The following is a 144,179-nucleotide window of genomic DNA, read 5'->3' as shown; positions in this document are numbered from 1 at the left end:
TGGGGCTTGCACCTTTTCATTAAATTTGTAGCGTGCAAAATTAGTATTGGTTTTAGGCTTGACATGTGCCACATAGCGGTTGTAATAAGCTTTTAGTGTCTTACTTTCCTCCTCTGAGAGCATCCGTGTGTCTCTGCGCTTTTCCCCGACCCAGAGACAGAGGTAGCTGCATTTCTCCTCTTCCCCCTTCTTCTTAAGAGGTCTGGAAAACATCAGGTCAGCGTGAAGCTTAAACTTACGCCAAGCCTTGGGCAAGTTTTTAGCATCCCAGTCCATGTGAGGAGAAGGCACACCGGAAAAATCCATCTTCATCCAGTTTCCGTTTACTCTGACACCATGTTCATAAAAATGTTGTGTGAAAATGAGTCAGTATGACTTGCAAGACTAAACTTTGATAAGTTCATCAGAACACAACATGCGTGGCAGGTACAGCGTTATACATCGAATGCTGAGAAACACTTCCTTATTTTTTATATCACATGATGTAATTGCCAATAGAGCGCCAACTACAGGGCGCAGCTTGGAAAATAAAATTCTGAGAATATTACACACAAGAAAACAAGGACACATCAATGGAGAACTGTAGGAGACAAACTCCACCACGAGAGAACAGACATTCCTCCTGAAAAGAAGGCCCGCTCACATACATGCCCACAGACTGCTGCCAGGCCAAGCCTGGACATGACAGTACCCCCCCGCTCACCCACCATGGGGAAAGCACAGACGAGCCCAGCATCAAAGATACAGGAACGTGGAATCCAAATACGTTCCTCAGGGCCGTCACCCTCCCAGTCCACCAGGTACTGAAGACAGTGCCCATGATGGCGGACATCCAAAAGGCCCCGGACAGTTAAGGCAGGATGGCCATCGATGAGACGGGCAGGAGGAGGGGGCACGGAAGGAGGGACCAAAGGACAGGTGGACTCTGGTTTCAGTTGAGACACATGGAACACTGGATGGATCCTCATACTGGACGGAAGCCTGAGGGCAGCAACAGATGGGTGGACAATGCGGGCAACAGGAAAAGGCCCAATAAACCAGGGGGACAGGTTCCGAGACTCAGTCCTTAAGGGAATGTGATGAGACGGCAACCACAACGTCTGACCCGGGGCATAATCGGGGCAGGGATCCGACAGCAATCAGCCAGCAGCCGATAACGCTCAGCCGTGTGGAGGAGAGCCGACCCGGTCGCCCTCCAAAACCGAAGATAGTGCCTGAGGTGATGCTGCACAGAGGGATAGAGATTTTGACCTCTTGCTCAGGAAACAGAGGAAGCTGATATCCCAGAGAGCACTCAAAAGGGGAGAGGCCAGTGACTGATGAAACCAGAGAACTCTGAGAAGTCCCAAGGTCCTGGTTGGTCCGTTCTGCCTGGCCATTAGTCTGCGGGTAAAAACCAGGTGATAGGCTGACGGTAGCTCCAAGAGCTTGACCAAAGGATTTCCAGACATGAGACACAAACTGAGGCCCTCGGTCAGAAACAATATCCAGAGAAATGCCATGGATCTGAAACACATGCTGGCAGAGAGGATCAGCCATAACCGCAGCAGTGGGGAGCTTAGGCAGAGCAATGAAGTGTGCAACAATCTGTCAACGATGGTGACTATGGAGGTATTATCTTTGGATGTGGACTAACCTGTAACAAAATCCAGGTGAGACCGTGGTCGACTGGGAATGGGAAGTGAGTTCAACAAGCCCATGGGTGGCTGGGTAGATGCCTTCCCTAATGCGCAGATGATACAAGCAGCCACAAATTCTTTCACGTCTTTATCCATAGTTGGCCACCAGAATCTCCTTTTTATGAGAGACAGGGTCCTAGTAGATCCAGGATGACACACCACACAAGAAGAATTCCCCCACTGGATCACCTGGGAGTGGAAGTTAGGAGGCGACTGTTCGCTCCACCTCCCAGGTAACCGCTGCCACCACACAAGAGGCAGGGAGGATGTTCTCTGGACTGGGAGGAGGGTTTTCCGGTGAAAACATTCTGGAAAGAGCATCAGGTTTAACGTTCTTGGTTCTTGGTCAGGATGAGATTGAATCTCCTGTCTGTAAGTAAGCCGAGATCTTGTGGTCTGTCCAGACCAGAAAAGGGACTTCGGTGCCCTCGAGCCAGTGATGCCATTCCTCCAAGGCTAATTTTACTGCAAGGAGTTCTCTGTTACCATCATAATTTCATTCCGCTGGGCTTAGACGACAGGAATAGAAGGCACAAGGATGAAGTTTGTTGGTAACGGGGGACTGTTGGGACAAGACGCCCCCTACCCCAGTATTGGATGCGTAAACTTCCACCACAAACTAGAGCTAAGGGTCAGGTTGGTGCAGCACAGGAGCCGATATGAAACTGTCTTTAATTTCTAGAAAGTCTGTTCAGCTGCCTCTGTCCAGAGGAAGGGTCTTTTGGGGGATGTTAATTGTTTTAGGGGTGCAGCAATCCGACTGAAATCGCATACAAAACATCTATTTTATTTTTTAAAAACCCAGAAAACACTGCACTTGTTTAACCGAGCATGGAGTTGGCCAGTCAACCACTGCCTTTATTCATTGGGATCTGCCTTCATCTACATACCTGCAAAAATGTAGCCCAGAAAAGAAATGGAAGAAACGTAAAATTCACACTTTTCAGCATTGACGTAGAGTTTGTTCTCTTGTGGTCTCTGGACAACCAGACGTGATTAGTGTGGTCCTGAGGGGAATGTGGAAAAAATCAGGATGTCATCCAAATAGACAAACACAAACCTGTCCAAAAAATCTCTCAGGATGTTGTTGATCAGGGCCTGAAAAACAGCAAGAGCATTCGTTAGACCAAACGACAAGACAAGGTATTCAAAATGACCCAAAGACGTCTTGAATGCAGTTTTCCCTCTCCCTTGCAGATTCGTACAAGGTGGTGTGCGTTTCGCAGATCTAACTTGGAAAAGATGGTAGCATTTTGGAGTGCTTCAAAGGCAGAGTCGTTAAGAGGATACTGATAGAGAACAGTGATATTGTTTAGTTCTCTATAGTCAATATAAGGAGGGAGAGTCTTATCCTTCTTTTCCACTAAGAGAAATCCTGAACCTAGGAGAGATGAAGACGCTGGATAATGCCAGAAGCGAAAGACTCCTTTGTGTATTTCTCCATGGCTTGTCTTTCTGGTTTGGACAGATTATATAAATGACTGGAAGGCAAAGGGGCTCCTAGTAACAGGTCAATAGAACAATTGCAGGGTCGATGAGGAGGAAGGGACTGCGCTTTACTCTTGCTCAATTCATTCATTTTTCTAACCGCTTCGTCCGATGAAGTGTTGCAGGGAAGCAGGAGCCTATCCCAGCAGTCTTTTGGGGGGAAAGGCAGGGTACACCCTGGACAGCTCGCCAGTCCATCGCAGTACTCTTGTTAAATACTTCGGATAAATCATGATATTCCGTGGGTACTGCTGATAAATCAGGAGAGCAGATGTGGTTCAGATGGGTTCAGATGGAGCTGAACTACAGGGAACAAGAGCAGAACGGAGACAGGTTTGGTGACAAAAAGTGCTCCAATTCACCATGTTCCCAAGGTTCCAGTTGATATGAGGGTTATGAATCTTTAACCATCAATGTCCCAAATCCAGCAGAGTATCAAGAGAAGGAATCACATGGAGCTGAACAGTTTCAACATGGTTGCCAGGCGAAACCAGCGAAAGTGGTGGGGTAATGTGTGTTACCTTGGCAATAATGCGACCATCTAAGGCCTTGGCGGTGAGAGGTACACATAGTAGCAGGTACACCTGGACAGGTAACCAGTCTATCACAGGCTTACAAACAACCATTCATACACACACACACACACTCCTGGGGAGAGTTAGGAGTAACGACTTAACCTAACATGCATGTCTTTGGATGATGAGAGGAAGCTGGAGAACCCAGAGAGAACCCATGAAGAGAACATGCGAACTCCACACAGGAAAACCACCGTTCGAGCCTCCTCCCAGCCGAGGATCGAACCAGTGACCTTACTGGAAGGCTGCAGTGCGAACCACTATGCCACCGTGCAGCCCAACAAAAATGCAACAAGATATTTTAACCTGTCAGTGATTTTTACTGGTTTTTCCAGTAAATTTCCGTGTAAATGTTGTAAAAGTCCACGAACATGCTGTAACGCTGACGTTCTAGCAGAGCTGATGTGACCACACCTCTGCCTCCCTCGTTATTCGTTTTCATCTCATCTAAGTGATGCTTCATCGGCTGTGCATTAAAATGTGATTAAAGATGCATCAACAGGATGGAGTCTCGTCTCTCCTGCTGCGTCTCTCTTTACCCTGTTGTGTGTCTGACCGTCGCTCCAGACGTCAGCCATGACGGTTCCTCCCTCGCCCCGTCCGACAAGCTTTACATCCACAGAAGTGTGACGCGTTGCTCAAAGGGACAAAAGCTGCTGCACAAGACGTTTAATGTAAAGTTCCAACAAAACAGGACAAAAGAGTCGAGAATCCCAGTCCCGGTTCCTCTGTTTCCTTTAGTTCAGGCTGTTTGTTAGTCGTCCCACAACTAGCAGGTATACGCTAAACTTTTCCTCTTTTTTTTTTTTTTTTAAGCCCAGAAACCACTGTTTCAGAAAGTGACATGTCAGCACATGTTTTTGGTTTACCCCAAAAATCCGTCAGCCTCCAGATGGAGGTTTTCCTTCCTGGTTCTGGTCCAGATGGAGGTTTTCCTTCCTGGTTCTGGTCCAGATGGAGGTTTTCCTTCCCGGTTCTGGTCCAGATGGAGATTTTCCTTCCCGGTTCTGGTCCAGATGGAGGTTTTCCTTCCCGGTTCTGGTCCAGATGGAGGTTTTCCTTCCCGGTTCTGGTCCAGATGGAGGTTTTCCCTCCTGGTTCTGGTCCAGATGGAGGTTTTCCTTCCCGGTTCTGGTCCAGATGGAGGTTTTCCTTCCCGGTTCTGGTCCAGATGGAGGTTTTCCTCCCTGGTTCTGGTCCAGATGGAGGTTTTCCTTCCCGGTTCTGGTCCAGATGGAGGTTTTCCTTCCCGGTTCTGGTCCAGATGGAGGTTTTCCTTCCCGGTTCTGGTCCAGATGGAGGTTTTCCTTCCCGGTTCTGGTCCAGATGGAGGTTTTCCTCCCTGGTTCTGGTCCTGATGGAGGTTTTCCTTTTTGTCTAAATGGGACCAAATCAAAATCACATCCGGACCGAGCCTCAGTGACACCACCCGTAGGTTTCTGAAGAGCTGAACTGGCGGGGGTCTTGTCATTGCCATTTTGGCAGTGTCATGCGTGCCATAGTTACAGAAGGGCTAACATCAGCAGCTGGCAAAGACCACAAGTTTTTACATTGGCAGCTAACGCTAAGATCACGAGCGCTTACATTGGCAGCTAACGCTAAGATCACGAGCGCTTACATTGGCAGCTAACGCTAAGATCACGAGCGCTTACATTGGCAGCTAACGCTAAGATCACGAGCGCTTACATTGGCAGCTAACGCTAAGATCACGAGCGCTTACATTGGCAGCTAACGCTAAGATCACGAGCGCTTACATTGGCAGCTAACGCTAAGATCACGAGCGCTTACATTGGCAGCTAACGCTAAGATCACGAGCGCTTACATTGGCAGCTAACGCTAAGATCACGAGCGCTTACATTGGCAGCTAACGCTAAGATCACGAGCGCTTACATTGGCAGCTAACGCTAAGATCACGAGCGCTTACATTGGCAGCTAACGCTAAGATCACGAGCGCTTACATTGGCAGCTAACGCTAAGATCACGAGCGCTTACATTGGCAGCTAACGCTAAGATCACGAGCGCTTACATTGGCAGCTAACGCTAAGATCACGAGCGCTTACATTGGCAGCTAACGCTAAGATCACGAGCGCTTACATTGGCAGCTAACGCTAAGATCACGAGCGCTTACATTGGCAGCTAACGCTAAGATCACGAGCGCTTACATTGGCAGCTAACGCTAAGATCACGAGCGCTTACATTAGCAGCTAACGCTAAGATCACGAGCGCTTACATTGGCAGCTAACGCTAAGATCACGAGCGCTTACATTGGCAGCTAACGCTAAGATCACGAGCGCTTACATTGGCAGCTAACGCTAAGATCACGAGCGCTTACATTAGCAGCTAACGCTAAGATCACGAGCGCTTACATTGGCAGCTAACGCTAAGATCACGAGCGCTTACATTAGCAGCTAACGCTAAGATCACGAGCGCTTACATTAGCAGCTAACGCTAAGACCGTGCGGTCTCACAGTTTTTTTTTAAGTGTGAAGGAAACGGTGCTCGTAATGAGTTTGCAGTACCTGTTAAAGCGATGTGACTCCGATGTTTATGGCTGTAAGAGAATTAACCTGATCCGTTTCAGCTTCCTGCCCTTATTTTTAAAATTCTAACAGTTTTTGTGTCATTTTATTTTTGTAACTCGTCTCCATTTGGATGAAATATTCAGCGTCCTGCTGCAATCTGAACATTCGTTATTTAGGACTGCATGTTGGAGCTCGGCGAAAGCTGCATCAGTCAGGACAAGCATCAGTATGTGGCCTCTGGCTTTTATTTCTGTGCACTCTGATGAAATCTGGACGCTTCCTCAGCTGACATATCTGATGTACCAATAAGGACATGGCATGCTGGGACTGGGGATGTTATGGCAGCAGAGACACAAATGCTCCATTTCTGACTCTGAAACGATGACATCTTCATGGGAAAAACAGGTCTTTGTGGCTTTATAACCTGACAGATGACGTCTTTATGTTTCTGCATGTTTGTGTGTGTCACTACGACTGAATCCATCTGAGACAGCTGATAATCTGCAGTAATCATATTCATGATGGTTATCTCCTGCCTGCCTTTCATACGCAGCCAACGGGTGAAATGTGTGAAAATAAGACCTACAGATCGGTTTACATGCAGAACAAAGCAAGCAGATTTATTTCCAGGTAGGAAGAGATGCTGTGAGTGAATGAGATGTGAGGCTGGTACAGCTGCAGATGAAAACGGGAATATGAGGACAAGCGTCCTCCGCCGGGTCCACTCGGACGCATCTGTCAGAAAACTTCCGGCTTATCTATTTAGTCTGCAGCTGATGCTGTCATCTTTCATATACAGTCTGTGAAAAAAGCTGAAGATTTTGTGAAAAATTGAGCTGATGTTTACATGACGTGTAAATCTGCTTCCTTACAGGTCGATGACGTCATGGTTCAGAGAAAAATTTGAACCAGATTCCAGAAGCAGTTTTTAAACTGGATTCAGCGATGAATCGATATGATTCCGTCTCTGAATCGGAAGTAAAGCTCTGATTCATATCACTTCATCTCCTCATGCCCACAGAAACGCTTCATGCTCAGAATAATCATAAATAAAATCTGAACATGACTGGAAACAGGTGTGGTTCCCCGCCACCTGCTGCCGTGAAGCTCCGCCCACCGCAGGTCACAACCCCGATTCTGAAGCGTCTGCTCTCCTAAATCACATCAGGGAAGCAGAGCCAAGTCCCACAGCATTAACGGAACATCAGGAGCCTCAGCAGAGAGCAATCAATTACCAGCAAGCAGTCTGCGGCTGCTAATGCATCCATCTTCCCCGCTGTTCCCTCCTTCCCGCCACCGCGCCGCCGCACGCATACTGCATCAGCATCCAGCCGTCCCCACTGACTACAGTCAGCCGCGCTCACATCAAATATGTAGCCGGGTCGGCAGCCGCGGGAACACAAGCTGGTGAATTTAATCATTTAAAGGGGAGAATCAGAAAAATCCCTTCATGTGTAACACCGAAAGGTTTCCCTGCTCCAACACGCCTGACTGAAGCCGTGGCTCCTTCACACGTTTCTGCAGAAGTTTCTGTTCTTTACGTACGATTCTTGTCATCACTAAAGGAACCAGTTACTGACCTCTGACCACTTCGTCCCCAACGCCACAGTCCCCAACGCCGCCGTCGGGGGACGGCGGCGTTGGGGACTGTGGCGTTGGGGACGGCGGCGTTGGGGACGGCGGCGTTGGGGACGGCGGCGTTGGGGACTGCGGCGTTGGGGACGGCGGCGTTGGGGACGGCGGCGTTGGGTACGGCGGCGTTGGGGACGGCGGCGTTGGGGACTGCGGCGTTGGGGACGGCGGCGTTGGGGACGGCGGCGTTGGGGACTGCGGCGTTGGGGACTGCGGCGTTGGGGACGGCGGCGTTGGGGACGGCGGCGTTGGGGACGGCGGCGTTGGGGACGGCGGCGTTGGGGACGGCGGCGTTGGGGACGGCGGCGTTGGGGACGGCGGCGTTGGGGACGGCGGCGTTGGGGACGGCGGCGTTGGGGACGGCGGCGTTGGGGACTGTGGCGTTGGGGACGGCGGCGTTGGGGACGGCGGCGTTGGGGACGGCGGCGTTGGGGACTGTGGCGTTGGGGACTGTGGCGTTGGGGACGGCGGCGTTGGGGACGGTGGCGTTGGGGACGGCGGCGTTGGGGACGGCGGCGTTGGGGACGGCGGCGTTGGGGACGGCGGCGTTGGGGACGGCGGCGTTGGGGACTGTGGCGTTGGGGACGGCGGCGTTGGGGACTGTGGCGTTGGGGACGGCGGCGTTGGGGACGGCGGCGTTGGGGACGGCGGCGTTGGCGGCGTTGGGGACGGCGGCGTTGGGGACGGCGGCGTTGGGGACTGCGGCGTTGGGGACTGCGGCGTTGGGGACGGCGGCGTTGGGGACGGCGGCGTTGGGGACGGCGGCGTTGGGGACTGCGGCGTTGGGGACGGCGGCGTTGGGGACGGCGGCGTTGGGGACTGCGGCGTTGGGGACTGCGGCGTTGGGGACGGCGGCGTTGGGGACGGCGGCGTTGGGGACTGCGGCGTTGGGGACGGCGGCGTTGGGGACGGCGGCGTTGGGGACTGGGGCGTTGGGGACGGCGGCGTTGGGGACGGCGGCGTTGGGGACTGTGGCGTTGGGGACGGCGGCGTTGGGGACGGCGGCGTTGGGGACGGCGGCGTTGGGGACTGTGGCGTTGGGGACTGTGGCGTTGGGGACGGCGGCGTTGGGGACGGTGGCGTTGGGGACGGCGGCGTTGGGGACGGCGGCGTTGGGGACGGCGGCGTTGGGGACTGTGGCGTTGGGGACGGCGGCGTTGGGGACTGTGGCGTTGGGGACGGCGGCGTTGGGGACTGTGGCGTTGGGGACTGTGGCGTTGGGGACTGTGGTGTTGGGGACTGTGGCGTTGGGGACGGCGGCGTTGGGGACGGCGGCGTTGGGGACGGCGGCGTTGGGGACGGCGGCGTTGGGGACTGTGGCGTTGGGGACTGTGGCGTTGGGGACTGTGGCGTTGGGGACTGTGGCGTTGGGGACGGCGGCGTTGGGGACTGTGGCGTTGGGGACGGCGGCGTTGGGGACGGCGGCGTTGGGGACGGCGGCGTTGGGGACTGTGGCGCCACAGTCTCCGACGCTGCCATCCACAGCGCTGTCGTCTCCAACCCGACATGATGACTGAGGGAGTCTTGCAGGACGTCTGGAGGCCATGTCTCGTGGTGGCGGTTCAAACTGCTGTAACAAATTCAGGAGCAGAAACATGAAACTCTGGACATGAAGCAGCTTTAAACAAACCAGCATCAAACGTACCTTAACAGACCCTTTTTTCTAATTTATTTAAACATGACTCACACGTGTTCGTAACCAACGGACACCACAAGAGTTTAATTTCCCGCCGATGGACTCTCTGGTCTCAACCTCATGTCCACAGACAGGCCAAGCAGAGATGAAATGAGCTGTATAACCAGTTCCAGGAGACAGGTTTCCAGTTTAAAGGAATCCTGGCTGCTCGCTGGTGTTCCTTCATGGAAAGCTGTGAAAACGTGACGTCTCTCCTCTTCAGCTGGAACTGAAGTCTCTGGCATTGTTCTCATTTTCCCATTAACCTCTAACCCACATGGACGTCCAGACTTTCTGACTTGCTTCGGTCGCCACCAACATGCACGAGTAATGTCGGAATAAATGACAAACTCGTCCGATCCACGGAGAAAAGAGGAGGAACACCCACTGTGTGATGGAGGAAGGGTCTCAGATCAGCGGCTCACAAACAATTTGAGTCTAAACCCTTCAAGATAACATCCGCAGGAGTTCATGAGCCCAACCCGACACAATGATCACAGAAAATGATTAATTCTGTGATCTGTCATCTGTTTCATTCAGCAGATTCCTCTAAACGTAGGGCAGGGAAATGTAAGAATCTTTACAGATAAGGAGGATAAAGTGGTTTACGGTGGTGTGACCAGGTACCGACGTGCCCAAAATTAGCTCCTCTGTCTCCAATGTAATAATGAGATTTTGAATACGACATGTTTACAGATCCAGACGTTTTGTCCGTCTCCTGCATCGGTTATTTATGTAACTTAGCTATCCGTCACGTGATCCAGAAAACAAAACAATACCACTGGAAACCACAGGGGGTCAGTGTTGTGCTGTGTTGCTGAGAAACCAGAGAAAGGAGCAAACCAGAGAAGAAGAAGAGGCACAGGAAGAAGACGACGCAGAAACCGCGAAACAACAAGCACCTGAAGACAGCAAAAAACTTTATGCTTTTCTTCTTCTGGTGTTTTTGGACAGTTGTCAACAACTTTATTGTGGTGTGTTACGGCTACCAACCGGTGCCAAACTCTGAACTTTGCGCTGCCCCCTTGTGGATGAACTGGCTGGCAACGTAAAGGCTACATGGAAGAACGAGGATGGCGATGTACGATGTTTGAAACGATTATGTCTGCGAGCAGAAATGGAACTTTAGAGTCAATTTGTTAAAAACAAATGAAGGCGCTCGTTTCATCTTTACAATAACTATTAGATTTTGGTAAAAATACAACATTTATTTGATAAAAGTTGGCGATACATTTGTTTTTTTGTTTTTTTACAATAAATTGGCGACGATCTGAAAAATACTTGTGACCCTGGCAGGGGTCCCAAACCGGCGGTTTGAGAACCATGGAAGTTTAGCGGTACAGAGAGAGATAAAGGATTAGTACGTCAGGAAAAAATGGAAAAATATGTGAATTTAATAGTCTGGCCTTTATTGTTGTTGTTAGATTAAAATATTAAACATAAAAAACTTGTAACTTGTAATAAAAAAAAATGCACAAAATGAGGCTCATATGAAAAAAGAAAATATTTTCCAACAAACAAACCATCATAACTGATAAATTAGACTAAAATCAAAGCACTGAATGAAAATAAGAGTTGAAAGAGTCGACTCTCCGAAGAGATCCAAGTCAAAAGAGCTGAATCTTTTAAAACAGCTGAACTTCCCATCACTAAAAACACCTGACACATGTTCCTCCTGCTCAGGTCGAATCTCCCACCGAGAGAGACGAGGAGAAAATCATCTTCATCACATAAAAACATGGAAACAGTGTGTGTGTGTTTCAGACATGAGAGAATGATGTGCAGATGAGAAAAGGCTTGGTCGCTGCTGATCTATGTGTTATTTCTACAAACTTCTGGTTGTTTTATCTGTTCATACATTCATTTTACATCATTTTAGCCTCAGAATCTGACAGCTGAGGCTGAAAACATCACGTTTCCATGGAAACGTCACGTCTGCATGGAAACGTCACGTCTGCATGGAAACGTCACGTCTCCATGGAAACGTCTACATGACTACTAAGTAATAAATATTACCATGTTGACAGAAAACAGTGAAGAACCTTCAGAGTTTTAAGGGTTAACAGGGAACAGACCAAACCAGTAAGATGTTAGAAACTGGTTTCCTGATGTCATGCTGGTTTTGGATACGTCGTGTTGCAGATTCATTAGTGAGGACAGCGCCATCGTTTCCCGTGACAAGACATGACATGTTCCAACACCTCATCCTCCTCCACCTTCATCCAGACACCTCTCATGCCTCCTCCCACCTCCTGCCCAGAAAAGGAGAAAAAGCAGAGACAATGTGTGAGGCCCAGCATGAAGCCGCCGTAATGATGCCTGTGATGGAGACGATGAGAAGGATGGCAGGATGGATGGAGGGCGGGTGGAGCGGAGGACACAGTGGGAGGTGGAGGCAAGAAAGATGAGATGAAAGTGGGCTCATTGATCCACGAGAGGAGACTGCACTTCAAAACACCTTTCAGAAAAGTGGACGTGGTGGTCGCGTCGTCACCGCCGCTCAGCGCTGAATGATGCAACGAGTCGTCAATAATACATGTGTGAATTCTTTGTGGTGCAGGAAGGCGGGAGCGCAGCGGAGTTTTCACACAACTTCCTGACACGGCCAGGAAATGGGTCACCGTGGAGTTTGTTGGCTTTTTCATCAGGAAACTGGCAGCGACTGCTACGTTCTGATTGTCGACACATTTCTTTCTGTTTGTGGTGAATAAGACACGACGAGTCGACGAGTCTCTGGCTGCCTCTGGTTAGCCGTCGGCTCAGATTCAACATGAAGAAGTTCAGCTTGTCAGACGGATGATAACTGCTCAAGTCCAGTTTTCTGTTCACCGAAACAACTCAGAGGAGATCTTTGGAAAAGAACAAGATCATGAACATAAATCTGAAGAGGATAAACTGGGCTGTGTGGAGTCACCAGAGGGGGCAGCAGAGGCTGCAGCGCTGCCGCTGGGAATTCAGTAGAAGAAGAAGAAGAAAAGGCTGCTGAACAGAGAAGAAGCAGCAGGACGTCTGCAAGGAGAACATAAAAAGAGCTCTTTAAGAGCTCCTTTCCCTTCTGGGACTATCTGGGATATTACGAGGGAAAGGTCTGGTTGTTGGCGGATCGGACAAAAACAGTCGGTGGAACGTCATTTTTATCGTTATCAGGTCAGAGATTCTTCCTCTTGATCATAAAATCTTCTAAACAGACAAAAACTCCTGCAGGAGGAAGTTTTATAAATCCCATTTCTTCACGTCTTCCAGCTTCTCCAGAAGAACCGGCTGAAGCCGACGTTCACGGCCTGAAAGCATCGTCCCTTCATCACAGTTTAAGATTCTAGTCTTGTTTTCTGTCAGATTAATGAAAAACATCACGAATCTCCTCAAACATGCATCAAACATCAGAAATACTGCCAGACAGCCTGCCTGCATGTACAGCTGAACTCCATCAAACCCCATAAGAAACACGAAGCTTGGGTACAAACACAAACAGCCAGAAACAAGCTCACAGCAAAGAAAGAGCATCTTTCTCATGAAGCAGATTCTCCTTCCAGGTGAGAAACACGGTGGCCGAAGCGCTTCAAAGCTCATGTTTATCTCATGTAGCGTTACAGCGAGAAGCAGAGAGAGGCTGCGTTAGCATCGCCACAGAGGAAGCCGTTACCGTCGCTTCAAAGCGCCTCAGCTGGAGCTCGAACAGCCGATCTCCCAGATCCAGAACCCGATCTGCAGCGGATCGATCTCTGATGAAACTGTCTGCAATCACATCAAGCCCGTTTGTGGTCTGGAGAGTGTTCACGATGAAATGATTCACCTCAGAGTTTACCAAAACACATTTACTGAATCATCACGTGGACGATGCCAGCTGACAGAACAAGGTAACAAAAGAGACGCTTTAATTTCAGTACGAGTGGCCGAGCATTCCCAGTATCCATCCAGATACTGATAATATCCATATGAAGGTTAGGATCAGTATCGTTTGATACCAGCATGATGACGCCAGAACACAGCCCTGCCCATCTGCCACCACTAGAACTACGCAAAGCCTAAAAATCGCAGGAAAAGACACTAATGGGAACACCTGGTTTAGGAAAACCGCTCGCACATCGCCAAAAGTTTTTACGCTCTCATCAGGAGGTGTTTCAGACGTGTTCATGTCAAAATACATCGTTGTGGAAAAGCTTTTCACATTTACATGTCACAGGGAGGGGGTCACATGACCGGATAATTTTAGGTAAAGATGTACAGACGGAGGAGAAAACGGAAATCTTATTACAGATAACTACAATATGATGAATAATAATAAAAATAATAAGATAAATATGACCTCCATACTTGTAGGAAAATAACAGAAGCTCAGAAATCTGGGAGGAGATCCGAGTAGAAGTGCTCCTCCTCATCCAGAAGAACTGGGCGAGGTGGAAGACATCTGGTTAGGAGGCCTCTTGGACATCTCCTGGTCAGGTAGTCCAGGCCCGGCTGGTTGGGTGGCTGAAGATGACGATGAAGATAATGATGAAGACGACGATGTGGACAATGATAACGATGACGATGAAGATGACAATGAAGATGATAATGAAGACAACGATGAAGACACCAGAAGAAGAAAAGAACCAGCAACTGTTCTCAACTTCTTCAGGTGCTTTTTATATGGTGGCTTCCTTTTCTTCACTGGTTTCGCTGGTTGCATGTCAGCTATGTACGACTCATTACTGCCCCTGGTGGTTTCCAGTGGAATAGCCCCATTTTTCTATGTTTTATTGCTCTGTTTTAAGTGATGGACAGCTGAATTCCTTGTAAATGGACGATATTATAGAGTACAGTGACGCAGGAGACGGAGGAAGTCTGTCCTCTGCGTCCAGGAAAAATGGGCCGATGTTTGACAACTTCAGATCATTTCCTCTGTGAGCGTTTTCTTATTGCAGCTGCTTTTTTTTTTTAGCATTGTTTCTGTATTTTCAGAGCTCCTCTCTACCTCCAGCTATCCCTGGTGGCATTTCTGTTAGCATGTAGCATGTTTCTGAACCTGCAGGGTAAGGTTCGGTCGTAGAAGTCGGGTTAACGTCAGATTTCATGAAACTCCACCACTAAACCCATTTTTCACAAATTCAGTTTCTAAACTTTAATATTATTTGGCTGCATGGGGGTCATTAACTTATCGACAAGCACAACAAGGAAACTTCTATCCTGAAGTAGAAAGTACTAGATTACACTTGATGTAAGCTTCCCTGCCCGCTGTCAGAACCTGGGAGACTTAATAATCAAACATAACCCGATACTTCCACATCTCTCTCCAGGATCCAGGATTCCTGAATCTAAACCAAACGATGTTGTTTCTGCTGTCAGCATTAGACCAGACAACTCTCCAGGCGCTTTGTGGGCTGATAAAACCAAACAAACTGGTTTGCTCTGAATGTAGTGATTTCAGCCGTCTGATCAGATAAACGGGAGGAAAAGCCATATTTCTGGGAGCTCTGAGGAAGGATGCAGAAGCTGTAATAGAGTCAGGATATATGGGAAGAAGATACAATCAACCAAAGGGAGTGACAGGCTGAACAGATGCAGAGAAGTGGTTGGAAATAGCAGGTGTGAGTATTGATTGTGTTCAGCAAGAAGCATGACTGAGGAGGAGAAGTGAAGTGAAGGGCATCTCCACCACCATCAGCCCCAATTTGTCTCCCATCACCCACAAGTCAGATACCATCAGGCGCCTTCTTCAGCGAGGATTAAATGCCGACCTGGGGAGGAGCTTTACCTTCACTGAAGGTGCCTCCAAGATCCACGCAGGTTGGGGGGATCTCAGAGAAAACGGGCTTCATCCAGGTGTCAGAGATCCAGACGTAGTCAGCCGGGAGGTCCAGACGTAGTCAGGGAGGTCTAGACGTAGTCACCCGGGAGGTCTAGACGTAGTCAGGGAGGTCTAGACGTAGTCAGCCGGGAGGTCCAGACGTAGTCGGCCGGGAGGTCTAGACGTAGTCGGCCGGGAGGTCTAGACGTAGTCAGCCGGGAGGTCCAGACGTAGTCAGCCGGGAGGTCCAGACGTAGTCAGCCGGGAGGTCCAGACGTAGTCAGGGAGGTCTAGACGTAGTCAGGGAGGTCTAGACGTAGTCAGCCGGGAGGTCTAGACGTAGTCAGCCGGGAGGTCTAGACGTAGTCAGCCGGGAGGTCCAGACGTAGTCAGCCGGGAGGTCCAGACGTAGTCAGCCGGGAGGTCTAGACGTAGTCAGGGAGGTCCAGACGTAGTCAGGGAGGTCCAGACGTAGTCAGGGAGGTCTAGACGTAGTCAGCCGGGAGGTCCAGACGTAGTCAGCCGGGAGGTCCAGACGTAGTCAGCCGGGAGATCCAGACGTAGTCAGCCGGGAGGTCCAGACGTAGTCAGCCGGGAGGTCCAGACGTAGTCAGCCGGGAGGTCCAGACGTAGTCAGCCGGGAGGTCCAGACGTAGTCAGCCGGGAGGTCCAGACGTAGTCAGCCGGGAGGTCCAGACGTAGTCAGCCGGGAGGTCCAGACGTAGTCAGCCGGGAGGTCCAGACGTAGTCAGGGAGGTCTAGACGTAGTCAGCCGGGAGGTCCAGACGTAGTCAGCCGGGAGGTCCAGACGTAGTCAGCCGGGAGGTCCAGACGTAGTCAGCCGGGAGGTCCAGACGTAGTCAGCCGGGAGGTCCAGACGTAGTCAGCCGGGAGGTCCAGACGTAGTCAGGGAGGTCTAGACGTAGTCAGCCGGGAGGTCCAGACGTAGTCAGGGAGGTCTAGACGTAGTCAGCCGGGAGGTCTAGACGTAGTCAGGGAGGTCTAGACGTAGTCAGCCGGGAGGTCCAGACGTAGTCAGCCGGGAGGTCCAGACGTAGTCAGCCGGGAGGTCCAGACGTAGTCAGGGAGGTCTAGACGTAGTCAGCCGGGAGGTCCAGACGTAGTCAGGGAGGTCTAGACGTAGTCAGCCGGGAGGTCCAGACGTAGTCAGCCGGGAGGTCCAGACGTAGTCAGGGAGGTCCAGACGTAGTCAGCCGGGAGGTCCAGACGTAGTCAGCCGGGAGGTCCAGACGTAGTCAGGGAGGTCTAGACGTAGTCAGCCGGGAGGTCCAGACGTAGTCAGGGAGGTCTAGACGTAGTCAGCCGGGAGGTCCAGACGTAGTCAGCCGGGAGGTCCAGACGTAGTCAGGGAGGTCTAGACGTAGTCAGCCGGGAGGTCCAGACGTAGTCAGGGAGGTCCAGACGTAGTCAGGGAGGTCTAGACGTAGTCAGCCGGGAGGTCTAGACGTAGTCAGCCGGGAGGTCTAGACGTAGTCAGCCGGGAGGTCCAGACGTAGTCAGCCGGGAGGTCCAGACGTAGTCAGGGAGGTCTAGACGTAGTCAGCCGGGAGGTCCAGACGTAGTCAGCCGGGAGGTCCAGACGTAGTCAGCCGGGAGGTCCAGACGTAGTCAGCCGGGAGGTCCAGACGTAGTCAGCCGGGAGGTCTAGACGTAGTCAGGGAGGTCTAGACGTAGTCAGCCGGGAGGTCCAGACGTAGTCAGCCGGGAGGTCCAGACGTAGTCAGCCGGGAGGTCCAGACGTAGTCAGGGAGGTCTAGACGTAGTCAGCCGGGAGGTCCAGACGTAGTCAGCCGGGAGGTCCAGACGTAGTCAGCCGGGAGGTCCAGACGTAGTCAGCCGGGAGGTCCAGACGTAGTCAGGGAGGTCTAGACGTAGTCAGCCGGGAGGTCCAGACGTAGTCAGGGAGGTCTAGACGTAGTCAGCCGGGAGGTCCAGACGTAGTCAGCCGGGAGGTCCAGACGTAGTCAGCCGGGAGGTCCAGACGTAGTCAGCCGGGAGGTCCAGACGTAGTCAGCCGGGAGGTCTAGACGTAGTCAGCCGGGAGGTCTAGACGTAGTCAGCCGGGAGGTCCAGACGTAGTCAGCCGGGAGGTCCAGACGTAGTCAGCCGGGAGGTCCAGACGTAGTCAGGGAGGTCTAGACGTAGTCAGGGAGGTCTAGACGTAGTCAGCCGGGAGGTCCAGACGTAGTCAGCCGGGAGGTCCAGACGTAGTCAGCCGGGAGGTCCAGACGTAGTCAGGGAGGTCTAGACGTAGTCAGCCGGGAGGTCCAGACGTAGTCAGCCGGGAGGTCCAGACGTAGTCAGCCGGTAGGTCCAGACGTAGTCAGCCGGGAGGTCCAGACGTAGTCAGCCGGTAGGTCAGACTTGCCCAGCCTGCCCCCTGCCTTCCAGTCTTCAGCCAGTCCTTCACTGCCCCAACCAGTGACCAAAATAAAGGAATCGGGTTGAGAAGCATCTGTGTGCCTGACTTCTGGGAGGCTCTTTCCTGCACTATTCCTTAACAGGTCCAGACGTAGTCGGCCGGGAGGTCTAGACGTGGTCAATCGGGAGATCCAGACGTAGTCAGCCGGGAGGTCCAGACGTAGTCAGCCGGGAGGTCCAGACGTAGTCAGCCGGGAGGTCCAGACGTAGTCAGCCGGGAGGTCTAGACGTAGTCAGCCGGGAGGTCCAGACGTAGTCAGCCGGGAGGTCCAGACGTAGTCAGCCGGTAGGTCAGACTTGCCCAGCCTGCCCCCTGCCTTCCAGTCTTCAGCCAGTCCTTCACTGCCCCAACCAGTGACCAAAATAAAGGAATCGGGTTGAGAAGCATCTGTGTGCCTGACTTCTGGGAGGCTCTTTCCTGCACTATTCCTTAACAGGTCCAGACGTAGTCGGCCGGGAGGTCTAGACGTGGTCAATCGGGAGATCCAGACGTAGTCAGCCGGGAGGTCCAGACGTAGTCAGCCGGGAGGTCTAGACGTAGTCAGCCGGGAGGTCCAGACGTAGTCAGCCGGGAGGTCCAGACGTAGTCAGCTCGGAGGTCTAGACGTAGTCAGCTCGGAGGTCCAGACGTAGTCAGCCGGGAGGTCCAGACGTAGTCAGCTCGGAGGTCTAGACGTAGTCAGCTCGGAGGTCTAGACGTAGTCAGCTCGGAGGTCCAGACGTAGTCGGCCGGTAGGTCCAGACGTAGTCGGCCGGTAGGTCCAGACGTAGTCGGCCGGTAGGTCTAGACGTAGTCGGCCGGTAGGTCTAGACGTAGTCGGCACGGAGGTCCAGACGTAGTCGGCCGGGAGGTCCAGACGTAGTCGGCCGGTAGGTCCAGACGTAGTCGGCTCAGAGGTCCAGACGTAGTCGGCCGGTAGGTCCAGACGTAGTCGGCTCAGAGGTCCAGACGTAGTCGGCTCAGAGGTCCAGACGTAGTCGGCTCGGAGGTCTAGACGTAGTCAGCTCGGAGGTCTAGACGTAGTCAGCTCGGAGGTCCAGACGTAGTCAGGGAGGTCCAGACGTAGTCGGCTCAGAGGTCCAGACGTAGTCGGCCGGTAGGTCCAGACGTAGTCGGCCGGTAGGTCTAGACGTAGTCGGCTCGGAGGTCCAGACGTAGTCGGCCGGTAGGTCTAGACGTAGTCGGCCGGTAGGTCTAGACGTAGTCGGCTCGGAGGTCCAGACGTAGTCGGCTCGGAGGTCCAGACGTAGTCGGCCGGTAGGTCTAGACGTAGTCGGCCGGTAGGTCTAGACGTAGTCGGCTCGGAGGTCCAGACGTAGTCGGCCGGTAGGTCCAGACGTAGTCGGCTCGGAGGTCCAGACGTAGTCGGCCGGTAGGTCTAGACGTAGTCGGCCGGTAGGTCTAGACGTAGTCGGCTCGGAGGTCCAGACGTAGTCGGCCGGGAGGTCCAGACGTAGTCGGCCGGTAGGTCCAGACGTAGTCGGCTCAGAGGTCCAGACGTAGTCGGCTCAGAGGTCCAGACGTAGTCGGCTCGGAGGTCCAGACGTAGTCAGGGAGGTCCAGACGTAGTCGGCCGGGAGGTCTAGACGTAGTCGGCTCGGAGGTCCAGACGTAGTCGGCCGGGAGGTCCAGACGTAGTCGGCCGGTAGGTCCAGACGTAGTCGGCTCAGAGGTCCAGACGTAGTCGGCTCAGAGGTCCAGACGTAGTCGGCTCAGAGGTCCAGACGTAGTCGGCTCAGAGGTCCAGACGTAGTCGGCTCGGAGGTCCAGACGTAGTCAGGGAGGTCCAGACGTAGTCGGCCGGTAGGTCCAGACGTAGTCGGCCGGTAGGTCTAGACGTAGTCGGCTCGGAGGTCCAGACGTAGTCGGCCGGGAGGTCCAGACGTAGTCGGCCGGGAGGTCCAGACGTAGTCAGGGAGGTCCAGACGTAGTCGGCCGGGAGGTCCAGACGTAGTCAGCTGGGAGGTTGGATTCCTCTGAGGACGTGTTCAGATGGTGGGATGGGAATCTGCTGGAAACACCATGGAAACATGGATCCATCCCGCCTTGGCTCTTCAGGCTGCTGCTCGTCGAATGGTGTCGGGGGGACACCATCAGGATTAAATATCTGAGCAGGTGCAGCCACGACTTTCTGAAGATTCCCTCTGTTCTGGCAGCACATGTGGGACCTCGGTGGGTGCTATTTGGTTTGATAAATCCTGATCTCAACATCTGTAGCAGAAAAACAACACTTTAAAAAGAATAAACAACCGAAGATCATAAGCTTAGAAATGTTGTGTCAAAGAATAAAAAGAAGGAGCAGGAATGAAAGGAAGAATAAAAGCCTAAAAGCGACCTTTGTGGCACTCCGCAGATAAGGAATCAGGAAAAGACCTGAATTTAGCAGAAACAGGACATATAATCAAACATCATCAGCATAGACATGTTGTTCTAAACATTAGAAACCTCATGAATCCTCCACGTGTGAATCCTTCATTATGTTGATTTCAGCTATGAACAGCCCCCCAGTTGAGGCTGTGAAGGACAGCAGATCCAACATGCATCATATGAGTCCTGTCTTAATTCTGTATGCGCATCGTTCCTCTCTTCAGCTGGTAAAAGCTACAGAACCCGCCACAGCTGGCCGCCGTCACAGGAAGCCATAAAAACACTCTTTAAATTGCTCTGACCTTTTTACAGAACATTATCTGCTCCACATCAGATGCTTTCTTTGCTAACTCGGCCTCGCAGAGCACCTGAGGCATGCAGCGTGTGCGGCGAGCAGATGCACCTCCGGCTCGGCCCTCCATCATGGAGGTTTAATAGGCCATAACAATACCGAGCCAGGCTGGGAAACCGCACACACACACTTCAGACACACATACACACACCAAGCAGCGACACAATGCAACATGATGCATGTTTATATGCACACGTGTGTGCACGGACAGCTTGAATGCTGCATTATTCATGAAGACTCTCCAACATCTGAACAGCTCTGCTCACGTTTGTCCCCCGTCGTTCTGATCCCCAAGCTTCATCCCGCCTCGGCCCTCCTCCTCCTCACCGCTTTCTTCTCGTGGCTTCATGTCCGACTGTCACATCTGGCACTTCAGCACTTTATTTTCCCTGAGACAAAGCTGTTCCCCAGCAGAAGGCTGCCTGTGGAACACGCCTTTGTTTTCCCCCAGCGCTCTGATGGATGATCGCGTCCATAAAGCCTTTCAAGCATCAGTATTAAATACCTGAGCAGGTGCAGCCACGGCTTTCTGAAGATTCCCTCTGTTCTGGCAGCACATGTGGGACCGAACACGAGCTCTAAACAGGACTACAAAGAGCTGGTATCCACACAATGTTTGGACGAGAAGAAAAACAGTAAAAAGCCTGTGAGGAGGAGCAGAAAGACGGAAACCGCAGGAGGAGCAAGTCGCTTGACAAACCCGGTGATTCTGGACGGCAGGAAACAGGAAGCTTTAAGCTGAAATTCACATGAAGCCGGTAAAAAGATGATGCTGGAAAACGTTGGTGGAAGGAAGTGACCGGGCAGGACCGCACCGACATCGGACTCCACCGCCCCCCGCTTCCTGTTTACATGTCCGACGGGTTTACCGGAGATTCCCTCCCACGTACGCAGAACTTCGCAGTTAAACGGAAACTGAATTCTACTGGTCTCTGATTGGACGACAGGAAGCTCCGAGTCGGGACCAAGATCTGGTCTTTCCAAACCAGATCTGAGCCGTTAACTCCGTTTCCAGCCTTGGGATCCGTTGGGCGGATTCAACGGAAGTTCATGGGGGGGGGGGCAAATCCAGCTGGGATGACTGGCCGCGATGAACGGCTGAATATTCCTGCTGGGCGACGAGGTTCCAGACTGGTCCTCCTTCTGGCAGAACTGGAGATTTAAATGGGAGAACCGGTTTAACAGCCAGAGAATCACGTTTACACCACCAGCACCAAAACAAGGAGGGTTCACGGTTCTGATGGTACTGGATCGGGGTTCTGATAGTACGAGACTGGATCAGGGTTCTGATGGTACCTGACTAAATCTGGGTTCTGATGGTATGGGACTGGACTGAATCGGGGTTCTGATGGAACTGGAACAAGGTTCTAATGGTTCAGGACTGGATCGGGATTCTAAAGGTACTGAACTGGATCAGGGGTTTGATAGTTCAGAACCAGATCGGGGTTCTGATGGTACCACATTCAGCTACATTACAGCAGACTGACTGAGGAAGAGGCGGTTCTGGTTCTGCTTTGGATCAGTCTGCAGTAGGCGGATTCGATCTCTCGGCAGAACCACAGTTCACGTCTTTCCTGCTGCAACGAGGTTTAAAATCAGAACTTGCGCTGATAAAGGTCCGACAGCTCCGTGAGGAACCTGGCGCCGAGCAGTCGGCCGGTGTCGCTGAACGAGGCAGTGTTGGACCGGCTGACCCAACCGGATCCGGAACACGCCTGCTCTGCTCGGCTGCGGATGGGACTGGTTGTGACTCCTACGCCGTCTATCTGGACGCACGGCCCCCATCATGACTCCAGAGGTGTTACTGGTGTCCCGACGGACGTTATTCTGGCTTTAATAGAGAAGAAAAGTCTTTTATCCGGCAGAGCCGAGGTTCGTCTCTCAGCTCTAATTAGAAACTATTTCACAAATCTGAAAGCATCGCGACTGATCCAATAACAGCTGTCAGTTTTCCTGGTTGCGTCTAATCACACGTCTTTGATACCTACAAAGGTTTTCCATTACAGAGATGAGAGTAGCTGTGGTCCCTCCGGATGCTCAGCGAACGGGAACAAACGTTCCCATGGGAATTCTTCTCTTTAACAACTCGGAACAAACAGGATGCATGTTGGCGGAAAGTCTTTGACTTTCACTTCAAGAGGAGTCACGTCTTCAGGATTTAAAGAGTGTGACGATGCCGTTGTCCCTGTACGACGTCTCCTCGCTGGCCAGAGGCCTCCTCGCTGGCCAGAGGCCTCCTCGCTGGCCGCTGAAGAAGAAGGAAGTGATGAAGATGATTGTTTGGAAGGAAGAGCAGAGTCATCAGCATGTGTTGAGTCCTGCAGGGGTCCAGTTTTATTCTACAGTCATGTAGCAGACACTTTTATCCAAAGCGACTTACATGTGAGAGTGAGAACAACACAAGCAGGGAATCAAACGTTAGGGGACGTCATAGGAAGGTGCTGGTGGACTGCTGGAGTCCAGTTGGACGCAGCTGTTGACACGTAGAGCTACAGGCTGTTTCTCCCATCCCACAGTATTTCCTGTTAAATACAAAGAATGAATACCATAATATTTGTTTCAGGCCGGACAGAGTTGTTCCACCATCGTGGAACAACAGAGGAAGAGTCTGGCTGGTGGTTTAGTCCACGTAGTCATGGTAACGCATCTTCCACTGGTGGAGCGTAGCTGTGGAGAGGGAGTGTAGCTCTGGATGAAGGAGTGAAGGTAGACAGGAGACGTATGATTTGTTTTGTAAACCAGAAGCAGAGCTCTGAATCTGATGCTCTGCAACTGGAAACCAGTGAAGTGAGATGAGCAGTGGAGTAACATGAACTAGTTTGGACTGATTAAAGACCAGACGTGCTGCTGGTTCTGGATCATCTGCAGAGGTTTAACCAGCATGCAGGCAGACCTGCCAGTAGGGAACTGAGGTAATCCATGTGTGGAATGACCAGAACCTGAACCAGGTCAGCATGACCAAAACCAACCCATTTATGTAGAACCTACGACCAGATTCATATGTGAAAGACACATTACGTAACTTTCCAGGGAGGTCCAGGAGGCATCCTGACCAGATGCCCGAGCCACCTCAACTGGTTCCTCTCGATGCGGAGGAGCAGCGGCTCTACTCTGATCTCCTCCCGGATGACCGAGCTCCTCACCCTATCTCTAAGGGAGAGCCCGGCCACCCTGCGGAGGAAACTCATTTCAGCCGCCTGTATACGAGATCTCCTTCTTTCGGTCACGACCCACAGCTCATGACCATAGGTGAGGGTAGGAACGTAGATCGACTGGTAAATGGAGAGCTTCGCCTTCTGGCTCAGCTCCTTCTTCACCACGACAGACCGGCGCAGAGTCCGCATTACTGCAGACGCCGCACCGATCCGTCTGTCGATCTCGCGCTCCATCCTTCCCTCACTTGTGAACAAGACCCCAAGATATTTAAACTCCTCCACTTGAGGCAGGACCTGACCCCCGACCCGGAGAGGGCAATCCACCCTATTCCGGCTGAGGACCATGGTCTCAGATTTGGAGGTGCTGACATCTATCGTGCATTTCGATCCGCTGCTGCCCAGCAGCGTCCTGAGGCTGAGAAACCGACACGATACAACGTTTACATTGTTTGGCTTCATGGTATAATCAGGAACTGGATGTTCTGAACACAACGTTGCTGATTCAGAGAAGAGACAAGACAAGAGTCATGGTGAGATGGTCTCCTGCTGGCTGGAGAGAGCTAACAGGTCAGGTAGGATGCAGGTTGGGTTAGATGGATGGGCGTATCATACCTGTCCATACTGAAGGACAGAAAACCCCGAAATGGAAACGTCTTGCTGCAACTCTGCGACATTTCAGAGGCTAGCGGAGCTGCACGCACCACTTCGTAATGAATTTACCGGAGTATTTTCCAGGTTAAATTGAACATGTAAGCCATGCCGCCGCAGTAAAGAACGAGCGAAAAGACCAGCAGGAAGCCGGATCGGGAAATGAACGATTATTTTCCACAGGAACAAATTCTTTTTAAAGACACGAGACATAAAGTAAACCTGGTTCAGCCGGACCTAAACGCTGCCTAGAAGCTGGTCTGAAGCTCAGAGGAGTTCTGATGGTTCTGCAGGGAGCTCTGCTGGGACCACATCAAGCTAACCTGGTTATCCTTTATGACTCACCCAGGACTTGGCGGCCATCATTCAGTGCTGAGAGATGAAACTGTCCTCCTCCAAATTATTTATATTATTCTGATGTCAGAACCATTTCTTTATTAATAATTGATCCAGACAGAAATGTTAAAGCCCAGAGGACGTGATGGGAGTTTGTGTTCCGCCATGTTCCTCTGCTGGTGACGCGTCGCCGTGTTGGAGTCATGCAGGAGGTTTGGGACCTTAGAGACCTTCAGTATCTCATCAGGCAGATGAAACGGCGGCGTGGAGACATGCTGAAGTTCCAGCTGAGCATCAGGATGAGGAAGACAGGAGCTCATTGCTCTGAGTATTTACTGGGATTTTCACCCGCAACCATCACCAGGGTTTCCAGAGGAGGAACGACGAGGAGCAGATATCCAGCGAGTTGTGGTGGTCTGGACCAGAATGGACCAAAAGATGGAAAAACTGCTCTGATGAGTCTCCAGTTCAGCTCCACATTCACATCGTAGGATCAGAATCTGCTGGAAACATCATGACAACATGGATCCATCCTGCCGTCAGGATCACCGCTGCTGCTGGTGGGACGGTGGGGGGGTTCTTGGTCCAGTTTGATCCCCTTAGCATGACCTGGTTTAACCTCCACAGCCTACCTGAGTCCTGCTGCTGACCATGTCCATCCCTTTCTGAGCACAGAGTAGCATCTTCTGATGGAAACTTCCAGCAGGATGATGCACCATGTCACAAAGCTCACATCATCTCCACCATGACGATGAGTTCACTGTCCTCCAACGGCCTCCACCTGATCTGATGAAGATCGGACCTGATGACCACCTCTCAACCTCCACATGAGCTCCTTCATGACGACTTAATTTCCATGGAAACGGACCACTCATTTTAATCAACAGAATTTCTGCATTTAAAAAGACTCAGAGTTCATCTGCATCCGTGGTCTGACTGAACGCAGGTTGTGTTTAAATTCAGGCGAAACGTCTGACAGAAGAGAATCTGGAGAAAAGAAGCTTCCAGGCTCGGATGGAGCTGTCAATCAGGCCTCGACGGGACGTCAGGGATGTCTGATACCAACAGACTTTGCTGTTCATCTGATGTGAACTGTTGTGTTCGGCTGATGGACCGTCTGGGACAACACGTCCAGAAAGAAAACGTCCCGATTCAGCCCAAACACAGGGACAGACCGGTTGTCTGGCACAGCGGACATTGTCCTGCTGAAGACGCCTCTGTGGACGTTTACAGGACATGTGACTCTTCCTCTGTTACATAAAAAGCAGCAGCAGGACTTCATCAGAGGGAAGCCGTGTTCACTGCTTTCGGACCAAATGAACCCATCAGCCCCGAGAGCAGACGTCGTGTTTGCTCGTTGGAAAGCCGCCGAGGGAGTATGTGGTGTTACCGCTGACGTTACCGCAGATGTTACCGCTGTAAAACCTGCCGGCTCCGTCTGCATCGTGCAGATTAAACGCCTGAACAACGACAGACACGCCCAGAGGTCGTGTCTCTGCGTTTCCAGGCTTCTGGTTATTCTGCATGACTTCCTCCAGGCTCGTCGTGGAAACCCCAGAAGTCTTTATTCACCTGAAAACAGACGATCCGGACGAGGACGAAGCGTCTCCACGGCTCCACTTGGAGATTCCCAAGTCAGAAATGACAACATGACTACATCCGTCCACTTGAGACGGACCCGGAGTCCACGTGAGACGGACCAGGACGTACCAGTTATATCCGTCCACGTGAGACGGACCTGGAGTCCACGTGAGACGGACCAGGACGTACCAGCTACACCCGTCCACGTGAGACAGACCCGGAGTCCACGTGAGACGGACCAGGACGTACCAGCTACACCCGTCCACTTGAGACGGACCTGGAGTCCACGTGAGACGGACCAGGACGTACCAGTTATATCCGTCCACGTGAGACGGACCTGGAGTCCACGTGAGACGGACCAGGACGTACCAGCTACACCCGTCCACGTGAGACAGACCCGGAGTCCACGTGAGACGGACCCGGAGTCCACGTGAGACGGACCCGGACGTACCGGCTACATCCGTCCACGTGAGACAGACCCGGAGTCCACGTGAGACGGACCCGGACGTCCCAGCTACACCCGTCCATGTGAGACGGACCCGGACGTACCAGCTACATCCGTCCACGTGAGACAGACCCGGAGTCCACGTGAGACGGACCCGGACGTACCAGCTACACCCGTCCATATGAGACGGACCCGGAGTCCACGTGAGACGGACCCGGACGTACCAGCTACACCCGTCCACGTGAGACGGACCCGGACGTACCAGCTACACCCGTCCACGTGAGACAGACCCGGACGTACCAGCTACACCCGTCCACGTGAGACGGACCCGGACGTACCAGCTACACCCGTCCACGTGAGACGGACCCGGACGTACCAGCTACACCCGTCCACGTGAGACGGACCCGGACGTACCAGCTACACCCGTCCACGTGAGACGGACCCGGACGTACCAGCTACACCCGTCCACGTGAGACAGACCCGGAGTCCACGTGAGACGGACCCGGACGTACCGGCCACATCCATCCACGTGAGACAGACCCGGACGTACCAGCTACACCCGTCCACGTGAGACGGACCCGGACGTACCAGCTACACCCGTCCACGTGAGACGGACCCTGGACGTACCAGCTACACCCGTCCACGTGAGACGGACCCTGGACGTACCAGCTACAATCCATCCACGTCAGAGCCATGTGCTGGTTTTACACGCTGTATGTTCATGTACATCAGTGCCTAAAAATGAAGGTCTATCCTCCGTATTTCCCTCCAACCCTAATCCTCCTGCAGGTTCTGGAACAGAAAAGAGAAACTTGTCTCAAGTTTGCCTCAGACCAGTCTAAATGGGCTTTGGTCCAGAGAAGACGGCGTGTTTCTGGATCCTCTTCACATATGATGGAGCTTTAACCTGCATGTGTGGATTTCAGCCTGAACTGGGTTTCTGGAAGTCTTCCTGAGTCCATGCACTGGTTTCCAGTGGAGAATCATGTCTGATGCAGAACATCACCAGCGTCCAGCCTTGTCCCAGCATATAGAGATTCCTCCACAATCTTCTGCAGAAGGTGGGATCTGCAAAGTCTGAGGAACATTTTTGTTAATTGTTGTGAAAAGTCTGTATTTCGATTGTAAATCACTTCATCCAGTCCCAACATATGAAATATCACTTTTTGTTCCTCGCTGGGAGTTTTGAAGCAACATAAAATATCAAGAAGCTGCAGACTCCCACTTTCCCCTCAATCCAGATTTTATGTTGCTGCAGACCTGCTGCTGAACACGGCGATGTCGGCAACAGTCTGGAGGATCTTCCTGCGGCGCCACATGAAGCACCGGCATCCACACAGTCCCGTCTTTAACAACCATCAGGCTTTCTCCACAAAGACGATTCTGCTGCACATTTTAGAATTTCATGACAGCTGAAAGACGAAATGAGAAATTAGAGCTGAGTTTATTCCTACAGCAGCCGTTCAGGGCGGATTTCAGAAGCCATTCTCCTGCTTTCATTGGGAAGTATTTAATCCACAGGAGGGTGGATCCCAGTCTCTGTGTCACAGAGGAGGAACTTGTGAAGCTTCTGTCTGTTTCAGACATGGCAGTCGTCTTGGCCAGGACACTCAGATGGGTGTTTCTGGTGAAATAAAGGTGGAATAACTAAATATCAGGTTGGCCAACCCTAAACTGGACTGGATTATTATAGTTCATTGTTCTTTCATTTACATTATTTACAGTATTTATAGTATTTACAGTATTTATAGTATTTACAGTATTTATAGTATTTATAGTATTTACAGTATTTACAATATTGACAGTATTCATAGTATTTACAGTATTTGTAGTATTTACAGTATTTATAGTATTTACAGTATTTACAATATTGACAGTATTTAGAGTATTTACAGTATTTATATTATTTATAGTATTTACAGTATTTATAGTATTTACAGTATTTGTAGAATTTATAGTATTTACAGTATTAATAGTATTTACAGTATTTATAGTATTTACAGTATTTACAGTATTTACAGTACTGACAGTATTTATAGTATTTACAGTATTTATAGTATTTACAGTATTGACAGTATTTATAGTATTTACCGTATTTGTAGAATTTATAGTATTTACAGTATTTGTATTATTGATAGTATTTTCCGTATTCATAGTATTTACAGTATTTATAGTATTTACGATATTGACAGTATTTATAGAATTTACAGTATTCATAGTATTTATAGTAATTACAGTATTTATAGTATTTACAGTATTTACAGTACAGTGTTTGTAGTATTTATAGTATTTACCGTTTTTACAGTATTTATAGAATTTATAGTATTTACAGTATTTACAGTATTTATAGTATCTAGTTTTTATAGTATTTACAGTATTTATAGTATTTACAGTATTTGTAGAATTTATAGTATTTATAGTATTTACAGTATTTATAGTATTTACAGTATTTGTAGTATTAACAGTATTTATAGTATTTACAGTATTTACAATATTGACAGTATTTATAGTATTTACAGAATTCATAGTATTTATAGTATTTGTATTATTCATAGTATTTTTCGTATTTATAGTATTTACAGTATTCATAGTATTTATAGTATTTACAGTATTCATAGTATTTATAGTACTTACAGTATTTATAGTAATTACAGTATTTATAGTATTTACAGTATTTATAGTATTTACAGTATTTACAGTACAGTATTTACAGTATTTATAGTATTTACAGTATTTGTAGAATTTATAGTATTTAGAGTATTAGTAGTATTTACAGTATTTACAGTATTTATAGTATTTACAGAATTTATATTATGTAAAGTAATTGGAGTATTTATAGTATTTACCGTATTTATAGTATTTATAGTGATTACAGTATTTATAGTATTTAAAGCATTTATAGTAGTTACAGTATTCATAGTATTTACAGTATTTATGGTAATTACAGTATTGACATTATTTATAGTATTTACAGTATTTATAGTATTTACACCATTTACAGTATTTATATTATTTACAGTATTTACAGTATTTATAGTATTTATAGTAATTACAGTATTTATAGTATTTACAGTATTTATAGTAATTACAGTATTTATAGTATTTATCATATTTACAGTATTTATAGTATTTACAGTATTTATAGTATTTACAGTATTTATCGTATTTACAGTATTTACTGTATTTATAGTATTTATAGTAATTACAGTATTTATAGTATTTATAGTATTTATAGTAATTACAGTATTTACAGTATAGCATTTATAGTAATTACAGTATTTACAGTATTTATAGTATTTATAGTACTTACAGTATTTATAATATTTATAGTACTTACAGTATTTACAGTATTTATAGTATTGATAGTAATTACAGTATTTACAGTATTTATAGTATTTACAGTATTCACAGTATTCATCGTATTTACAGTATTGACAGTATTTATCGTATTTACAGTATTTATAGTATTTATAGTATTTATCGTATTTACAGTATTTACCGTATTTACAGTATTTACAGTATTTATAGTATTTACAGTATTTACAGTATTTACAATATTGACAGTATTTATAGTATTTACAGTATTTACCGTATTTGTAGAATTTATAGTATTTACAGTATTTGTATTATTCATAGTATTTTCCGTATTTATAGTATTTACAGTATTCATAGTATTTATAGTGTTTACAGTATTTATAGTATTTACAGTATTCATAGTATTTATAGTACTTACAGTATTTATAGTAATTACAGTATTTATAGTATTTACAGTATTTACAGTACAGTATTTACAGTATTTATAGTATTTACAGTATTTGTCGAATTTATAGTATTTAGAGTATTAGTAGTATTTACAGTATTTACAGTATTTATAATATTTACAGAATTTATATTATGTAAAGTAATTGGAGTATTTATAGTATTTACCGTATTTATAGTAATTACAGTATTTATAGTATTTAAAGCATTTATAGTAGTTACAGTATTTATAGTATTTACAGTATTTATAGTAATTACAGTATTGACAGTATTTATAGTATTTACAGTATTTATAGTATTTATAGTATTTACAGTATTTACAGTATTTACAGTATTTATAGTATTTACAGTATTTACAGTATTTATAGTATTTACAGTATTTACAGTATTTACAGTATTTATAGTATTTACAGTATTTACAGTATTTATAGTATTTACAGTATTCATAGTATTTATAGTGTTTACAGTATTTATAGTATTTACAGTATTCATAGTATTTATAGTACTTACAGTATTTATAGTAATTACAGTATTTATAGTATTTACAGTATTTACAGTACAGTATTTACAGTATTTATAGTATTTACAGTATTTGTCGAATTTATAGTATTTAGAGTATTAGTAGTATTTACAGTATTTACAGTATTTATAATATTTACAGAATTTATATTATGTAAAGTAATTGGAGTATTTATAGTATTTACCGTATTTATAGTAATTACAGTATTTATAGTATTTAAAGCATTTATAGTAGTTACAGTATTTATAGTATTTACAGTATTTATAGTAATTACAGTATTGACAGTATTTATAGTATTTACAGTATTTATAGTATTTATAGTATTTACAGTATTTACAGTATTTACAGTATTTATAGTATTTACAGTATTTACAGTATTTATAGTATTTACAGTATTTACAGTATTTACAGTATTTATAGTATTTACAGTATTTACAGTATTTATAGTATTTATAGTACTTACAGTATTTATAGTAATTACAGTATTTATAGTATTTACAGTATTTACAGTACAGTATTTACAGTATTTATAGTATTTACAGTATTTGTCGAATTTATAGTATTTAGAGTATTAGTAGTATTTACAGTATTTACAGTATTTATAATATTTACAGAATTTATATTATGTAAAGTAATTGGAGTATTTATAGTATTTACCGTATTTATAGTAATTACAGTATTTATAGTATTTAAAGCATTTATAGTAGTTACAGTATTTATAGTATTTACAGTATTTATAGTAATTACAGTATTGACAGTATTTATAGTATTTACAGTATTTATAGTATTTATAGTATTTACAGTATTTACAGTATTTACAGTATTTATAGTATTTACAGTATTTACAGTATTTATAGTATTTACAGTATTTACAGTATTTACAGTATTTATAGTATTTACAGTATTTACAGTATTTATAGTATTTACAGTATTTATAGTATTTATAGTATTTACAGTATTTATAGTATTTACAGTATTTATAGTATTTACAGTATTTACAGTATTTATAGTATTTACAGTATTTACAGTATTTATAGTATACATCTTTACATTTTCTGTTTGAAAAAGGCAGAAGTATAAACGAATACAACATTCCTCCACTACAGTACATAGTACGACTCCAGCTCCAAGCCATATTTCCTACTTTAGAATAAAGAAATAAAGATTTTTTTTATTATTACTACTGGTATTGGTATAACTGGTATAATTTTTACTAAATGTTTCAACAACAGCCTCCTTTGCTAAACTGGTGTTCAAGATTATCTTCATTAAATATCTGCATTTTAGAGCTTTTTCAAAAAATGTTTCACTTTAATTGATGAGTGAAGCTGTTCCATCGTTTCACTCGACACGCTAACGCACATAACGTTGGTCTGAAACGCTGCATTTCTGCCTCAGAAACAACAAAAGGACAACATGGCTGTATGTGTCTCCACGTGAGTCCCGTCCATCTGTGATGAGGTCATGTCGACATCTGAGAGCTTTATTGATCAGTTTGAACGGAGCCGAGCAGCATTAGCGGACTAATCGCTCGTCCTCCTATGATCCCGTATGAACGCAGCGCTGCTGGAAATGGATGGGAGGACCTTGAGTGATGGCAGAGATCGACCGCACCAGCTTGTCTGGGGAAAATGTAATCTGTGTCAAATGGTGCTCAGGAACTCATCACAAGGGTGGCGTCCATCCCTCACGGCGCCGCAGCAAGCTAATGGCGCCGGCGCATCTCTGAGGGAAACCATTAGCGTTAGCATGCCTTACGTAAACACTTTGAACAGATTACTGACTCTGCCGCTTCAGGAAAACGGCTGAAGCAGGAGTCCAGCTTCAGCGAGCGTTAGTTGCCTCTCACACCGGCGTTCCTGCTGGCGTTCCCGCTGGCGTTCCCGCTGGCGTTCCCGCTGGCGTTCCCGCTGGCGTTCCCGCTGGCGTTCCCGCCGGCTGCTAATGAGGTGGGAATACCAGAGCAGCTCCCATCCTGCTAATGTCAACACTCTGCTACACAACACTCAAGCAACATGAAATGAAACTTCCCTTCAGGATAAATGTTTCATTTCGCTGCTAAGCTGAGTCGAGTATAAAACCCCACGAAGCTCCAAGATCTCTGGGCCGTCCGCATCCGTTTGATCCAAGATCTGGATCCATACAAACTGGATCCAATGCCGCAAATACAAGCTTTCTCATCAGCTTCCAGGTTCTGCAGGTGTACAGGCCACATTAGTCCTGGATCCTGGATCCTGGATCCTGGAACCAGGACCTTGGATCCTGGATGCTGGACCTTGGATCCTGGACCTTGGATCCTGGATCATGGACCTTGAACCTGGACCTTGGATCCTGGATCCTGGACCTTGGATCCTGGATCCTGGACCTTGGATCCTGGATGCTGGACCTTGGATCCTGGACCTTGGATCCTGGATCATGGACCTTGAACCTGGACCTTGGATCCTGGATCCTGGACCTTGGATCCTGGATGCTGGACCTTGGATCCGGGATCCTGGATCCTGGATCCTGGACCTTGGATCCTGGATGCTGGACCTTGGATCCGGGATCCTGGATCCTGGATCCTGGACCTTGGATCCTGGAAATATTTTTACAGAGAAAAGTCCAAGAGGTTGTAATCACGTTGTCATGGAAACGTAAAGAAAAACACAGAACACGCAAAGCTGCTTCTCAGGAATGATGCTTTGTGACGTTTTCCCGAACAGACCTCCTTAAATCCCTGAAAATAAGAGGAAATAGTTTTTCTTTGCAAACTGAGGACAAAGTTTTAGCTGTGAGGGTTGGATGTGTGTTCCCAGCAGACTTTGATGGGTCCGTGGAAGAGTGGGACCCCCGCTGTGTGTTTGAAGCGCGCTCGTGGCTTTGATCAACATGGCCGCGCTGGAAACCTTCCCAACAAAACGAAAGTCTGGAAGCTTTACAAACAACCAATCCCACAGAGGCTGGTGGGGTATTTATGCAGCAGATCTTCAACGAGAACAAACTGTGTGGAGAGTTCGGTCCACGACGGCTAACTCTGCAGTGCCTGTCAGGTTCCACAGACCAGATACTGGAATCCGGTTTGGAAGCTGCAGGAAGCCATTTTCTGCAGCACTACTTGGTTATTTTTGAGCTAAAGACTAAAAACTGAATCTTTGATGTACTGAAATGTGTTTTAACAATGATAAACCTATCAAAGCAGCTTACTGGGCCCCCCCACTGTGTGCACATGCATGCAGGATGCCAAACAAACCCAATGCATCTGCCAGCACGGCCCACAGAGCAGCCCCCAGGGCGGATATCCACTCTGACACCATTAATAACAGGGTTTCACGTCCCGGAGAGAGCAGCAGCTCTTCTGTGTCTGGATCGCACCGATCCAGTTCCAATCTGACCCAGTTCCAATCCAGTTCCAGTACGATCCAGTTTTATAAAATAAGATAAGCTCATTCCAGAGACGGGAATAGTTCCAATGGTCCAGACAAGTAATTAAGAGTCTCCCAGGAACACACTTCACATCATCGGTTAACGTAGAGGCAACTCAGACTTCACTGAGGATATTTGTGAAAAAAATAACTTAAAGTGTCTCCATGATGCACATTTCAGTCTAATTTATTTTAATCTGCAAATCCAGAAGGGCAAGAAATAATTAATCATGTTCCACAAACCTCTTCTTTTTTTTTTTTTTTTTTTGTCTTGTCCAGCATTTAAGCAGCAGACTGATGTTCTGGACGTTCTGCTGAGCAAATTTATTTTGCCAAGGGGAACTTTTATAGATGTAATGATCCCCTTGTATTTCTTGATTCTTTTTTTATTTTCCTATTTGTTTTGGATAATAGTTTGTATTACAGAGTTTATGCTGATGGACCGGAAAGGACAGGAAAGGAGCAGAAAGAGAACAGAAAAAACAAAAAGAGATCAATGCATACACGTATATGCACATACATACCCACCTACATATATATGTATATACACTCGCACATACATTATATATATACATACATACATACATACACAAATATACACATATACATACATATATATATATATATATATATATATATATATATATATATATATATATATATATATATATATATATATATATATATATATATATATATATATATACACACACACACATATCCACGCACATACATACAGACATATACATGCATACATATATACACACACATACCCACCCACACAAGCCAACTCTAGATTCATGGTCCCTGTGGAGAACAAAACCGTTGACAATCATGAGGACCAGAAACGAGCAAGTTAAATCAGAAAGACAGAAAAAGAGCTTCCTGCTGTTAATGAATAAACTTGCTGGATGACTCAGTGACTGTGACACATGCAGAACATTCATGCAGAACATTCAGAGTGGAACGTGTTTAGAGAAGAGTGATCATGCCAATGTGACCCCGCCCGCCTACAGCTAGAGGAAGGCCAGGAGAACCCAGAGACCCGGGTAACCGACAGTCACCCCCAGGTACAGATCCCAACCCCCCCACTCCGGAGCCAGCCATGCATCTGCCCAGGAGGTGGCGAAGGAGGTCCCCAACCAGAGTCCCCCGCAGTCAGGGGGAACAGGCCCCAGCAGGCCCAGGCCGGCAAGGGCCGATCCCGCCGGGCACCGGCCCCCCAGGGCAGACAGAGCGCAGGCCCCAGGGCCCCAAGAGCCCGAGAGCAGCCCCCCGCCCCCGCAGGCAGAGGGTACAGCCCACACCGACGGAGGACCAGGATCCCCAGACCGCCACTGCGCTCCCCGGCTACAGGACACCACCCCCCCCCCACCACCAAACCACACACACATAAACATGCATACCCTCCCTCCCCCAACACGCACTCCCCTATCAGCCCCCATCCACACACCCCTCCGCAATTCACACACATCTCCCATCACATACACACCCCCACCCCACCTCTACTCACTCACCCATACCAAGTCACACAAACCCCAACCCACCCCTCCCCCACACACGCTCACATCCCGCCACCCCATCCCTCTACTTCTACCCAACCACACATGCCCCACCAAACACCCCTCCACCACCCACAGCCCCCCCTCAGACACCCTCACTCCTCCAACACAGGCACACCCCATTACATACAACCCACCCACCAACACACCCCTCCACACACACACACACACCTACCCATCCGCACACATCCCTATCCCCTCACCCCCCTACCCACCTATATCCCTAACCCTAATCCCCCCCCCAGCCATCCCACCATCCATCTGTAACCCCATACACCCACTCCCACACATCCTCACCTCCCCCCTCCATCATGTCCCATGTGAGATACCTCAGAGGGGGCAGAGGACAGGATGGCCCCGATCAGGGCCCCCATAATTACCGCCCACCACTCCCAGCGTCCCCCCCACCACCCCACAGATGCAGCTGACCCAGCACCCCCCCCAGGGCCAGCGACAACCCTCCTACAGCCAGGCCAGCCCAGACTCAGGCCTAATGGATGGCACTCTTCCCCCCCCCGTACCCCCCCCCCAGTAAAGCCCCGAGAGCAGGGGCATGAGAAGACCCTATCGTCCCTGCCTCCCCCCCACTTATGACTGATTGTGAAGTATGTATTAGTTGCAATTAAAATTGAGGGAAGTGCCACGCGGTGTTGGGAGAGGGACCACCCACCATACACCGCATGCCCCCCCCCCCCCCCCCCCAATCATGTGAGTTGTCAGTGTTTTGGTGTTTTGATGTCTAGGTGTAATTAAAACTGGGAGGTGAGCCGAGGCTGGGTGCAGCGATCAAGACCACCTTGATGGCCTTTCTCACCACCCAGCGCCACGTGCACACCTCCCAATACCCTGCCTGTGTGTGATGGGGGGCGGGGAGGAAGAGGGGTCGAGGGATTTAAGTCTGGAGGAAAGTGAGCCCCACCCCGGCACAAGCCGACCCCCCACCCCCAAGAGACAGGGGACAACCCCGGGCACCGGAGCCCGGGACCCCGCCCAGCCCACCCCACGGCGGCACAGCGCCCGTTACGGAGTCAAACCCGCCAACCCATCCCCCGCCAGCGACCTCGCCCCGCCGCTGCGCGGCAACTCCAGCCGCTGGCCCATCCAGGTCCACAGTAGGGCTAGAAACCTAGCCCCCCCAGCAGTGGAGCAGTCAAGACCCCCCCCCCAGGAGCCCACCACAGACCCACAGCCTCCAGAGACCCCCAACCGGCCACCAACCCCGAGCGCAATAAGGTCACATTCTCCCCCCATACTAAGTGATGGAGCTGATCACAGGGGACCAGAGGGAATAAAGTTCAGCTGACTGATCTCTTGAGGAGGCAGACATCATCTCGACACTGATGTGATCTAATAAGAGATTTCTGAACTGCTGGATACACAGACTTTGTTTGCTTTTCCAGTTTAGAAGGATAGTTTTCTTTGCGATACATAAACTGGTGAGGATTAAGTTTGCAGGATTAAATTCTATGTTAATTTCACCCAAGTAACCCAGTAGGCCCAGTTTGGGGTTTGTAGGGATGTTGCATTTGAAGCAATTTGACAGATCTTTACATACCTGAAACCAGAATTCCTGGACAGGTGGGCAAGACCACAAAGCATGGTAGTAGCTGTTCAGACCAAAATTCTTTATAATATTCAACTGGAACACCGTCTGGTCCTGGCGCTTTATTGCTGGGCATGTGTTTTAAAGCTTCATGTAGTTCCCCTACTGAAATGGGTGCGTCCAAAACCATTTCCTGATCCTGTTGTAACTTTGGAAGATTGAGGTAGCTGAGAAATTCCTCAATGTTGTTGTCTGATGGATCTGTTTCTGAGGAATATAATGTTTTATAGAAATCCCTAAATGTGTCATTTATTCCATCAAGATCATGGAGGATATTTCCTCTTGAATCTTTAACAGAGGAGATGGTTGTTTTCTCCTTGTTTGCTTTTAATTGATTTGCGAGAAATCTTCCAGATTTGTTGCTATGTTCAAAGTTCTCTAAGCGAAGTCTTTGTAGCAAAAACTGGGTTTTTTGGTTAATTATTTCATTCAGCTCTAGTTTAGCCTTTCTTATGTGATTCAGCACTTGCTCTTCTGGAGAAGCCTTGTAGGCATCTTCTAGTGATTTTATTTTAAGCTCTAGTTCAGATATTTTTGAACTCTCCTTCTTTTTCTTATGTGATGAAAATGAAATTATTTTCCCTCTCATGACTGCTTTTCCTGCCTCCCAAAGAACACAAGCTGATGTTCCTGGTATGTCATTGTTTTCTATATACAAAGACCACTCCCGTTTGAAGTAACTGATAAAATCAGGATCTTTAAGTAATGATGTATTAAGTCTCCATTTGCTATAAGATGGTTTAGTTTTCTTATTAATTAGGGAAAATGATACTGGTGCGTGATCACTGATAGTGATGGAATGGATTTTAGTTTCTGAGATACTGTTCATCATAGAGCTGTTAGTGAGGAAGTAGTCTATTCTGGAGTATGAGTGGTGGACAGATGAAAAGTAAGTGTACTCTCTAGCAGTGAGGTGTTGTGAGCGCCAGACATCACAAAGACCAAAATCCTCCATATATTGTTTAACAACTCTTGCTGACTGCCAGACCCTATGTTTCCCTGCTCCGCCCCCCTTGTCCATCCCAGAGTTTAAGGTCATGTTGAGGTCGCCCCCAATGATAAGTGTATTATCAAGGTGATCATATAGTAAGGAGAAGAAGGAATGAAAAAAGGAGGGGTCATCAGTGTTTGGGCCATAAATATTTGCAATGCATAACTTCATGTTTAGGATAGATAATGTCATTATTATGAATCTTCCACCTGGGTCTAAAATTATATTATTAGCAGTAAAATGAATTTTCCTGTTTATCAGAATGGCTACTCCTCTTTGTCTTGAGTTGAAGCAGGCCGAGTACACGTGAGGGAACTGTGCTGTAGAGAGTACGTTAGCTGTTGTTTTTAATAAATGAGTCTCCTGATGCAGGACAATGTCTGCCTGTAGATCATTCAATCTGCTAAACACCTTCAACCTCTTCTCCCTGGAACCAGCTCCACGTATATTCCACGTAACAAACCTCAGGGTGGTCATGCTCAAGCTACTGAAGTGTTTCTATAAAAGTATGTGTGTGTTTGTGTGTGTGCAAGCCCACATTAATGCATGCATGCTGCGTGTAGATTGTGTGTGTATATAAATTCATCTGTGTGTACAATGTTCCTATATGTCTGTCCACATGCTTAGAGTGTGTGTGAGAGTTGGGGGTGAGTGTTGATGTGAGTAAACGTGCTCTGTGTTGTAGGTGTGTTATGTGCATGACATTTAGTGTCTGTGTCATGTGGATGTACGTGCGTACCCTACCTATTATTGTTGGTATGGCATAATAGAATGAAAGAGCAGCTAGAAAGGAAAGGAGTGAGAAAAAAAGAAAAGAAATAGCACAAACAAAAGAGCAAAAACAAAAGCCCTAAAGGGAGGGGGGAGGGGGGGGGGGGGGGGGGGGGGAAGAGGAAAAAAAAAGGCCAAGCTTCTTCCGGATGGGAAACAGGACCCTGCGTCTCTCCAGAATCTCTTTGGGAAACTGATTATTTACACTAAAATCGGTCCCGCGGAGTTCCGGACCTCAATCCCTCACCTGCTCTTTCTGCTTGTAGCTCACGAACTTGGCTACAATCGGTCTGGGTCTGCGGCTGTCCGGTCTTTTCCCACCTAAGCGATGAACTCGGTGAAATGAGATGTTCCTCACCGCGTCTTCGGGTAGCTTCAGCTTGGTCTGGATAAAGGATCTGATTGTTTGCTCTGGATCCTCTTCTTGTTGCTCCGGGATTCCTGCGAAGACCAGGTTGTCCCTCATGCTGCGCGCCTGGAGATCGATCACCGTTTCCTTTATTTTTTTATTTTCCTCTGTGAGTCGAGTCATTCCCTCGTTGAGAGAAGTCACCGTCTCCCTGAGGCTGGCGTTCTCTGCAGCCAGAGACTCCACCTGCTGTTGGCTGAATTCCAGCGACTCCCGCAGCGACTGAAACTCCCGGTGGAGAACTTCCAACAGGCCCAGACGAGCGTCGAAGCTGGAGAGATTTTTGTCAATGGACATCAGGATGTCCGAGGTGTCGTCCCCGTTAGAGGACGTCGCTCCGGGCGAGTCTTCTTTCCGGCTTCTCTTGGAGGTTGAAGCGGATCTGGGCGCAGACGGAGTCGGTGTTTGGCTTGTCTTGCCCATGACGATGCGGTTGAAACACTCGTCAATAAACTCCGACAAGCTGGTGAGATCCTCCTCGCTTTGCTCCAGAGTTTACCTTGAATAAGACTTTTTAATTATTTGCTTCCAGAAACAGTTTTAAGATTATATTGGCAAGAATATGATGTAGAATGAATATTTGTTTTCACGCGCCTTGACTAAATCTGCCGTCTCGCAAAATTTACGTCACTGCCGCATCACTTACCTGCGCCTTCATTCATGTTGTATTGGTCCTCTCAGATCAGCTTCTGCCAGAAACAAGCCAACAGAGGAAGCTCCGCCCTCTGTCCTGCAGGCTGCGTCTGATTGGTCAGCTGCTAGGAGTAGTTATACTGAGCAGTGAATGTGGGCGTGGCTTTCTTCTCGTGAACGTGTACAACCTGGAGAAGATGACCAATCACTTCGACCCTCCCCCGGGACGTCACTATCGAATCTAATAACCTCCAACTCATCTGGATGAGTTTTGGTCCAGTAATCTGGTCTACTGGTTTTACTGGGATGTCCTGTTAAAAGACCATTCGAGTAATGAAGTCTGCTGGTTTTACTGGGAAGTCGTGTAAAAAGAACATTCCAGTAATCTAATCTACTGGTCTTTCTGGAGACAAAACTTTTCATGCTGTTGATGTTTCTGATGGTAAAAAGCTTCTTAGTGAAGCTTTAATGCTTAAAGTCACATCTGAGTCTATCAACACTCTGAGGTTCCAGACGTGGTCGGTGGTTGTAAGAGTTCTTCTTTTTGCTACCAAACAGAAAAAGTCTGTGCAGTCTCCTAATAGCAACGCTGTGAGCTAGGCTAACAGCCAGGCTAACGGCCTTGCTAGCAAACAGACAGGCTAACAACAAGACTAAGCAGCTGGGTTAACTGTCATGGAAACAAACATGCTAAATGTGATATTAGCTAACAAAAAGATTGGCGGCCAGGATAACAGTCATAGCTAAAAACATGCTAACAGCTATGTTAACAGCCAGGCTAACAGTGATGGTAACAAACATGCTAACAGTGAAGCTTTATTTAACCCGGATTCCTATGATTTTATCCAGTTTTAAAGGTACACTTTCCATCCAGCCTGATGTTATTCATTCTACCGTGTGACCAAGTAAAGGGAAATATTCAGTAAATGTGTTAAATTATGCAGTTTATCAAACATGACATCCAAACGAAGATAATGTGTCATTTAGCTAAAAATTTAAAAAAATGTTAATTTATACAGATGACAAAATTTAAATCCATCTTTTTAGTGGACAGTTTTTCTGTTCCAAAATGGCAGACTGAGGTCAACCTCTTTTCCTGCTCAGCATTTGATGGTCTGTAGCAGAAAGCATATTTAGATGCAGATATGTGGTCTTGTTTCTTTATTTACACTGTACCAGTATTATTTATGTGTTATGAATTGAAGCATCAGCGAGGAATGAAGTGGATGTTTCTTCTTCTGCTGCTCTAAAAAAAAGATGCGTTTGAGCTTTAAAAGTATCCGACTGCTTCCTGTTTCCCATTCATCTTCCCTCTAATCCCATCAGGAAGCTGCTCTCCATCAGGAACACACCACGTTAATTGTTTATCTTAAGTGAGGAATAAAGGTTAATAGAACCATTATTTACTGTCAATGCCATTTAAACCATTAAAACTCCACCAGATCTCCCAGAGATTCATCTCTTCCACCACCAGGAACGTAGGGTGTAACTGGAATGCTCATGTGACCCTCCAGCTGGTCTACGGAGGTTTTCTATCCGTCCAGGAGGTTCACAAACCAGACACAACATGTAGTGTTTATTCAGAGACTCTAGATGGTAAATCCACCATTATTTATCACATCTTCATCACCATCACTACCATGTTGCTAAGAGACCTCTATTTTCACCTGGACATGATGATGAAGACGCTTCCTGTCAGACTTTCCACCAATCAGAGAGCTTAAACTGACGGTAACGTCCAATCAGGAGCAGCCAAAGATCAACAAGTGATGAGAAAAGCAGGAAAATAATGATCCTCTATGGCTGGAATAAAGCCAAGAAGACGTTTGGGATGCAGCTGAGGTGGAGGTGCTGCAGTGAGGACAGCAGGTAGATAGTAGCAGGAAGACGTGTGGAAACATGGAAACTGTGTGGCTAGGCTAACAGGAAAGCTAACAGCTACAGCTCCTTCCCGGTTCTGGTCCAGATGGAGGTTTTCCTTCCTGGTTCTGGTCCTGATGGAGGTTTTCTGTCCTGGTTCTGGTCCAGGTGGAGGTTTTCTGTCCCGGTTCTGGTCCAGGTGGAGGTTTTCCTTCCTGGTTCTGGTCCAGGTGGAGGTTTTTCATCCTGGTTCTGGTCCAGGTGGAGGTTTTCTGTCCCGGTTCTGGCCGAGATGGAGGTTTTCTTTCTGTGTTCGGGTCCAGATGGAGGTTTTTCGTCCTGGTTCTGGTCCAGATGGAGGTTTTCTGTCCTGGTTCTGGTCCAGATGGAGGTTTTTCGTCCTGGTTCTGGTCCAGATGGAGGTTGTCCTTCCTGGTTCTGGTCCTGATGCAGGTTTTCCTCCCTGGTTCTGGTCCTGATGGAGGTTTTCTGTCCTGGTTCTGGTCCAGGTGGAGGTTTTCTGTCCCGGTTCTGGTCCAGGTGGAGGTTTTCCTTCCTGGTTCTGGTCCAGGTGGAGGTTTTTCATCCTGGTTCTGGTCCAGGTGGAGGTTTTCTGTCCCGGTTCTGGCCGAGATGGAGGTTTTCTTTCTGTGTTCGGGTCCAGATGGAGGTTTTTCGTCCTGGTTCTGGTCCAGATGGAGGTTTTCTGTCCTGGTTCTGGTCCAGATGGAGGTTTTTCGTCCTGGTTCTGGTCCTGATGGAGGTTTTCCGTCCTGGTTCTGGTCCTGATGCAGGTTTTCCTCCCTGGTTCTGGTCCAGGTGGAGGTTTTCCTTCCTGGTTCTGGTTCTGATGGAGGTTTTCCTGCCTGGTTCTGGTCCTGATGGAGGTTTTCCTTCCTGGTTCTGGTCCTGATGGAGGTTTTCCTTCCTGGTTCTGGTCCTGATGGAGGTTTTCCTGCCTGGTTCTGGTTCTGATGGAGGTTTTCCTGCCTGGTTCTGGTTCTGATGGAGGTTTTCCTCCCTGGTTCTGGTCCTGATGGAGGTTTTTCGTCCTGGTTCTGGTCCAGATGGAGGTTTTCCTTCCTGGTTCTGGTCCAGGTGGAGGTTTTCCTTCCTGGTTCTGGTCCAGGTGGAGGTTTTCCTTCCTGGTTCTGGTCCAGGTGGAGGTTTTCCTTCCTGGTCCCGGTCCAGGTGGAGGTTTTCCTTCCTGGTCCTGGTGCAGGTGGAGGTTGTTCTGGATTATAAAAGTGATGCTGCGTCGTGAAGCGGACGTTGCCATGGTAACCCTAACAACAGGAACTGGGAAGGATGCTGAGCAGCAGAGTGACGTCTTTAAACATTTAAAGGTGTTTCTTGTTGCCGCTGAAGCCTCAGAGGAAAACGAACAAGCGGCTCAGTTTGACCTCCATCTTTCACGCCTCCATGCACAAACCGCGCCGCCGTCGCTGTATGCAGGAGTCAGGATGCTTTTCCACTTCCCGACCCAACTCAGGCCTTCGTCTCCTCCTCTGCAGACTCCATCGCTCCAGATGGGGGTGAGCAGCGAGCTTTGGGGGGCGGGGATGCCTCCACGACCCTCCAGGCGTCTGTGTGACAGAAGCCGCTCTGAGAGCAAATCAGACTGTGCTGCAAGGTCACGTCTAATTTGGTATGGAAGCACTTTAAATATTCATCCATGACCCGAGGTGTTCCCGTCTGAACACGGCAGCAGCGGCGGCTCGTTAGCTACCGTCACCAGGAACGCCACGTCAGGCGGAACACGCACCAACTGAACACGCACCAACGCCGGCCTCTGCATGGAAAACTGCAGAACAGCTTCACAGCCAATTAAAAAGTGGCCCAAGGTGTCGGATGTTTTATTAATGAATGTAATCAGGAGGATTTGACGAGTTGTGCAGGAAAACGGCGACGGTGGAGGGGTTCTTCTCTGCTGCTCCTCATTCCCACACAAACCAGCCGACACGTGCCTGCTGAGCAGGAAACGTTCAGGTTTTACCCGCCGGGGAAGACGATCCGGGAAAACGAGGTTTAAACTTTCTGCCCTTTTAGCTACGTTTTCCATCCAGATCCCGAAGAGCAAAGAATGCGCTCTGACCTGGGAGCTGATCGATATTCTGCTTTTGCCTCTTGATTCATCTGCTTTTTATCGTGGGGAGCATAAAATCCCGACGTGGCTCAGGTGGAGGCTTCGCTACGACGAGCAGACTTTAAGCACCAGGTCATCTCAGCCACTTTTACTCATTCATGGGGTTCCACAAGGTTCAGTTTCAGGCCTCCTTCTTTTTCTCCTCTATCTGGTCTTGCTTGGGTCTATACTCACAAAACACATCTTCATGTTTTATTCCATGATGATCATCAGGTCATCGTCACATTAGCTGATCTTCATCAGGCCGCTGCAGGATATCCAGGCCTGAACGGCTCAGAAGCTTTACATTAGTTTTCTTTCTGGTTTCAAACACAAAAAGCACATTTTACTCAACATGCCTGACATGAACGAGGGCACAACTGATTTGGAGATTGTTGGCATGCACATCTATGTGAACGCTAAGTACAGACTTGCACAGTAAAATACGGATGTGCACGTGCAGACTGTTGGCATGCACGTTGACGTGCCTGAAGAAAACCCCCGCTCCCGGCTCCAGATGGATCCTCTTGATTTCAGGGTGAACGTGTTCAGAGAAGGGACTTCTGGAGGTCTTCCTGAGTCTGTGCAGGAAGAGAATCTTGTCACTGTCGGTGCAGAAGATTACTGGCATCCAGCTTTGTTCCACACATACAGGGATTCCTTCTGAATCTCTGGATTCTTCAGATCTGAGCAGCATGAAGGAGTCTGTGAGGAGCTGGTGGTGTTTCGTTCCACCGCAGATCTTCAGGAGAAACAAACGGCTGCATTAACGCAGCTCCTCACACAGATTTCTTTCTGTCAACAGATGAACTGGAAATGGAAAGAAAAGTATTTTCTCTTTTTAAATCAGACAAAAGAAGAAAACCTCCTCGCAGTCGCTCACAGAGAAAGAGACGAAGGACTCGCAGTCATGCAGGAGATTCTTGATGTTTTTTCATGCAATGTGGGAACAAGGTTGTTCTTTTGTCTGATGATCCTTGCAAATGGATGGAAAGCAGCAAACTTTGAAGTTCCGAATGCTTCTGCTTTCTTTTGTTCTCCCTGCGACTGCAAAGCTCCTCACTGAGCTGCTTCTCCTTTGTGCTGAGTGGAGAAGCATCCTGCAGTGCCCCCTAGTGGCCGGCTGGAGAACAACACGCTGTTCAGTCTCTTTGTTCCAGCTGTTTGGTGAGACAGCAGAGGAACGGGGACCTGGTCCGGGTTTTCCTCCTCCGTCAACTGGTCCAGGGTCGGGTTCAGGTTCAGGTCTGGGTGATCTTTCAGGATGAAGATGTGATCAGTCGTGGGGAAATCATGGTTTATTCATGGTTTTTGTGAGTTTAGTTTGTGTTTACATGGAAAAATCTGCAGAAACAAACAAGGATCATGATGAGGGAATCTGGATCTAAGGAGACCAGACTGGATCCACCTGCCATTCATCTCCTGACTGGCTCCTCCAGGTCCACACAGACCACTCAGGCCCATGTCTTTTACCCAGTTCTGGTTCTGATGGAGGTTTTCTTTCCTGGTTCTGGTTCTGATGGAGGTTTTCCTTCCCGGTTCTGGTCCTGATGGAAGTTTTCCTTCCCGGTTCTGGTCCTGATGGAGGTTTTCCTTCCCGGTTCTGGTCCTGATGTAGGTTTTCCTTCCTGGTTCTGGTCCTGATGTAGGTTTTCCTTCCTGGTTCTGGTCCTGATGTAGGGTTTCCTTCCTGGTTCTGGTCCTGATGTAGGGTTTCCTTCCTGGTTCTGGTCCTGATGTAGGGTTTCCTTCCTGGTTCTGGTCCTCTCTTCCTGATTTGATGAATTCAGGTTATTTTCACATCAGAAACAACTTTGTTGTTCAAAATGTTCTAATTATTCATCTCAGAATTTATTCTGGCTGATGAAAGATCCTGACGCAGTTTTAAACGTGTTTTAATTAATTATCTGGACAGCATCCTGATGTCTGAACGGTCGGGAGGCGATGGAAGTGATGAAGGTAATGGTGATGGAGGTGATGGAGGCCATGAAGGCGATGGAGGTGATGGAGTTGAAGGTGATGAGTAGATGGAGATGATGAAGGTGAAAGTGATGAAGGTGATGGAGGTGATGAAGGTGATGGAGGTGATGAAGGCGATGGAGCGATAAAGGTAATGGTGATGGAGGTGAAGGTGATCGAGGTGATGAAGGTGATGGAGGCGATGGAGGCCATGAAGGTGATGGTGATGGAGGTGATGAAGGCGATGTAGGTGATGAAGGTGATGGTGATGGAGGTGATGAAGGCGATGGAGGTGATGGAGTTGAAGGTGATGGAGGTGATGGAGGCCATGAAGGTGATGGTGATGGAGGTGATGAAGGTGATGAAGGTGATGGAGGCCATGAAGGTGATGGTGATGGAGGTGATGAAGGTGATGGAGGTGATGGAGTTGAAGGTGATGGAGGTGATGGAGGCCATGAAGGTGATGGTGATGGAGGCGATGGAGGTGATGAAGGCAATGGAGGTGATGGAGTTGAAGGTGATGGAGGTGATGGAGGCCATGAAGGTGATGGTGATGGAGGTGATGGAAGTGAAGGTGATGGAGGTGGAGGTGATGAAGGTGATGGAGGCAATGGAGGCAATGGAGCTTATGGAGGTTCAGGTGATGATGGTGAAGTTGATCGAGGGGATGAGGTGGAGGTGATGGAGGTGAAGGTGATGGAGGTGATGGAGGTGGAGGTGAAGGTGATTGAGGTGGAGGTGATGGTGATTGAGGTGGAGGTGATGGAGGTGAAGGTGATGGAGGTGGTGAAGGTGATGGAGGTGAAGGTGATGGAGGTGGTGAAGGTGATGGAGGTGAAGGTGATGGAGGTGATGGAGGTGAAGGTGATGGAGGTGGTGAAGGTGATGGAGGTGAAGGTGATGGAGGTGATGGAGGTGAAGGTGATGAAGATGATGGAGGTGAAGGTGATGGAGGTGATGAAGGCGATGGAGGTGATGGAGGTGAAGGTGATGGAGGTGATGGAGGTGAAGGTGATGAAGATGATGGAGGTGAAGGTGATGGAGGTGATGAAGGCGATGAAGGTGATGGAGGTGATGGAGGTGAAGGTGATGAAGATGATGGAGGTGAAGGTGATGGAGGTGATGAAGGCGATGGAGGTGATGGAGGTGAAGGTGATGGAGGTGATGGAGGTGAAGGTGATGAAGATGATGGAGGTGAAGGTGATGGAGGTGATGAAGGCGATGAAGGTGATGGAGGTGATGGAGGTGAAGGTGATGAAGATGATGGAGGTGAAGGTGATGGAGGTGATGAAGGCGATGGAGGTGATGGAGGTGAAGGTGATGGAGGTGATGGAGGTGAAGGTGATGAAGATGATGGAGGTGAAGGTGATGGAGGTGATGAAGGCGATGGAGGTGATGGAGTTGAAGGTGATGGAGGTGATGGAGGCCATGAAGGTGATGGTGATGGAGGTGATGAAGGCAATGGAGGCGATGGAGGCAATGGAGGTGTAGTAAAACTATGCCTCTATCAATTACTACTTATTAAATTTTAATTACCTCGGAGCACCACTCATCACTTTTACTTAACTTAAGATTCAGGAGGATGAGAAAAACCTGAAATATACTTAATTCAATAAACACAGTCTCACTTAAAGTAGTAAATTCTCAGAACGAATGAACCAGAAATTGTACATTCAGAAATTATGACAAGAACGGATGAATTGATTATACATATTTATTACAATGATGGTAAACATACAGCAGTGAAAATGAGCAATGATGGAGAGGTTATTGGTGAGATGGTCAAGTGAATTTGTTTACAGGGATTTTCATTTATGATAGTAATAATGAGAGGTAAAAATGAATTGAATGAAATGGGGCAGAAAGGAACTGGTTGGAATTGAAGCAATTAAATCGGTATCGTTATTTCACTTAAATCTTTGTTAAAATTATACTTAGTGTTTGGATGAGAATTCAAATTTATACTTTGGTTAAATTTGATGTACTGTTGAACACCACAAGTGATATCAAAGCGCTATGAAGATCCTACTTTTTCCCGCTGGGTCAGTTGATGGAGCCGGCGGACCGGGTGGTTCTGTCCTGGACTGCAAGTCTCCGGGAAATGGACCTTCTGGCGTCGGGAGAAGTAGGTCTGGAGCTGCTCTGATGAACGGGTTGGGATCTCTGTCCAGCAGAATCCCAGAGCCAAGGGCGGTGTTTCTCGTACTCAAATTATTCCAAAGGTTGTGTTCCACGCGTACTGTCTGAGGGTAGGCAGTACTTGTACAGACGCAAAAATTAGTGGAACTGCGGTTCTGGTGAATTACTGATCTCAAAAAGGAAAAATAAAAATGTTCGCTGGGTAAACTTAAACAAGGCTTGTTTCGCCTTCAACACAAATATTACTTTTCTGTTCGAACTTATCTCGTTAAGATCTTACGCGCACAAAAGAAGAGAGATGGAGTAAACTTATGAGAACAAAGAAACAGCTGCGTACAGCGGAAAGTTGCGAGAGGGCAACGAACTTAAGTCAAAGTACAAGAATCACGGCGATCGAGAGTCAAGGGCCGAGAGAGAAGAACAAGGGAGGACGAAAAACCCGAAGTCCAGAGCGCGGGTCCATTTAACTGGACCCTTCCTCCTAGGTCCTGACCAATCACAAACCACTAATAGTCAGAAGGCTGGTCAGTCTTCCCCAATCAGGTCAGCTTTGATTGTTAACCAAGAGGGTAGGAGTGATTCAGGTCTTATTTCACTGCGGGCCCTGGTTCCTTTCTCCCATTTCATTAACATGATCATGATAATCAAATTATTAACTTTGTTTCTTAGCTTTAAGCATGGCAATCAACATTCTGGGGACTCATGCAGATGTTTTGTTTGCTTGAAAAGGGAACATTTACCAATAGTATTACTTTTACACATGAAACCCAATTGTTGTATATTTCACATATTTCTTATCAAGTGTGGATTAATCCATTGGCATGACTTGTCTTCCTCAGCCGATGAATCCTGAAAGAGAGTTACATTCTTATCCATTCCTATTATTTGCTTAACAGGGGTTCCAAACTTGGAAAGATATATCCAACATTATGTAGTAAAGTGTTCATGATTGATTCTGATGTGTGATCAGTTCAAGGATTTAAATCACATATGAGAATGAATAAAAAGGGAAACTTCAGTCAAACCTATCAACAAAAATCATGTAGGCTACATTAAACCAGTTAGTGAAAGGAGATTTCAGACACAAAGAAGTGCATCTGGAGTTTCTTCCCGTGGGAAGAGGGGTGGATCTGTCACCCAGAATGTATATTCGGGGAGGATCAAAGCAGAGTTGCCGGGTCTCTCTCCTGGCGCCGTTGAGTCTTATCTGGAGGTGTAAAGGTGTCATTTTGACAAGAGCCAGTTGCTTAGTTCGATGTGACATTCTGTATCTTTTGACCTAAGGGACTGTAAATTGTGTTAGAGGTTTTGTTCAGACCATCTGGTTTGGGGTCTGCAGGAGGTCCTGAAAGAGAAATCTGGAGGTAAATGTGAATTGTGTGTTTATCTGGGGGGAAAAAGAAAAGAAAACTAATACACCCAAAGCCGTCCTCCTCTTTCGGGTCACAAAAGGTAATTTTCTCCAGTCCTCTAGGATGACACCCCCCTGACTGCAAGAGGAGATCAAGAGCCCATAATTTACTCCTGCCAAGGAGAAAAAGAAAAGGAAAATAAAAGTTGTTTTATTCCTCCTGGAAGAGCCTTGGAGGCTACAGAGGTGATGAAGGTGAAGTTGATGGAGGTGATGGAGGTGAAGGTGATATAGTTGATGGAGGTGATGAAGGTGATGGAGGTGATGGAGGCGATGGAGGTGAAGGTGATATAGTTGATGGAGGTGATGGAGGCGATGGAGGTGAAGGTGATGGAGGTGATGGATGTGATAGTGATTGATGTGATGAGGTGGAGGTGATGGAGGTCATGGTGATGGAGCCGATGAAGGTGATGAGGTGGAGGTGATGGAGGTGAAAGTGATGGAGGTGATGGTGATGGATGCGATGGAGGTGATGGAGGTGGAAGTGATGGAGGTGGAGGTGATGAAGGTGAAGTTTATGGAGGTGATGGAGGTGCCGGTGGAGGTGATGAAGGTGATGGAGGTGAAGGTGATTGAGGTGGAGGTTATGGAGGTGGAGGTGAAGTTGATGAAGGTGATAGAGGTGATGGAGGTGGTGAAGGTGATGGAGGTGATGAAGGTGATGGAGGTGAAGGTGATGGAGGTGATGAAGGTGATATTTATGGAGGTGATGAGGTGGTGGATGCGATGGAGGTGATGGAGGTGGAGGTGATGGAGGTGATGAAGGTGAAGGTGATGTAGGTGATGAAGGTGATGGAGGTGAAGGTGATGGAGGTGATGAAGGTGATATTTATGGAGGTGATGAGGTGGTGGATGCGATGGAGGTGATGGAGGTGGAGGTGATGGAGGTGATGAAGGTGAAGGTGATGTAGGTGATGAAGGTGATGGAAGTGATGAGGTGGAGGTGATGAAGGTGATGGAGGTGAAGGTGATTGAGGTGGAGGTGATGGAGGTGATGGAGGTGGAGGTGAAGTTGATGAAGGTGATAGAGGTGATGGAGGTGATGGAGGTGGTGAAGGTGATGAAGGTGATGGAGGTGATGGAGGTGAATTTGATGGAGGTGATGGAGGTGAACTTGATGGGGGTGATGGAGGTGAACTTGATGGGGGTGATGGAGGTGTTGAAGGTGATGGAGGTGATGGAGGTCATGAGGGCGATGGAGGCGATGGAGGTGATCAGGTGATGGAGGTGATGAAGGTGATGGAGGTGATGGAGGTCATGAGGGCGATGGAGGCGATGGAGGTGATCAGGTGATGGAGGTGATGAAGGTGACGGAGGTGATGGAGGTGATGAAGGTGATTAAGGTAATGGAGGCAATGGAGGCAATGGAGCTTATGGAGGTTCAGGTGATGATGGTGAAGTTGATAGAGGTGATAGAGGTGATGGAGGTGGTGAAGGTGATGGAGGTGAAGATGATGGAGGTGATGGAGGTGAAGGTGATGGAGGTGAAGATGATGGAGGTGATGGAGGTGAAGGTGATGAAGATGATGGAGGTGAAGGTGATGAAGGTGAAGTTGATGGAGAAGATGGAGGTGAAGGTGATATAGTTGATGGAGGTGATGAAGGTGATGGAGGTGAAGGTGATGGAGGTGATGGAGGCGATGGAGGTGGAAGTGATGGAGGCGGAGGTGATGGAGGTGATGGAGATGATGAAGGTGATGGAGGTGATGAGGTGGAGGTGATGGAGGTGAAGGTGATGGAGGTGATGGAGGTGGAGGTGAAGGTGATTGAGGTGGAGGTGATGGTGATTGAGGTGGAGGTGATGGAGGTGAATTTGATGGAGGTGATGGAGGTGAACTTGATGGAGGTGATGGAGGTGGTGAAGGTGATGGAGGTGATGAAGGTGACGGAGGTGATGAAGGTGATTAAGATGATGGAGGCAATGGAGGCAATTGAGCTTATGGAGGTGCAGGTGATGAAGGTGAAGTTGATCGAGGGGATGAAGGTGATGGAGGTGGTGAAGGTGATGGAGGTGAAGGTGATGGAGGTGATGGAGGCGATGGAGGCAATGGAGGTGAAGGTGATGAAGGTGAAGTTGATCAAGGTGATAGAGATGATGGAGGTGAAGGTGATCGAGGTGATGAAGGTGATGGAGGTGATGAAGGTGATGGTGATGGAGGTGATGAAGGTGATGAAGGCGATGGAGGTGATGAAGACAATGGAGGTGATGGAGGTGATGAAGGTGATGGTAATGGAGGTGATGGAGGTGATGGAGGCGATGGAGGCCATGAAAGTGATGGTAATGGAGGTGATGGAGGTGATGGAGGCGATGGAGGCCATGAAAGTGATGGTAATGGAGGTGATGGAAGTGAAGAAGGCGATGGAGGTGATGAAGGCGATGGAGGTGATGGAGGTGAACTTGATGGAGGTGAACTTGATGGAGGTGTTGAGGGTGATGGAGGTTATGGAGGTGGTGAAGGTGATGGAGGTGATGGAGGTCATGAAGGCGATGGAGGTGATCAGGTGATGGAGGTGATGGAGGTCATGAAGGCGATGTCCAGAATGTCCAGGACCTGGTCTCTGCAGTAAATTCTGTGCAACTGTTTCGTTTCATGCCGTTAGCGTGTTGGTCCCGTGTCCTGGCTTTGTTCTGGATTAGTTATCGCCTTGTGATCCAGGTGAAGCTCCGGTTGGGGTCTCTGCCAGCTCCGGTGTCGTGTTTACCTTCCCTTTTCTTCATCCTGCAGCACAACTGAATTAACATGGCTCCATCTGCAGGCTGCAGCGAGACCAGGACCAGTGACATATTTTACATGATTTCTCAGCAGGTTACATGTCGCAGAATATTACGTTTAATGTGTTTGTGGAGTTCCCGACATACTGCCGTCTAGATAAAAACTGCATCTTCACATGCTGTAGCTCCCATGTGTGCTAACGGCTGTGCTAACGTGTGTGTTGGTGTGTTCCAGTGTCCTGCACCTCTGCACCAGAGCGGTAATGAGCATCGGTACCGCAGGTGGGTTATTACCTGCCCCAGGCCGTTTACACCACGTATGACAGCCGCTCGCCATTAAAGCCACATAAAAACACTCATACTGGGACTTCCACCAGTTTCCTCTGATATGAGACAACACACACCTTCCTCATATATATCATCTTTATTAAATTTAATCACTTATTAATGGTTCAGTGTTACAAAAGCAACGGCATGTCTGAAGAGAAGGTTAAACATTTTACCAGAATCAGCTGAAGCAACAGACGATTTTCACCATTTATTCGTACGTAAAAATGTTGGTACCAACCTGAAGCCGGAAGCCTGATGTCCACAGAGAGGCGTGTTGAGCAGGAAAACGAGAACAATGCGTTCAGTTTGGAGCCAAGTCACGTTTTCACGGCTTTCCGCGAAGAAACACCAGCGATGTGCTGAGATTTATCAACCAGAGACCAGTAAAATCACAAAACCCCCGTATGACGCAAATCCTAAATATTCTAATAAAAACTGCTTTTTGACGGGCTGCGTTCAGAAAAACCTTCCAAATATCAGTAAATTAGTCGTCTTGTACATAAAATGTTATGATTGATGTTGTGTGAAGAATGGACTAAAAACCATCAGTTCTGCCAGGCAGAGCTGAGCGATGCTGCTCATTGCAGTATCGATCCAATTCCAAGTTCATGCAGAGCAAGTATAGATGATACCAACACTGATACCAACACAGATGTTAATACCAATTGTTGCGGCTAACTGTCCAACACCATTATCTTCTTCAGCCGCGGCAGGCTAAGCACAGGAGATATTGATGACGCACACTTAGTTGTATCTTCTCCTCCATCTGTTTATTTTCATTGTTACATCGAAATAAATCTGCTAACACAACGAACTAACAACACGCAGAGTACTAACATAAGTCATTTAATTTGTGATCAACAAAAAGTTCACTCCAAAGCTCACCCCACCTCTACATCCTCCAAGGAAAGTGATGCGCTCAGGTGAGTGCGACTATTTGTAATCTATGCATTCACACCCAAAGTGACACACCCTCCGCCTAAGTGCCAATCAAGTGTGCACACATCTGCATATTCCCAAACATCGATGACTTACAATATGGCTCCTACACCAATGCCGATACCAATGCTCACACCGACACGATGCCGATGCCGATGCTGATGCTGATACTGATACGAAGACCAACACAGACACCGATATCAATGCCGATATCAATACAAATACCAATACAGATGCTGATACTGACATGGATACCAATACAGATACCTATATCAATGCCAATGCTGATACTGATACTAATTCTGATACCGATGCCAATACTGGTGCTTATATGGTACCGATACCAATGCTGATTCATTCATTCATTCATTTTCTGAACCGCTTAATCCAATTCAGGGTCGCGGGGAAGCTGGAGCCTATCCCAGCCGGCTTTGGGCGACAGGCAGGGTACACCCTGGACAGCTCGCCAGTCCATCACAGGGCACCAATGCTGATACCAATACAAATACCAAAACAGATACCAATACCAATGCTGATACAGATACCAATACCGATGCCAATACTGGTGCCAATACCAATGGTACCAATACAAATACCAATTCCAATTTTAATACCAATACCATTGCCAATACCGATATTAATGCCAATATAGATACTAAGGGTGGGAAATCGATTAGAAAAATCATTATCGGCATTATTGCTTTACATTCTTCAAATAGATTTTTTTTGTTAAAAAAAAGTTTTTTTTTTAATAAATAAAGAAGTTCCATTGTAAGATTTTTGTTATTTTTATTGTTTTTATTGATCTGTTTACTTGTCTTCTTGGGCATTATAGCAGCAGAATGATGATCTGGCGACTGTGTTGTTTTTACTTACTTGAAATCAAGAAAAATCACGAGCAAAAAAAAGTTTTGTACATTTTTTTGTTTTGATTTTAGTCTACAAATATCAGCAATTATCGAAGAATCAGGAGATTTTCATTAAAACATGTCAACTATATAAAACAAGATAATTCTTACACATTAAACACACGTGGTTCACATGAGCATGTATCTAATCTCACTGGAATGGATTGATACAAATATTGACCTTGGTATTAATAGTATTGATATTTGGATTGATCCGCTCAGCGCTACTGGTAGGCATGTAAACTTCTGAACACAACCGTATAAAATGACCTTCAACATCCAAGCAAAGTGGTGAAAATATGACTAATCAATAAGAAAATGATCGTTTTGCAGCGATCCTGACATAGAACCTAGACAGGATTGGTCTGAAAGGTCTTAAATTCCAGCTCTGAAATGGGAAATAAAACATCTGCAATTATTTTAACAGCTGAGACACAAAATAAAGTTGCTCATTAAAAACACAGAGGTGGTTTAAATACTTTTAGCAGTTTTTGTTTGAACATCGCTAACTCATCAGTTAGATAAAAACGAGACTGTTAAATTCCCTATGGGGCTGAAAACCTCCAGGTTTAACTTGCTGCGATCATATTTCTGCTCCTGAACAGCTTCATTAGTTAACCAACCAGATTCTTTGTTTTCCAGCTCTTCAGACCTGCTTTGCAGGTTGTTTTGTCACAACCGTGATGCAAACACAGAATAACTTAATTAAAATAAGTGTCGACCTCAAGAGGTGAGCGGACTGAAGGGCACAACATCCAGTAATAATTCACCTGCTTTACTTCAGCAGAACAAATTCTCCAACTAAATTAAGAGTTAATCAAATTATCAAACCAATTTATATGCATGAAGTGGCTGAACGGCCCCCCAGGCTCCGAGTCCCAGAGGTATAGCTGCCCAGAAAGATCCAGCCTCACCGCAGCGACGTGTTAGCTCGACTGATCGTCGTTGCTTTTAGTCTTTCATTGTGTTTAATACCAGTGAAAATAAAATGAAACGCCTTCTTTAATGTAGCAGTCCAGCTGAAATTAAATGATTAGTATAAATTAGCTGTGTGTCTCCTGTAAAACATGCTGGGAGTATCCGACACCCTGAAGCGCCCCCAAGGACGTGGAGGCTGATGGATTAGCATGGACTCGCTTCCACTCGGCTCTGGATGCACCAGAAAAGTGCAGACAGATTTCAGAGCGTCGCCGGGATATTACCTGCCTCTCTTCAGTGAAGTGGGTTTTATCAGTTCAAACTGAGCATCAGAGTCAGGAAGAAAGTGGATCAATGGTTCTCAAACACTTTGAGCCCCGACTGCCAAGATACCTACGTAGGTGTTGATGCGAGGACTGAAAGCTAATGTGTCATGTGTCAGATGTCTCTTCCTCGAAGGCCACGTTTCCACCACAGCCTGCACAGAAAAGATGGGCGGAGCCTCCGTTACGTCACCTGTCGGTTTCTGAAGAGATCATTGGGTGGGAATCACACAATGATCTGTGATCTCCAGTGAGAGCTGGTCAAACTCCCATGCCCCCTCCAGGACCCCAAAGAGGGTATAGAGCTGGTCCACTGTTCCGCGACCAGGACGAAAACCACACTGCTCCTCCTCAATCCGGGATTCGACTATCCGGCGGACCCTCCTCTCCAGGACCCCTGAATAGACCTTACCAGGGAGGCTGAGGAGTGTGATCCATCTGTAGTTGGAACACCACCCTACTGTATCACTGTAGGCGCTGTAGGTGGGGCGCTGCAGGAGGGGCGCTGCAGGAGGGGCGCTGTAGGAGGGGCGCTGTAGGAGGGGCGCTGCAGGAGGGGCGCTGCAGGTGGGGCGCTGCAGGAGGGGCGCTGCAGGAGGGGCGCTGCAGGTGGGGCGCTGTAGGAGGGGCGCTGCAGGAGGGGCGCTGTAGGAGGGGCGCTGCAGGAGGGGCGCTGCAGGTGGGGCGCTGCAGGAGGGGCGCTGCAGGAGGGGCGCTGCAGGAGGGGCGCTGCAGGAGGGGCGCTGCAGGAGGGGCGCTGTAGGAGGGGCGCTGCAGGAGGGGCGCTGTAGGAGGGGCGCTGCAGGAGGGGCGCTGCAGGTGGGGCGCTGCAGGTGGGGCGCTGCAGGTGGGGCGCTGCAGGAGGGGCGCTGCAGGAGGGGCGCTGCAGGTGGGGCGCTGTAGGAGGGGCGCTGCAGGAGGGGCGCTGTAGGAGGGGCGCTGCAGGAGGGGCGCTGCAGGTGGGGCGCTGCAGGAGGGGCGCTGCAGGAGGGGCGCTGTAGGAGGGGCGCTGCAGGTGGGGCGCTGCAGGAGGGGCGCTGCAGGAGGGGCGCTGCAGGAGGGGCGCTGCAGGTGGGGCGCTGTAGGAGGGGCGCTGCAGGAGGGGCGCTGTAGGAGGGGCGCTGTAGGAGGGGCGCTGCAGGAGGGGCGCTGCAGGTGGGGCGCTGCAGGTGGGGCGCTGCAGGTGGGGCGCTGCAGGAGGGGCGCTGCAGGAGGGGCGCTGCAGGTGGGGCGCTGCAGGTGGGGCGCTGCAGGAGGGGCGCTGTAGGAGGGGCGCTGCAGGAGGGGCGCTGCAGGAGGGGCGCTGCAGGAGGGGCGCTGCAGGAGGGGCGCTGTAGGAGGGGCGCTGCAGGTGGGGCGCTGCAGGAGGGGCGCTGTAGGAGGGGCGCTGTAGGAGGGGCGCTGCAGGAGGGGCGCTGTAGGAGGGGCGCTGTAGGAGGGGCGCTGCAGGAGGGGCGCTGTAGGAGGGGCGCTGTAGGAGGGGCGCTGCAGGTGGGGCGCTGTAGGAGCTCATCAGGACTGTGTGTCATCACCGCATCCCATCAGTCATAGAACAAATGAGGCGTTCGGGTCATCCGCCGCCGCTCCACGCCTCTTCCTCCTCTTTTTCCTCTCTCCTCCTCCTGCTCTTCCTCACAGCCTCCAACCAATTAGCCGACGCTTTAGCTGTGATTTATAGACCTCTTCTGGACTGATGGATTACTCTGAATTAATATGCAATGTTTATATGAGAAACAGGCGGGACAAAGGAGGTCAGAGGAGGTCAAAGGGGGTCAGAGGAGGTCAAAGGGGCATCGGCGGGTCGGTGCCGGTCTGGTTGGCAGTGAGGATGATGAACAACCACACAGATGAAGGCTACATTTTAGTTTCCTGCTGAGTAATTAGCTGCATCATAAAGAGCCACTCTGATTGGACGTCATGATGAACACGTTTTGCCTGCATGGCGTCCAGATGGGAGGGGTCAGCACAGGTGTGAGGGTACATCTTCATCATCATCAGCAGCTTTTAACATCACCACAAACTGTTTACATCTGTCCAAATCTGCTGGTTGGTGATTCACCAGGTCATGAACTCCCAGGTCTCACACACACACACACACCTGGACCGCATCTGGACCGCACCTGGACCGCATCTGGACCGCACCTGGACCGCACCTGGACCGCATCTGGACCGCACCTGGACCGCACCTGGACCGCACCTGGACCGCATCTGGACCGCACCTGGACCGCACCTGGACCGCACCTGGACCGCATCTGGACCGCACCTGGACCGCATCTGGACCGCACCTGGACCGCACCTGGACCGCACCTGGACCGCATCTGGACCGCACCTGGACCGCACCTGGACCGCACCTGGACCGCACCTGGACCGCATCTGGACCGCACCTGGACCGCATCTGGACCACACCTGGACCGCATCTGGACCGCACCTGGACCGCATCTGGACCGCACCTGGACCGCATCTGGACCGCATCTGGACCGCATCTGGACCGCACCTGGACCGCACCTGGACCGCACCTGGACCGCATCTGGACCGCATCTGGACCGCATCTGGACCGCACCTGGACCGCACCTGGACCGCACCTGGACCGCACCTGGACCACACCTGGACCGCACCTGGACCACACCTGGACCACACCTGGACTCCTGAAAGTTGAAAAGTTTTTCTGACTTTTCTCTGATTGGACGTTTTATCTCTGTGCCGGCCTCCTCTCAGGTGTGGAAGGTTTATTTTCACCCCGACAGACCAGCTGCAGGTTTTCTCCACCTGACAGAGAATTTGTGTAGCTCTGTGCCTGCAGGGCCACAGCTGCCACCTGAGCTGCCGTCTCACCTGTATCCTGGAGGCCACGCCCGTCCCCGCCTCTCTCCGGTGGTTTCTGCTCGCCGCCTGGACGGACGCCAGCTGTATTTAAACGGAGCGATCACTGGATCAGGTCAGGACCGCTTGGGACCAGATCCAGGTGGGATTCTCTGAATCTGCATGAAGAGAAATTTATCTCCCGTTTCTTCCAGATAAAAATGAGCTGCTTCACCTTCATCAAACTGATGATGCTCTTCTTCAACCTTCTCGTCTTTGTGAGTATGTTTCTACTTCAGGAAACTTTACATGAAACCGTTTAGACGTGAGGTCAGGCGCGTTGCCGTGACAACGCCTCCTCCGACTTTATGTCCCCGTCTTCCAGCAGACAACTCGCTCTAGGCTGAATCTGCAGGCTGAGGCCCGCCTGGGTCAGATGAAGCTCTGATCTTCATCTTCCTCACGCAGCAGAACCGATGCGTCTGTTAAATGCTGGCAGGATGAAACTCGATGCTGAACCTTCCCTGAAGACGTTGCATTCCCAGTCAGCCAACTTTTTCAGAACCGCTTTGGACCATTTCCGGACTGCAGGATCGGCAGGGCTGTGAACCGAGCGGACCTCTGGTCTGCTGTTTTCATGTGCTCCGTACAAACATCCTGAGGAGTTCTCCTCCGTCTTCCCGCTGCCATCGGACGGTCATGTCAGGAAGACTTCTGAGCAGATATCGGGCCAGCATGAGGGAGGGAACCAGGCTGAAAGGTCTTTTCATGCAGAGGTAAACAGAGACCAAGATGCTGCTTGACCTGGAAATATCACAAGAAGCTCTGAATGGAAGGCCAATAACGAGACGGGGGTGGTGCAACAAGCCACATCCTGCCCCCCGGGTTGTTGACGTCACCCTTTTGTCAACGTGATGTGTAGATTTCATCCCTTCCAGTGCATTTAAAATGTCAGGAATCACGTAGAAACTTGCGGTAAAGTTTTCTCTGGATCTTCCTGCAGCTGGGAGGTGTGACCCTGCTGGCGGCGGGAATATGGGTGAGCGTGGATGGAAACTCCTTCCTCCACCTCCTGGGACCATTCTCCAACCAGGCCCTGCAGTTCGTCAACGTGGGCTTCTTCTGCATCGCCATTGGGGCGGTTCTGGTTCTGCTGGGGCTCCTGGGCTGCTCCGGGGCACAAAAGGAAAGCAAGTGTCTGCTGCTGGCGGTAGGTGGAAAGGCCATATGACAGGAGCCGAGCACGACTGTCTGACCTTCAAGTTCCGTTTCTGACGGTTTGATGGCACCGACACTCATCATGGATGGTCCTGGAGTCCTTGTAGTGTTTTGCTTTGCGGCAACGTTTCGCTTTACGGCAACAAACGTTTCGCTTTCTGGCAACAAACGTTTCGCGTTACGGCAACAAACATTTCGCTTTACGGCAACAAACATTTCGCTTTACGGCGTCGTTTCGCTTTACAGCAACAAACATTTCGCGTTACGGCAACAAACATTTCGCTTTACGGCAACAAACATTTCGCTTTACGGCAACAAATGTTTCACTTTACAGCAACAAACGTTTCACTTTACAGCAACAAACGTTTCACATTACGGCAACGTTTCGCTTTACGGCAACGTTTCGCTTTACGGCATCGTTTCGCTTTACGGCATCGTTTCGCGTTACGGCAACAAACGTTTCGCTTTACGGCAACAAACGTTTCGCTTTCTGGCAACAAACGTTTCGCGTTACGGCAACAAACATTTCGCTTTACGGCAACAAACATTTCACTTTACGGCAACAAACGTTTCGCTTTACGGCAACGTTTCGCTTTACGGCAACGTTTTGCTTTACGGCAACGTTTTGCTTTACGGCGCTGTGTCAGGCGCTAGCAACTGGATATGAAAACAATGTGCACCATGACAGATCCATAAAGAAACATCAGAGATGGGGAATGGAGGAGAAGAAAGAAACAGAGAGGGAGAGTCTTCCTCAGTCTGACTTTTACTGGCCAGAGAGATCTCAGAGAAGAGTTAGGAGGCACTGAAAAGCCACGTCTAGCACAGTGAAGGAGGTCTGATGAGTCCAGAAGGACCTGGCAGCATCGCGGGAAGAAGATGAAGTGACGCAGACAGACATTCGCCAGCAGTTCCTATGAACAAATTTGTTCTCAAACCCCGAAGTTTCAGCATTCACCAAAATCTTCGTATCTTGAGTTTGTTCTCATGAGATTGTCGGAATGCGACTAAACATCGACGTTTGGGAAGTTTTCTGCTCTTCAGCTCGTTAAAATCCGATCAAAGTTACAGAAATGTTTCTGATTTTTACATAACTTTGTTTTTATTGTTGTGAAGCACTTTGTGACCTCGTGTCGACGAAAAGCGCCACACAAAGTTTTTCTTATCTTATTAATTACTTTTTGTTATTGTAAGAAACAAGATGGGGAAGATCGCATGTTTCCATCAGAGGAAACTGAGCAGCTTCTCATCCAGCAGACTGCTGGTCTTCCTGCCAGACGGCGCACCCTTTAACCACAGCATCACCATGACAACGTCCAGGTGGCGTTTCCTTCCAGATCCGCCTGCACATCATCACACAGCCATGTCTTTTCACCTAATGACATCTCATGAAGAAGCCCAGGCGCTGCCATGGCCGCTTGGTTGATAAGAGCCGTTAGACTCACCGGGAGGATTGATCAGGTGCAGCACTCCCTCCAGGTGAGCCGCATCTATAAACGATGCCAGTGATGTCATGGTGATATATTTTATGGACGCATCCGGAAGTCTCATGACCATATATGGGCACTTCATGGATGTTTACCTGCACAGTAGAGGCGGCTGGTCGTCCTACCGTCTGGAGCAACAGGTGTCAAACCCCAGTCCTGGGGGGCCGCTCTCCGTCTTCACGCTCCGACCCACCTGACGGAAACTCAAAAATTGGTTGAAAAGAAACTGCTGGATCCATTTGATTTGAATCAGCTGTGTTGGTAGAAGCAATGAAAAACCAGACGTCATGTCTCGGAGGTAAACGTTGTAAAGTGTCGGTTTCTGAGCCTCGGGACGCTGCTGGACAGCAGCGGTTCTAGACATACACATGATAGATGTCACTGTGTCATGGAACACGTCTGGGAAGCGGAGTTTAGGGTCAGAAAGTTACGTAACGCGTCTTAATGTTTAATTTAGGATGATGGTGGTGAATAAGATTCATGGTGGCATCATGTCTGCTGTAGCAGCCGGTAGGGGCGGTCTACGATCTGGAGTTGGTCAGGTCCAGGGTCAGGTCGATAGGGTTAGGTCTAGGATCAGTTCTAGGATAAGGTCTAGGATCAGGTCCAGGATCAGGTCCAGGATTAGATCTACAGGCTCAGGTCCAGGATCAGGTCTAGGATCTGATCCTAGACAAAGGTGTGTGTGGACCAACGGTGTGTGTGTGTGGACCAACGGTGTGTGTGTGTGGACCAACGGTGTGTGTGTGTGGACCCACGGTGTGTGTGTGGACCAATGGTGTGTGTGTGTGGACCAACGATGTGTGTGTGTGGACCAACGGTGTGTGTGTGGACCAACGGTGTGTGTGTGGACCAATGGTGTGTGTGTGTGTGGACCAACGGTGTGTGTGTGTGGACCAACGGTGTGTGTGTGTGGACCAACGGTGTGTGTGTGTGTGTGTGGACCAACGGTGTGTGTGTGGACCAATGGTGTGTGTGTGTGGACCAACGGTGTGTGTGTGTGGACCAACGGTGTGTGTGTGTGGACCAACGGTGTGTGTGTGGACCAATGGTGTGTGTGTGTGTGTGGACCAACGGTGTGTGTGTGGACCAACGGTGTGTGTGTGGACCAACGGTGTGTGTGTGTGGACCAACGGTGTGTGTGTGTGGACCCACGGTGTGTGTGTGTGGACCCACGGTGTGTGTGTGTGGACCAACGGTGTGTGTGTGTGGACCAACTGTGTGTGGACCCACGGTGTGTGTGTGGACCAACGGTGTGTGTGGAACAACAGTGTGTGTGTGGACCCACCGTGTGTGTGGACCTAAGGTGTGTGTGGACCCACGGTGTGTGTGGACCTAAGGTGTGTGTGGACCTAAGGTGTGTGTGGACCAACGGTGTGTGTGGAACAACAGTGTGTGTGTGGACCAACGGTGTGTGTGGAACAACAGTGTGTGTGTGGACCCACGGTGTGTGTGGAACAACGGTGTGTGTGGAACAACAGTGTGTGTGTGGACCCACGGTGTGTGTGGACCTAAGGTGTGTGTGGAACAACGGTGTGTGTGGAACAACAGTGTGTGTGTGTGGACCTAAGATGTGTGTGGACCCACGGTGTGTGTGGAACCCCTTTAACAGCCACAGTCCACGCCATCGCCTCCCCTCCTGAACAGCTAGCGGCTCATTGTTAGCGACGGCGCTAACTACCTCCGCAGCGAGGCTAACGAGGAGCGCAGGCGTCCACCAAGACGCCATCATGGCCGCCAGCAGTAGGCTGATGATTCAGCAGATCCACATGATGAAAACCTGACAACCTTCTTCCTCTCTCACTGCAGTTCTTCTCTATCGTTCTCATCATATTCCTAGCTGAAGTGGCGGCGGCGGTGGTGGCGTTGGCCTACTCTTCATTGGTAAGTTCTGGTTCCTCCTCCTCTTCACTCCCAGTTAATTCCATCTCTCTGACCTTTCACCTCTCCTGATTTTATCTCCATGGAGATTTTCCATCGCCGTGGCGAGCTTTCATTGAATCATCGTCTTTATGTGCTCCTCGCTACATTCGCCGGCTTAATGACTCCGGGATCGCCCGGGGCCGAGCGCCGGCTCTGACTTTGAGCAATTTATTACTCTGGAATATTGAAGCTAAAGCATTTTATATGCAAAACAGCTTATTTACATACGCATCCCCATCTCTTCCTCACACACTTACACACACACACTTACACACACACACTCCATTTCCATTTAGTGGCACGTATAATAATTACAAGCCCTCCCAATGAAGTCCATATACGGAGGTTGGTGAGATGGCGAGAGGATCTGTCAGAGGCCCGGAGCAGGTCTGATGCTCCTGCATGCCGAGCAATCTCTGCAACATCTGGGAATTTGATTGGTTTGCTCGTCCCGTGTTGGTGAATGATTTTAAAAATGCACGATGGGAAAAGTGTGTGTAAAAAGATCGCTTTCTTCAGCACCTGCAGTGCTGGTCCAGACTCTGATCAGTTGATGCCACATGAGCCACCAAGGCCGTTAAAAATCCTCCACCTGGTTTTTTCCGAGTTCAAACTAAATGTAGATTTTCCCGCTGTGTGCGTCAACGGCGAGGACGTTGTTTAAAACCCCGAGAAACGTTAGACGTAAAGAGTTCTGGAAATGGGTCCTTTCTTTACATTTTACTCCAAAGTGCCAGATGTAGGTCCTCCCGTGGGCTCACCATCTGCAGGAGGAGCCGTAGGGGTCGGGTGCAATGTGAGCTGGGCGGCAGCAAGAGGCGGGGACCCTGGCGGTCCGATCCCCGGCTGCAGAAGCTGGCTCTAGGGACGTGGAACGTCACCTCTCTGGTGGGGAAGGAGCCTGAGCTTGTGCGCGAGGTTGAGCGGTTCCGACTAGATATAGTTGGACTCACCTCGACGCATGGCTTGGGCTCTGGAACCAGAACCCTCGAGAGGGGCTGGACCTTCTTCCACTCTGGAGTTGCTCATGGTGGGAGGCGCCGAGCAGGTGTGGGCATTCTCATCAGCCCCCAGCTTGGTGCCTGCACGTTGGGGTTTACCCCGGTGGATGAAAGGGTAGTTTCCCTCCGCCTCCGGGTGGGGGGACGGGTCCTGACTGTTGTCTGTGCTTATGCACCGAACAGCAGTTCAGAGTACCCACCCTTTCTGGAGTCCTTGGAGGGAGTGCTGGAGGGGGCTCCTTCTGGGGACTCTATTGTTCTGCTGGGGGACTTCAATGCTCACGTGGGCAATGACAGTGAGACCTGGAGGGGAGTGATTGGGAGGCATGGTCCCCCCCCTCTGAACCCAAATGGTGTTTTGTTATTGGACTTCTGTGCTCGTCATGGATTGTCCATAACGAACACCATGTTCCAACATAAGAGTGTCCATATGTACACCTGGCATCAGGATTCCCTGGGCCGCAGTTCGATGATGGATTTTGTAGTCGCATCGTCGGACCTGCGGTCACATGCCTTGGACACTCGGGTGAAGAGGGGGGCGGAGCTTCAACTGATCACCACCTGGTGGTGAGTTGGCTCAGATGGTGGGGGAGGAAGCCGGTCAGATCTGGCAGGCCCAAACGTGTTGTGAAGGTCTGCTGGGAACGTCTGGCTGAGTCCCCCGTCAGAGCGAGCACCTTCAGCAGAGCTTCAACCATTCTGGATTCATCTGGTCGTGATCTCCAGCTCTCACTTGAGCGATTCGTGGCCGAGTGTGAAGCGGCTGGGATGAGAATCAGCACCTCCAAATCTGAGACCATGGTCCTCAGCCGGAATAGGGTGGATTGTCCTCTCCAGGTCGGGAGTCAGGTCCTGCCTCAAGTGGAGGAGTTTAAATATCTCGGGGTCTTGTTCACGAGTGAGGGAAGGATGGAGCGTGAGATCGACAGACGGATCGGTGCGGCGTCTGCAGTAATGCGGGCTCTGCGCCGGTCTGTCGTGGTGAAGAAGGAGCTGAGCCAGAAGGCGAAGCTCTCCATTTACCAGTCAATCTACGTTCCTACCCTCACCTATGGTCATGAGCTGTGGGTCGTGACCGAAAGAAGGAGATCTCGTATACAGGCGGCTGAAATGGGTTTCCTCCGCAGGGTGGCCGGGCTCTCCCTTAGAGATAGGGTGAGGAGCTCGGTCATCCGGGAGGAGATCAGAGTAGAGCCGCTGCTCCTCCACATCGAGAGGAACCAGTTGAGGTGGCTCGGGCATCTGGTCAGGATGCCTCCTGGACCTCCCTGGTGAGGTGTTCCAGGCACGTCCCTCTGGGAGGAGACCCCGGGGAAGACCCAGGACACGCTGGAGGGATTATATCTCTCGGCTGGCCTGGGAACGCCTCGGGATCCCCCCGCAGAGTTGGCAAATGTGGCTGGGGAGAGGGAAGTCTGGGCTTCCCTGCTTAGGCTGCTGCCCCCCCGACCCGACCCCGGATAAGCGGCAGAAGATGGATGGATGGGTGGGTGGTGCCAGATGTTTGTTATCATTTAACGTGACTTTGATAAATAGTTGGTACCAGCAGGCTGCTGCACACGCTCATCACCTGTTCCCGTTTCTGTAGTTCCATCAGCAACACAGTGATTCCCCCGTTAGCCGTTAGCTATTAGGCATTAGCCGTTAGCCGGAAACTGCCCTCCATCTGGATCTTAACCTGATCCATCTGCTGATGGCTGACGCCTCATCAGATATGGTTTTCATGGAAACGTGGCCTCAAAAAGCCAGAAAAAGCCGAGGTCACATGACCCAAGAATTGAATTGAAGATCAGTGGAAACAGGTAGGACAGAAGGACGGATCCTCTCCGGAACCCGGACCCAGACGGGTGGGATGGAGGGACGGATCCTCTCCAAAACCCAGACCCAGACGGGTGGGATGGAGGGACGGATCCTCTCCGGAACCCGGACCCAGACGGGTGGGATGGAGGGACGGATCCTCTCCGGAACCGGGACCCAGACGGGTGGGATGGAGGGACGGATCCTCTCCAAAACCCAGACCCAGACGGGTGGGATGGAGGGACGGATCCTCTCCGGAACCCGGACCCAGACGGGTGGGATGGAGGGACGGATCCTCTCCAAAACCCAGACCCAGACGGGTGGGATGGAGGGACGGATCCTCTCCAAAACCCAGACCCAGACGGGTGGGATGGAGGGACGGATCCTCTCCGGAACCCGGACCCAGACGGGTGGGATGGAGGGACGGATCCTCTCCGGAACCGGGACCCAGACGGGTGGGATGGAGGGACGGATCCTCTCCGGAACCCAGACCCAGACGGGTGGGATGGAGGGACGGATCCTCTCCAAAACCCAGACCCAGACGGGTGGGATGGAGGGACGGATCCTCTCCGGAACCGGGACCCAGACGGGTGGGATGGAGGGACGGATCCTCTCCGGAACCCAGACCCAGACGGGTGGGATGGAGGGACGGATCCTCTCCGGAACCCAGACCCAGACGGGTGGGATGGAGGGACGGATCCTCTCCGGAACCCGGACCCAGACGGGTGGGATGGAGGGACGGATCCTCTCCGGAACCCGGACCCAGACGGGTGGGATGGAGGGACGGATCCTCTCCAAAACCCAGACCCAGACGGGTGGGATGGAGGGACGGATCCTCTCCGGAACCCGGACCCAGACGGGTGGGATGGAGGGACGGATCCTCTCCGGAACCCAGACAGGTGGGATGGAGGGACGGATCCTCTCCGGAACCCAGACAGGTGGGATGGAGGGACGGATCCTCTCCAAAACCCAGACCCAGACGGGTGGGATGGAGGGACGGATCCTCTCCGGAACCCGGACCCAGACGGGTGGGATGGAGGGACGGATCCTCTCCGGAACCCAGACAGGTGGGATGGAGGGACGGATCCTCTCCGGAACCCAGACAGGTGGGATGGAGGGACGGATCCTCTCCAAAACCCAGACCCAGACGGGTGGGATGGAGGGACGGATCCTCTCCGGAACCCAGACCCAGACGGGTGGGATGGAGGGACGGATCCTCTCCGGAACCCGGACCCAGACGGGTGGGATGGAGGGACGGATCCTCTCCAAAACCCAGACCCAGACGGGTGGGATGGAGGGACGGATCCTCTCCAAAACCCAGACCCAGACGGGTGGGATGGAGGGACGGATCCTCTCCGGAACCCGGACCCAGACGGGTGGGATGGAGGGACGGATCCTCTCCAAAACCCAGACCCAGACGGGTGGGATGGAGGGACGGATCCTCTCCGGAACCCAGACAGGTGGGATGGAGGGACGGATCCTCTCCGGAACCCAGACGGGTGGGATGGAGGGACGGATCCTCTCCGGAACCCGGACCCAGACGGGTGGGATGGAGGGACGGATCCTCTCCAAAACCCAGACGGGTGGGATGGAGGGACGGATCCTCTCCAAAACCCAGACCCAGACGGGTGGGATGGAGGGACGGATCCTCTCCGGAACCCAGACCCAGACGGGTGGGATGGAGGGACGGATCCTCTCCAAAACCCAGACCCAGACGGGTGGGATGGAGGGACGGATCCTCTCCGGAACCGGGACCCAGACGGGTGGGATGGAGGGACGGGTCCTCTCCAAAACCCAGACCCAGACGGGTGGGATGGAGGGACGGATCCTCTCCGGAACCCGGACCCAGACGGGTGGGATGGAGGGACGGATCCTCTCCGGAACCCGGACCCAGACGGGTGGGATGGAGGGACGGATCCTCTCCAAAACCCAGACCCAGACGGGTGGGATGGAGGGACGGATCCTCTCCGGAACCCGGACCCAGACGGGTGGGATGGAGGGACGGATCCTCTCCGGAACCCGGACCCAGACGGGTGGGATGGAGGGACGGATCCTCTCCAAAACCCAGACCCAGACGGGTGGGATGGAGGGACGGATCCTCTCCAAAACCCAGACCCAGACGGGTGGGATGGAGGGACGGATCCTCTCCGGAACCGGGACCCAGACGGGTGGGATGGAGGGACGGGTCCTCTCCAAAACCCAGACCCAGACGGGTGGGATGGAGGGACGGATCCTCTCCGGAACCCGGACCCAGACGGGTGGGATGGAGGGACGGATCCTCTCCGGAACCCGGACCCAGACGGGTGGGATGGAGGGACGGATCCTCTCCAAAACCCAGACCCAGACGGGTGGGATGGAGGGACGGATCCTCTCCGGAACCCGGACCCAGACGGGTGGGATGGAGGGACGGATCCTCTCCGGAACCCGGACCCAGACGGGTGGGATGGAGGGACGGATCCTCTCCAAAACCCAGACCCAGACGGGTGGGATGGAGGGACGGATCCTCTCCGGAACCCGGACCCAGACGGGTGGGATGGAGGGACGGATCCTCTCCGGAACCCGGACCCAGACGGGTGGGATGGAGGGACGGATCCTCTCCAAAACCCAGACCCAGACGGGTGGGATGGAGGGACGGATCCTCTCCGGAACCCGGACCCAGACGGGTGGGATGGAGGGACGGATCCTCTCCGGAACCCGGACCCAGACGGGTGGGATGGAGGGACGGATCCTCTCCAAAACCCAGACCCAGACGGGTGGGATGGAGGGACGGATCCTCTCCGGAACCCAGACCCAGACGGGTGGGATGGAGGGACGGATCCTCTCCGGAACCCAGACGGGTGGGATGGAGGGACGGATCCTCTCCGGAACCCAGACGGGTGGGATGGAGGGACGGATCCTCTCCAAAACCCAGACCCAGACGGGTGGGATGGAGGGACGGATCCTCTCCGGAACCCAGACCCAGACGGGTGGGATGGAGGGACGGATCCTCTCCAAAACCCAGACCCAGACGGGTGGGATGGAGGGACGGATCCTCTCCGAACCCGGACCCAGACGGGTGGGATGGAGGGACGGGTCCTCTCCGGAACCCGGACCCAGACGGGTGGGATGGAGGGACGGATCCTCTCCGAACCCGGACCTCAGCATTGTTGAAGCCGTGTGGGGTCATCTGGACAGAAAACAGAACAAAAGGCAGAAATGTCCAAAGAGTTTTGGAAAGTCCTTCAAGAATCCTGGAGAACTGTTCCTTTAGACTTTTAGTCTTCCGGTTCAGACGGTGATGAAGACTAAAGCTGATATTGACTTTAGGCTTTTTAGAACCAGACAGACCAGTTCTGCGTCAGATACTGGACTCATATTAATGTGGAAAGATTAAATCACAGCAGTTTCCTGGAATTTGGAGTCTGGATCAGGACCTCCTTAACATACAGACGACATCCTTCAGGAGGTCACAGATCTGTGTTGGAGCTGATTCACAGCAGCGTTTGTTAGCTTTAGCATCAGCTGTCACTTTCCTGCTTCTGATAAGGAGCCAGAAACACAACAGCCATGGAATCATGAATGTTTATTTCCATCTAATATGCATATATATAGGTACCTGTAAGAGACAGAGGTGCAGACCATGAACGGAGACGATAAATAAACTGTTCTGCTCTACTTATCTGCAGCATAAATCTGCCTTTTGGAAGCCGTGTCTCTGCAGCTTGTGTCAACAAAGCCCCGATAACTTTCAGGTGGTTGGAATGGCGCAGGTAAAGGTTAGTTTTACGACGACCTCCTGACGCTCCTGGTTGCTCAGAAGTGACCAGGGAAGCATCTCAAAGTTGTAGTATAGTAGATCTGCAGGACTGGACCTCTGCTTTAGGACCTATGCATTTATTTAACCCTTCAAACCATTTTTAATGCAAAACTATGTGTATAAACCGAATCCTGTTAGTCCCAGACAGCATGGAGAGATTATGCTTTCAGGTCAGCCTGTTGTCAGATTATGAAGCTAAAATTTTCAATGAGGTTTAGGTCCGGAGTCTGTAGTGACCAATCCATGTGTGTGACGTCTCCTGTTCCCCAAACCGCTCTGTCACACTCTGAGGCCTATCAATCCTGCAGGTGGAAGAATCTGCTCATTTGGTATATTCAGCCAGTCAGCTGACCTCTAGACCTGGACCTGGACCAACTGCAGCAACCTTAGATCATAGACTACAGTAGCCACTAAGCGTGATGGCTGTATTGTCTTACCTTGAGATTCCTACACTTTGTCTGCTGAGTTCAGAGTTTGACAGCGGTTGGTAACACTAACGCACCGTTTTAAAGTTGTTTACAACCATCCAAAAACACAAGAAGAAGAAAACCAAAAGGCGTTTGCTGCGCTCATCTTCTTCTTATTCTGCTGCTTTTAATGGAGGGTTTCTCCATTGTCTTTTTCCTGGTCCTCTTCTTCTTCTCTGGTTTGTCTTTTTCTCTGGTTGTGTGTCAGCTATACAACTCCACACTGCCCCCTGGTGGTTTCCAGTTATAGCAAAGCTGCTTAAAAATGGACCAGATTCCACGAGAGCGACGCAGGAGACGGATGAAACTGGATGTCAGTCTGCGTAACCAACTTTTCCAGCATCAACAAACCTTTACCGATTTCTAGATGCTGAATTTTTCAGTTAGCTAATTATTCCTGAAATGTGAAATGAATTCTGGGAGAAAAGAGGCGGCGAAGGATCAAAGAAAGGAAGTGCGGGTTTGTACAGCGGATTGGAAGGAGACACAATGGCGTAACAAACGAATCCGCACTTCGAACTGCGCAGACCCTGAGTTGGGACACAGCTTATGTGTGGAATAAGTAAAACAGACACGCCGGTGTGCCGACTGTCCGACTCTCCTGGAACAAAGAGAAACCCAGCAGGATGTTTTAATGTCTGCCTTCGTTATATCTCCTCTGAAGAACAAAAAGCAATTAGCAGCACAACAGTCTGTACAGCAACAGGGATCAATACAACACAAAGATAAAGATTTTTATCATGAGGGAACAGCGTGTTCTCGCTGCCGTGTGCTGATAGATGGATTCCTGCCTCAGCCTTTGTCCTGCCACATGTGTGTGTTTAACAGGATGTGGAGGCGCCAGGCCGAATGACAGTGATGAATTAGCTGTCTGGTAATAACCCTTGCTGATCTTAGCTGCTCTCTCAGCTTCTTGGGGGGCACTTTTAATTGTGGCACGAATCCCAGCATCCCCCTGGGCATCTCCTACACTGCACACGCACACGTATGATAAAAACAAAAAGCCTGTACAGTACAGCATGTCCTCCCTCCTCATCAGGCGGGTCTTTGTACGCGACAGAATTATTAATCAGGAGAGGAAACAGGAGGCGAACTTGAGTTTGTAACCGCAACATGAGTATCGGACCAAACGTGTTCTGGTGAAGTCGACAGGAAGCATCAATATATATGTAAATACTCCGCCATAAAAAAGAGAAGAAGAATGGAGAATAATGGCGGGAATATTTTTGATTTATTCTCCTTTTTTCCAGCCATGGCTGTTATTTCCCCGGCGCTTTGTGTGAGAGGAGATTTATTTAATTTCTGATGAATAGGTGACTCCCGCAGAATTACCTTTCCTCCCCATTAAATCAGCCACATTGTTTTACTTCCAGCAGTCCCACAGTCCACCGTGGACATGCATATATACATATTTTTATTTATGCGTGTGAGACTGACAAGTTTGACAACACTAAGATATTTCCATATAAAAGCCTTCATCTACGTCTGAGATCGTGTTTGGGATCGTAGTCTTGGAACGCTGTCATACATCATGCGCCACTTTCGAATGAACTCCGTGCTGCCCTCTAGTGGATGCACCGGTTAACAACCATGCTAACGCCGAGAACTTTTTTTTTTTTTTTTTTTTTAACTTGTCCTGTCCAGCATCTCAGCATACAGAACAATCTGCGTGCCGTATTTTTGCCAGACAGATTTGCTCTGTCAAGGGAGACATCTCCAATGTAAATAGCTGCCCTTGATAATCTGAATATTTTTATAATTATGATAATTATTTTATTTTATTTTTTTTTTTTTCCTTTTATCATTTTGCAGTCATCGTCAGTCTTGATATGGCCGAGCTGGACCTGGCAGGGAAAGAGGAAAAAAAGAGGAAATGAAAGGAGGAAAAAGAGAGAGAGAAAAGAAAGGCGTGTCTAAGCTGCTAAAGTTACAGTGTTTGCAAAACAATATAAAGTAGTGAAAAAATACAACAAGACATCAGTAGGATAGTGACAATATTCAAAAACAGACAAAAAATGAAAAATAAAAGTAAAAAAAGTAAATGAATGAATAAAATAACAATTCCAATAGCAACCGTTATTAAACATACCTACAGAGAATCATCAGCAACATTTAGTAGGAAGCAGATGGGAAGATGAGCGCATGTGGGCGTGCACGTGTGAGTGTTCAACCTGTGATCATGCAATCAAAGATCAGCTGAGTGCTTGTAGGGGAGCACGACCACGACCCGAGGTGTAGGGGAGGAAGCCAAGGCCCCCAGGGCCCGGCAAGCCCACCGCGCACAGAGCCCGGGCAGGCAAAGCAGAGAGAGCCTCCGTCCCCCGAAGCCCAGAGCAGTGGAAGCCTCCAGGCAGGCGCCACCCGGCGCCACGAGGCAGGGGCACCGGGTAGCACAGGGTGACGGCACGCCGGCCCGGCGGGCGCCGGGTGCTGAAGCGCGGGCCGCACAGAGAGCCGGCAGCCCACAGGCCCCAGGACCACCCGTCCCCCCCGGCGGAGCCCCGGCCAAGACCCAGCGGGCCCCGCCCACCCAGAGCAAAACCATCGCAGGCCGGCGCCACCACGATACCAGGGGCGGGATCCCCAAGGACAAGGACACGTCCGTAGACCCTCCCCCCAACAACCCCTCCCCACAACCCTCCCTCTGCTTCCTATCCCCCCTCCCTCCCTCACCAGCATCCTCCCCATCCCTCTCCCTCCCAAGCCCGACCGTCCCAAACACTCCCCCCTCGACCAACTCTTCAGCTGGCCGCAGTAGGTGCCCCCACCTCCGGGACAGCCCCAGGGCAGAAGGGCAAGTCCCAGCCCGCCAGGCGCTGCAGGAGGCAGCACCCCGGTCGTCCCCCCCATCCCCGGCAGCCCAGCGCCAGCACTCCAGGGGCCGGAGAGTCCCCGGTTCCCACCCCGACATCGATCCAGGTCCGGGGCCCGGCGCCACCAGCAACGCCAAGACTGCCGCCGACGGGAGGAGAGAGAGCCAGAGGGAGGATCCCCTCCGCCATGGACCCTATTCCTACCCCACCCATTCCTCTCCTCCCACACCCCCCCCCCCCCCCCCCCCCCCCCCCATCTGGTTGTTCCAGATAGGTGTGAGTTTACATGGGATTATTGATGAATTGTTTTTTTTTAAGAAATTCCCACCAAGCTGTCAGAGAGGTGCTGATGTTGACGCTTTTGAAGCACTTTAACTTTTTTACACTGAAGCTGAAGAATGGAAGATTAGAGATTTCCACATTGTCACAGAATGTTTGTTCTAAGTCTTTCCATGGTTCATCTAATGGACTCGGTTTAAGCCCTTTTAAGATATATTGCAGCCTATTGGCTAAGAAATAATGTTGAAAGTTAGGCAAGTCTAAGCCTCCCCGATCTTTAGGTTTTTGTAATGTTTTTAAACTAATCCGGGGTGGTTTATTCTTCCAGAGAAATTGGGAAGTGTATGATTCTAGTGATTTGAACCAGGTGGAGGGAGGTTTCATAGGAATCATGGAGAACAGATAATTGATTTTGGGTAGAACCATCATTTTTATCGTAGCAACTCTCCCCATAAGTGAAATGGGAAGTGACTTCCAGCGAGTGAGATCATCCTCTATTGTCTTAGGAAGGTTAGTGTAATTACATTTTATCAGTTCTGAGAGCCTGGGGGGAATATTTATGCCTAAGTATCTAATGTTACCCGATTGTAAATTAATGTTGGATGGATTTCGAAACCTACAGTTAATTGGTAGGACTGTGCTCTTAGACCAATTAATAGAGTCGTCAGATAGTGATGAGAATTTATTAATTAGTGAGATTGTTTCAGATAATGATGTTTGTGAGTTTTGGAGGAATAGTAAAATATCATCGGCATAAAGGCTTATTTTATGAATTATATTTTTGGACTGGATGCCCTTTATAATTTGATTCTGTCGAATTGCAGCAGCTAGTGGTTCAATAAATACAGCAAAAAGTGAGGGAGAGAGTGGACAACCTTGTCTGGTGCCCCTTTGAAGATTAAAACTTGGAGAGGTTTGATTGTTCGTCCTGACTCTCGCATTAGGGGAGCTGTAGAAGATTTTGATCCAGTCAAGAAAGGAAGGTCCAAAGCCAAATCTATTTAAAGTAGCTAATAATAATTTCCAATTCACTCTATCAAAAGCCTTCTCTGCATCCAGATAAACTATAGTTGTTTCCAGGTTATTGATGGTAGAGTAATCTATTATATTGATTAGCCTGCGCATGTTAACAGAGGAATATCTGCCTTTTATAAAGCCTGTTTGATCAGGGTGTATAATGAGTGGAGTTACTTTCTCTAACCTTGCAGCTAAAGCTTTGCAGATTATTTTAAGGTCTGCATTTATCAGTAATATGGGTCTGTAGCTAGATGGAAGTGTGGAGTCTTTGCCTGGTTTTAACAGTACAATTATGCTGGCAGAATTCATGTTTTGGGGTAAGTAGCCATTTTCCTTTATTTGTGTCACCATTTAGAAAAACGTAGGGGCCAGTGTTGTCCAGAATACCTGATAGAACTCTGCTGGGAAGCCATCCGGTCCTGGGGCTTTTTTACATGGCATATGTTTGAGGGCTTCATGTAGCTCCTCTGCTGTAAGGGGGGAATCTAAGGCTGTAACGTCTTCCTGCTGTAGTCCTGGGAGGTCTATATTATTAAGAAACTGATTTATGTCATTATCTGATGGATCTAATCAGGATGTATACAGATTTTTATAGAAGTCTCTAAAAATGTTATTTATTGTGTCAGGGTCATGTAAGATATTACCTGCTGGATCTTTAACAGATGAAATAGTTGCTCTCTCTTTGTTTGTTTTTAGTTGACTGGTTAAAAATTTTCCAGATTTGTTGCTGTGTTCAAACCTCTCCAAGCGTAACTTTTGCACCAGAAACTCCGTTCTTTCGTTGATTATTTTGTTTAATTCAAGTTTCGCCTTCCTTATTTGATACAACGTTTGTTCATTTGGTAAAGCACTGTAGGCATCCTCTAATGATTTAATTCTTAATTCTACTTCTGATATTTTTGAGTTATCCTTTTTTTTTATATGATGCAAAAGAGATCATTTTTCCTCTTACCTGCTTCCCACAGAACACATGCTGAAACTCCTGGTTTATCATTATTTTCTAGGTAAACAGCCCATTCTTTTGTGAAATAGCTGATAAAATCAGGGTCTTTAGGCAGTGCTGTACTGAATCTCCAGCTTTTAGCAGGTGGTGTGATTCTCGTATTTCTTACAGTGAAGGAAACTGGTGCATGATCGCGGACTGTAACGGGGTGGATCTGGGTTTCTGAAATCATACACACCAACAAGCTGCTAACCAGGAAATAATCTAGCCTAGAATATGAGTGGTGAACTGAGGAAAAAAAGTGTATTCCTTGATGTTAGGATGAAAAGACCGCCATATATCGCAAAGACCAAGTTCCTCCATATATTGTTTAACAGTGTCTGTAGACTGCCAGGTTCTATTGTTTTCTGAATTATTCATCCTGTCTACGGGACCCATTGCCAAATTAAAATCTCCTCCTATGATAAGTGTGCTGTCTGAGTGTTCTGAGACAGTTTTAAAAAAGGAATGAAAGAAGGAGGAATCATCCACATTTGGCCCATATATGTTAGCTAAACATAACTTCATATTTTGGATAGTTAATGTCACTATAATATATCTTCCCTCTGGATCTGTGGTTCTGTTGATTTCTGTGAATGTCACCTTTCTATTTATCAAAATGGCACCTAAGTACCTAAGTACTGTCATGCTTGTGGTGACAGGGTAGGTGTTAGATGCTTCCACTTGATGTGAATAAGTGTGTGCGCAGGTGTAAGTATGTATGTCTTGTGTTGTGTGACTGTATTGAATGTTACTAAATATGTTTGAAATAATAACAGTGAGAGTGTTGGGTTATGTATGTAAGTGTTATCTAATGAACTGTGTAGTTTTGCATCTGTGCTATTTAGTTCTGTGAGGTGGCAGCTAGAAAAGAAAGAAAGAAGAGAGTATGGAAGAAGAGAGAAAAAGATGAGCCAGAAGTTGACCAAAAGAGGAAAGTGGGTGAAAAGGAAAAACAAACCCATAAGGAGATCTGTTTTGTGAAAGAGACTGGCAGTGTTGTTAACTATTGTGAGCAAACATTAAACTCTGATTAAATCCCAGTGAGACTTATTAGCCCTAATATCACCAGTGCAAAGCGTGTAGAGTGTGGATACATATCTGAGGTTAGTAGAGCCAGGGAGTGGTGTTATGGTCACGATGTAGCTGGCCACTGACATAGAGCTTGTCCACCGAGATGACCGCGCGGGCTCCTCCGTCCAGGAATTTCCTCCTGATGGGGAACAAGATCTTACGACGCTCCAGGATCTCTCTGGGGAACTGATCGCTCATGCTGATATGAGTCCCACGGAGCTGTCTCCCACAGCGCTTTACCTCTTCTTTTTCTTTGTGTAGCACAAATTTAGCAACTATTGGTCTTGATCTGCCCTCCGATGTTTTTCTTCCCATGCGATGAACACAGGGAAAGGAGATGGTTTTTACCTTTTCCTCTGGAAGCTTCAGGTGGGATCGGATGAATTCTTTCATGGTTACCTCTGCATCTTCCTCTGGCTGCTCAGCGAGCCCTGAAATAACTAAGTTATCTCTCATGCCTGGATATCTAAGACTAATTCTTTCATTTTTTTATTTTCCTCCGGTAGTCAGCATACTCCATCCGTGAGAGTCTTAACAGAGTCTCTAAGCGCGTTGTTCTCCGTAGCTGAAGCTTCTACCTGCTGCTGGCTGTATTCTAGACTGTGCTTTAACGACTGGAACTCCCGGTGTAGAACTTCCAGCGGGGAAAGCCTGGCGTCTAGGCTGGATAACTTCCCGTCGATGGAGATTAGGATATCCGTTGTAGCACTACCTGTTGGAGAACCTGGCGAGGTTACTTCGGGGGAATCCGCTGGGCGAACTCTTTTGGAAGTGGAACCGGTTTTGGACGCCGTTGCCGCGGTGTTGTTGGTTTTTCCCATTACGATCCGCTGGAAGCTTTCTTCGATTACCTCTATCGGGCTGGTGAGATCTTCTTCGTTGTTATCCAGAGTGACCGGGTTGGTGTGATTGGAGTTTTTAACTGTTTTAAATTATTTGTTTAATTTCTCACCGTTAGCCTGGTAATAAAGGTTTTGTTTACTTCAGTAGCGTGCCATGTTGATCCGGCCAAATCTCGCCGAGTCTCGCGTTACCGCATTCTCTCTCACGTCTCTGTTCAACGCTAACGCCGAGAACTAAAGCGGTGACGTTTGGATTCAGGAACAGGAACTGTGTAAAAAAAAAGCAGCATAAAGAGGCTTTAGGGTCACTTTTGGGTCGGCGTGTAAATTATGACAAGAACAATAAAAACAAGGTAAAAATGTAAACTGTTTTGTGTTTCTTGAGCGGTCGTAGTTCAGTTATGTTATGAGACAGAAACATCTCTGAAATGTGTGCTTATGTCTTCAGAGGTCTGTATGAAGGTAAAGCCGGTGGGATGCACCTCCCAGTGAATAATATGGTTAATAAAACTTTTTGGGTTTGTGTTTTCCAGGCTGAGGGGATCCTAAGAGCGTGGGCCACCCCTGCATTACAGACCCAATACAGCAGTGATCCTGTGGTCACCAAGATCTGGAACACCACCATGACAGAGGTACTTCGGTTTGTCCCAGCTGCAACTGGGCGTGAAACGATGGTGCACGCATTAAAACAAGACCAACTAAACATGTTTCCTCAGAAAAACATCTTCCTCCATCAAATTGCTACGAGCAAAGCACCAACACGACTGCTCTGGTCTGGAATACAAGCTAACAGTGTTAAATACTCAAAGTCTGGATATAATCTAACATTATTTTATCTTAATGACATGAAACTGGTTTGTAACTTTCCTTTACTTCTGTTGTAAGCGTAACTGATCAAAAGGCAGGAAATCAGTCATCAATGGCAACCCCTTGTTTCATCAACTGTGGATGAAATCCAGAACGATGTTCTCGACTTGACCGTAAACATGGTATTCTTTTGTCTCGGCTGCAAATGTTTGTGGACATCCCGGGTTCTGCCTTCAAGTTGTTCCCGACTTAAACCATTTGTTTTCTGAAACGAAGCACTTGAACCACATCAGCCCAGTTCTTGCCAAATAGATTTTAAATTTCCTTCACTGGTCTGAACACCCAAGTGCCACAGCTTACTTTCCACCGAGCGCTTTGGCTCAGGCCGGTATGGTCGACTACGCGGCTTTCTGCGTTTCCATTACAAAACATTCAACACAACCAAAGCAAAGCGCACCGTTTCTGCACCTCCTTCAGTTGTATGTCCATAGAGAATGGATCGGTATGAGGCGGAGCCCATGGCATCATATAATAGAGTCTGTTGATTGGTGGACAGAAAAACGCCATTGCCTCCAACTAAACAACACTGCCGTTCAGTCCCTTCAGTGAACGTTGGAAAGACTAAAGGAAAACGATGCCTGCAAACAACAGGAAAGTCTGGTTGGCTCTGGAACCCCAACTTTTCCAAACTAAAGGTCTTTTTATACGCTGTTGTTCGTTGCATCTCTTAGTTGTCATCGTAGCAGTTTAACTCTACACATTTGGTCTAAACGCTGAATGCTCAGCGGCAGTCCAACTTGTTGTGGAAACACCGGTCTGAACTGGCTGGACTGTCCTAAACAGTACCGGCCCGAGCCAAACCGTCCAGTGGAACCAGGGCTTTACTACCAGTTGCTTCCAGCTCTTTCTGGGGCTCAGTTAAAGGTTTGTGAAGACAGAACCTTTTCAGTCGTGTCGTCCCAGCTGTGGAACAGCTGCCTTACCAGGTAAAAGCTTCAGAGTCTTACAGTGCTGCAGAAAACATCTTTTCTCTTTGGCTTTTTGTTCCACTTTGAGCCTTTGATTTAAATGAGATAGAGAAATAAATCAGACTTGACTTGATAAAACTTCTGTCTGCGACTGCTGCCGTAAAGACGTTTTTCTCCGATGGATCAGAAAACAGGTTGAAATGAGTGTTTTGTAGTTGGGTTAAGTTGGAGGCGATAAATAAAGACGAAGACTCCACAGCTGTTCTCTGCATTCTCATCTTTCTCACCAGCTGAAGTGCTGCGGTTTCTCCAACTACACCGACTTTGAGGGCTCAAAGTTTGAGAAGCAGAATGGAGGCAACCTGCCGCCCAGCTGTTGTTGGACCGACATCGGCCCCTGCAGCCCAGCTGAGGCAGCGCGCCAACCTGTGCAGGTGAGAGCAAAGATGTTCTGGAGCAAGGATGCATCAGGTGACCCACCTCTGCTCGCCTTTTCAGGCCTTTAAACAGCAACTCCAAATATTTTGTACGAGTGATTTGTACTGCCGTATTTTTATCGAATATCAACTCAATGAGAACGTTCATATCTGTTGGGAAGCTCCATTCTAACAAGTTATACTAGTTGTAGCAAGGCATCTGCTCTCTGATTGGACAGTTTGATCATCACCAGCCAATCAGACAGAGCTATAAGGAAAATATGCATCTGCAACTTCAGTCTTGCATGCAGTTTTGTGCTTTGAATCTCTGGACAAGATGTTTGCAAAGAGTCTTTTTGCAGATGACAAAACTTCATTTACAAATGTAAACGTGCTAACATCCCTTTACATCTGCAGGATCTTTGATCTTATATTGATCCCCTACAGGGACCAAACTACGTCCAGCGATTTGGTGAATCTTTTAATATTTATATCCAGCAGATACACAGTCGACCAATCAGACCAATCAAGGCGTGTTGAAAGCATCACCAGAGCCGGCCACAAGCTATGCAAGCATCACTTTGTTGCTGCAGCTTCCATCAGACATTGTATCACCATGGCAACCACGGCCAAGGGTCTTATTAGCTGCATTTCCATAACACCTAGAATTATGAAAAACCTAAATGGAAATGCTTTCGAAAAGCTACAGAAATTTTTCAGGAGCAAGTACAAAATAACACAACGTGGTTACTTTGCATAAGTCGCAAATCTAGGAAAATCTCATCAACCGGACGGGATTTTATGACAACTGAGGTGTGAGCACTACACTGTTCAATGGAAACACCTGCAAATTGCAACTGTTCGTCAAAGCTTACAAATATTGCTTTTATTTTGTTAAAACATGTAATGGAAACGCAGCTATTGTCTTATTTTTTCTGCGTGTTCAAGCTAGCAGCAGAAGCAGATCCTTAGACTGTCTCAAGGACGTCCTGAAGACGACGGGGTCCAGCTTCAGGTCCTAGACTAAAAAAGTCCTCTTTGTTTATGCCACCTTGCCAGTTTGTGTTACTTTTATTTTTGTCTTCATTTAGTAAAAACTTTGATCATTCAACCATTTGCATGGCCTCTGCATGGCCTCAAACAGCTGTAAAGACTCTCACCATTCAAATCCACCCCAATACAATCCCACAGGACACGGCAACAGGACATTATTACACCCCACAGCAGACTAGAAGTCAATGCTCTTTACACTTTATCCCACCTGAGATCTAGGCAGTGGTTCCCAACCTGGGGTCCCCCAAATAGCACAGGTAGTCCCTGAGGCTTTAAAACTTCAGATAGATTTATGTAATTGACCCTTTATTAAGAAAATAAAGACTATGTTGTGAATTTCACTCTGGCTTTATGGAAGGACTCCATCAGATTTTATTATTTTTTATGAGAATCTCACTTCTGAAAGCATAAAACCAAACATGGTGTCATCATGGGAAGGGGTCTGTGGTTTATGTGTATGAAGGGGGTCCTGAGGGAAGATAGGTTGGGAACCACTGATCTGGGGCCTCGCATACCAGCGTCAATCTGTGTTTTACCCCTTGGCTCTCCAGACCCATCGAGTCTGTTTACCTGCTGCCTTTCAGACCTGATGCCTCACAAACTATTCACACCACAGGTGCAATCGCTCGCCTCAACCCTTTATCACCCATACGGCACATAATTACACCAAACACAAGACTAACAGCTATCACCACAGAGAAGACAAATACTCCCCATATTGCTGTATTCAACCATCACAGATACTTAGAGCCTGCATCTAACATACATAGTCATGGTGTTTCTACTTTCCCCTCCAATCCATACTCAGGTCTTAATTTAGGGATAGCTTGGGAGCAGTATGTCCAATCGATAATAACATTCCTTCACCATCCCGTCCTCAAAACAACCCTCAGGTTTTTGGACGCTCAAGCACTTTCCCTTTCTAGGAAATGTCCATTTTCCCTCATTCATCCCTTAAACCTAACCCTGTCATATTTTAGCCTCCCTACTGTTGCCATGTTCATAACTTTGTTCAAACTCGACAAATTCAGGAACCGTATGTGGTCTGAGTTCCCTAATGCGCCCCCGAGTGGAATCATCCAGAAACAAGGGTAGTACACAAACACGTATGTGAACAGTTAGGTAATTTCTTCATGCATCATTGTTCATCTGCAAGATACTGAACCTCAAGTTGTTTCTAATGCAGGGGTGCCAAAGTCCGGTCCTGCAGATCTTACGTCCATTCCTGCTTCTAAAAACACCTGCATCTAAAAGTTGCACAAGAGCAGCTCATGAGGATTGAACTTTAACACTCCTGCTCCAATTTTTTCTTCACTTGCAAGATATGTTGCATAAAATTGCCTCCTAAATGAATGAATCTACATTTAAACTCAAGTAGGCAAAAGTGCCATAGATACATAGCTTTACTAACATTTATAATCCCCACCCTTAAATTCTAAAAAAAACAAAAGAAATATTCCGCTGTTGCTAGCATCACAGCACGTTAGCATTTAAAACAACGCTGTTGACAGCTCACCTAGTTTAAAGTTAGCTGATGTATCACGGTTAGCTTATGCTAACGCTAGTATGGAGTTATTGCTTGTATCAGTACAAACATCTGCATTTTATAAACTTTAAATTTTAGAGGAATTCTAATCCTTTTGTGATAAATTGTATCGTCTGTGAAAGTGTCTCGAGATGACTGTTGTAAATTGGTGCTATAGAAATAAAGCATAGACGAAACATGGTGACAGCTGGCTCCGCTAGCACTAACGCTGATCATAAAGGTTGGCTAAGCGGAGTCCAGCTCCAGTCCTCGAGGGCTACAATGCTGTAGGTTTTCCATGTATCCCTGCTTCAAACCACCCAACTCAGAAATGAATCAGTCATTGTGAAGAACTTAATTGGCTGTTGGATCTATTTAATGGTGGCCAGGCGTGTTGGAGCAGGGATACTTCAAAAACCTGCAGGACAGCGGCCCTCAAGGACCCACTTTGTACAAGCTTAGCCGATGTGCTACTTGTCCTGAAGAAGAAACAGCTATCAGGTCAACATTTCTGATATTTTTCCCCTCAGGGCTGTTTTGAACACATCCTGGAGATGGTCAAAGATCACGCCAACATTGTGGGAGGCATTGCAGCGGGGATAGGTCTCTTAGAGGTAAGGTTGTATAAAAATTAAATGGACTGTTAATTTTTAAACATCTGAAATTCACTGAGATACATCGATGTGTGTGTCTACTTTAAATATTTTGAAACAAGTGATAAATTTTCATCAGTAGTTTAAATGTGGACATTTCTGCAGATTGCTGCCATGGTTGTGTCGATGTACTTGTACTGTCACCTGGACAGCAGAGCCAGCTGAAGACGTGATGATATTCTGGCGTTATCGAACCAACAGTCTCTCAGTCATGTGTCTCTCGTTCTCTTTATGCACCTTGAAAACCACTTTATTTTCTTATAATGATCTCTTTGTGTAGAAATAAAGTCTTTTCAAGTGTAAATTTATCTGTCAATAAAACATCCCATGAGCTATCACATTCAGGTGATCCTTCTTCAAGTTTACTTTTTTAATCGGTTGGAACACAAACGGAGCAACAAACGATGCAGCGCGCCCGTCCGGCCTCTAGGGAGCAGTAAAACTTATACAGACACGCATAGTGAGCTAACTGCTAGTTACTTAGCTTTTGGTATAAACGCTGCAGCAGAAACGGGTCTGGCTTCAACAGACCAAATAAATGATAAGAGATGCAGAGCAGGCATTTCAAGGAGACACTAAATGGTTTTTTTTTTGCTAGTGCGCTAGTACAAAACAACGTAAATAGACGTCATAGTAACCGAAGTGTCCCAGTTTGTTCCCAATGATAGGACTCGCTTCGTGTTGCTAGAAAATTCAATTCACCATCAAGTCTTTGTTTTAACCAGCTAAAATTCTGCTGAATGCTAAAAACATTGTCTTTTATCCTAAACGTCTGCTTTTTGTTCAATTCTGTTCAAATTCTTTCATTCTTAGTGTCAACGGAAACTTAAAGATCCATTTATTCTGGACGCAGAATTCACGCAGACTGACGGACAGTTTGGTCCGTCTCCTGCGTCTGTTACGGGCATAATTTGATGTTTAAGGCACGAGCTATCCATCATTCGACCCAGAAAACGGACCGGCCAATCAGACCACTGGGGGGCGGTGCTGAGACATAGAGCTGACACAACCAGAGAAGAAGAGGAACGGGGGAAAGGTACACACAAACGGCCAAATTGAAAGCACCGAGGAAGATGGACAGAAAGGAAAAATCCTGGTTTTCTTCTTCTGGTGGTAAACAGCCACCAACCGGTGTCAGAACTGTGGACTCAGCGCTGCCCTCTAGTGGATGAGCCGACTTAACGACTACGCACTGAGGATGGAGACGATTCCAGCATGGCGACTTCATCATGCGGTCGATGCTGAAGCTTCAGCAGGTGGAAGAAACAACCTGACGCCAGACATCGTGCAGAACCAGCATGAAGAATGAAGCTTTCAGGCGGCGTGTAGACCAAACCGGAGCCACAGCCTGCGAGTCGTGAAGGCTCTACAAGGATTCTGGTGCTTTCAGACATGAATCCAGAGGTCAGCTGGGCAGCAGCGAAGTGAAGGAAGTGTGTTTAGATCAGCGGAGCTGAAGGCAGGAAGCCACGAAACCCACATTTACATACGCACCTCAGAGTTTGCCTTTCCTTTCCCCGTTTCTCCCACCGAGGCTCTGCAGGGAAATCTGGAGGCGACATGACGGCAGCAGCGTGAATGTTGACCCACAGCGCAGAACTGTCGAAAGGCCGACCAGGAGATGGTGTCTGCAGCTTCCTCTCCGACCTTCTGACCCTAAAAATCTATTCTGAAATCATATATTCACTGCAGATTCACAAATGTTTTACATGATTATCGCAAGATTTAACACTATATGTATTTTGTTTTTAACGCAGGAGTACACTAGTTTTATTATAATCCTTTTTAGTAACTTTTATAACTTAAGAAAATCATGTAGATTGTTGAGCAGTGGTGAGAGCGGGACATCCTCCCTCTGGGCCCTGTATGCAGCTGTGGGGGGAGGCAAGAGGAATCTAATTTCATCCCGTGATACAAAATATTAAATAAGAATGGTATAACCAGACTCTCCCTGGTTATAATAATATTAAAAGAGAACCCCGTCGACCGGAGTCTCACCAGTCGAAGAAAAGATGAGAGAGGAACTCAAGAGGGAATTGTTTTGCAGTTACATTTCCTTTGAGGGTTCAACAGAACTGAGGCGGATAAACAACCAGAAGCAGCTTTGTAAAAAACCAAAACATCTTTATTGGTTCTGTGACCAGACTTCCAGTCATACCGTCCAGGAGAAGCGTTCACCACAAACACTCTCACTGCAGACGGAGGACAAACGGGAGACATTAGCAGGACACCAAACCAAACCCAGTCATGTGACCGGCTTCAGGAAACAACCTGCAGAACACCAACCACACCACAACTCAGTCCGACGTCTGAATCACACGTTTTTTACCAGCCGTCCGTTCAGGACTGCCCTGAGATCAGCCCGACCCGTCTGACGCACACTAACCACGCAGGGAATGGAAGCAGCTAGCTACCGTTGTGCCGTCTGAGCGGGTTCCTGGACGCCAGGATGGGCAGAACCTGGCGGCAAAGGCTGCTAATGTGCCGCGTCTGCAGCAAGGGTTTGTGGCCGACGTGAAACCAAACTAACTTCATTCCTTTTCATTGTTCTGTGACGTAAAAAAGCTGCAGCTCGCCGTCATCGTGCCGAACTTCCCGGTTTGATGTGAAGAGCAGCTCCAGGCGAGTCCGACTCTCCAGACGGAAATATTGTCTCCGCTTCCGTCTGCCGCCATGATTTCATCTGAGGCTGAAAAATAACTTCCATTTTTCATCAAAAATATAGAATAATCTGATCTGTGTGATCTGTCTGTACATCGTCTGGAAATGAAACAAACAGTCAAAGTTCGATGGAAAATAAATAAGTTATAATGTTCGTAGGGATGGACCACACCATCAGTAGTAACACTGTTGTCATGGAGACAGCCTGGCGGGGACACAGTCGCCGTCAACCAGATCTGGTCTGGGCGTCGCCCCCCCGTCACGCTGCCGGACAACTCGGCCTCCGTTCCCGGGCGTCTCTCTGGACCGGAGTCCAGCCGGGAGGACCACTGACCCCGGGGCGGGACTTGGGTCTATATCTGTTCCACCGGCGCTCCTTCTTCTTTGGGAGGAGGCTCCAGGTGGATGGGAGTCACGGCGACCGGCTTCTTCACACTGAGAGGAAGACAAGAGACAGAGAGGTCAAAGGTCAGACCTGGGGGCGCCACTGAGCTGCTGCGAGACCAGGAGAGATGGAGGCTCCGGTTCCTGTTCCCGCATGGTTTTCACTGCGTGTTGCCGCCTCGCGGACGCCCATTGCCACGGCAACACGAACATCTTTCAGACCGTGTAAACGATTCGGCCTCCTGGTAGGTCTCAGCAGCGAGTCTCTGTCAACGTTCCACCCAGTCTGCTGCTGGTCGTCATCAGAACCCACTCCAGCAGCGCCCTGCTGTGGCTTCGCGTTCTGGGACTTGGGGTTCTGGACTTGGGGTTCTGGGCTTCGGGCTCCGGGCCTGCCGGGCTCCGGGCCTGCCGGGCTCCGGGCCTGCCGGGTTCCGGGCCTGCCGGGCTCCGGGCCTGCCGGGCTCCGGGCCTGCCGGGCTCCGGGCCTGCCGGGCTCCGGGCCTGCCGGGCATGCCGGGTTCCGGGCCTGCCGGGCTCCGGGCCTGCCGGGCATGCCGGGTTCCGGGCCTGCCGGGCTCCGGGCCTGCCGGGCATGCCGGGTTCCGGGCCTGCCGGGCTCCGGGCCTGCCGGGCATGCCGGGTTCCGGGCCTGCCGGGCTCCGGGCCTGCCGGGCATGCCGGGTTCCGGGCCTGCCGGGCTCCGGGCCTGCCGGGCCTGCCGGGCTCCGGGCCTGCCGGGCTCCGGGCCTGCCGGGTTCCGGGCCTGCCGGGCATGCCGGGCTCCGGGCCTGCCGGGCTCCGGGCCTGCCGGGCTCCGGGCCTGCCGGGCATGCCGGGTTCCGGGCCTGCCGGGCTCCGGGCCTGCCGGGCATGCCGGGCTCCGGGCCTGCCGGGCCTGCCGGGCTCCGGGCCTGCCGGGCTCCGGGCCTGCCGGGCTCCGGGCCTGCCGGGTTCCGGGCCTGCCGGGCTCCGGGCCTGCCGGGCATGCCGGGCTCCGGGCATGCCGGGCTCCGGGCCTGCCGGGCTCCGGGCCTGCCGGGCCTGCCGGGCTCCGGGCCTGCCGGGCTCCGGGCCTGCCGGGCTCCGGGCCTGCCGGGCATGCCGGGCTCCGGGCATGCCGGGCTCCGGGCCTGCCGGGCTCCGGGCCTGCCGGGCCTGCCGGGCTCCGGGCCTGCCGGGCTCCGGGCCTGCCGGGCTCCGGGCCTGCCGGGCATGCCGGGCTCCGGGCATGCCGGGCATGCCGGGCTCCGGGCATGCCGGGCCTGCCGGGCTCCGGGCCTGCCGGGCATGCCGGGCTCCGGGCCTGCCGGGCCTGCCGGGCTCCGGGCATGCCGGGCCTGCCGGGCTCCGGGCCTGCCGGGCCTGCCGGGCTCCGGGCCTGCCGGGCTCCGGGCCTGCCGGGCTCCGGGCATGCCGGGCTCCGGGCCTGCCGGGCTCCGGGCCTGCCGGGCTCCGGGCCTGCCGGGCTCCGGGCATGCCGGGCTCCGGGCCTGCCGGGCCTGCCGGGCTCCGGGCCTGCCGGGCTCCGGGCCTGCCGGGCTCCGGGCCTGCCGGGCATGCCGGGCTCCGGGCATGCCGGGCTCCGGGCCTGCCGGGCTCCGGGCCTGCCGGGCATGCCGGGCTCCGGGCATGCCGGGCCTGCCGGGCTCCGGGCCTGCCGGGCTCCGGGCTTGCCGGGCTCCGGGCCTGCCGGGCTCCGGGCTTGCCGGGCTCCGGGCCTGCCGGGCTCCGGGCTTGCCGGGCTCCGGGCCTGCCGGGCTCCGGGCCTGCCGGGCTCCGGGCCTGCCGGGCCTGCCGGGCTCCGGGCCTGCCGGGCTCCGGGCCTGCCGGGCTCCGGGCATGCCGGGCTCCGGGCCTGCCGGGCCTGCCGGGCTCCGGGCCTGCCGGGCTCCGGGCATGCCGGGCTCCGGGCCTGCCGGGCTCCGGGCCTGCCGGGCTCCGGGCCTGCCGGGCTCCGGGCATGCCGGGCTCCGGGCCTGCCGGGCATGCCGGGCTCCGGGCCTGCCGGGCTCCGGGCCTGCCGGGCTCCGGGCATGCCGGGCTCCGGGCCTGCCGGGCCTGCCGGGCTCCGGGCATGCCGGGCTCGCCGGGCTCCGGGCATGCCGGGCTCCGGGCCTGCCGGGCCTGCCGGGCTCCGGGCCTGCCGGGCTCCGGGCATGCCGGGCTCCGGGCATGCCGGGCTCCGGGCCTGCCGGGCTCCGGGCATGCCGGGCTCCGGGCCTGCCGGGCTCCGGGCATGCCGGGCTCTGGGCCTGCCGGGCCACCGCTCCACCCTGAACCCAACCAGCAGCTGTATCTGGTCGCAGCGCTACTTACGAGTACGGCGAGATGGGCACGGCCACAACCAGGACGTGGTTCCTCTTCCTGAAGAGCCTCCAGAGGCCTCGGTGGTTCCCTCGGACGTCCAGGTCCCAGACATGCAGGCACTGCCGACAGCAGACAAGCGTTCATCCGGCTGCTTCCTGACAGGAAACCGCCTCTCAGGGCGAAGGCGCCTACCTTGGCGAGTTCCGTCCAGGTGGACGTGTCCGCCTCAGACTCCATCTTTATGAACATGACGTAGATCTTCCCCTCCGAGTCCGGCACAAACGAGTCCTCGCAGGGGTTCTTGGTGTGGTCGAGGACCTTTGCCTCTCTGGATCACACAAGCAGAAGTGAAACCACCACGCTGACATCTGGACTCATTGCTACCAGCTGGACGGCACTGACCTCAGCAGATTCTGGACCTCCACTTCGTAGGCGTCTCTCCTCAGGCTGGAAGAGAAGAGCAGAACCGTCAGAATGCTGCGACGCTCCACGTCCAATCAGCAGCAGGTACGCTCACCTGTCCACGTTCCTCAGCTGCACGTTGGGAACCGTGTTGAACTTGTGCTTCTTAAAATAAACTTCCTGCAGGACAGAAGGATCAACACAAACATCTGATGAAGATTTACCTCCAACCATTCACAACTTTCAGGTTTTATAGAAACAAACAGATTAAAACTGCTGCTGTCCTCACTACACACACACACACACACACACACACACACACACACACACACACACACACACACACACACACACACACACACACACACACACACACACACATGCACTGTTTCCACACGTCTTCCTGCTACTGTCTACCTGCTGTCCTCACTGCAGCACCTCCACCTCAGCTGCATCCCAAACGTCTTCCTGACTTTATTCCAGCCATAGAGGATCATTATTTTCCTGCTTTTCTCATCACTTGTTGATCTTTGGCTGCTCCTGATTGGACGTTACCGTCAGTTTAAGCTCTCTGATTGGTGGAAAGTCTGACAGGAAGTGTCTTCATCATCATGTCCAGGTGAAGATAGAGGTCTCTTAGCAACATGGTAGTGATGGTGATGAAGATGTGATAAATAATGGTGGATTTACCATCTAGAGTTTCTGAATAAACACTACATGTTGTGTCTGGATTGTAAACCTCCTGGACGGATAGAAACGCTGGAAAACCTCCGTAGACCAGCTGGAGGGTCACATGACACGCAGTTTGGGGATATTTATGTAAAAATTATTGTAAATAAAGATAAATTTCAGCTGCAGGAGAAAAGAGGCTGTGAGGTCTGGACAGATCATGTGGTCTACGGGGTGCCGCGCTGCTTGGCGGTCTGCGCTGCAGGAAGGCGGCGTCTCGGTGTCTTACGTGGAAATATCCGTTCATGTTGAGGCCGATGATGCCGAAGTGATAAGACCGGGAAACGTCGGGGATGATGCACTCCCGGCCTTTCCTCTGCTCCGGCATCCGCATCCACATGTCCCAGTCCCACAGCTGCAGGAGACACGCAGCGACACACAGCGTTACGGCATGGCGGCATGACGTGACGTCGTATTACGGCGTGGCGGGGTGACGGCCAGTCACACCCATCAACACGTCTGCTCCGTCAGCCACGTTCAGATAACACCAGAAATAAAACCAGGCTGGGATCAACACGGACATGTTTACCGTCCTTCAGCCAATCAGAGAGGCGGGACAACCGGAAGTCAGCGTTCTGAAACAGGAAAAAAACACAACCGCACCTTCTCAGGCGTCGGCCATTTTGGCTCCAGTTCATCCTTGTAGATGGTTTTCTTCAAAACCCAGCCGAGACCCGGCATGCTCTCCACCCGGTACAGCAGCGCCGGGTCCTCCGCCGTGTGCTCGTAGCCCTGTAAACAACAACATCATCAGAGGAACGTAGCTCTGTAAACAACATCATCATCAGAGGAACGTAGCCCTGTAAACAACAACATCATCAGAGGAACGTAGCTCTGTAAACAACAACATCATCAGAGGAACGTAGCCCTGTAAACAACAACATCATCAGAGGAACGTAGCTCTGTAAACAACAACATCATCAGAGGAACGTAGCCCTGTAAACAACAACATCATCAGAGGAACGTAGCTCTGTAAACAACAACATCATCAGAGGAACGTAGCCCTGTAAACAACAACATCATCAGAGGAACGTAGCTCTGTAAACAACAACATCATCAGAGGAACGTAGCTCTGTAAACAACAACATCATCAGAGGAACGTAGCTCTGTAAACAACAACATCATCAGAGGAACGTAGCCCTGTAAACAACAACATCATCACAGGAACGTAGCTCTGTAAACAACAACATCATCAGAGGAACGTAGCTCTGTAAACAACATCATCACAGGAACGTAGCTCTGTAAACAACAACATCATCAGAGGAACGCAGCTCTGTAAACAACATCATCATCATCAGAGGAACGTAGCCCTGTAAACAACAACATCATCAGAGGAACGTAGCTCTGTAAACAACAACATCATCAGAGGAACGTAGCCCTGTAAACAACAACATCATCAGAGGAACGTAGCTCTGTAAACAACAACATCATCAGAGGAACGTAGCCCTGTAAACAACAACATCATCAGAGGAACGTAGCTCTGTAAACAACAACATCATCAGAGGAACGTAGCCCTGTAAACAACAACATCATCAGAGGAACGTAGCTCTGTAAACAACAACATCATCAGAGGAACGTAGCCCTGTAAACAACAACATCATCAGAGGAACGTAGCTCTGTAAACAACAACATCATCAGAGGAACGTAGCTCTGTAAACAACAACATCATCAGAGGAACGTAGCTCTGTAAACAACAACATCATCAGAGGAACGTAGCCCTGTAAACAACAACATCATCACAGGAACGTAGCTCTGTAAACAACAACATCATCAGAGGAACGTAGCTCTGTAAACAACATCATCACAGGAACGTAGCCCTGTAAACAACAACATCATCACAGGAACGTAGCTCTGTAAACAACAACATCATCAGAGGAACGTAGCTCTGTAAACAACAACATCATCAGAGGAACGTAGCCCTGTAAACAACAACATCATCAGAGGAACGTAGCTCTGTAAACAACAACATCATCAGAGGAACGTAGCTCTGTAAACAACAACATCATCAGAGGAACGTAGCTCTGTAAACAACATCATCATCAGAGGAACGTAGCCCTGTAAACAACAACATCATCAGAGGAACGTAGCTCTGTAAACAACAACATCATCAGAGGAACGTAGCCCTGTAAACAACAACATCATCAGAGGAACGTAGCTCTGTAAACAACAACATCATCAGAGGAACGTAGCCCTGTAAACAACAACATCATCAGAGGAACGTAGCTCTGTAAACAACAACATCATCAGAGGAACGTAGCCCTGTAAACAACAACATCATCAGAGGAACGTAGCTCTGTAAACAACAACATCATCAGAGGAACGTAGCTCTGTAAACAACAACATCATCAGAGGAACGTAGCTCTGTAAACAACAACATCATCAGAGGAACGTAGCCCTGTAAACAACAACATCATCACAGGAACGTAGCTCTGTAAACAACAACATCATCAGAGGAACGTAGCTCTGTAAACAACATCATCACAGGAACGTAGCTCTGTAAACAACAACATCATCAGAGGAACGCAGCTCTGTAAACAACATCATCATCATCAGAGGAACGTAGCCCTGTAAACAACAACAACATCAGAGGAACGTAGCTCTGTAAACAACAACATCATCAGAGGAACGCAGCCCTGTAAACAACAACATCATCAGAGGAACGCAGCTCTGTAAACAACAACATCATCAGAGGAACGCAGCTCTGTAAACAACAACATCATCAGAGGAACGCAGCCCTGTAAACAACATCATCATCAGAGGAACGCAGCTCTGTAAACAACAACATCATCAGAGGAACGTAGCTCTGTAAACAACATCATCAGAGGAACGTAGCTCTGTAAACAACATCATCATCAGAGGAACGTAGCTCTGTAAACAACAACATCAGAGGAACGTAGCTCTGTAAACAACATCATCATCAGAGGAACGTAGCTCTGTAAACAACATCATCATCAGAGGAACGTAGCCCTGTAAACAACAACAACATCAGAGGAACGTAGCTCTGTAAACAACATCATCATCAGAGGAACGTAGCCCTGTAAACAACATCATCATCAGAGGAACGTAGCTCTGTAAACAACATCATCATCAGAGGAACGTAGCTCTGTAAACAACATCATCAGAGGAACGAAGCTCTGTAAACAACAACATCATCAGAGGAACGTAGCCCTGTAAACAACAACATCATCAGAGGAACGTAGCTCTGTAAACAACAACATCATCAGAGGAACGTAGCCCTGTAAACAACAACATCATCAGAGGAACGTAGCTCTGTAAACAACATCATCATCAGAGGAACGTAGCCCTGTAAACAACAACATCAGAGGAACGAAGCTCTGTAAACAACATCATCATCAGAGGAACGTAGCTCTGTAAACAACATCATCATCAGAGGAACGTAGCCCTGTAAACAACAACATCATCAGAGGAACGTAGCTCTGTAAACAACAACATCATCAGAGGAACGCAGCTCTGTAAACAACAACATCATCAGAGGAACGTAGCCCTGTAAACAACATCATCATCAGAGGAACGTAGCTCTGTAAACAACAACATCATCAGAGGAACGTAGCTCTGTAAACAACAACATCATCAGAGGAACGTAGCTCTGTAAACAACAACATCATCAGAGGAACGTAGCTCTGTAAACAACAACATCATCAGAGGAACGTAGCCCTGTAAACAACATCATCATCAGAGGACCGTAGCTCTGTAAACAACATCATCATCAGAGGAACGTAGCTCTGTAAACAACAACATCATCAGAGGAACGTAGCCCTGTAAACAACATCATCATCAGAGGAACGTAGCCCTGTAAACAACAACATCATCAGAGGAACGAAGCTCTGTAAACATCAACATCATCAGAGGAACGTAGCCCTGTAAACATCATCATCATCAGAGGAACGTAGCCCTGTAAACAACATCATCATCAGAGGAACGTAGCTCTGTAAACAACAACATCATCAGAGGAACGTAGCTCTGTAAACATCATCATCATCAGAGGAACGTAGCCCTGTAAACAACAACATCAGAGGAACGTAGCCCTGTAAACAACAACATCAGAGGAACGTAGCTCTGTAAACAACAACATCATCAGAGGAACGCAGCTCTGTAAACAACAACAACATCAGAGGAACGTAGCCCTGTAAACAACAACATCAGAGGAACGTAGCTCTGTAAACAACAACATCATCAGAGGAACGTAGCTCTGTAAACAACATCATCATCATCAGAGGAACGCAGCTCTGTAAACAACAACATCATCAGAGGAACGTAGCTCTGTAAACAACATCATCATCATCAGAGGAACGTAGCTCTGTAAACAACATCATCATCAGAGGAACGTAGCCCTGTAAACAACAACATCAGAGGAACGTAGCTCTGTAAACAACAACAACATCAGAGGAACGTAGCCCTGTAAACAACAACATCAGAGGAACGTAGCTCTGTAAACAACAACATCATCAGAGGAACGTAGCTCTGTAAACAACATCATCATCATCAGAGGAACGTAGCTCTGTAAACAACAACATCATCAGAGGAACGTAGCTCTGTAAACAACATCATCATCATCAGAGGAACGTAGCTCTGTAAACAACATCATCATCAGAGGAACGTAGCTCTGTAAACAACAACATCATCAGAGGAACGTAGCTCTGTAAACAACAACGTCATCAGAGGAACGTAGCTCTGTAAACAACAACATCATCAGAGGAACGTAGCCCTGTAAACAACAACAACATCAGAGGAACGTAGCTCTGTAAACAACAACATCATCAGAGGAACGCAGCTCTGTAAACAACATCATCATCAGAGGAACGTAGCTCTGTAAACAACAACAACATCAGAGGAACGTAGCTCTGTAAACAACAACATCATCAGAGGAACGTAGCTCTGTAAACAACAACATCAGAGGAACGTAGCTCTGTAAACAACATCATCATCAGAGGAACGTAGCTCTGTAAACAACATCATCAGAGGAACGTAGCTCTGTAAACAACATCATCATCAGAGGAACGTAGCTCTGTAAACAACATCATCATCAGAGGAACGTAGCTCTGTAAACAACAACATCATCAGAGGAACGTAGCTCTGTAAACAACATCATCAGAGGAACGTAGCTCTGTAAACAACAACATCATCAGAGGAACGTAGCTCTGTAAACAACAACATCATCAGAGGAACGTAGCCCTGTAAACAACATCATCATCAGAGGAACGTAGCTCTGTAAACAACAACATCATCAGAGGAACGTAGCTCTGTAAACAACAACATCATCAGAGGAACGTAGCCCTGTAAACAACAACATCATCAGAGGAACGTAGCCCTGTAAACAACATCATCATCAGAGGAACGTAGCTCTGTAAACAACAACATCATCAGAGGAACGTACCTCTGTAAACATCATCATCATCAGAGGAACGTAGCTCTGTAAACAACATCATCATCATCAGAGGAACGTAGCTCTGTAAACAACATCATCATCAGAGGAACGTAGCCCTGTAAACAACAACATCATCAGAGGAATGCAGCTCTGTAAACAACAACATCAGAGGAACGTAGCTCTGTAAACAACATCATCATCAGAGGAACGTAGCTCTGTAAACAACAACATCATCAGAGGGACGTAGCCCTGTAAACAACAACATCATCAGAGGAACGCAGCTCTGTAAACAACATCATCATCAGAGGAACGTAGCCCTGTAAACAACAACATCATCAGAGGAACGTAGCTCTGTAAACAACATCATCATCAGAGGAACGTAGCCCTGTAAACAACAACATCAGAGGAACGTAGCTCTGTAAACAACAACATCAGAGGAACGTAGCTCTGTAAACAACAACATCAGAGGAACGTAGCTCTGTAAACAACAACATCAGAGGAACGTAGCCCTGTAAACAACAACATCATCAGAGCAACGTAGCCCTGTAAACAACAACATCAGAGGAACGTAGCCCTGTAAACAACAACATCATCAGAGGAACGTAGCTCTGTAAACAACATCATCATCAGAGGAACGTAGCTCTGTAAACAACATCATCATCAGAGGAACGTAGCCCTGTAAACAACAACATCATCAGAGGAACGTAGCTCTGTAAACAACATCATCATCAGAGGAACGTAGCCCTGTAAACAACAACATCATCAGAGGAACGTAGCCCTGTAAACAACAACATCATCAGAGGAACGCAGCTCTGTAAACAACATCATCATCAGAGGAACGTAGCTCTGTAAACAACATCATCATCAGAGGAACGTAGCCCTGTAAACAACAACATCATCAGAGGAACGTAGCTCTGTAAACAACATCATCATCAGAGGAACGTAGCCCTGTAAACAACAACATCATCAGAGGAACGTAGCTCTGTAAACAACAACATCATCAGAGGAACGTAGCTCTGTGAACAACATCATCATCAGAGGAACGTAACCCTGTAAACAACAACATCAGAGGAACGTAGCTCTGTAAACAAAAAAATCATCAGAGGAACGTAGCTCTGTAAACAACAACATCATCAGAGGAACGTAGCTCTGTAAACAACAACATCAGAGGAACGTAGCCCTGTAAACAACAACATCATCAGAGGAACGTAGCCCTGTAAACAACAACATCAGAGGAACGTAGCTCTGTAAACAAAAAAATCATCAGAGGAACGTAGCTCTGTAAACAACAACATCATCAGAGGAACGTAGCTCTGTAAACAACAACATCATCAGAGGAACGTAGCTCTGTAAACAACAACAACATCAGAGTAACGTAGCCCTGTAAACAACAACATCAGAGGAACGTAGCTCTGTAAACAACAACATCATCAGAGGAACGTAGCTCTGTAAACAACATCATCATCAGAGGAACGTAGCTCTGTAAACAACAACAACATCAGAGGAACGTAGCTCTGTAAACAACAACATCATCAGAGGAACGTAGCTCTGTAAACAACATCATCATCAGAGGAACGTAGCCCTGTAAACAACAACATCATCAGAGGAACGCAGCTCTGTAAACATCATCATCATCAGAGGAACGTAGCCCTGTAAACAACAACATCATCAGAGGAACGTAGCTCTGTAAACAACAACATCATCAGAGGAACGCAGCTCTGTAAACAACAACATCATCAGAGGAACGTAGCTCTGTAAACATCATCATCATCAGAGGAACGTAGCCCTGTAAACAACAACATCAGAGGAACGTAGCCCTGTAAACAACAACATCAGAGGAACGTAGCTCTGTAAACAACAACATCATCAGAGGAACGCAGCTCTGTAAACAACAACAACATCAGAGGAACGTAGCCCTGTAAACAACAACATCAGAGGAACGTAGCTCTGTAAACAACAACATCATCAGAGGAACGCAGCTCTGTAAACAACAACATCATCAGAGGAACGTAGCCCTGTAAACAACAACATCATCAGAGGAACGTAGCTCTGTAAACAACAACATCATCAGAGGAACGTAGCTCTGTAAACAACATCATCATCAGAGGAACGTAGCTCTGTAAACAACAACAACATCAGAGGAACGTAGCTCTGTAAACAACATCATCATCAGAGGAACGTAGCTCTGTAAACAACAACATCAGAGGAACGTAGCTCTGTAAACAACATCATCATCAGAGGAACGTAGCTCTGTAAACAACAACATCATCAGAGGAACGTAGCCCTGTAAACAACATCATCATCAGAGGAACGTAGCTCTGTAAACAACATCATCAGAGAAACGTAGCTCTGTAAACAACAACATCATCAGAGGAACGTAGCTCTGTAAACAACAACATCATCAGAGGAACGTAGCTCTGTAAACAACAACATCATCATCAGAGGAACGTAGCTCTGTAAACAACATCATCATCAGAGAAACGTAGCTCTGTAAACAACAACAACATCAGAGGAACGTAGCCCTGTAAACAACATCATCATCAGAGGAACGTAGCCCTGTAAACAACAACATCATCATCAGAGGAACGTAGCCCTGTAAACAACAACATCAGAGGAACGTAGCTCTGTAAACAACATCATCATCAGAGGAACGTAGCCCTGTAAACAACATCATCATCAGAGGAACGTAGCTCTGTAAACAACATCATCAGAGGAACGTAGCTCTGTAAACAACAACAACATCAGAGGAACGTAGCCCTGTAAACAACATCATCATCAGAGGAACGTAGCCCTGTAAACAACAACATCATCATCAGAGGAACGTAGCTCTGTAAACAACAACATCATCAGAGGAACGTAGCCCTGTAAACAACAACATCATCAGAGGAACGTAGCTCTGTAAACAACAACATCAGAGGAACGTAGCCCTGTAAACAACAACATCATCAGAGGAACGTAGCCCTGTAAACAACAACATCAGAGGAACGTAGCTCTGTAAACAACATCATCATCAGAGGAACGTAGCTCTGTAAACAACAACAACATCAGAGGAACGTGGCCCTGTAAACAACAACATCATCAGAGGAACGTAGCTCTGTAAACAACATCATCATCACAGGAACGTAGCTCTGTAAACAACAACATCATCAGAGGAACGTAGCTCTGTAAACAACATCATCATCAGAGGAACGTAGCTCTGTAAACAACAACAACATCAGAGGAACGTAGCCCTGTAAACAACATCATCATCAGAGGAACGTAGCCCTGTAAACATCATCATCATCAAAGGAACGTAGCTCTGTAAACAACATCATCATCAGAGGAACGTAGCTCTGTAAACAACAACAACATCAGAGGAACGTAGCCCTGTAAACAACAACATCAGAGGAACGTAGCTCTGTAAACAACATCATCATCAGAGGAACGTAGCCCTGTAAACAACAACAACATCAGAGGAACGTAGCCCTGTAAACAAAAACATCATCAGAGGAACGTAGCCCTGTAAACAACATCATCATCAGAGGAACGTAGCTCTGTAAACAACATCATCATCAGAGGAACGTAGCCCTGTAAACAACAACATCAGAGGAACGTAGCTCTGTAAACAACAACATCATCAGAGGAACGTAGCCCTGTAAACAACAACAACATCAGAGGAACGTAGCCCTGTAAACAACAACATCATCAGAGGAACGTAGCCCTGTAAACAACATCATCATCAGAGGAACGTAGCTCTGTAAACAACATCATCATCAGAGGAACGTAGCCCTGTAAACAACAACATCAGAGGAACGTAGCTCTGTAAACAACAACATCATCAGAGGAACGTACTTCTGTAAACAACATCATCATCAGAGGAATGTAGCCCTGTAAACAACAACATCATCAGAGGAACGTAGCCCTGTAAACAACAACATCATCAGAGGAACGTAGCTCTGTAAACAACAACAACATCAGAGGAACGTAGCTCTGTAAACAACATCATAATCAGAGGAACGTAGCTCTGTAAACAACAACATCATCAGAGGAACGTAGCCCTGTAAACAACATCATCATCAGAGGAACGTAGCTATGTAAACAACAACGTCATCAGAGGAACGTAGCTCTGTAAACAACAACATCATCAGAGGAACGTAGCTCTGTAAACAACAACATCATCAGAGGAACGTAGCCCTGTAAACAACAACATCATCAGAGGGACGTAGCCCTGTAAACAACATCATCATCAGAGGAACGTAGCTCTGTAAACAACAACAACATCAGAGGAACGTAGCTCTGTAAACAACATCATAATCAGAGGAACGTAGCTCTGTAAACAACAACATCATCAGAGGAACGTAGCCCTGTAAACAACATCATCATCAGAGGAACGTAGCTCTGTAAACAACAACGTCATCAGAGGAACGTAGCTCTGTAAACAACAACATCATCAGAGGAACGTAGCTCTGTAAACAACAACATCATCAGAGGAACGTAGCCCTGTAAACAACAACGTCATCAGAGGAACGTAGCCCTGTAAACAACATCATCATCAGAGGAACGTAGCCCTGTAAACAACAACATCAGAGGAACGTAGCTCTGTAAACAACATCATCATCAGAGGAACGTAGCTCTGTAAACAACAACAACATCAGAGGAACGTAGCTCTGTAAACAACAACATCATCAGAGGAACGTAGCTCTGTAAACAACAACATCATCAGAGGAACGCAGCTCTGTAAACAACAACATCATCAGAGGACCGTAGCCCTGTAAACAACAAAGTCATCAGAGGACCGTAGCTCTGTAAACAACAAAGTCATCAGAGGAACGTAGCTCTGTAAACAACAACATCAGAGGAACGTAGCTCTGTAAACAACAACATCAGAGGAACGTAGCTCTGTAAACAACAACATCAGAGGAACGTAGCCCTGTAAACAACATCATCAGAGGAACGTAGCCCTGTAAACAACAACATCATCAGAGGAACGTAGCTCTGTAAACAACAACATCATCAGAGGAACGTAGCTCTGTAAACAACAACATCAGAGGAACGTAGCTCTGTAAACAACAACATCAGAGGAACGTAGCCCTGTAAACAACATCATCAGAGGAACGTAGCCCTGTAAACAACATCATCAGAGGAACGTAGCCCTGTAAACAACATCATCATCAGAGGAACGTAGCTCTGTAAACAACAACAACATCAGAGGAACGTAGCCCTGTAAACAACAACATCATCAGAGGAACGTAGCTCTGTAAACAACATCATCATCAGAGGAACGTAGCTCTGTAAACGACAACATCATCAGAGGAACGTAGCCCTGTAAACAACAACATCATCAGAGGAACGTAGCCCTGTAAACAACAACATCATCAGAGGAACGTAGCTCTGTAAACAACAACAACATCAGAGGAACGTAGCCCTGTAAACAACAACATCATCAGAGGAACGTAGCTCTGTAAACAACAACATCATCAGAGGAACGTAGCCCTGTAAACAACATCATCAGAGGAACGTAGCCCTGTAAACAACAACATCATCAGAGGAACGTAGCTCTGTAAACAACAACATCATCAGAGGAACGTAGCCCTGTAAACAACATCATCAGAGGAACGTAGCTCTGTAAACAACAACATCATCAGAGGAACGTAGCTCTGTAAACAACATCATCATCAGAGGAACGTAGCCCTGTAAACAACAACATCATCAGAGGAACGTAGCTCTGTAAACAACATCATCATCAGAGGAACGTAGCTCTGTAAACAACAACATCAGAGGAACGTAACCCTGTAAACAACAACATCATCAGAGGAACGTAGCTCTGTAAACAACATCATCATCAGAGGAACGTAGCTCTGTAAACATCATCATCAGAGGAACGTAGCCCTGTAAACAACAACATCATCAGAGGAACGTAGCTCTGTAAACAACATCATCATCAGAGGAACGTAGCTCTGTAAACATCATCATCAGAGGAACGTAGCCCTGTAAACAACAACATCATCAGAGGAACGTAGCTCTGTAAACAACATCATCAGAGGAACGTAGCTCTGTAAACAACAACATCATCAGAGGAACGTAGCTCTGTAAACAACATCATCATCAGAGGAACGTAGTCCTGTAAACAACAACATCATCAGAGGAACGTAGCTCTGTAAACAACAACATCATCAGAGGAACGTAGCCCTGTAAACAACATCATCAGAGGAACGTAGCCCTGTAAACAACAACATCATCAGAGGAACGTAGCTCTGTAAACAACAACATCATCAGAGGAACGCAGCTCTGTAAACAACAACATCATCAGAGGAACGTAGCTCTGTAAACAACATCATCATCAGAGGAACGCAGCCCTGTAAACAACAACATCAGAGGAACGTAGCCCTGTAAACAACAACATCATCAGAGGAACGTAGCCCTGTAAACAACAACATCATCAGAGGAACGTAGCTCTGTAAACAACATCATCATCAGAGGAACGCAGCCCTGTAAACAACAACATCAGAGGAACGTAGCCCTGTAAACAACAACATCATCAGAGGAACGTAGCTCTGTGAACAACATCATCAGAGGAACGCAGCTCTGTAAACAACAACAACATCAGAGGAACGTAGCCCTGTCAACAACAACATCAGAGGAACGTAGCCCTGTAAACAACAACATCAGAGGAACGTAGACCTGTAAACAACAACATCATCAGAGGAACGTAGCTCTGTAAACAACATCATCATCAGAGGAACGTAGCTCTGTAAACAACATCATCATCAGAGGAACGTAGCCCTGTAAACAACAACATCAGAGGAACGTAGCTCTGTAAACAACAACATCATCAGAGGAACGTAGCCCTGTAAACAACAACAACATCAGAGGAACGTAGCCCTGTAAACAACAACATCATCAGAGGAACGTAGCCCTGTAAACAACATCATCATCAGAGGAACGTAGCTCTGTAAACAACATCATCATCAGAGGAACGTAGCCCTGTAAACAACAACATCAGAGGAACGTAGCTCTGTAAACAACAACATCATCAGAGGAACGTACTTCTGTAAACAACATCATCATCAGAGGAATGTAGCCCTGTAAACAACAACATCATCAGAGGAACGTAGCCCTGTAAACAACAACATCATCAGAGGAACCTAGCTCTGTAAACAACAACATCATCATCAGAGGAACGTACTTCTGTAAACAACATCATCATCAGAGGAATGTAGCCCTGTAAACAACATCATCATCAGAGGAACGTAGCCCTGTAAACAACAACATCAGAGGAACGTAGCTCTGTAAACAACATCATCATCAGAGGAACGTAGCCCTGTAAACAACAACATCAGAGGAACGTAGCCCTGTAAACAACAACGTCATCAGAGGAACGTAGCCCTGTAAACAACATCATCATCAGAGGAACGTAGCCCTGTAAACAACAACATCAGAGGAACGTAGCTCTGTAAACAACATCATCATCAGAGGAACGTAGCTCTGTAAACAACAACAACATCAGAGGAACGTAGCTCTGTAAACAACAACATCATCAGAGGAACGTAGCTCTGTAAACAACAACATCATCAGAGGAACGCAGCTCTGTAAACAACAACATCATCAGAGGACCGTAGCCCTGTAAACAACAAAGTCATCAGAGGAACGTAGCTCTGTAAACAACAACATCATCAGAGGAACGTAGCTCTGTAAACGACAACATCATCAGAGGAACGTAGCCCTGTAAACAACAACATCATCAGAGGAACGTAGCCCTGTAAACAACAACATCATCAGAGGAACGTAGCTCTGTAAACAACAACAACATCAGAGGAACGTAGCCCTGTAAACAACAACATCATCAGAGGAACGTAGCTCTGTAAACAACAACATCATCAGAGGAACGTAGCTCTGTAAACAACATCATAATCAGAGGAACGTAGCTCTGTAAACAACAACATCATCAGAGGAACGTAGCCCTGTAAACAACAACATCATCAGAGGAACGTAGCCCTGTAAACAACATCATCAGAGGAACGTAGCCCTGTAAACAACAACATCATCAGAGGAACGTAGCTCTGTAAACAACAACATCATCAGAGGAACGTAGCTCTGTAAACAACATCATCATCAGAGGAACGTAGCCCTGTAAACAACAACATCATCAGAGGAACGTAGCTCTGTAAACAACATCATCATCAGAGGAACGTAGCTCTGTAAACAACAACATCAGAGGAACGTAGCCCTGTAAACAACAACATCATCAGAGGAACGTAGCTCTGTAAACAACATCATCATCAGAGGAACGTAGCTCTGTAAACATCATCATCAGAGGAACGTAGCCCTGTAAACAACAACATCATCAGAGGAACGTAGCTCTGTAAACAACATCATCATCAGAGGAACGTAGCTCTGTAAACATCATCATCAGAGGAACGTAGCCCTGTAAACAACAACATCATCAGAGGAACGTAGCTCTGTAAACAACATCATCAGAGGAACGTAGCTCTGTAAACAACAACATCATCAGAGGAACGTAGCTCTGTAAACAACATCATCATCAGAGGAACGTAGTCCTGTAAACAACAACATCATCAGAGGAACGTAGCTCTGTAAACAACAACATCATCAGAGGAACGTAGCCCTGTAAACAACATCATCAGAGGAACGTAGCCCTGTAAACAACAACATCATCAGAGGAACGTAGCTCTGTAAACAACAACATCATCAGAGGAACGCAGCTCTGTAAACAACAACATCATCAGAGGAACGTAGCTCTGTAAACAACATCATCATCAGAGGAACGCAGCCCTGTAAACAACAACATCAGAGGAACGTAGCCCTGTAAACAACAACATCATCAGAGGAACGTAGCTCTGTAAACAACATCATCATCAGAGGAACGTAGCTCTGTAAACAACAACATCAGAGGAACGTAGCCCTGTAAACAACAACATCATCAGAGGAACGTAGCTCTGTAAACAACATCATCATCAGAGGAACGCAGCCCTGTAAACAACAACATCAGAGGAACGTAGCCCTGTAAACAACAACATCATCAGAGGAACGTAGCTCTGTGAACAACATCATCAGAGGAACGCAGCTCTGTAAACAACAACAACATCAGAGGAACGTAGCCCTGTCAACAACAACATCAGAGGAACGTAGCTCTGTAAACAACAACATCATCAGAGGAACGTAGCCCTGTAAACAACAACATCAGAGGAACGTAGACCTGTAAACAACAACATCATCAGAGGAACGTAGCTCTGTAAACAACAACAACATCAGAGGAACGTAGCTCTGTAAACAACAACATGAGAGGAACGTAGCTCTGTAAACAACAACATCATCAGAGGAACGCAGCTCTGTAAACAACATCATCATCAGAGGAACGCAGCCCTGTAAACAACAACATCAGAGGAACGTAGCCCTGTAAACAACAACATCATCAGAGGAACGTAGCTCTGTAAACAACATCATCATCAGAGGAACGCAGCCCTGTAAACAACAACATCAGAGGAACGTAGCTCTGTGAACAACATCATCAGAGGAACGCAGCTCTGTAAACAACAACAACATCAGAGGAACGTAGCCCTGTCAACAACAACATCAGAGGAACGTAGCCCTGTAAACAACAACATCAGAGGAACGTAGACCTGTAAACAACAACATCATCAGAGGAACGTAGCTCTGTAAACAACAACAACATCAGAGGAACGTAGCTCTGTAAACAACAACATGAGAGGAACGTAGCTCTGTAAACAACAACATCATCAGAGGAACGCAGCTCTGTAAACAACAACATCATCAGAGGAACGTAGCCCTGTAAACAACAACATCATCAGAGGAACGTAGCTCTGTAAACAACAACATCATCAGAGGAACGTAGCTCTGTAAACAACATCAGAGGAACGTAGCTCTGTAAACAACAACATCAGAGGAACGTAGCTCTGTAAACAACAACATCATCAGAGGAACGTAGCTCTGTAAACAACAACATCATCAGAGGAACGTAGCCCTGTAAACAACAAAGTCATCAGAGGAACGTAGCTCTGTAAACAACATCATCAGAGGAACGCAGCTCTGTAAACAACAACAACATCAGAGGAACGTAGCCCTGTCAACAACAACATCAGAGGAACGTAGCCCTGTAAACAACAACATCAGAGGAACGTAGACCTGTAAACAACAACATCATCAGAGGAACGTAGCTCTGTAAACAACAACAACATCAGAGGAACGTAGCTCTGTAAACAACAACATCAGAGGAACGTAGCTCTGTAAACAACAACATCATCAGAGGAACGCAGCTCTGTAAACAACAACATCATCAGAGGAACGTAGCCCTGTAAACAACAACATCATCAGAGGAACGTAGCTCTGTAAACAACAACATCATCAGAGGAACGTAGCTCTGTAAACAACAACATCAGAGGAACGTAGCTCTGTAAACAACAACATCAGAGGAACGTAGCCCTGTAAACAACAACATCATCAGAGGAACGTAGCCCTGTAAACAACAACATCAGAGGAACGTAGCTCTGTAAACAACAACATCATCAGAGGAACGTAGCTCTGTAAACAACAACAACATCAGAGGAACGTAGCCCTGTAAACAACAACATCATCAGAGGAACGTAGCCCTGTAAACAACAACATCAGAGGAACGTAGCCCTGTAAACAACAAAGTCATCAGAGGAACGTAGCTCTGTAAACAACATCATCATCAGAGGAACGTAGCCCTGTAAACAACAACATCATCAGAGGAACGTAGCTCTGTAAACAACAACAACATCAGAGGAACGTAGCCCTGTAAACAACAACATCATCAGAGGAACGTAGCCCTGTAAACAACAACATCATCAGAGGAACGTAGCCCTGTAAACAACATCAGAGGAACGTAGCCCTGTAAACAACAACATCAGAGGAACGTAGACCTGTAAACAACAACATCATCAGAGGAACGTAGCTCTGTAAACAACAACATCATCAGAGGAACGTAGCCCTGTAAACAACAACGTCATCAGAGGAACGTAGCCCTGTAAACAACAACATCATCAGAGGAACGTAGCCCTGTAAACAACAACATCATCAGAGGAACGTAGCTCTGTAAACAACAACATCATCAGAGGAACGTAGCCCTGTAAACAACAACATCAGAGGAACGTAGCCCTGTAAACAACAACATCAGAGGAACGTAGCCCTGTAAACAACAACAACATCAGAGGAACGTAGCTCTGTAAACAACAACATCAGAGGAACGTAGCTCTGTAAACAACAACAACATCAGAGGAACGTAGCCCTGTAAACAATAACATCATCAGAGGAACGTAGCCCTGTAAACAACAACATCATCAGAGGAACGTAGCTCTGTAAACAACAACATCAGAGGCACGTAGCTCTGTAAACAACAACATCATCAGAGGAACGTAGCCCTGTAAACAACAACATCATCAGAGGAACGTAGCCCTGTAAACAACAACATCAGAGGAACGTAGCTCTGTAAACAACAACATCATCAGAGGAACGTAGCCCTGTAAACAACAACATCATCAGAGGAACGTAGCCCTGTAAACAACATCATCAGAGGAACGTAGCCCTGTAAACAACAACATCAGAGGAACGTAGCCCTGTAAACAACAAAGTCATCAGAGGAACGTAGCTCTGTAAACAACAACAACATCAGAGGAACGTAGCTCTGTAAACAACAACATCATCAGAGGAACGTAGCCCTGTAAACAACAACATCATCAGAGGAACGTAGCCCTGTAAACAACAACATCATCAGAGGAACGTAGCTCTGTAAACAACAACATCATCAGAGGAACGTAGCTCTGTAAACAACAACATCATCAGAGGAACGTAGCCCTGTAAACAACAACATCAGAGGAACGTAGCCCTGTAAACAACAACATCAGAGGAACGTAGACCTGTAAACAACAACATCAGAGGAACGTAGCTCTGTAAACAACAACATCAGAGGAACGTAGCCCTGTAAACAACAACATCAGAGGAACGTAGCCCTGTAAACAACAACATCATCAGAGGAACGCAGCTCTGTAAACAACAACATCAGAGGAACGTAGCTCTGTAAACAACAACATCAGAGGAATGTAGCTCTGTAAACAACAACATCATCAGAGGAACGTAGCCCTGTAAACAACAACATCATCAGAGGAACGTAGCCCTGTAAACAACAACATCAGAAGAATGTAGCTCTGTAAACAACAACATCAGAGGAACGTAGCTCTGTAAACAACATCATCAGAGGAACGCAGCTCTGTAAACAACAACAACATCAGAGGAACGTAGCTCTGTAAACAACAACATCAGAGGAACGTAGCCCTGTAAACAACAACAACATCAGAGGAACGCAGCCCTGTAAACAACAACATCAGAGGAACGTAGCTCTGTAAACAACAACATCATCAGAGGAACGTAGCCCTGTAAACAACAACATCATCAGAGGAACGTAGCCCTGTAAACAACAACATCAGAAGAATGTAGCTCTGTAAACAACATCATCATCAGAGGAACGCAGCTCTGTAAACAACAACAACATCAGAGGAACGCAGCCCTGTAAACAACAACATCAGAGGAACGTAGCTCTGTAAACAACAACAACATCAGAGGAACGTAGCCCTGTAAACAACAACATCAGAGGAACGTAGCTCTGTAAACAACAACATCATCAGAGGAACGTAGCCCTGTAAACAACAACATCATCAGAGGAACGTAGCCCTGTAAACAACAACATCAGAAGAATGTAGCTCTGTAAACAACATCATCATCAGAGGAACGCAGCTCTGTAAACAACAACAACATCAGAGGAACGCAGCCCTGTAAACAACAACATCAGAGGAACGTAGCCCTGTAAACAACAACATCAGAAGAATGTAGCTCTGTAAACAACATCATCATCAGAGGAACGCAGCTCTGTAAACAACAACAACATCAGAGGAACGCAGCCCTGTAAACAACAACATCAGAGGAACGCAGCCCTGTAAACAACAACATCAGAGGAACGCAGCTCTGTAAACAACACCACCACCACAGGAACGCAGCTCTGTAAACAACACCACCACCAGAGGAACGCAGCTCTGTAAACAACAACAACATCAGAGGAACGTAGCTCTGTAAACAACAACAACATCAGAGGAACGTAGCTCTGTAAACAACAACATCAGAGGAACGTAGCTCTGTAAACAACACCACCACCAGAGGAACGTAGCTCTGTAAACAACAACAACATCAGAGGAACGTAGCTCTGTAAACAACAACAACAGAACGCTGTTGACCTTCAACAAGGAAACATGCCAAGAAAAAAAAAGCCAAATTTAATCTGAAATAAATAATAAACAGAAAATATGTTAAAAGTTTTATAAATTTGGGTTGAAAATTTTTAAGACTTAAATAAAAAATAGGAATAATTTTCTCTGGTTTTTTTGGGGGTTTTTTTTTAAATTAAATAAATGCAAACGTCGTTTATTGTCGGATCTACTGCCTTTACTGTCAGAAGGCGTCTCAGAAACTCTACAAGTCAAATGGGATCAATCAGGAACGGTTTCCGGGTCACCTGGACCGGAACATGAAAACCCGACTCGGTCTGGTCCTTTAGAGTCCAGGAACCACAAGCAGACCTGGACCTCATCGATCTACTAGACTCTAAGGAATGAAACCACCGGCTTGTCTGGACCAGCTGGGAGGGTTTTACTGCAGCTGGGATCCAGTATCAGACCTGGTTTCAGCACGGACTGTGTGTTGGTGGGGAGGACTGACCTGGTCGTTCCAGGCTGAGATGCAGTACAGACTGTCGTCCTCGTCCAGCAGGTGGACGGTCTGACTCAGGAAACTGGCAGGAAAACAGAGACATTCGTTAACCACAGAGACCTGTGCAGACCTGTTGCTTTAACTGGACCCTGCAGGTCCACTGGGATCCAGTTTCAGGCCCAGACTGTGGAGGAGCTGCAGTTACATAAACGGTCACAGGAAGGAGAGCTGCTTCACTGAGGATCTACCGCCTCCTGGTGGTGGCTCCAGGGATGTCTGCACTGAAACCACAGCAGGAACCAATAATCCATACATGTCCTACGTCCACGTCCTGGACCAGGACCTCGACCAGGACCAGGACCGATGATGAGCAGTTTTCTCCTGGAAAACAGCTGCATAGACTCATGTTAGGCCATGAATCCAGTATCTGACTCAGAACCAGTTCTGAGGAGTTAAAAGTGGGATTTTGAATCCCAGTCTGAACCATCTTAGAGACGTTTTCGGTCATATGCAAGTCTCCAGGATCCACGAAGGACTTTCCAAAACCTTCTATGGAGGTTTCTGCCATTTGTTTTCTGTCCAGATTATCCCAGTTCAGGTCCTGCAGAAGATCCGTCCCTCCATCAGACCTGTCGAGCCCAGGTACTGGGGAGGGTCATGTGACCCCAGCTTTCCTGGCTACGTTTCCATGGAGACCAGTTCTGATGAGGCCTCAAGCCAACAGATGGATCAGATGAAAGTTAAGGTGCATCTCTCAGGTCCTGGTTCACGTCTTTGCTGGTTTTCAGATCCTGTTTTTTCCAAATCTTTTGTCCTCCACGTGTTTCTATTACCAGGCTGAAATATTCAGTTTCCGGCTTGCGGCTAACAGCTAATAGTTAGCAGCTAACGGCTAGCAGTTAACAGCTAACGGCTAACCGTTAACTGCTAACAGCTAATTGTTATACGAGACTGTCTGGTTTACATATAAAACAACTTCATGGTATTTTAATACCATGAAGTTATGACTAACCAGTGGATCTAGTTAGCAGGTGACTCAGCAAATTTCTTGTTGTAAATATTAGTTTCTGTCGACAGAAATTCTACTTATACTGCTGTGTCAGGATTTCCTCTTCGGATAGCTTTGCTGACTAACATCAATCTTTCAGCTGCAACGCAGCAAACACCCGGCCTAGTCTCAGGTGTCATCGATCACCTCGTGGGAATGTACCTGAAGAAGTCGATGGAGATGTCCAGGTCTTCCTCCAGAACGACAGCAAAGTTGGCGTCCTGATGAAACAAATAATCAAAAACGTCATCAGTGTGTGGACGGATGAAAGCAAACCCAGAACATCGGACCAAGAGAGAAACTCACAGGATGAAGGTTGAAGGTTGCAGTCAGACTCGCTTTGTAGTGCTGAAACCACAAGAGACACGTTACTGGATGGATGGATGGACAGACAGATGAACAGATGGATGTTACCTGTGAGACCCGGGCATTCTTGATGCTGATTGGCGTGTGCTGGACTCCCTTCAGGCCGAACAACTCGACGACGTCCATCGGCTCCTGAATCAACAGACGTTTCAGAGACGTCAGAATTTTTATGGAAACTTCAGAAACTCCAGAAACTTCCAGACTCAAGAGTCGCAGAACTCGCCGACCAGCCGTGCAGATTCAAGCCACGTCTGCTCGCAGTAAGATTAACTTCACAAAGTTTCAACTCTTCAAACCTGAACTCCTCATCAGTACGCCACAGTCACTGAGTTTTCTTCGCTGGAAGGTGAGGAAGACTCCGGTCTCTGGGGCTTTGCACCACAGAGATGAAGCTTTTAATAATTCAGTCATTTAATTCATCTGAGAGGAGTTCTCATTAATTCAGACCAGACAGACGGAGGTCACCTCGTTTTACCAGGAGAAAAACCATCTTTAAGTTCAACATTTTATTAACTGAACTAACTGAAGGACGTGCTGACGTTGCGGTAATGTATTGTGTCATTTCCTGTTTCCCTAGTGTGTGTCGCTGCAAATTGCTACGAGTCGTTGGGTCCTTTAACCTTTTTTTAACTTCTATATCTATTGTTAACCAACCACTCACTTTACTTCCCAAACCACTGTTTTATATATTACATTTATTTTCGGGATCTTAGGCTTTCTGTTTACTTGACTTAAACAGCTCAAGCACTTTAGCATGGCTGCTAGCTCTCTGTCTAAATTGACAACTCAGGGTTGGGACCAGGAGGCAGAATTGTAGTCCTACACACTTTTCTGCAGCTTCCCACCTGCCGCCGCCCACCCAAAACCCCATTCCGACCTTATACAACTTCCCAGCAGTAAGAATTAAACAACACAAACACACTTCTGGGGTTAATCGTGAAAACCTCATGAAAATAAAAACAATGGATCAAATAAGATCTGAAAATAAGACAATAAAGTGTGGCCTACTGAATATCAGATCCCTCCCACATAAGTCTTTATTAGTCAATGACTTGATAGGTGATCACCACATTGATTTATTCTGTCTTACGGAAACCTGGTTACAGCAAGAGGATTATGTTAGTATTAATGAAGCTACGCCAGCTAACTATTTAAACTTTCACATTCCTAGAACTACAGGCAGAGGAGGAGGTGTTGCAGCTATTTTTAAGTCAGAATTTTTAATTAATCCTAAGCACAAAACTAACTATAAATCCTTTGAATTCCTGACATTAAATTTATCTCATCCAAAATGGAATTCAGAGAAACCGCTCCTTTTAGCATTAGTGTATCGCCCACCTGGACCTTACTCCGAGTTTCTGAACGAATTCTCTGATCTCTTGTCTGAGTTAGTGCTGACTACTGATAAGGTCATTGTACTAGGTGATTTTAATATTCATGTTGACCATGAAAATGATAGTTTAAACATTTCCTTTAGTTCTATTCTAAACTCAATTGGGTTTTCACAAAATGTCCATGGAGCCACTCACTCTCATGGTCATACTCTTGATCTGGTTCTAACATCTGGTATTGAGACTGATAAGCTCAAAGTATTTCCTCAAAACCCTGTCTTGTCCGATCACTTCTTATTAACCTTTGAATTCACTTTATTTGATTACTCACTGACCAAAAATAAATTCTACTATAGTAGATGTTTATCAGACAATAATATTACAAAATTTAAACAATCAATTGAATCAATTTTTTCACATCTACCATGTGTTAGCATGACTGAGAGTCCCCCTTTAAGCTTTACTCCTGCTCAGATTGATCAACATGCTGATACTATAACAGCTTCAATGCGTACAACCTTGGATAATGTTGCTCCCCTAAAGAAGAAGAAATTAGGTAAGATTATGAAGGCTCCCTGGTTTAATTCCCAGCTTCGAGCTCTAAAACAGGCATCAAGGCGTTTGGAAAACAGATGGCGTTCATCAGGACTAGAGGAGTCTCGCTTAACCTGGAAAGAAAGTTTAATCGTATACAAAAAAGCCTTACGTACGGCAAGAACAGCTTATTATTCATCATTGATAGAGGAAAACAAAAACAACCCTCGGTTTCTTTTCAGTACTGTAGCCAGGCTTACTAGGAGCCGGAGCGCTGTGGAGCCATGTATTCCTTTCTCACTTAGTGTCAATTTTATTCCTGAAAAAATACATGAAATCATCACAGCTATTAGAGATCAAATCCACAATATTCTTCCTTCTACCTATAATGTTGAGCCTGTTGTGGTCTCCGAAGCATCCTTAGAACCAGGATCTGACTTGTGTCTAAATAGTTTCTGTCCTGTCCAACCCTCTGAATTAACTAAAATAATAGCTTCATCTAAACCATCCACCTGTATCTTAGACCCTCTCCCAACGAGCCTCTTTAAGGACATTTTCCCTTTAATTAATACATCACTACTAAATCTTATCAATATGTCTTTAGTGACAGGATATGTACCACAATCATTTAAAACTGCTGTAATCAAGCCTTTACTTAAAAAGCAATCTCTGGATCCAGAGGTGATAGCAAATTATAGACCTATATCTAACCTCCCGTTTATGTCCAAAATTCTGGAGAAAATAGTTTCAGCTCAGCTACATGCCCACCTGAGCAGAAATAATTTATGCGAGGAGTTTCAGTCAGGATTTAGAGCTCATCGTAGCACTGAGACAGCATTGGTGAAAGTTACTAATGACCTTCTTATGGCCTCAGACAAAGGACTTGTGTCCGTACTTATCTTGCTTGATCTTAGTGCTGCATTTGATACAGTCGATCATAACATTCTGTTACAAAGACTAGAACAGGTGGTTGGAATTACAGGTACAGCGTTAAGCTGGTTTAAATCATATTTATCTGATAGACTTCAGTTTGTTCATGTAAATGACAAGTCCTCCTCCCAAACTACAGTAAGTCATGGAGTTCCTCAAGGTTTTGTACTTGGACCAATACTCTTCACGCTATATATGCTCCCTTTAGGCAAAATTATTAGACAGCATGGAATAAACTTTCATTGTTATGCAGATGATACTCAACTATACTTATCCTTTAAACCAAAATTGTCTCATAGACATAAAGACTTGGATGTCTAGAAATTTTCTCCTCTTAAACTCAGATAAGACTGAAGTAATTCTCGTTGGATCTGAAAAACTCAGAGCTAAATTTTCCGGTTTTGTAATGAACCTGGATGGCATTACTTTAGCTTCCAGTGCTACAGTGAGAAACCTTGGAGTAATATTTGACCCTGACCTGTCCTTTGGCCCACATATTAAGCAGGTTACTAAAACAGCCTTCTTTCATTTACGTAATAAAGCCAAAATTAGGGACATTCTGTCTCAGAGTGATGCAGAAAAACTGGTTCACGCTTTTGTTACTTCGAGACTAGATTACTGTAACTCTCTATTACTGGGCTGTCCTAAATATGCCCTGAAAAGCCTTCAGCTGATCCAGAATTCTGCAGCCAGAGTCCTGACCAGAACCAGCAGGAGAGATCATATTTCTCCAGTTTTAGCCTCTCTTCATTGGCTGCCTGTTGAATCTAGAATAGAATTTAAAATCCTTCTCCTTACATATAAAGCCCTCCACAACCAATGGTACTAAACATTTGGTTTCACAGCTGGAACATCAGCTCAGTCATACAAGACGCCTTTCCTAACAAAGTCTCAGCTAAGAATCTCAGAATCTCAGCTAAAAGCCCATAAAAACCATCTCCATGACCACCAAACCCTGACTGGCAGCTGCAGCCAGTCAGAGGAGCAGAGAGGACACCTGCACGACTCCACCTACAGTCACAATGAACAGCCAAATCCGCCACTGATCCCGCTCTGGATTACAGAGTGGGACGTAAATTACAAAGTTTTTCACGTCACGCAAAAATAATAATTCTATTTGATTACATTCACAGCCTCTGTCACTTACTCACCTCATCCACTGTGTGTGACACAAGCATATTTATCTAGCTCGTCATGTCTCTAGAAAGTACAGAAAGGAGTGGGAATCAAACCCTGAATTAAAAACTGTCTGAAGCCGTTATTGGAGACGATACGAGGACATTCTGCCTGTATTATAAGACTGATTTCTACGCTAAACTCTGCGATTAAAAAAGAAATACACGACAACTCAAAAACGTATCCATAAAGCAAAGCCTTATAATAGTTCATTTGAAAAGTCCCCCCTAGAGCACCTATTTTCATACGTTGCATTTATTACATCATGCAAAGTCACTTTATTTTGTTTTAAAATGACATGTTTCTGCCACTGCTTTAACTGTTCAATAAATACGGTTTTGATCAATTTGCTTTGTTACAATTTCATCCTTTTGGCATAAATGTTTAAAATCAGCATATCTTAATGCAGTATGAACAATTATGTTTTAATGGAGACATACATCTTACTGATGTGATTGTATGCACGAAAGCATTCATTCAAGGCTGAGGTAAATATCGAGATATATATCATATATCGCGACAGGCCATAAAAATATCGGGATATTACTAAAAGGTCATATCGCCCAGCCCTAGATCCGACTTTTTTAAATCAGAGCCCGGTACTTTCATATTTCCTACAACGGATCCATATCCGACCACTAGAAACACACAAACATCTCAGTCTGAAATATTTTCAGTCGTTGTGTCCTTTTGCATTGCAATGGGCAGAATCTTGTCGGTTCAGAGTGTCCAACTGCTTCCTGCTGAATAAAAGCACATTGTCCTTGTTTACATCCCTAACCACCAAGCGGTGTCGCAGCCCAAGAGTTTCTCAGTGATCTGAATCTCTTGTTCATTTGAGCCAGAATAACCGCTAGCTTCAAGCTGCCTGTAGCTAAGAGCTAACCAAGCTAACAGAAGCTACCTAGCTAACGGAGGTAGTCAGGCTAAAGCTAAGGCGTGCTTTTAGCTTCAAGCTGCCTCTAAATAAGAGCTAACCAAGCTAACAGGCGGTAGGCAGGCTAAAGCTAAGGCATGCTTTTAACTTCGAGCTGCCTCTAGTTAAGAGCTAACAAAGCTAACAGAAGCTACCTAGCAAACGGAGGTAGTCAGGCTAAAGTTAAGGCGTGCTTTTAGCGTCGAGCTGCCTCTAAATAAGAGCTAACCAAGCTAACAGGAGGTAGGCAGGCTAAAGCTAAGGCATGCTTTTAACTTCGAGCTGCCTCTAGTTAAGAGCTAACAAAGCTAACAGAAGCTACCTAGCAAACGGAGGTAGTCAGGCTAAAGTTAAGGCGTGCTTTTAGCGTCGAGCTGCCTCTAAATAAGAGCTAACCAAGCTAACAGGAGGTAGGCAGGCTAAAGCTAAGGCATGCTTTTAGCTTTGAGCTGCCTGTAGCTAAGAGCTAACAAAGCTATTAGTCCGTCTTCTGCATCGGTTATGAGTGTAATTTGGTTTGTTTTCATGAGGCTTTGCAGAAAATGGAGAAAAATGGAGTGTTGAGATGTACAGCTGACAACCAGAGAAAGGAACAAAGCAGAGAAGAAGAAAAGCAACAGGAAGACGATCATACAGAAACCACCAAATAAAAAGCATCTGAAGAAGTTGAGAACATCTTCTTCTTCTTGGTTTCAAACAGCTTTCTGGTGGTGCGTTGGCGCTACCAACCGCTGTCAGAACATGGAAATGAACTCTGAACTTAGCACTGCCCCCTAGTGGATGAGCTGACTTAACAACCATGGTGATGTTGAAGACGTATGAAGACAGAGATGGATCACAGCTTCAGAAATAGATATCCATATTTATGTACATATGAGAGCAGAAACGGAGCTTAAGGGACAACTGAGAGGAGACGTAACGGTGGTACCTCGTAATATCCATCGATGAAGACAGTGATCATCTGGGGGTTGACACCATGAGCGGAAAGAAGCGACCTCAGCATCCTGAAAGCAGACCATGCTGGTGGTCAGTGATGGCGAGTTGCAGGAAGCAGGGTGCATGAAGAGCAGATGGCGTAGCACCGAGATGGACGTTTTCCTTTCCGGCGTTAACTCACCGGTATAGGTAGTTGGGTCTGTTCCCGGCAATGACGGCCACCGGGACGTTGAAGACATTATTGTTGGGAAGCTGAAAGAGGAAGCAAAGCAATAAATCCTTTTTGTTGGAGTTCTTACCTATAAACAGCCCTTAAAACTCATGGTCATTCTGGTCCACCTGTTGGTTCCGGGTTCAGGTCTTAGGGGTGTCCAGCTCTGGGCCTCAAGGGCCAGAACCCTGCAGGTTTTCCATGTTCCAACACACCTGATTAAAATAATATGTAATAAAACTTATCAGAACTTCATTGACTGTTTGATCCATTTCATGAAAGCCAGTTGTGTTGGAGCAGGAATACATGGAAAAACTGCAGGACAGATGTGATGTTTCCATGCAGACGTGACGTTTCTATGGTAACGTGACGTTTCCATGCAGACGTGACGTTTCTATGCAGATGTGACGTTTCCATGCAGACGTGACGTTTCCATGGTAACGTGACGTTTCCATGCAGACGTGAAGTTTCCATGGTAACGTGACGTTTCTATGCAGACATGACGTTTTCAGCCTCTTCATGGTTCAGTTTAGAACTACAGAAGACTGTTGGATGAAACCAAAAGAAGTCCAGCTTCCCTTCACCGTCTTCAGGTCTCCGTGGTCTGGATGACTGAGAACCTACAGGGAATTATAGATGAACTCGTCGTCTCCGTACTTTCAGAGTTTTCTATTCAAACTTAAACTTTGTATTAAACTTTTAAACTCGATTTATTGCTTTCATGCCCGACTCGCGTCAGACCAGTGGGTCGTTGTAAACTACAACGGGTCAAATAAAGGTTTAAAAAACAGAACTTTAGTTTCTACTCCCTGGAGGATCCAGCTGTGGAAGGAAAAGGAGCGTCTCACCGGGTCGGGGTTGAACTCGATGGGTGCCGGGTCTCTGCAGCTGCAGATGCTGCCGTATCCTTCCACCTTGCTGCAGAACAGCTTCCTCCTCCGGTTCAGCTCGGTGTCGGCCCAGTGACACTCGGCTTCTGGACGAGGACGACAAAGAACCACAGGACAGGTTGGAAGTACCATCGGGTCGGGCAGACGGGTCGGAGAGACAGGTCAGAAAGACGGGTCGGGTTAAACGGGTCATGAATTTGTATTATAAACAGAAATCAGCTGAAAACTTTGCAAACGTTTTTTTTAAACCCGTTTAAACACGGTCCAGTTCGGTACGTCTGATCAGACGGGTCGGGACAGACCCATTTAAACACGGTCCAGTTCGGTACGTCTGATCAGACGGGTCGGGACAAACGGGTCGGGACAGACCCGTTTAAACACGGTCCAGTTCGGTACGTCTGATCAGACGGGTCGGGACAGACCCGTTTAAACACGATCCAGTTCGGTACGTCTGATCAGACGGGTCGGGACAGACCCATTTAAACACGGTCCAGTTCGGTACGTCTGATCAGACGGGTCGGGACAAACGGGTCGGGACAGACCCGTTTAAACACGGTCCAGTTCGGTACGTCTGATCAGACGGGTCGGGACAAACGGGTCGGGACAGACCCGTTTAAACACGGTCCAGTTCGGTACGTCTGATCAGACGGGTCGGGACAAACGGGTCGGGACAGACCCATTTAAACACGGTCCAGTTCGGTACGTCTGATCAGACGGGTCGGGACAAACGGGTCGGGACAGACCCGTTTAAACACGGTCCAGTTCGGTACGTCTGATCAGACGGGTCGGGACAGACCCGTTTAAACACGATCCAGTTCGGTACGTCTGATCAGACGGGTCGGTACAAACGGGTCGGGACAGACCCATTTAAACACGGTCCAGTTCGGTACGTCTGATCAGACGGGTCGGTACAAACGGGTCGGGACAGACCCATTTAAACACGGTCCAGTTCGGTACGTCTGATCAGACGGGTCGGGACAAACGGGTCGGGACAGACCCGTTTAAACACGATCCAGTTCGGTACGTCTGATCAGACGGGTCGGTACAAACGGGTCGGGACAGACCCATTTAAACACGGTCCAGTTCGGTACGTCTGATCAGACGGGTCGGGACAAACGGGTCGGGACAGACCCGTTTAAACACGGTCCAGTTCGGTACGTCTGATCAGACGGGTCGGGACAAACGGGTCAGGACAGACCCGTTTAAACACGATCCAGTTCGGTACGTCTGATCAGACGGGTCGGTACAAACGGGTCGGGACAGACCCATTTAAACACGGTCCAGTTCGGTACGTCTGATCAGACGGGTCGGGACAAACGGGTCGGGACAGACCCGTTTAAACACGGTCCAGTTCGGTACGTCTGATCAGACGGGTCGGGACAGACCCGTTTAAACACGGTCCAGTTCGGTACGTCTGATCAGACGGGTCGGTACAAATGGGTCGGGACAGACCCGTTTAAACACGGTCCAGTTCGGTCCGATCAGACAAAGACCAAGACGGCCGACGTGTCGCAGAAACGGGACGTTGGCGGTAAACGAGTTTGTTTGATGCATAAAATGTTTCTTCTTCTACCTTCTGAGGCAGTGAGCTGGACCTCTGTCTTCAGCAGAACCGGGTCGCCCCAGGTGGACAGAGCTGGAGACTTGGAGTGCTTCTCTCCATAAACCTGACCTGGACACACGGACACACACGCTGACTGGTTTTTGATCCCGGACAGGTGTGTAAACACGGCGGACGTGTCGTCTACCTCCTTTCTTCACCACCAGCGTCCACATGTCCCTCCAGCTCAGGCCGAGGGACACCTGGCTCCCCAGACTCTTCAGCAGGTTCTTGGCGGCGTCCTTCAGGTGAAACGTCCCCTCGTCCTGCAGGACAGAACACATCCGATCAGGTGACTCAGACACAGCCACGTGATTGGCTGCAGGCGGTCACTCACCTTAATGGTGAAGATGAGAATTCTGCCCCGAGTCACCATGTTAAGGAAGAGGATCATGGCTTCGTCCTCATGGGGGGAGTAGGTATCGAAGATCCTCTTCGCCATCACATGACCCTGATACGCAGACAGACGTATTCCTGAGTTTGTCCTAACAGAACTGTAAATAAAGTTTTGGGATCAGAGATGCTCACAGTGGCCTGGTTGAGAACAATGACGTGGATTCCTCGGCCTTGTTCCCGCATGTCGTCCTCCAGAACCTGCAGACAGACAGCTCCGTTAGCGTCGCACCACATTCAGACTGTTAGCTGACCACAAACTGCCCGACAAGAAATGTTACATTACTGCTAGCTCTCACATTAGCAGCTAACACTAAGACTGTAGGCTCAAACCACAGACTGTATATAAGAGATGGGCGGAGCCTCCGTGACATCACCCGTAGGTTTCTGAAGAGCTGAATTGAAGCTCGGTGGGCGGTTCCTACCATCACCATCTTGGCAGGGGCATGCGTGTCGTCTCACCCGGAAAATACAAATATGGACAAAGAGGTGGAGCTGAGAGGGGGGGCTGTGAGCGTCATGGTGGATAATTAACATCGGGTGAACTCCGAGCTTTCTGTAGCTAAGAGCTAACCGAGCTAACCCGGAGATAACAGGCGCTAACCAGCTAACGGAGGTAAGCGGGCTAAAGCTAAGTCACGTTGTTAACTGGCTAAAAACCGCGGTTGTTCTACGTTCTTCTGGTTTGAAGTGGAAGATCGGGTACCTGTCAATTAAAAGGACACGCCCCTAAATATGCCGAACTTCAAGATTAAATTACTTTTAAACGGGGGAGTTAGAAAAAAATTCACTCCCTCCACAGTTGTCATGAAGGTAACCATGACCGATCAAACCTAAAATGGATTTTTGAACCCAGCTGTAAACATGTTTATTCCTGCTGTAAACATGTCTATTCCTGCTGTAAACATGTTTATTTCTGCAGTAAACATGTTTATTTCTGCTGTAAACATGTTTATTTCTGCAGTAAACATGTTTATTTCTGCTGTAAATATGTTTATTTCTGCTGTAAATATGTTTATTTCTGCTGTAAAAATGTTGATTTCTGCTGTAAATATCTTTATTCCTACTGTAAACATGTTGATTTCTGCTGTAAACATGTTTATTCCTGCTGTAAACATGTTTATTTCTGCTGTAAACATGTTTATTTCTGCTGTAAACATATTTATTTCTGCTGTAAACATATTTATTTCTGCTGTAAACATGTTTATTTCTGCTGTAAATATGTTCATTTCTGCTGTAAATATGTTTATTTCTGCTGTAAAAATGTTGATTTCTGCTGTAAATATCTTTATTCCTACTGTAAACATGTTGATTTCTGCTGCAAAAATGTTGATTTCTGCTGTAAATATGTTTATTCCTACTGTAAACATGTTTATTTCTGCTGTAAATATGTTTATTCCTGCTGTAAATATGTTTATTTCTGCTGTAAAAATGTTGATTTCTGCTGTAAATATGTTTATTCCCACTGTAAACATGTTGATTTCTGCTGTAAACATATTTATTCCTGCTGTAAACATGTTTATTCCTGCTGTAAACATGTTTATTCCTGCTGTAAACATGTTTATTCCTGCTGTAAACATGTTTATTCCTGCTGTAAACATGTTTATTTCTGCTGTAAACATGTATATTCCTGCTGTAAACATGTTGATTCCTGCTGTAAACATGTTTATTCCTGCTGTAAACATGTTTATTCCTGCTGTAAATATGTTTATTTCTGCTGTAAAAATGTTGATTCCTGCTGTAAATATGTTTATTCCCACTGTAAACATGTTGATTTCTGCTGTAAACATGTTTATTCCTGCTGTAAACATGTTTATTCCTGCTGTAAACATGTTTATTCCTGCTGTAAACATGTATATTCCTGCTGTAAACATGTTAATTCCTGCTGTAAACATGTTGATTCCTGCTGTAAACATGTTGATTCCTGCTGTAAACATGTTGATTCCTGCTGTAAACATGTTTATTCCTGCTGTAAACATGTTTATTTCTGCTGTAAACATGTTTATTTCTGCTGTAAACACTGCTGTAAACATGTTTATTCCTGCTGTAAACACTGCTGTAAACATGTTTATTCCTGCTGTAAACATGTTAATTCCTGCTGTAAACATGTTTATTCCTGCTGTAAACACTGCTGTAAACATGTTTATTTCTGCTGTAAATATGTTTATTCCTACTGTAAACATGTTGATTTCTGTGGTAAACGTGTTTATTCCTGCTGTAAACATATTTATTTCTGCTGTAAACATGTTTATTCCTGCTGTAAATATGTTTATTTCTGCTGTAAACATGTTGATTTCTGCGGTAAACATGTTGATTTCTGCTGTAAACATGTTGATTTCTGCTGTAAATGTGTTTATTTCTGCTGTAAATATGTTTATTCCTGCTGTAAACATGTTGATTTCTGCTGTAAACATGTTTATTCCTGCTGTAAACATGTTTATTCCTGCTGTAAACTTGTTTATTTCTGCTGTAAAAATGTTTAATTCTGCTGTAAACACTGCTGTAAACATGTTTATTTCTGCAGTAAAAATGTTTAATTCTGCTGTAAACACTGCTGTAAACATGTTTATTCCTGCTGTAAACATGTTTATTCCTGCTGTAAACATTTATTTCTGCTGTAAACATGTTTATTTCTGCTGTAAATATGTTTATTTCTGCTGTAAAAATGTTGATTTCTGCTGTAAATATGTTTATTCCTACTGTAAACATGTTGATTTCTGCTGTAAAAATGTTGATTTCTGCTGTAAATATGTTTATTCCTACTGTAGACATGTTTATTTCTGCTGTAAATATGTTTATTCCTGCAGTAAATATGTTTATTTCTGCTGTAAAAATGTTGATTTCTGCTGTAAATATGTTTATTCCTATTGTAAACATGTTGATTTCTGCTGTAAACATGTTGATTTCTGCTGTAAACGTGTTTATTCCTGCTGTAAACGTATTTATTTCTGCTGTAAACATATTTATTTCTGCTGTAAACATGTTTATTTCTGCTGTAAACATGTTGATTTCTGCTGTAAACATGTTGATTTCTGCTGTAAACGTGTTTATTTCTGCTGTAAATATGTTTATTCCTGCTGTAAACATGTTGATTTCTGCTGTAAACATGTTTATTCCTGCTGTAAACATGTTTATTTCTGCAGTAAAAATGTTTAATTCTGCTGTAAACACTGCTGTAAACATGTTTATTTCTGCAGTAAAAATATTTAATTCTGCTGTAAACACTGCTGTAAACATGTTTATTCCTGCTGTAAACATATTTATTTCTGCTGTAAACATTTTTATTTCTGCTGTAAATATGTTTATTTCTGCTGTAAATATGTTTATTTCTGCTGTAAATATGTTTATTCCTACTGTAAACATGTTTACTCCTGCTATAAACTTGTTTATTCCTGCTGTAAACATGTTGATTCCTGCTGTAAACATGTTTATTCCTGCTGTAAACATATTTATTCCTGCTGTAAACATTTATTTCTGCTGTAAACATGTTTATTCCTACTGTAAACATGTTGATTTCTGCTGTAAACATGTTTATTCCTGCTGTAAACATGTTTATTTCTGCAGTAAAAATATTTAATTCTGCTGTAAACACTGCTGTAAACATGTTTATTCCTGCTGTAAACATGTTTATTCCTGCTGTAAACATATTTATTTCTGCTGTAAACATGTTTATTTCTGCTGTAAATATGTTTATTTCTGCTGTAAATATGTTTATTTCTGCTGTAAATATGTTTATTCCTACTGTAAACATGTTTACTCCTGCTATAAACTTGTTTATTCCTGCTGTAAACATGTTGATTTCTGCTGTAAACATGTTTATTCCTGCTGTAAACATATTTATTCCTGCTGTAACCATATTTATTTCTGCTGTAAACATGTTGATTTCTGCTGTAAACATGTTGATTTCTGCTGTAAACATGTTTATTCCTGCTGTAAACATATTTATTCCTGCTGTAAACATGTTGATTTCTGCTGTAAACGTGTTGATTCCTGCTGTAAACGTGTTTATTCCTGCTGTAAACGTGTTTATTCCTGCTGTAAACGTGTTTATTTCTGCTGTAAACGTGTTTATTCCTGCTGTAAACATGTTTATTCCTGCTGTAAACATGTTTATTCCTGCTGTAAACATGTTTATTCCTGCTGTAAATATGTTTATTCCTGCTGTGAACATGTTTATTTCTGCTGTGAACATGTTTATTTCTGCTGTAAACATGTTTATTTCTGCTGTAAACATGTTTATTCCTGCTGTAAACATGTTTATTCCTGCTGTAAACATGTTTATTCCTGCTGTAAACATGTTTATTTCTGCTGTAAACATGTTTATTTCTGCTGTAAACATGTTTATTCCTGCTGTAAACATGTTTATTTCTGCTGTAAACATGTTTATTTCTGCTGTAAACATGTTTATTTCTGCTGTAAACATGTTTATTTCTGCTGTAAACATGTTTATTTCTGCTGTAAACGTGTTGATTTCTGCTGTAAACGTGTTGATTTCTGCTGTAAACGTGTTTATTCCTGCTGTAAACGTGTTGATTTCTGCTGTAAACGTGTTTATTCCTGCTGTAAACGTGTTTATTCCTGCTGTAAACATATTTATTTCTGCTGTAAACATTTATTTCTGCTGTAAACATGTTTATTTCTGCTGTAAACATGTTTATTTCTGCTGTAAATATGTTTATTTCTGCTGTAAATATGTTTATTCCTACTGTAAACATGTTTACTCCTGCTATAAACGTGTTTATTCCTGCTGTAAACATGTTGATTCCTGCTGTAAACATGTTGATTTCTGCTGTAAACATGTTGATTTCTGCTGTAAACATGTTTATTCCTGCTGTAAACATATTTATTCCTGCTGTAAACATATTTATTTCTGCTGTATACATGTTTATTCCTGCTGTAAACATGTTGATTTCTGCTGTAAACATGTTTATTCCTGCTGTAAACATGTTTATTCCTGCTGTAAACATATTTATTCCTGCTGTAAACATGTTTATTTCTGCTGTAAACACTGCTGTAAACATGTTTATTCCTGCTGTAAACACTGCTGTAAACATGTTTATTCCTGCTGTAAACATGTTTATTCCTGCTGTAAACACTGCTGTAAACATGTTTATTTCGGCTGTAAATATGTTTATTCCTACTGTAAACATGTTGATTTCTGTGGTAAACGTGTTTATTCCTGCTGTAAACATATTTATTTCTGCTATAAACATGTTTATTCCTGCTGTAAATATGTTTATTTCTGCTGTAAACATGTTGATTTCTGCTGTAAACATGTTGATTTCTGCTGTAAACGTGTTTATTTCTGCTGTAAACGTGTTTATTTCTGCTGTAAACGTGTTTATTTCTGCTGTAAATATGTTTATTCCTGCTGTAAACATGTTTATTCCTGCTGTAAACATGTTTATTTCTGCAGTAAAAATGTTTAATTCTGCTGTAAACACTGCTGTAAACATGTTTATTTCTGCAGTAAAAATGTTTAATTCTGCTGTAAACACTGCTGTAAACATGTTTATTCCTGCTGTAAACATATTTATTTCTGCTGTAAACATGTTTATTTCTGCTGTAAATATGTTTATTTCTGCTGTAAATATGTTTATTACTACTGTAAACGTGTTTACTCCTGCTATAAACGTGTTTATTCCTGCTGTAAACGTGTTGATTTCTGCTGTAAAGATGTTGATTTCTGCTGTAAACATGTTTATTCCTGCTGTAAACATATTTATTCCTGCTGTAAACATATTTATTTCTGCTGTAAACATGTTTATTCCTGCTGTAAACATGTTTATTCCTGCTGTAAACATGTTGATTTCTGCTGTAAACATGTTTATTCCTGCTGTAAACATATTTATTCCTGCTGTAAACATATTTATTTCTGCTGTAAACATGTTGATTTCTGCTGTAAACGTGTTTATTCCTGCTGTAAACGTGTTTATTCCTGCTGTAAACATGTTTATTTCTGCTGTAAACACTGCTGTAAACATGTTTATTTCTGCAGTAAAAATGTTTAATTCTGCTGTAAACATGTTGATTTCTGCTGTAAACATGTTGATTTCTGCTGTAAACATGTTTATTCCTGCTGTAAACATGTTTATTCCTGCTGTAAACATGTTTATTCCTGCTGTAAACATGTTTATTCCTGCTGTAAACATGTTTATTCCTGCTGTAAACATATTTATTCCTGCTGTAAACATGTTTATTCCTGCTGTAAACATGTTTATTTCTGCTGTAAACGTGTTTATTTCTGCTGTAAACGTGTTTATTCCTGCTGTAAACGTGTTTATTCCTGCTGTAAACGTGTTTATTCCTGCTGTAAACGTGTTTATTCCTGCTGTAAACGTGTTTATTCCTGCTGTAAACGTGTTTATTCCTGCTGTAAACATGTTTATTTCTGCTGTAAACATGTTTATTCCTGCTGTAAACATGTTTATTCCTGCTGTAAACATGTTTATTCCTGCTGTGAACATGTTTATTCCTGCTGTAAACATGTTTATTCCTGCTGTAAACATGTTTATTCCTGCTGTAAACATGTTTATTCCTGCTGTAAACATGTTTATTCCTGCTGTAAACATGTTTATTTCTGCTGTAAACATGTTTATTCCTGCTGTAAACATGTTTATTCCTGCTGTAAACATGTCTATTCCTGCTGTAAACATGTTTATTTCTGCTGTAAACATGTTTATTTCTGCTGTAAACATGTTTATTTCTGCTGTAAACATATTTATTTCTGCTGTAAACATATTTATTCCTGCTGTAAACATATTTATTCCTGCTGTAAACATGTTTATTCCTGCTGTAGACATATTTATTTCTGCTGTAAACATGTTTATTCCTGCTGTGAACATGTTTACTTCTGCTGTAAAAATGTTTATTCCTGCTGTGAACATGTTTATTCCCGCTGTAAACATGTTTATTTCTGCTGTAAATATGTTTATTTCTGCTGTAAAAATGTTGATTTCTGCTGTAAATATGTTTATTCCTACTGTAAACATGTTGATTTCTGCTGTAAAAATGTTGATTTCTGCTGTAAATATGTTTATTCCTACTGTAGACATGTTTATTCCTGCTGTAAATATGTTTATTCCTGCTGTAAACATGTTTATTTCTGCTGTAAAAATGTTGATTTCTGCTGTAAATATGTTGATTTCTGCTGTAAATATGTTGATTTCTGCTGTAAATATGTTTATTCCTACTGTAAACATGTTTATTCCTGCTGTAAACGTGTTTATTCCTGCTGTAAACATATTTATTACTACTGTAAACATATTTATTTCTGCTGTAAACATGTTTATTTCTGCTGTAAATATGTTGATTTCTGCTGTAAATATGTTGATTTCTGCTGTAAATATGTTGATTTCTGCTGTAAAAATGTTGATTTCTGCTGTAAATATGTTGATTTCTGCTGTAAATATGTTTATTCCTACTGTAAACATGTTGATTTCTGCTGTAAACATGTTTATTCCTGCTGTAAACATGTTTATTCCTGCTGTAAACATGTTTATTCCTGCTGTAAACATGTTTATTTCTGCTGTAAACATGTTTATTTCTGCTGTAAATTTGTTTATTCCTACTGTAAACATGTTGATTTCTGCTGTAAACATGTTGATTTCTGCTGTAAACGTGTTTATTCCTGCTGTAAACGTATTTATTTCTACTGTAAACATATTTATTTCTGCTGTAAACATTTATTTCTGCTGTAAACATGTTTATTTCTGCTGTAAATATGTTTATTTCTGCTGTAAATATGTTTATTTCTGCTGTAAATATGTTTATTTCTGCTGTAAATATGTTTATTCCTACTGTAAACATGTTTACTCCTGCTATAAACGTGTTTATTCCTGCTGTAAACATGTTGATTCCTGCTGTAAACATGTTTATTCCTGCTGTAAACATGTTGATTCCTGCTGTAAACATGTTTATTCCTGCTGTAAACATATTTATTCCTGCTGTAAACATATTTATTTCTGCTGTATACATGTTTATTCCTGCTGTAAACATGTTTATTCCTGCTGTAAACATATTTATTCCTGCTGTAAACATATTTATTCCTGCTGTAAACATGTTTATTTCTGCTGTAAACACTGCTGTAAACATGTTTATTCCTGCTGTAAACACTGCTGTAAACATGTTTATTCCTGCTGTAAACATGTTTATTCCTGCTGTAAACACTGCTGTAAACATGTTTATTTTGGCTGTAAATATGTTTATTCCTACTGTAAACATATTGATTTCTGTGGTAAACGTGTTTATTCCTGCTGTAAACATATTTATTTCTGCTGTAAACATGTTTATTCCTGCTGTAAATATGTTCATTTCTGCTGTAAACATGTTGATTTCTGCTGTAAACATGTTGATTTCTGCTGTAAACGTGTTTATTTCTGCTGTAAACGTGTTTATTTCTGCTGTAAACGTGTTTATTTCTGCTGTAAATATGTTTATTCCTGCTGTAAACATGTTTATTCCTGCTGTAAACATGGGTATTCCTGCTGTAAACATGTTTATTTCTGCAGTAAACATGTTTAATTCTGCTGTAAACACTGCTGTAAACATGTTTATTTCTGCAGTAAAAATGTTTAATTCTGCTGTAAACACTGCTGTAAACATGTTTATTCCTGCTGTAAACATATTTATTTCTGCTGTAAACATGTTTATTTCTGCTGTAAATATGTTTATTTCTGCTGTAAATATGTTTATTTCTGCTGTAAATATGTTTATTCCTACTGTAAACGTGTTTACTCCTGCTATAAACGTGTTTATTCCTGCTGTAAACATGTTGATTTCTGCTGTAAAGATGTTGATTCCTGCTGTAAACATGTTTATTCCTGCTGTAAACATATTTATTCCTGCTGTAAACATGTTTATTCCTGCTGTAAACATGTTTATTCCTGCTGTAAACGTATTTATTTCTACTGTAAACATATTTATTTCTGCTGTAAACATTTATTTCTGCTGTAAACATGTTTATTTCTGCTGTAAATATGTTTATTTCTGCTGTAAATATGTTTATTTCTGCTGTAAATATGTTTATTTCTGCTGTAAATATGTTTATTCCTACTGTAAACATGTTTACTCCTGCTATAAACGTGTTTATTCCTGCTGTAAACATGTTGATTCCTGCTGTAAACATGTTTATTCCTGCTGTAAACATGTTGATTCCTGCTGTAAACATGTTTATTCCTGCTGTAAACATATTTATTTCTGCTGTATACATGTTTATTCCTGCTGTAAACATGTTGATTTCTGCTGTAAACATGTTTATTCCTGCTGTAAACATGTTTATTCCTGCTGTAAACATGTTTATTCCTGCTGTAAACATATTTATTCCTGCTGTAAACATATTTATTCCTGCTGTAAACATGTTTATTTCTGCTGTAAACACTGCTGTAAACATGTTTATTCCTGCTGTAAACACTGCTGTAAACATGTTTATTCCTGCTGTAAACATGTTTATTCCTGCTGTAAACACTGCTGTAAACATGTTTATTTTGGCTGTAAATATGTTTATTCCTACTGTAAACATATTGATTTCTGTGGTAAACGTGTTTATTCCTGCTGTAAACATATTTATTTCTGCTGTAAACATGTTTATTCCTGCTGTAAATATGTTCATTTCTGCTGTAAACATGTTGATTTCTGCTGTAAACATGTTGATTTCTGCTGTAAACGTGTTTATTTCTGCTGTAAACGTGTTTATTTCTGCTGTAAACGTGTTTATTTCTGCTGTAAACGTGTTTATTTCTGCTGTAAACGTGTTTATTTCTGCTGTAAAAATGTTTATTCCTGCTGTAAACATGTTTATTCCTGCTGTAAACATGGGTATTCCTGCTGTAAACATGTTTATTTCTGCAGTAAACATGTTTAATTCTGCTGTAAACACTGCTGTAAACATGTTTATTTCTGCAGTAAAAATGTTTAATTCTGCTGTAAACACTGCTGTAAACATGTTTATTCCTGCTGTAAACATATTTATTTCTGCTGTAAACATGTTTATTTCTGCTGTAAATATGTTTATTTCTGCTGTAAATATGTTTATTTCTGCTGTAAATATGTTTATTCCTACTGTAAACGTGTTTACTCCTGCTATAAACGTGTTTATTCCTGCTGTAAACATGTTGATTTCTGCTGTAAAGATGTTGATTTCTGCTGTAAACATGTTTATTCCTGCTGTAAACATATTTATTCCTGCTGTAAACATGTTTATTCCTGCTGTAAACATGTTTATTCCTGCTGTAAACGTATTTATTTCTACTGTAAACATATTTATTTCTGCTGTAAACATTTATTTCTGCTGTAAACATGTTTATTTCTGCTGTAAATATGTTTATTTCTGCTGTAAATATGTTTATTTCTGCTGTAAATATGTTTATTTCTGCTGTAAATATGTTTATTCCTACTGTAAACATGTTTACTCCTGCTATAAACGTGTTTATTCCTGCTGTAAACATGTTGATTCCTGCTGTAAACATGTTTATTCCTGCTGTAAACATGTTGATTCCTGCTGTAAACATGTTTATTCCTGCTGTAAACATATTTATTCCTGCTGTAAACATTTATTTCTGCTGTATACATGTTTATTCCTGCTGTAAACATGTTGATTTCTGCTGTAAACATGTTTATTCCTGCTGTAAACATGTTTATTCCTGCTGTAAACATATTTATTCCTGCTGTAAACATATTTATTCCTGCTGTAAACATGTTTATTTCTGCTGTAAACACTGCTGTAAACATGTTTATTCCTGCTGTAAACACTGCTGTAAACATGTTTATTCCTGCTGTAAACATGTTTATTCCTGCTGTAAACACTGCTGTAAACATGTGTATTTTGGCTGTAAATATGTTTATTCCTACTGTAAACATATTGATTTCTGTGGTAAACGTGTTTATTCCTGCTGTAAACATATTTATTTCTGCTGTAAACATGTTTATTCCTGCTGTAAATATGTTCATTTCTGCTGTAAACATGTTGATTTCTGCTGTAAACATGTTGATTTCTGCTGTAAACGTGTTTATTTCTGCTGTAAACGTGTTTATTTCTGCTGTAAACGTGTTTATTTCTGCTGTAAACGTGTTTATTTCTGCTGTAAATATGTTTATTCCTGCTGTAAACATGTTTATTCCTGCTGTAAACATGGGTATTCCTGCTGTAAACATGTTTATTTCTGCAGTAAACATGTTTAATTCTGCTGTAAACACTGCTGTAAACATGTTTATTTCTGCAGTAAAAATGTTTAATTCTGCTGTAAACACTGCTGTAAACATGTTTATTCCTGCTGTAAACATATTTATTTCTGCTGTAAACATGTTTATTTCTGCTGTAAATATGTTTATTTCTGCTGTAAATATGTTTATTTCTGCTGTAAATATGTTTATTCCTACTGTAAACGTGTTTACTCCTGCTATAAACGTGTTTATTCCTGCTGTAAACATGTTGATTTCTGCTGTAAAGATGTTGATTTCTGCTGTAAACATGTTTATTCCTGCTGTAAACATATTTATTCCTGCTGTAAACATGTTTATTCCTGCTGTAAACATGTTTATTCCTGCTGTAAACATGTTTATTCCTGCTGTAAACATGTTGATTTCTGCTGTAAACATGTTTATTCCTGCTGTAAACATATTTATTTCTGCTGTAAACATGTTGATTTCTGCTGTAAACGTGTTTATTCCTGCTGTAAACGTGTTTATTCCTGCTGTAAACATGTTTATTCCTGCTGTAAACACTGCTGTAAACATGTTTATTTTGGCTGTAAATATGTTTATTCCTACTGTAAACATATTGATTTCTGTGGTAAACGTGTTTATTTCTGCTGTAAACATGTTTATTTCTGCTGTAAACATGTTTATTTCTGCAGTAAAAATGTTTAATTCTGCTGTAAACACTGCTGTAAACATGTTTATTTCTGCTGTAAACATATTCATTTCTGCTGTAAACATGTTTATTTCTGCTGTAAATATGTTTATTTCTGCTGTAAATATGTTTATTCCTACTGTAAACGTGTTTACTCCTGCTATAAACGTGTTTATTCCTGCTGTAAACCTGTTGATTTCTGCTGTAAACCTGTTGATTTCTGCTGTAAACATGTTGATTTCTGCTGTAAACATGTTGATTTCTGCTGTAAACATGTTTATTCCTGCTGTAAACATATTTATTTCTGCTGTAAACATGTTTATTCCTGCTGTAAACATGTTGATTTCTGCTGTAAACATGTTTATTCCTGCTGTAAACATATTTATTCCTGCTGTAAACATATTTATTTATGCTGTAAACATGTTGATTTCTGCTGTAAACGTGTTTATTCCTGCTGTAAACGTGTTTATTCCTGCTGTAAACGTGTTTATTCCTGCTGTAAACGTGTTTATTCCTGCTGTAAACGTGTTTATTCCTGCTGTAAACGTGTTTATTTCTGCTGTAAACATGTTTATTTCTGCTGTAAACATGTTTATTTCTGCTGTAAACATGTTTATTTCTGCTGTGAACATGTTTATTTCTGCTGTAAACATGTTTATTCCTGCTGTAAACATGTTTATTCCTGCTGTAAACATGTTTATTCCTGCTGTAAACATGTTGATTTCTGCTGTAAACATGTTTATTCCTGCTGTAAACATGTTTATTCCTGCTGTAAACATGTTTATTTCTGCTGTAAACATGTTTATTTCTGCTTTAAACATGTTTATTTCTGCTGTAAACATATTTATTTCTGCTGTAAACATGTTTATTCCTGCTGTAAACATGTTTATTTCTGCTGTAAACATGTTTATTCCTGCTGTAAACATGTTTATTCCTGCTGTAAACATATTTATTTCTGCTGTAAACATGTTTATTCCTGCTGTGAACATGTTTACCTCTGCTGTAAATATGTTTATTCCTGCTGTGAACATGTTGATTCCCGCTGTAAACATGTTTATTCCTGCTGTAAACATGTTTATTTCTGCTGTAAATATGTTTATTTCTGCTGTAAAAATGTTGATTTCTGCTGTAAATATGTTTATTCCTACTGTAAACATGTTGATTTCTGCTGTAAATATGTTTATTCCTACTGTAGACATGTTTATTTCTGCTGTAAACATATTTATTTCTGCTGTAAACATATTTATTCCTGCTGTAAACATATTTATTCCTGCTGTAAACATATTTATTCCTACTGTAAACATGTTGATTTCTGCTGTAAACATGTTTATTCCTGCTGTAAACATGTTTATTCCTGCTGTAAACATGTTTATTTCTGCTGTAAACATGTTTATTTCTGCTGTAAACATGTTTATTTCTGCTGTAAACATGTTTATTTCTGCTGTAAACATGTTGATTTCTGCTGTAAATATGTTGATTTCTGCTGTAAATATGTTGATTTCTGCTGTAAATATGTTTATTCCTACTGTAAACATGTTTATTCCTGCTGTAAACATGTTTATTTCTGCTGTAAACACTGCTGTAAACATGTTTATTCCTGCTGTAAACACTGCTGTAAACATGTTTATTCCTGCTGTAAACATGTTTATTCCTGCTGTAAACATGTTTATTCCTGCTGTAAACACTGCTGTAAACATGTTTATTTCTGCTGTAAATATGTTTATTCCTACTGTAAACATGTTGATTTCTGTGGTAAACGTGTTTATTCCTGCTGTAAACATATTTATTTCTGCTGTAAACATGTTTAGTCCTGCTGTAAATATGTTTATTTCTGCTGTAAACATGTTGATTTCTGCTGTAAACATGTTGATTTCTGCTGTAAACGTGTTTATTTCTGCTGTAAATATGTTTATTCCTGCTGTAAACATGTTGATTTCTGCTGTAAACATGTTTATTCCTGCTGTAAACATGTTTATTCCTGCTGTAAACATGTTCATTTCTGCAGTAAAAATGTTTAATTCTGCTGTAAACACTGCTGTAAACATGTTTATTTCTGCAGTAAAAATGTTTAATTCTGCTGTAAACACTGCTGTAAACATGTTTATTCCTGCTGTAAACATATTCATTTCTGCTGTAAACATGTTTATTTCTGCTGTAAATATGTTTATTTCTGCTGTAAATATGTTTATTCCTACTGTAAACGTGTTTACTCCTGCTATAAACGTGTTTATTCCTGCTGTAAACCTGTTGATTTCTGCTGTAAACCTGTTGATTTCTGCTGTAAACATGTTGATTTCTGCTGTAAACATGTTGATTTCTGCTGTAAACATGTTTATTCCTGCTGTAAACATATTTATTCCTGCTGTAAACATATTTATTTCTGCTGTAAACATGTTTATTCCTGCTGTAAACATGTTGATTTCTGCTGTAAACATGTTTATTCCTGCTGTAAACATATTTATTCCTGCTGTAAACATATTTATTTCTGCTGTAAACATGTTGATTTCTGCTGTAAACGTGTTTATTCCTGCTGTAAACGTGTTTATTCCTGCTGTAAACGTGTTTATTCCTGCTGTAAACGTGTTTATTCCTGCTGTAAACGTGTTTATTTCTGCTGTAAACATGTTTATTTCTGCTGTAAACATGTTTATTCCTGCTGTAAACATGTTTATTTCTGCTGTGAACATGTTTATTTCTGCTGTAAACATGTTTATTTCTGCTGTAAACATGTTGATTCCTGCTGTAAACATGTTTATTCCTGCTGTAAACATGTTGATTTCTGCTGTAAACATGTTTATTCCTGCTGTAAACATGTTTATTCCTGCTGTAAACATGTTTATTCCTGCTGTAAACATGTTTATTTCTGCTGTAAACATGTTTATTTCTGCTGTAAACATGTTTATTTCTGCTGTAAATTTGTTTATTCCTACTGTAAACGTGTTGATTTCTGCTGTAAACGTGTTTATTCCTGCTGTAAACGTGTTTATTCCTGCTGTAAACGTGTTTATTCATGCTGTAAACATATTTATTCCTGCTGTAAACATATTTATTCCTGCTGTAAACATATTTATTTCTGCTGTAAACATATTTATTCCTACTGTAAACATGTTGATTTCTGCTGTAAACATGTTTATTCCTGCTGTAAACATGTTTATTCCTGCTGTAAACATGTTTATTTCTGCTGTAAACATGTTTATTTCTGCTGTAAACATGTTGATTTCTGCTGTAAATATGTTGATTTCTGCTGTAAATATGTTGATTTCTGCTGTAAATATGTTGATTTCTGCTGTAAATATGTTTATTCCTACTGTAAACATGTTTATTCCTGCTGTAAACATGTTTATTTCTGCTGTAAACACTGCTGTAAACATGTTTATTCCTGCTGTAAACACTGCTGTAAACATGTTTATTCCTGCTGTAAACATGTTTATTCCTGCTGTAAACATGTTTATTCCTGCTGTAAACACTGCTGTAAACATGTTTATTTCTGCTGTAAATATGTTTATTCCTACTGTAAACATGTTGATTTCTGTGGTAAACGTGTTTATTCCTGCTGTAAACATATTTATTCCTGCTGTAAACATGTTTATTCCTGCTGTAAATATGTTGATTTCTGCTGTAAACATGTTGATTTCTGCTGTAAACATGTTGATTTCTGCTGTAAACGTGTTTATTTCTGCTGTAAATATGTTTATTCCTGCTGTAAACCTGTTGATTTCTGCTGTAAACATGTTTATTCCTGCTGTAAACATGTTTATTCCTGCTGTAAACATGTTCATTTCTGCAGTAAAAATGTTTAATTCTGCTGTAAACACTGCTGTAAACATGTTTATTTCTGCAGTAAAAATGTTTAATTCTGCTGTAAACACTGCTGTAAACATGTTTATTCCTGCTGTAAACATATTCATTTCTGCTGTAAACATGTTTATTTCTGCTGTAAATATGTTTATTTCTGCTGTAAATATGTTTATTCCTACTGTAAACGTGTTTACTCCTGCTATAAACGTGTTTATTCCTGCTGTAAACCTGTTGATTTCTGCTGTAAACCTGTTGATTTCTGCTGTAAACATGTTGATTTCTGCTGTAAACATGTTGATTTCTGCTGTAAACATGTTTATTCCTGCTGTAAACATATTTATTTCTGCTGTAAACATGTTTATTCCTGCTGTAAACATGTTGATTTCTGCTGTAAACATGTTTATTCCTGCTGTAAACATATTTATTCCTGCTGTAAACATATTTATTTATGCTGTAAACATGTTGATTTCTGCTGTAAACGTGTTTATTCCTGCTGTAAACGTGTTTATTCCTGCTGTAAACGTGTTTATTCCTGCTGTAAACGTGTTTATTCCTGCTGTAAACGTGTTTATTTCTGCTGTAAACATGTTTATTTCTGCTGTAAACATGTTTATTTCTGCTGTAAACATGTTTATTTCTGCTGTGAACATGTTTATTTCTGCTGTAAACATGTTTATTCCTGCTGTAAACATGTTTATTCCTGCTGTAAACATGTTTATTCCTGCTGTAAACATGTTGATTTCTGCTGTAAACATGTTTATTCCTGCTGTAAACATGTTTATTCCTGCTGTAAACATGTTTATTTCTGCTGTAAACATGTTTATTTCTGCTTTAAACATGTTTATTTCTGCTGTAAACATATTTATTTCTGCTGTAAACATGTTTATTCCTGCTGTAAACATGTTTATTTCTGCTGTAAACATGTTTATTCCTGCTGTAAACATGTTTATTCCTGCTGTAAACATATTTATTTCTGCTGTAAACATGTTTATTCCTGCTGTGAACATGTTTACCTCTGCTGTAAATATGTTTATTCCTGCTGTGAACATGTTGATTCCCGCTGTAAACATGTTTATTCCTGCTGTAAACATGTTTATTTCTGCTGTAAATATGTTTATTTCTGCTGTAAAAATGTTGATTTCTGCTGTAAATATGTTTATTCCTACTGTAAACATGTTGATTTCTGCTGTAAATATGTTTATTCCTACTGTAGACATGTTTATTTCTGCTGTAAACATATTTATTCCTGCTGTAAACATATTTATTCCTGCTGTAAACATATTTATTCCTACTGTCAACATGTTGATTTCTGCTGTAAACATGTTTATTCCTGCTGTAAACATGTTTATTCCTGCTGTAAACATGTTTATTCCTGCTGTAAACATGTTTATTCCTGCTGTAAACATGTTTATTTCTGCTGTAAACATGTTTATTTCTGCTGTAAACATGTTTATTTCTGCTGTAAACATGTTGATTTCTGCTGTAAACATGTTGATTTCTGCTGTAAATATGTTGATTTCTGCTGTAAATATGTTGATTTCTGCTGTAAATATGTTTATTCCTACTGTAAACATGTTTATTCCTGCTGTAAACATGTTTATTTCTGCTGTAAACACTGCTGTAAACATGTTTATTCCTGCTGTAAACACTGCTGTAAACATGTTTATTCCTGCTGTAAACATGTTTATTCCTGCTGTAAACATGTTTATTCCTGCTGTAAACACTGCTGTAAACATGTTTATTTCTGCTGTAAATATGTTTATTCCTACTGTAAACATGTTGATTTATGTGGTAAACGTGTTTATTCCTGCTGTAAACATATTTATTTCTGCTGTAAACATGTTTATTCCTGCTGTAAATATGTTTATTTCTGCTGTAAACATGTTGATTTCTGCTGTAAACATGTTGATTTCTGCTGTAAACGTGTTTATTTCTGCTGTAAATATGTTTATTCCTGCTGTAAACATGTTGATTTCTGCTGTAAACATGTTTATTCCTGCTGTAAACATGTTTATTCCTGCTGTAAACATGTTCATTTCTGCAGTAAAAATGTTTAATTCTGCTGTAAACACTGCTGTAAACATGTTTATTTCTGCAGTAAAAATGTTTAATTCTGCTGTAAACACTGCTGTAAACATGTTTATTCCTGCTGTAAACATATTCATTTCTGCTGTAAACATGTTTATTTCTGCTGTAAATATGTTTATTTCTGCTGTAAATATGTTTATTCCTACTGTAAACGTGTTTACTCCTGCTATAAACGTGTTTATTCCTGCTGTAAACCTGTTGATTTCTGCTGTAAACCTGTTGATTTCTGCTGTAAACATGTTGATTTCTGCTGTAAACATGTTGATTTCTGCTGTAAACATGTTTATTCCTGCTGTAAACATATTTATTCCTGCTGTAAACATATTTATTCCTGCTGTAAACATGTTTATTCCTGCTGTAAACATGTTGATTTCTGCTGTAAACATGTTTATTCCTGCTGTAAACATATTTATTCCTGCTGTAAACATATTTATTTCTGCTGTAAACATGTTGATTTCTGCTGTAAACGTGTTTATTCCTGCTGTAAACGTGTTTATTCCTGCTGTAAACGTGTTTATTCCTGCTGTAAACGTGTTTATTTCTGCTGTAAACATGTTTATTTCTGCTGTAAACATGTTTATTCCTGCTGTAAACATGTTTATTTCTGCTGTGAACATGTTTATTTCTGCTGTAAACATGTTTATTTCAGCTGTAAACATGTTGATTCCTGCTGTAAACATGTTTATTCCTGCTGTAAACATGTTGATTCCTGCTGTAAACATGTTGATTTCTGCTGTAAACATGTTTATTCCTGCTGTAAACATGTTTATTCCTGCTGTAAACATGTTTATTTCTGCTTTAAACATGTTTATTTCTGCTGTAAACATATTTATTTCTGCTGTAAACATGTTTATTCCTGCTGTAAACATGTTTATTTCTGCTGTAAACATGTTTATTCCTGCTGTAAACATGTTTATTCCTGCTGTAAACATGTTTATTCCTGCTGTAAACATATTTATTTCTGCTGTAAACATGTTTATTCCTGCTGTGAACATGTTTACCTCTGCTGTAAACATGTTTATTCCTGCTGTGAACATGTTGATTCCCGCTGTAAACATGTTTATTCCCGCTGTAAACATGTTTATTTCTGCTGTAAATATGTTTATTTCTGCTGTAAAAATGTTGATTTCTGCTGTAAATATGTTTATTCCTACTGTAAACATGTTGATTTCTGCTGTAAAAATGTTGATTTCTGCTGTAAATATGTTTATTCCTACTGTAGACATGTTTATTTCTGCTGTAAAAATGTTGATTTCTGCTGTAAAAATGTTGATTTCTGCTGTAAATATGTTGATTTCTGCTGTAAATATGTTGATTTCTGCTGTAAATATGTTGATTCCTACTGTAAACATGTTGATTTCTGCTGTAAACATGTTTATTCCTGCTGTAAACATGTTTATTCCTGCTGTAAACATGTTTATTTCTGCTGTAAACGTGTTTATTTCTGCTGTAAATATGTTTATTCCTGCTGTAAACATGTTGATTTCTGCTGTAAACATGTTGATTTCTGCTGTAAACATGTTTATTCCTGCTGTAAACATGTTTATTCCTGCTGTAAACATGTTCATTTCTGCAGTAAAAATGTTTAATTCTGCTGTAAACACTGCTGTAAACATGTTTATTTCTGCAGTAAAAATGTTTAATTCTGCTGTAAACACTGCTGTAAACATGTTTATTCCTGCTGTAAACATATTCATTTCTGCTGTAAACATGTTTATTTCTGCTGTAAATATGTTTATTTCTGCTGTAAATATGTTTATTCCTACTGTAAACGTGTTTACTCCTGCTATAAACGTGTTTATTCCTGCTGTAAACCTGTTGATTTCTGCTGTAAACCTGTTGATTTCTGCTGTAAACCTGTTGATTTCTGCTGTAAACATGTTGATTTCTGCTGTAAACATGTTGATTTCTGCTGTAAACATGTTTATTCCTGCTGTAAACATATTTATTCCTGCTGTAAACATATTTATTTCTGCTGTAAACATGTTTATTCCTGCTGTAAACATGTTGATTTCTGCTGTAAACATGTTTATTCCTGCTGTAAACATATTTATTCCTGCTGTAAACATATTTATTTCTGCTGTAAACATGTTGATTTCTGCTGTAAACGTGTTTATTCCTGCTGTAAACGTGTTTATTCCTGCTGTAAACGTGTTTATTCCTGCTGTAAACGTGTTTATTTCTGCTGTAAACATGTTTATTTCTGCTGTAAACATGTTTATTCCTGCTGTAAACATGTTTATTCCTGCTGTAAACATGTTTATTTCTGCTGTGAACATGTTTATTTCTGCTGTAAACATGTTTATTTCAGCTGTAAACATGTTGATTCCTGCTGTAAACATGTTTATTCCTGCTGTAAACATGTTGATTCCTGCTGTAAACATGTTGATTTCTGCTGTAAACATGTTTATTCCTGCTGTAAACATGTTTATTCCTGCTGTAAACATGTTTATTTCTGCTGTAAACATGTTTATTTCTGCTTTAAACATGTTTATTTCTGCTGTAAACATATTTATTTCTGCTGTAAACATGTTTATTCCTGCTGTAAACATGTTTATTTCTGCTGTAAACATGTTTATTCCTGCTGTAAACATGTTTATTCCTGCTGTAAACATGTTTATTCCTGCTGTAAACATATTTATTTCTGCTGTAAACATGTTTATTCCTGCTGTGAACATGTTTACCTCTGCTGTAAACATGTTTATTCCTGCTGTGAACATGTTGATTCCCGCTGTAAACATGTTTATTCCCGCTGTAAACATGTTTATTTCTGCTGTAAATATGTTTATTTCTGCTGTAAAAATGTTGATTTCTGCTGTAAATATGTTTATTCCTACTGTAAACATGTTGATTTCTGCTGTAAAAATGTTGATTTCTGCTGTAAATATGTTTATTCCTACTGTAGACATGTTTATTTCTGCTGTAAAAATGTTGATTTCTGCTGTAAAAATGTTGATTTCTGCTGTAAATATGTTGATTTCTGCTGTAAATATGTTGATTTCTGCTGTAAATATGTTGATTCCTACTGTAAACATGTTGATTTCTGCTGTAAACATGTTTATTCCTGCTGTAAACATGTTTATTCCTGCTGTAAACATGTTTATTCCTGCTGTAAACATGTTTATTTCTGCTGTAAACGTGTTTATTTCTGCTGTAAATATGTTTATTCCTGCTGTAAACATGTTGATTTCTGCTGTAAACATGTTTATTCCTGCTGTAAACATGTTTATTCCTGCTGTAAACATGTTCATTTCTGCAGTAAAAATGTTTAATTCTGCTGTAAACACTGCTGTAAACATGTTTATTTCTGCAGTAAAAATGTTTAATTCTGCTGTAAACACTGCTGTAAACATGTTTATTCCTGCTGTAAACATATTCATTTCTGCTGTAAACATGTTTATTTCTGCTGTAAATATGTTTATTTCTGCTGTAAATATGTTTATTCCTACTGTAAACGTGTTTACTCCTGCTATAAACGTGTTTATTCCTGCTGTAAACCTGTTGATTTCTGCTGTAAACCTGTTGATTTCTGCTGTAAACCTGTTGATTTCTGCTGTAAACATGTTGATTTCTGCTGTAAACATGTTGATTTCTGCTGTAAACATGTTTATTCCTGCTGTAAACATATTTATTCCTGCTGTAAACATATTTATTTCTGCTGTAAACATGTTTATTCCTGCTGTAAACATGTTGATTTCTGCTGTAAACATGTTTATTCCTGCTGTAAACATATTTATTTCTGCTGTAAACATATTTATTTCTGCTGTAAACATGTTGATTTCTGCTGTAAACGTGTTTATTCCTGCTGTAAACGTGTTTATTCCTGCTGTAAACGTGTTTATTCCTGCTGTAAACGTGTTTATTTCTGCTGTAAACATGTTTATTTCTGCTGTAAACATGTTTATTCCTGCTGTAAACATGTTTATTCCTGCTGTAAACATGTTTATTTCTGCTGTGAACATGTTGATTCCTGCTGTAAACATGTTTATTCCTGCTGTAAACATGTTTATTCCTGCTGTAAACATGTTGATTTCTGCTGTAAACATGTTTATTCCTGCTGTAAACATGTTTATTCCTGCTGTAAACATGTTTATTCCTGCTGTAAACATGTTTATTTCTGCTGTAAACATGTTTATTTCTGCTTTAAACATGTTTATTTCTGCTGTAAACATATTTATTTCTGCTGTAAACATGTTTATTCCTGCTGTAAACATGTTTATTTCTGCTGTAAACATGTTTATTCCTGCTGTAAACATGTTTATTCCTGCTGTAAACATGTTTATTCCTGCTGTAAACATATTTATTTCTGCTGTAAACATGTTTATTCCTGCTGTGAACATGTTTACCTCTGCTGTAAACATGTTTATTCCTGCTGTGAACATGTTGATTCCCGCTGTAAACATGTTTATTCCCGCTGTAAACATGTTTATTTCTGCTGTAAATATGTTTATTTCTGCTGTAAATATGTTTATTTCTGCTGTAAAAATGTTGATTTCTGCTGTAAATATGTTTATTCCTACTGTAAACATGTTGATTTCTGCTGTAAAAATGTTGATTTCTGCTGTAAATATGTTTATTCCTACTGTAGACATGTTTATTTCTGCTGTAAATATGTTTATTCCTGCTGTAAAAATGTTGATTTCTGCTGTAAAAATGTTGATTTCTGCTGTAAATATGTTGATTTCTGCTGTAAATATGTTGATTTCTGCTGTAAATATGTTTATTCCTACTGTAAACATGTTGATTTCTGCTGTAAACATGTTTATTCCTGCTGTAAACATGTTTATTCCTGCTGTAAACATGTTTATTCCTGCTGTAAACATGTTTATTTCTGCTGTAAATTTGTTTATTCCTACTGTAAACATGTTGATTTCTGCTGTAAACGTATTTATTCCTGCTGTAAACGTGTTTATTCCTGCTGTAAACGTGTTTATTCCTGCTGTAAACGTGTTTATTCCTGCTGTAAACGTGTTTATTTCTACTGTAAACATATTGTTTTCTGCTGTAAACATGTTTATTCCTGCTGTAAACATGTTGATTTCTGCTGTAAAGATGTTGATTTCTGCTGTAAACATGTTTATTCCTGCTGTAAACATGTTTATTTCTGCTGTAAATATGTTTATTTCTGCTGTAAACATATTTATTCCTGCTGTAAACATATTTATTCCTGCTGTAAACATGTTTATTCCTGCTGTAAACATGTTGATTTCTGCTGTAAACATGTTTATTCCTGCTGTAAACATGTTTATTCCTGCTGTAAACATATTTATTTCTGCTGTAAACATGTTGATTTCTGCTGTAAACGTGTTTATTCCTGCTGTAAACGTGTTTATTCCTGCTGTAAACATGTTTATTTCTGCTGTAAATTTGTTTATTCCTACTGTAAACATATTTATTCCTGCTGTAAACATATTTATTCCTGCTGTAAACATGTTTATTCCTGCTGTAAATATGTTTATTCCTGCTGTAAACATGTTTATTCCTGCTGTAAACATGTTTATTCCTGCTGAAAATATTAACAGCTAACGCTAAGACTGAAGTTTCCCAGCTCTAAACTAAAACTCTAACTTGAGTAAAAGCCAGCCTTTCTCACCGTGGTTCCGTCTACAGCCACATAGACCTTGGAGCGGCTGGAATAGACCTCGATGTCCAGGACTTTGCGACCGTTGGCCGGCCTGCGAGGCGTCTCCATGTTGGGAATTACGTCTTCTGCGAGAACATCAAGCAGTTGTGTCAGCAGTGTTAAGATGCACATGGGAAGGAAACATGTGGAGACGTTTCTCACCGTATTCCTGAGCTGCTGCATCTTCATCTCTAACTCTTCTGGTGTCCAGAATGAGTTTGATGTTGACGATGACGGTTACCAGGAGAAACAGCACAGCAGCCGCCTGCGGAGGAAGAAACATCATCATCCTCTGAACTCTTGACCCAGAAGGATTACTCAGAAAACGGAGGAAAGGTTTGGATCTGCGTTTCCTTAGCGGCAAACATGGCGGCAAACTGGGCCCCTTCTTCCAGAACGGCAGGAGGACCAGATGGACACGTCTGCAGAGCAGCTGTCAGAGTCCAGTCTTCCCAGTTCAGCATCAACATGTTGCAGACAGAATCTCAATCCGGTCATCTTAGATTCACCACCATGTTCACAGACCCAGATCAGACACCCAGACCCTGATAACGGCATGGACACGTCTTCCTCTGATGAAGATGCCTTCAGGTCTTCATCTGATGAAGATGCCTTCAGGTCTTCATCTGATGAAGATGCCTTCAGGTCTTCCACTGATGAAGATGCCTTCAGGTCTTCCACTGATGAAGATGCCTTCAGGTCTTCATCTGATGAAGATGCCTTCAGGTCTTCATCTGATGAAGATGCTTTCAAGTCTCCAGACCCTCTGATGAAGCCTTCAGGTCTCCAGACTCTGAAGAAGAAGCCTTCTGGTCTCCAGAACCAGTTCTTCCTCCTGGTCTTGAACTTCCAGCCTGTGTGTGTGTGTGTGTGTGTGTGTTAGTGTGTGTGTGTGTGTGTGTGTGTGGGGGGGGGGGGGGGGGGGGGAGGGGGGGGGGGGGGGGGGTCACCTGAGGAGGTGGAACCCACCTGGCACGCCCTGCGGACCGTCCTCCTGCTGGTCCGGTACCTCCAGGTCCGGTACCAGCTCCGCTGCTGACGCGGGATGAACGGCTTGGCTCGCGGGTTCGGGGTCCAGGTCTCCATACCGGACCCGGAGCTCAGAGCCTCCTCCTGCGGCCTCCTCTGCTCCCGGACACCACCGGCCGTCCGACCGTTACGTCATCAGCTGGGGACTAGGGATCACTGATGACGTCAGCAAGCGAGGCTAAAGATAGCGGCTAACTGCGTCATCTTCTCTGAAAACACACAAACATCAGCTAACAGGCACTCACAGAGCCGCCGAGGAGTCCGCGGGGTCCATTTCAGTCGGAACCAGCAGATAAACCCAGCAGCGGAGCTCCGAACCGCCGCTACATGCTAATGCTACCGGACTCCCCGTCGCACAGTTAAAACGTCACCCCGTCTTCTTCCCTTCATTTCCGCTCGGTCAGACACGGCCTCCCATTCTGCCGCCACCTAGCGGTTCATAATAAACATTCATTTAATAATGAAATGAAAATGAAAAATACTTTATTAATCCCCAAAGGGAAATATTGTAGTATATAATAATAATAACTAGAGGAGGTCTTGTTCCGGAGGCTGATGGCTGCTGGCAGGAATGATCTTCTGTATCTTTCAGTCTTACATGGGACCTGAAGAAGCCTCTCACTGAACACACTTTGTTGTTTCATCACTGTGTTGTGGAGAGGGTGTGAAGAACCCTCCATCATCTTCATCAGCTTGTGCAGCATTCTTCTTTGGACAATCAGCTCCAGCGGCTCCAGAGTTACTCCAAGCACAGAAGCAGCTTTCTGGATCAGTTTGTTGATTCTCTTCAAGTCTCTGGTTCTGATGCTACTACCCCAGCAGATGCTGCAAAGCTGACTGCACTCTCCACAACAGACTTCTAGAAGATATGCAACATCTTGGTGCAGACGTTAAACCATCTCAGCTTCCTTAAGAAGTACAGTCTGCTCTGACCTTTCTTGTAGATGTAGTCAGTGTTGCATTTCCAGTCCAGTTTGTTGTCCAGCTGAACTCCAAGATA

General features: G+C 45.5%; 2 protein-coding genes across 2 annotated transcripts; one reads left to right on the top strand and one right to left on the bottom strand.

Moving 5' to 3' along the window:
• Window positions 1–58,956: 58,956 nt before the first annotated feature.
• Window positions 58,957–83,021, top strand: tspan1 (tetraspanin 1; the record flags this gene model as incomplete). The annotated part of the gene is made up of 7 exons (XM_079245225.1): window positions 58,957–59,016; window positions 59,742–59,948; window positions 63,253–63,327; window positions 77,968–78,066; window positions 79,500–79,643; window positions 82,734–82,817; window positions 82,962–83,021. The coding sequence occupies exons 1-7, from the start codon at window positions 58,960–58,962 to the stop codon at window positions 83,019–83,021; spliced, it is 726 nt and encodes a 241-aa protein (XP_079101351.1). The 5' UTR covers window positions 58,957–58,959.
• Window positions 83,022–84,965: 1,944 nt separating this feature from the next.
• pomgnt1 (protein O-linked mannose N-acetylglucosaminyltransferase 1 (beta 1,2-)) lies at window positions 84,966–143,497 on the bottom strand. Its single transcript, XM_079245005.1, has 21 exons — window positions 143,120–143,497; window positions 142,313–142,415; window positions 142,121–142,236; window positions 118,929–118,994; window positions 118,738–118,851; window positions 118,549–118,666; window positions 118,374–118,472; window positions 116,759–116,886; window positions 115,881–115,951; window positions 115,692–115,767; window positions 109,925–110,008; window positions 109,817–109,858; window positions 109,673–109,731; window positions 108,472–108,544; window positions 89,946–90,074; window positions 89,572–89,697; window positions 88,729–88,793; window positions 88,614–88,658; window positions 88,404–88,539; window positions 88,221–88,330; window positions 84,966–85,952 (listed from the first exon to the last, which is right to left on the bottom strand). The coding sequence occupies exons 1-21, from the start codon at window positions 143,234–143,236 to the stop codon at window positions 85,871–85,873; spliced, it is 1,959 nt and encodes a 652-aa protein (XP_079101131.1). The 5' UTR covers window positions 143,237–143,497; the 3' UTR covers window positions 84,966–85,870.
• Between the last annotated feature and the right edge of the window lie 682 nt (window positions 143,498–144,179).

This window comes from Telmatherina bonti (assembly GCF_933228915.1).
Source record: "Telmatherina bonti genome assembly, chromosome: 8".
NCBI classification, from domain to species: domain Eukaryota; kingdom Metazoa; phylum Chordata; class Actinopteri; order Atheriniformes; family Telmatherinidae; genus Telmatherina; species Telmatherina bonti.
The sequence above is the reverse complement of the archived record's forward strand: the minus strand, read 5'-3'. Positions and strand labels throughout refer to the sequence as shown.

Coding starts and splice junctions, on each gene's coding strand:
- pomgnt1 (XM_079245005.1), bottom strand. CDS start 143,236: ATGGAGACCTGGACCCCGAACCCGCGAGCCAAGCCGTTCATCCCGCGT. Junction 90,075..108,471: donor TCTCAGCCTGGAACGACCAG/GTCAGTCCTCCC, acceptor TGTTGTTTACAG/GGCTACGAGCACACGGCGGA. Junction 88,659..88,728: donor CAGCTGAGGAACGTGGACAG/GTGAGCGTACCT, acceptor CTTCTCTTCCAG/CCTGAGGAGAGACGCCTACG.